The following is a 144179-nucleotide window of genomic DNA, read 5'->3' on the forward strand; positions in this document are numbered from 1 at the left end:
TCTATAATGACCCCAAACTGGAAACAACACGAATGTCAATAAGCAGAAAAAGAGATAAAGTCTGTTCACACAGTGGAACACTACTACCGAATGACAGAAAGAGTGAAGTATCGCTGGCAGCAACGGCATGGCGAATCTCAAAAACATTACCCTAAGAGTACATACTGTGTAATTCCATTTGTGTGGAACTCTAGAACAGGTAATACTAACCTCTGGTGAATAGACATCGAAACAGTGGTTGCCTAGAGGTGGGTGGGTGGACAGATGAGACTGGCCGAGAAGGGGCAGGAGGAACTTGCTGGGGCAATGGGATTGTTCCGTATCTTGACAGGTGTGGGTCACATGCATGCATACATTTATCAGAACTCTCAGCAGGGCCACCTGGCTGGCTCAGTCGGTAGAGCATTTGAGTCTTGATCTTGGGGTTGTAAGTTCAAGCCCTACGTTGGGTGTGGAGATTCCTTAAAAATAAAATCTTAAAAAAAAAACCCCAACACCTCTCATCAGACTAATTTGCTTGAGATTTGTGCATTTCAGTATATATGAATTAGAATTTCCCTTAATTAGAGGGAAAAAGAAAAAATGAAACAAATCCCTGTCCTTACCGCTAGTCCCTCTCCTCATCTTAGTTCAATAAGCAAAATAAGTGATGAATGCCTATGGAGCAAAGCCAAGCAGGGAAAGCAATTTTAAGTACAGTGGTCAGACCTTGTGGAGATAGTAGCATCTGAGGAGACTTAAAAGAGAGGAGGGCTTAAAAATCTGCAACAAGGGGCACCTGGGTGGCTCAGATGGTTAAGCATCTGCCTTGGGCTCGGGTCACAATCCCAGGGTCCTGGGATCGAGCCCCAACATCGGGCTCCCTGCTCAGCGAGGAGCCTGCTTCTCCCTTGCCCTCTGCTTGTGCTCTCTCACTCTCTCTGTCAAATAAATAAGTAAAATCTTAAAAAAAAAAAATCTGCAACAAAATACCAGAGAACTAATTGCAGCGGCATAGTGAGAGGATTATACACCAGGACTAAGTGGGATTTACCCCTGGAATGCAAGGATGATTCAACATACAAAAATTGATCACTGTAATATGCCACATTAACAGAATGAAAGGGGAGAACCACTTGATCATCTTAAGTGATGCAGAAAAACATTTGACAAAATTAAGGGAAATGAGGGGGGTTAGTGGTGCTCCCTGTCTGAGGGAAGACCATTCCAGGCTGGTGATGTAGCAAGTGTAAAGACCCTGAGGCAGGAAACAGCAAATGTGTTTGCAAACAGCAAGATGGCAGCAGGATGGTGGGTCTGGCATGTTGGAAAAGGTGTTGTTGAAGGGGCAAGTAGAAGGAGGGGGAGCCAGAGAAGGGTCCAGGCTTATGTGTGGGTTGAGGGGCTACTAGAGGGTAGTCAGTGGGGCAGTGACATGACCTGACTTCCATTCCTTTTTTTTTTTAAGAAAAGATATTTTTTCTTTTCTTTTCAAGATTTTATTTATCTGAGAGAGAGAGCAAACGAGAGAGAGCAGGTGGAGTGGCAGAGGGAGAAGCAGACTCCCCACTGAGCAGGGAGCCTGACATGGGATTCGATCCCAGAACCCTGGGATCACGACCCAAGCCTAAGGCGGACACCCAGCTGACTGAGCCATCCAGGCGCCCTTGACTTCCTGTTCAAAGGGGGGTTCTGCCTTTTCTATTGGGAACAGACCACAAGGAGCAAGGGTGGAATTGGAGGGGTTAGTTAGGAGGCTATTGCAATAATCCAGGTGACAGGTGATGGCAGCTTAGAGTAGAGCAGCAGTGCAGGTGGTGAGGAGTGCTCAGATGCTGGGTATATTTTGAAGGTATCGCTTATAGGATTTGCTGGTAGATTAGTTGTGGAGTGTGTATGTGAGAGAGAGGCAGAGGGTGTCATGGATGACACCAACATTTTTTTTTTTTTTTTTTGTAAGTAGGCTCCATGCCCAGCATGGAGCCCAACGTGGGGCTTGAAACTGAGCCCTGAGATCAAGACCTGAGCTGAGATCAAGAGTTGGACGCTTAACCAACTGAGTCACCCAGGAGCCCCAGCACAGAGTCTTTCTTAAACTTTAGACTTTATTACCAGGAATGAGTATTTCCACCGTATTTTACTACTGAACAAGCATGCCAGTGTGTGGTAACATTGTGGGTGAGAATCTGCTCTTTATCCAGAATTAAGTCTATTTCACAGTTTCAGGGTTTTTTGGGTTTCGTTTTGGTTTTTTGCTTTCACCATTTTAACTGACACACCTGGCCGATATTAAGCTAAATTATCACTAGATGGCACTGTAGCTTTAGTTGGCTGAAGATTGGCCAGCTCTGTAACAGCTCAATCCCTTTTATAGTAAACTGGTTTTAAAGGGCCTGCTGTCAGGATTTTTAGGCGTGACTTAGTGACCTGGACAAGTTTGCCTCCTGAAGGAGCAGCAACTGCAAATCTCAGAGGAGGAACTGAAAAGAGGAAACCTACACATTCACAAAGACATGGTGCTACAGAATGGTTGCAAGGGTAGCTTGGTGGAGAGAAGCTAGAAGGAAGCTTAAGCTCTAGAAAACCCCAAACTTCATATTTCATTCAAAAGTGTGGGAAGAAACACATTCTGAGGTGGCAGAGGCAAATCTCACTTCCTTGGGTGCATTTTTTTTTTTTTAAAGTAAAAAAATACCCAATGTGGGCCTTGAACTCACGACCCTGATATCAAGAGTCGCATGATCTACAGACTGAGCCAGCCAGGCACCCCTCGTTAGGGGCAGTTTATATGTTCTTTGCCTCTCAAGGCTGATTTTAATTAATTAATTAATTAATTAATTTTTTAAAAAAGTTTTTATTTATTTGACAGAAAAAGACCGAGAGGGGACACAAGCAGGGGGAGTGCGGGAGGGAGAAGCAGGCTTCCCGCGGAGCAGGGAGCCCGACCCCAGGGTCCCAGGATCATGACCTGAGCCACCCAGGCACACCTCAAGGCTGATTTTAAAACAAAACTGAAGTGTCAATATTTTATTAGAAATATATTTACAAACTTATGTAATTTATATTGATAAACACTTAAAAATTATGTTATATTTATAAACAATCTCCTAAAGTGGCAAAAGAAGTTATGTTTTTCTCATCATTCCAGATAATTCCATTAACTTTGTTGAATTGTTCTTCCGGCACCGAGGAAAAACAAAGATACAAAGCCCCTATTTTTAGTGTGCCTGAATTGTGTAAGAACAGAAAAACAATGCAGCAATTTGGATTTAAAGAGATACAATTTGAATAGAAGATGCATGGATGGCAAAGAAGCACATGAAAAGATGCTCAAACAACATGGATGAATCTCAAAATAAGCATGTTGAGTGAAAAACCAAGACAAAAAAAAGAGTACGTACTGTATAATTGCATTTATATAGAAATCTAGAAATTGCAAACTAATCTATAGTGACAGAGACCTGACCAGTGACTGCCTGGGGATGGAGGGGGGATGTGGGCAAGGACAGGAAGGAGGGGTAATACGGGGGGGGGCGGGGGAGGGGGCACTGAATATGCTCACCCTCTTGATTTTGGTCATGGTTTCATGAGTGTATATATACATATCAAAACATCAGATTGGGGCCCCTGGGTGGCTCAGTTGGTTAAGCGCCTGCCTTCGGCCCAGGTCATGATCCCGGGGTCCTGGGATCGAGCCCGCGTCGGGCTCCCTGCTCAGTGGGGAGCCTGCTTCTCCCTCCCCCTGCTGCTCCCCCTGCTTGTGCGCTCTCTCGGACAAATACACATACAAAATCTTAAAAAAAACAAAACCCAAAAAACCCCCATCAGATTGTACACTTTAAATATGTGAAATTTATTGCATGTTAATTATACCTCAATAAAATTGTTAAAAATGAAATTTAAAAATGAGACACTAATACGTAATGTTTGTTAATTTACTCATTTATTTGCTTTTTCTTTCATTTAACAGAGTTTATTGAGTGTCTTAATTGTGCCAGAAGATAAAAGAGGAAAGAGATGGTCTGCTTCTACGTCTAGTAGAGGAGCCAGGCAATGGCAGCTCTGCATGATATTCTCGTTGGATGTACACATAGGAAGCTGAGAAACTGTCAAGATTAGTGTGTGTGTTGGGGAAGGCTTTTCAGAGGGCCTTGACCCTGAGCTGAGTTCTGAAGGTTGAGGAGGGAGGATGGGTTGTTTATGTGGCAAAGGCTGCACCTTGCTGTCTTAACCAAGGCCTAGGGGAGAGAACAGGCCCTGAGGCAAAAATCATAAAGCTCAATTGATAGCTCAATTGTTATCAGACAGTTCACAAGTCTGCTTGGTACATGGGTGTCAAGTTTAATAAAAGCAAGACAGGTCTTTCTTTTAATTAAGAAAAAACAATACATCAACACCAAACAACGACAGGAAAGAAAATCCAGGTCTATTTTTCATGGATTATCTGGTTTATCTTATAGGAATGTAAGGCCTTTTCTAGACTATAGAAATATAAAGTCCAGAAAACAACAACAACAACAACACATTTAAGTTGTACTGTAGAGAATGAGAGAGGAAGGTAGGATTGGAGAGAGACTAGTTAAAGGAATTCAGGGAAAGGATCATAGGGCAATAGCAGAAGGAACAGAAAGTGGATCGATTTTAAAATTATTAAAGTGGGGAGAGGACATTCAGCAGTCCCTTTAGCCTAGTTCCAAGTTTAGGTCAAGGTGTCTTCACTTTTTTGTCTTCTGCTGGAGTCCAGCTCCAGCAGGAAAGGGTTTCTTGAAGGAAAGGACGGCGTCGGCGAGTGAGGAGACACGGACACAGGATCAGGTTATAAGCATCTCCTCCTGATAGCCTCGGAGGGACTTTATTTATTCATTAGAATATCTCCTTGTTTTTCCATTCTTTCGTAACATGTGATTTTGTTTTTTACATTTTATCGCAACCATTTCGGATTTAAAAACAAAGGTGCTAAACAGAGCGTGACAGTGCGAGACAAAGCGTGACCTATCTGCTATTGTGCGCTAAAGCGAAAAAGTTATATTTTTACTCTTGCTCAAAGGTTTATCTAAAGTTTATTCTTTCTCCAAAGGCAGCTTACAATGTGTGCACCCTATCTTATCAAAGTACTTATTCCATTTCTATATGTTTTCGTCTCTTGTCCTTGCTCCATAGACACCACGGAGGATTACTCCTCTTAATCTTTACCCAGAGGCTGACAGATGATGCCTGCACCCTTTTTTCCTTTAATCTTATACCATTTGTTCATGTCCTCATTATCAACTCCATTATAAGGAATGGGAGGAGTAGGGGAAAGGAAGTTAATCCTACTCCAGGGCTTGCCTCGAGGGGCATACCAAAGGTGGCCTCCTATTTTGTATGCAACATAGGGAGGTCCCTGTACTGTGGGAATGACAAGAGATTTTCCTTTCCTAGAATCCTGATGTTTCAGAGGTGCCTGAGGAATCTCATTAATAGGAATTTTTACTGGGCCTGGATCCAACAACTCCCTTACAGATTGGAGGACATTGGGTATTTTTACTTCTTGGCCCATCGTCAGCCTTTTTGGAATCAGTTTCATTATGATTGCTTGCATAGGCATAACTAAATTTATAAATCATTTTATCATGAAACCCCAGAAAAAATCCCATGATTATAAAGATTGCCGCAAATAAAATGAAAGGAAGTAGCAGGAGCCAGCTGTGGAGTCTCCTGATTTTTAGGATTGTCCCCCATACTTGGACTTTGTCAAACAGCATGAGTAGCTTGGCTCGCACCAGTCTTCGCATTATTAAATGCATCTTCAATGATGAGCACTTAGATTTTTACTGGAAACCCTCTTTTGTAAAAATGTTAGGCTTACCTCCTCTCCCTGGTGTCTTGGGCAATAACCGGGATGTTCTTGCTATTCACAGGGATAGAACACAGAAGCTAGTTAAAAACAACTCTTTGACAAATTGATCTTGAACATGGATTAAGGTTTATTGCTAGTAAGAGAATTGGAGTGTGCGGAAACGAGAAGTTATAGTTGAGAAAACAAAGGTTTACATAAGCAGCTAATTTTTTAAAAAAGTAGCCAGTTAATAAATACCGTTTTATTCACAGTCATATTAGTTTTTATAGAGGAAATCTAGGGCAGAGTGACTCAGAGATGGTAGGTGTGTATCCTACCCATCTAAAATAAGTAGTCATTCATGCAAGGAGCAAATGAGCAGGATGCATCTGGGGTTGTTAACTGGAATAACAAAGTTTCATTCCCTTCTAGTAGTTCCTAGAGGTTCCAGTTTACAGGGAAAATGGGAAACCCTGTAAATCCGAGGGCTGAAACGGAGAACATAAGCAACAAGCTCTAATTTTGAACAGGTGGCTGTCAGATCATTCCCCAAACTGCAGACTAAGATGCAGAAACATGATTTGCCTGTTTCTTAGTTCGGGTCAATTTTCTTTTTTCCCTTTGGCACACCTGAGCGGGTTTTAATTGTTGTCAGGTGGGGTGATGAGTCGATGTTGGAGATGTTGAGGGTTGGAAGATGGACATATGGGTCCAGAACTTGAGCGATATAGATTGCAAATAGATTTATATTGTACATTTATGAAAGTTATAAAAGAGAGGACATACATTATGATTTAAGTTCAGCTGAAGTTTAAATGTCATCAAGGGCTTATACTGTGTCTATTTTGCTCACCACTCTCTGCCCAGTGCCTAGAAGTGTGTGTAGGGGTTCTGAAGGAATTGCCCCAAGATGTGCCACTTTGGCCTGTGGATTATTTCTGAACTGAAAACAATCAAGGTACCAAAGACTCAGGAAGAAACTGACCTCCCCCCCAACTGCCTGGAAGAATATAAATAGAGGACCTGCTCCAGAAGAAGTCTATCACCATAGACAACTACAGCATAATATGAACTAGGCGTGATAGGGAGGAATTTAGCAAAGTCTGTTTGTTACAATTCCTCTCTGTCCCATTGTTTCTGTGTGGCCCAGCAAACATTTACTCCTTTCATCTTCTGTGAATTACTTTCCTTCCCTTTGAAGTCCCAAACTCCCTTCTCTTTAGTTCAGGACGACATATAAACCTTTCTGTTTTTGCATCTCTTCTACACCTGGCATTCCCATAGGTACAAGGTTCAATTTGGTTTTCTCCTGTTGATGTGTTTCATGTCAATTTAATTCCAAGGTCAGCTGGAAGAAGCTTTGAAAGGCGGAGGAAGGGAAGGGAAACATTTTTCCTCTCCAACAAGTGACTGGCACAAAGCAAACCCTCCACAGTTTCACTGGATTTCGCAGAAATCAGTTTGACGGTCCCACGCTTCCAGAAAGAGGTCTGGGTACCGCCTCCTTCGGAGGCCCTGCCCCTTTAAGGTAGGAAAAGGCCGACGGAGGCTGCTGGGAAGGAGGGCGGGGCGCGCGGTCTGGGCTCTGCATCCGGTAGGCGCGCGCCTGCCTGCCCGCGGGGGTCGGCGCGCCAGGTGCGGTTCTAAAGAATGCCGGGAAAGACGCACAAAGGCGAGTGCTTAGCTTCCCTGGGCGCTGTTAGCCCACCCTGGTGAGGACAAAAGGAGGCCTGTGCCTGCCCCTTTAAGACCGAGTCCCGTTCTCCTCGGAGGGAAATAACGTGGTCACGAACACTTTTGGAACTTACCTTTTTAACCCCTCTTCCTTCCTTGACAATTGATAACAGGTACCGAGTGCCCACCGCATGGTCCCATGTTCATAAAGGATGCTTCTTTGGTGTTGGGGTGAGAGGGGGAGGCGCCGGTCTAGACAACACGGTGTTCCAAACCAAAATCCTCTCATATTTGCTCTGCTGTATTTATAAGCTTGTGCGATTCAAGGGCTGACCCAACACTTCCTAAAGGAATTAGTCCAGGGAGAAGTGAGGCTGTTAAAGACCCTGGGATCCCGAGGGCACGATGGGGAGATGACACCCACTGAAAGCCTATCCTGAGTTCGCACGCAAGTGGCCTGACAGGCATTTTAGCCTGCCCTGTGTTTTGATATTTTAATTGATCACTTGCGTTTACAAGTGGGGGTTTTTGTGTGAATATCTGGATTATCTTGAGAAACTGGAAGATCTGGCAGCGTGTTCTTACCTGGAAGCAGTTTGCTGGCCCCTTTGCACTGCTCAGAAACAGAATCCAGGTCGCCACAGCCCCTCTGCTATAACCAGCGGCATCACTCATGGATCACCAGTCTGGCCCCTACTCTAAATATTTGGGTGGATGGATATAGGACTGTTTAAAACATTTATGCAGAACAGGTCAGAGGTCCCAAGTAACTGTGCATATTGTTTGTGTTTAAACTGCTGTTTCTTATTCTTTCTTGTTCTTATCAAGGTGTTTTTCTGTTGGAACAAGCCTTTTCGGCCCAGGCTTGGTAAAGATGAGTCATCAGAGATAATTTAGAGCAAGATATTTGCGAGTTGATATTTTTTATGACAATTAAATCCATAAAGTTTTAAGAAAAAATCTGAAGCTTGATTACATTGATGTGTACTCAGTATAATTTGTATGCCTTTGTCTACAGTTATAGTTTGGTAACCTCCACAACTCTTGGCAAGACTTCATAAAGGCCAGAACCGTGTTTGCCCTGGTAATAGCTCTACCTCACTGCTAGAGTCTAAGCTTCCCAAAGATGGAGACTTATTTTGTTCACAGTGCCTGCTTAAAGGTAAGTGGTTTACTAAATGTGTTAAAGAACTTTATTTTGTGTGTGTGTGTGTGAAAGAACTTTAAAGGTAAACCTTATTTCATGTAATAGGCATGTTCCCGAGGTTTTCTGTCAAAATCAAATGCGTGTATATTTGCTGTTCTAAGTTATTAAAAGGCTTTTGTTGTGAAAAGACTTCCTTTAAAAGGTTGGATTTTCCTAAGTTGATGCACCAACACTTCCATCTGAAATGGAAGCACTTGTGAATCATCTGCTACAGAGCTTACACTGTAATATTTTCTTCCTATGTAATGGGATTTGGAAGTGTGAGTGAACCTTGGAATTTTCAGTATTATTTGTTTTTAGAGACCCACGGATTCCAGTTGAGATCACCGTGGCAGCCGGGCCCTTCCTTCCTCACAAGGAGCAGCAGCTTTTATCAACAGCAACATTGACAGAACCTGTGTTTTGGACAAGGACCGATGGCTTCGAGCCTAGGTTGGAGAGCATGTGCACCATTTCCCATGAACCACTGTGGTGTCTTTCTGAAAGCTGTGAGAAGCAATGGCCTTTCCTTGTTTCCCTGGGGCCATTCCCCCTGGAGAGGAACTAGAAGCTTTTTGGACCCTGAGATGAAAGCTTTCCTGGAGGAGAACACTGAAGTCACCACCAGTGGCAGCCTCACCCCTGAAATCCAGTTGCGGCTTCTGACGCCCAGATGCAAGTTCTGGTGGCAAAAAGCTGACCTGTGGCCCTACAGCGAACCTTACTGGGCAATCTACTGGCCAGGAGGCCAGGCCCTGTCTAGGTATTGCCCTAACTGAAATGGGAAGCTTTAAGGCCCATACAGATCCTGTTTTCTGCAGATTCTTTTTTCAGCCCCTTCCAACTCTGTATTCTCCCTGCTCCTCACAAAAAACCAGAGTTAAATCCCCAAATTCTTGTTTTCTTAATTTGGAGCAGTTTATCAGTGTATTTCCCCAAATACAGTTCTCTCTCCAAAAGAAACCCTAGGATCACCTGTCATACTATGAATGATCTGGAAATTTCACAATATTCTCTGGTTCATGGTTCATAAGGTATGGCCAGTGCAGAGTTTCTAGATGGAACCTAAAGCCCTGGTCCTTTAGCTCTCCTAGTTTGATCTAGTAAATGTTGCTCCTCGAGCCTCACCCTCCGTCCCTCCCTGGAGCCTCACTTCTCTCAATTTCCCAAAGAATAAGATATGTGAGTGAGTGGGCCCCACAAGGATTCCCTCTTCTCTAGTGGCTTACTGACATCTCAGGTGAACTCTGGACTTGAATCTGTATTTTAAAAAATTTTTTTTTCAAGTAAGCTCTATGCCCATTGTGGGGCTTGAACTCACAACCCTGAGATCAAGAGTTGCATGCTGTACCGACTGAGCCAGCCAGGTGTCCCGAATCTGCATTTTTAAGGTCTCCTCTTCCACCCCCTCCCCCGCCCTCACACAGCAAAAGTGTTCTTTAGGACATTCTCTCACACATTCATGCTATGCTTTTCATTAAAACACAGCTGCTGAGACAAAGGCAAGAGCTTTCAGCATTTCAGTCTGGTTTTTGCTCTTAGATTGGTAAATGATTAAACCTGCTTATACCTTAAGGGTATAGACTTCTGAAATGAAAAGGATAAGGACTTCTCGTTGGCAGGAATGGGATGGCCTAACAGAATTCATGGTGTATATAGTTTTATTTATTTATTTATTTTTTTAAACATATATTTTTTTAAAGATTTATTTATTTATTTATTTGAGAGAGAGAGAGATTGAGAGAGAAACAGCATGAGAAGGGAAGGGCAGAGGGAGAGGCAGGCTCCCCGCAGAGCCGGGAGCCTGATGCGGGACTCGATCCCGGGATCACGACCTGAGCCGAAGGCAGCCGCTTAACCACTGAGCCACCCAGGCGCCCCTATTGTATATAGTTTTAAATGCAAAAGAAATAAATGCATATGTAGAGCTTTTCAGAGAATCCTGAAGATTGGAAAGCTTTCTAAGTGTTATCAAACAATTCTGATTTTCTGGTTGTTGTTGCCAAATTTTCAAGCTTTATTCACTTACATCATACCTTAAAAATATTGACATTTTCAGTGACGTCTATTAAAGTGATTGTTTATCAACTTCAAATATAAATACAATCACAAGTACAATCACCCGCAGATGTGTTTTGTTGGGCCTTTATTTGTAAACTGAAAAAATCAGTTGCTAACATTTAAAACTTGGGACATTTCAAAAAAATAAAAATAAAACTTGGGAAATTTCATGTAAAAATGTCTGATTTTGAAAAACAGGAAAATCTGATAACAGGATTTCTGCATGGCAATAGTGAGCTGAAGATGGGTAGCAGCTTTCGCTTTAGATGGGCCATGTACACCCCTACTTTGCCATAGTCCCGGATAGTCTTCACTTTCCAGTGGTAAGGTCAAGTGTCAGGGTTTATTATTTATTTCAGGGTTTCTCATCCGTCTTCAGTGTTTGATAACTATTTAGTCCTGGTCCAAATTGTTTGGTTGAACTGGACTTTGTACTTTACCAGAGAGGTCATTATAACAACATAAGCAGTAGGTAAAACCACTCTATGATGCACAATCAATCAGAAGGAGACAGTGAATTTTGGATCTAGTTTACTGAATCCTTATTATAGCAGTAATTTGTCAGTAAATATTCTTGGTGTGTGACCGTTTCTGGATCATAGTAAGTGCTCAGTATTTTAAAAAGACTTTTTTTTTGAAGTCTGCCTGGTTGGCTCAGTCATGAGAGGTTGTTCAACCCCTATGTTGGGTGTAGAGCTTAAAAAAAAAAAGATGACTTTTTTTTAATACCTCTTACTGACCTTCTCCCATCTCAGTGTTTCTTTGCTTTCTTTCCAAATTAGATATCTTCTGGATAATCCTGGTGTGGTTGGAGGGAAGTCTGTGTTAGATATTGGGAGCGGATGTGGAGCTGCAGCTATCGCTGCCAAGATGAGCGGGGCATCAAGGGTCCTGGCCAACGACATAGACCCTAGTAAGGATTTCATATTTAAAAATACTTAAAGCTCATCTTTATTTTCTTCCAGGATAAATATCTATAGATGCCTCAACATGATAGCTTATTTCCATGTATATTTTGTCATCTGATATTGTGAACTTCTGTTCAGTAGGACATTATCTGTGAGGAGCCTGTGAGGCCTGAATTGAAGTGCGTGTTTCTCCAGAGGATTTGTATTTATGTCTGTCGGATGTCCCAAAGTGTACCAAGCTGGGAGCACTTACTGTTAATTTCTGGGCGAGGGATTTCCTGAAATATGTAGGTTGTGTGTATTTGACCAAAACCCAAGTGAGGAGAGAGGCCTTGTGTTTTGTGGGAGAGTTTATTCCATTAAAACTTAAGGTGGGACAGGTCAGTTTTAATTTTTTCTGATTTTCTTTTAGTTTTCAATTTTACTGAGGATCTAGCTTTTATCCTTATTTTTTTGGGGGGGTGGAGAGGGGTAGAGGAAGAGGGAGAGAGAGAATCTTAAGTAGGCTCCACGCCCAGCATGTGAGCCCGATGCAGGGCTTGATTTCACAACTCTGAGATCATGACCTGAGCCAAAATCAAGTCAGAAGCTTAACGGACTGAGCCACCCAGCTGCCCTGAGATCCTTATTTTATACAGGGGTCTCAGTTCTAACTTGCCCGGTTGCTCAAGCCCAAGGCTTGTTTCCCTGGACAGCTATAATAAACCAAACCTCTTGGTTATTAGATCAGCAAATGTTCCTTAAAACCTCCACATTTCTAGGCATTTTGTATTATTTGTTTTGTTTTCAGGATATCCATTCATGCATTTGAAAATTGCAGTAAATAGTTTATATTGGTAGATACTTCTTTACCTAAAAAACAACTTTCAACAAAAGGGAAAAAATACTGTTAGATTTTCTAAATTACTTAATCAATAGGGGATTAAAACTGCCTAGCATAAACCAGTTCATTATGTGCTTCTTAAAGTTGCAGGAATGGCTATCACACTGAATTGCGAGTTGAACCAACTGGATCCTTTTCCCATTTTAACCAAAAATATTTTGGATTTGGAACAAGATAAGTGGGACCTTATTGTGCTTGGAGATATGTTTTACGAAGAAGACCTTGCAGACAGTCTTCATCAATGGCTGAAGAATTGCTTTTGGACCCACAGAACTCGAGTCCTGATTGGTGACCCTGGACGACCCCAGTTCAGTGGACATAGCATTCAACATCAATTGCACAAAGTGGTAGAATATTCACTTCCAGAGCCTACTAGGAAGGAAAACAATGGACTGACAACAAGCACAGTATGGGATTTTCAGCCTTGAGTTGTCCAAGTGCTTCCAAGTGTGAATATAGTTATGTTTGGGTTTAACCCTAAAAGACCCTCCAGTTTAAAGCATGTAGTATCTTGTTTCCAAAAGCTGAAGTCTTAAAGTTTTGTCAGCCTTCGTCATGTAACTCGTTCTGCATTATGCCAAATATACAAATCTCTACCTGCAGTTTTCTGGTTTTGCTGCTGTAGGAATAGAATTCTAGAAGGCAACACCAAAATGGAAGCAACATGTAATTTAAGTAGTGGAGAGGAATGAGAAAGAAAATGAGAAAGCGAAGTCTGTTTCTGTAGTTGAGGACAACTCTATGATGGATCTTCAAATTAGACACAATACAAAATATAGAAGAGTAGTGTATTTCAAAAAATGACCTGTAAAGGTGAGAGCTGCCTGCATTTAGTGTGGTACAGAGTACATGGGCTTGGAGTCAGGCAACTATGTCACTTTCTAGTTGGGACTTTAGGCTAGTTAAGCTCTCTGAGCTTTAATTTCCTCCTCTATAAAACTGTAACAAACTTAATAAACCTCACCTCCAGGCTATTTTATTAAATGAAAGTATAAAGTGCCTCATACAGTATTTAGTACATAATAGGACCTCAAATGACAGTCATGGATAAAGATAAAGATTTTAGAATTTCCTATATACCGTGACACTTTCTGATGCCTCTTTATGGTTCACTAAGGTTAGCTAGAAATTGGTAATGCTACTATATGGCCCAGGTTGTCAGGATCTTATATATCAATAAAAACCCTATGAGATAAATGAGAATGTGAAGAAGAATATGTATAGTATACCACTATTTATAGATGAATGTATGAAAAGATGTATGTACGTACCTACATATGTATATACATATACATATTTGCTTGCAACATATATAGCATATCCCTGAAAAGATAAACAAGTAACTGCTAATATGGTTGCCTTCTGAGAGGGTACCAGATAGCTGGTAGACTGGGGTGGGAGGGAGGCTTAGGTTTTACCTTTGGGTCTTATAATTCTGTACTGTAGATTTTCTATTCTCTAATTCAAAACTAAACACCAGCATTGTATGTGTTACAAGTGAAATATAAAATGCAGCCTTCCTAATGTACTCTTATGTTCTTATACACTGCTTAGGAATTGTTATAACATGTGCTTTATATATAAACTTTCTAATAATACACGCATGCTGTTGGGATTATGGTACCAGGGAAATGTGATCAGAGTTACAGTCATACAGCAGAAATGTGGATAAAGCAGTTAACGGGCAAGTTGTTGCTCAGATAGGAAAATAGGATAATTCAATGGGAGTCTGGGAGCTGGGGCTGCAGAGGATTTGGTGATTCTTGAACTTGGAAGTCAGAGTTTATTTCAGCCCAGTGAAACAACTCTTGTGCATCTAATTTCCATTGGTCTGTTGGGTCTTAAACATTATCAACCTAAATTTTGATTCAGACTTGGTTAAGATTAATAGAAATTAAAGGTTACAATGGCACTGGATGATATTTGAGAGGAGAGTTTTTTTGACAATATCCTTTGAAAATTCAGAGTACTCTGCTGGTTATTGCCCTTCTCAGCAAGATAAGAAAGAGTAAATTATACTCGGGAGCACTGTGGAAATCAACTTGATGACACAAAGAGAAGATTTAAGTTTAAATATCTACAGACCCTGTTTCTGTTATCCTCTCTTGATGATTTATTAGGTGGGCACAAGGTCTCTGAGATATCCAAATGTTACTTAAGATATTTTAAAATCTCCCATGTATATAATGGTGAGTCTTGAATGACTTCATAGTTTAACAAACAGGTTTGTATTAAGACCATTCACATTTAAAGGGATTATTGATATAGCTGGATTAATTTCTACCGTATTTATAACTTTTCTATTTGTTGCCCTAGTTCCTTGTTTCTTTTTTGGTGTTCCACTCTTTTCCTGCCTTCTTTGGTTTTAGTTGAGCATTTTACATGCTTCCATTTTCTCTCCTCTCTTAGGATATTATACATGTTTAAAAAATTGTGTTTAGTGGTTGCCCTAGTATACACTTACAACTAGTCCAAGTCCACTTTCAAGTAATACTGTATCACTTCATGATTTTCAGTTTGTTCAGCTTTTATCTTATGAGGACGGGAGTGATGACTTCTAATCACTTTATAACATTAGACCGGAAACTGGAAGTACGGGCATTATTTTTCTTTATTTATTTTTCTCCTTTATTTATTTTTTTTTGTGTTCATTCATTCAACAGATATTGGATGCTTGTTATGTACCAGATACTGTTCTAGGCACTGGGGAAGAAAAGACAAAAATTCCTGTCTTTATGAAGCTTATATTCTAGAGAGATAGATAATAAAAACAGACAAGATGCCAGATGGTGATAGACGGTAAGGAGAAAAATAAAGAGGTCCAAGTGTGAGGTGAGGATGGTAGAGATGGGTAGGAATGGAGTACTGAAATTTTAAACAGAGATAGCTAATACAACCAGCAATCTAAAAGGGCAAGAATATTAAACTGCAAAGTGCTTTTAGGAAGATAATTCTTTACAGACCCTAAAAAGCTGACACTCTAGATCTTGAAAAGCTTGTTTCCCAAAAAGGGGGAAAAGCTACTGACTGTTTGACGTTTACTATTAAATTTTATTGAATTTGTCTTTAGAAAAATTTCATAGGTGGAACAGGCCTTAGCCATGGTTTACATATATACCTATGTCTTACCTTTGAGGCCAATATATATATCTATACTATACATACACCGCATTTATAAAGTAATTAGTAGTGAGGTCAAGAAATAGAGTTGAATGTATAAACATTCTTCTAAACATGTAGAAGAAATTTACCATACCATACTTCCCTTCTTCTGTACTACATCAGAGTTAAAATAGGAAATCTTTAAAAAAGTCCCCCTGAGACAGGCTCATGGTACAGGCAATATACTGAATTTGGGATGGTTTAAGCATAGTATATATACTTAAGCATAGTATATATATAACTGTGATTATAAAAGAGTAATGCAGTTCATTTGAAAACTAAGGTCCGTGTTTAGTTCACAATATGAAACTGACAGAGCTTTAGGAAACAGCCTCTATAATGATATTTTATATTTACTCATTCTTACACGTTCCTGAATGCAGTTGTTAAGGAGGAAATTTCATAGATGAATAGCACGTATTTGGGAAAAGTAGCCATGAAAATCAAGTAAGTGGCTGGGCAAGGGCCTCAGTAACATTCATATGCTAAATGGCTAAGGTGTATGATGTCCTGGGTTTATGACATTAAACTATTCTATTTCTTTGTTTTACTGAAATATTAAATTCTGTGAGGATTTACAGGCCTGATGTTCAGCTTTGCTTTTGGCCAATGAGCATTTAAATACTTAAGGAAGGTAGGGCCCAGAAAATAGCTAGGAAGGTAATTATGCTTTTAGAGACACTAAGAATTCTCCTAATGGTTATTCATGCTGGTAAATTTATCTTATGGCAGCTCAAATAGGTAGGTAGGAGAAGGAAATCTCCAGGAAAAACTGGTAATTTAAAACTTTGTTATTTAAGAAACAAACACAGTACTCCTCTCCCGCCCCTCCCCCCCATACATCAGAGGGCATGCTAGGCTTACCATGTCAAAAACAATGACTCCGCAAACAAACAGGATAATAGCACTATTACATGTTTAACGGTCTGTTAACTTCAAAGCAACAAGCACATTATCGGAGAGCCAATCTCTAAAACCATTGTTTCCTGGGAATGTAGTATGATCATTGCTTTGATAAGCTTTAATAAGCATTAGTAAACAGTCCATGTCACTTGCTTTAGTTTGTTGGGGCCTACTAATTGCTCCAGGACTTCTCGTGAATGATCTACAAAAGAAAACAATGATAATACATTAATTCACAATAATCAAAGATATTTAATATGTCCTCATGTATAAACTAGGGATGATAACCATGATACCTCATAGGGTTATTGAAAAGGTTAAAGGGGATGATATATAAAGAACTGCAACTAAAAACATTTAACTAGTGGTAACCCTCATTATGAGCTGCAATACACATACCACAGTAATACTTGTAAAAAAAAATAGGCATTCATTGTTTTCTCTGTAATTTAGTCTCAATTTCACCAGCCAGAGATTAAAGGTATAATTTCACCATTAACCTGTGTATGAACTCTCTCAGGGTCCTGGCAGGCAACAGACGTACTAACGTGGTGTGCCTGAACAGGGTTTAACACAGCGACTATGTACAACGGAGTGAGCAGGATTAAAGAAAGCCAGTAGGTGTGGTAAGACACTCTGGGAAGCTGCAACATGCCCAAAATGGTGAGGGCAGGGAGCAATTACTAGAATAGGACAACTTGACCTGGAGGTAGACATTTTCCATGTCACACAATACTATTATAAAGCATGATTTTTAATAGATAACTATTATATGAATTCATTATAATTTAACCAATGTATATTATTGGACATTTAGTGATTGCATTGAATCTGCAATCAATTTAGGGAGTATTGTCATGTTAATATTATCTTCTGATCTATGAACACAGACAGATGTCTTTCCATTTATTTAGATCTTGAATTTCTTTCAACAATTATTCTCAGTAGTGATTTTTAATATGGTTTAATATTTCTTTTGCCAAGTCAATTTTATAATGTCTTTTAAAAAATACGAGTTAAAGCAAAAATACTGATAAAATGTTACTACTTTAAAAATTATTCATAAGTTTACCAAGCTTGTTTAATAGATACAGACTATGTTGTATAAACAACAGCTCTTCAAATAGTCTTGGAATTTTCTAGTTTAGTGGTGGTTGGAGTTACAGATTTCACAAACCAATAGAAAAAAAGTGGGCCCAATATATGGTTTCTAAATTTTATTTTTATTTTTTAATTTTTTAAAAAATATTTATTTGAGAGAGATTGAGAGTGTGAGCACAAGCAGGGGGAGGCATCCAGGGCAGAGGGCAGAGGGAGAAGGAGACTCCCTGCTGAGCAGGGAACCTGATGTGGGACTCTGATCCAGGACCCCGGGATCATGACCTGAGCTGAAGGCAGACACTTAATTGACTGAGCCACCCAGGCACCCTCTAAATTTTATTTTAAGCAAAACAAAAATAAGCCCAAACACCAAAACTTACTGTAAGCAGGAGAACCAGAGTGTATGGAAATGAAAAGTAATTATACTTCAAAAAACAAAGGTTTACATCAGCTAATTTTCAAAAATAGCAGCTCATAAGAGAACAAATGCAGTCTTATTGTCATAAAAATATCATTTATTACAGAGGAAATCCATTATATAGGAAATCTAGATTAAAGACAGATTTCAAATAAGTTGAAAGTAAAAGCGTGGACAAATGTCTATCATGGAAACCGTAACTATAACACAGGTGGAGTGGCTTTGCTAATAGCAGGTATAGGGGAATATTTCCCAACTCACTCTGTGAGACCAGTGTTACCCTGATGCTAAAGCCAAATAAAGACATCACACACATACTAAGCTACAGACCAATATCTCTTATGAATATGTACTCAAAAATCCTCAACAATACACTAGCAAATCAAATCTAGCAATATATAAAAAAACTTGTATGCCACGATCAACTGGGATTCGTCCCAGGAATGAAAGGTTGGTTTAACATCTGAAAATAAATTAATGTTAATACACTTTATTAGTTTCCTATTGGTACTGTGATAAATTACTACAGCCTTATTGGATTAAAGCAACACAAATTTATTATTGTATAGTTTGGAGGTCAGAATTCCAACTTAGGCCTCATTGGGCTAAACTGAATCAGCACTCCTTTTTGGAGGCTCAAAGGGAAAGAATTCACCTCCTTGACTTTTCCAGCTTTTAGAGGCCACCACATTCCTTGCATGCCTCCATATTCAAAATGAACAACAGTAGACAGAGTCCTTCTCATGCTGCCAACTCTATGATTCTCCTCCTGCCTGCCTCTTCCCCTTATAAAGACCCTTATGATTACCCTGGACCCACCTGGATAATCCAGGATAATCTCCCTATTTTAAAGTCAACTGATTAGTTCCATTTGCAACCTTATGGAATATAACATATTCAGGTTCTAGGCATTAAAACGTGGAATCTTTGGGGTATTGTTCTGCCTATGACATATACCATATCAATAGAATAAAGGACAAAAACACATGATCATCTCAGTTGACACAGAAAATGCATTTGACAACACTCGTGGTAAAAACATTCAACAAACTAGGACTAGAAGGAAATTTCTTCAACCTAATAGTGTCTATGAAAGAACTAAAGTTTTAACATCATATTTCATGATGAAAGACTAATGTTTTCCCCCTGCGATGAGAAACAAGGCAAGGATGTCTGCTCTTCCCACTTTTTTTTAAGATTATTTATTAGAGAGCATGCATATGCGCGCACAAGCTGGGAGGGTAGGGGCAGAGGGAGAGGGAGAAGCAGATTCCCCACTGAGCAGGGACCCAGATCCCAGGACCCTGGGATCATGACCTGAGCTCAAGGCAGCTGCTTAACTGGCTGAGACACCCAGGCGCCCCTGTTCTTCCCCCCTTCTATTCAGCATTGCGTTGGAGGGTCCAGCCAAGGAAATGTGGGAAGAAAAAGAAATAAAAGGTATTCATGATGGAAGGAAAGAAGTGAAACTATCTTTATTTGTACATTATGTAATACATATAGAATGTCCTGTATAATTACAGAATGTCCTAGGGGATCCACTAAAAAATGAAAACTAGTAAGTGAGTTCAGCAAGGTTGCACAATACAGGATCAATATACAAAAGTCAAATGTATTTGTATACACTAGCAATGAACAATCCAAAAATGAAATTAAGAAAAGAATTCCATTTACATTACCATCAAAAAGAATAAAATACTTAGGGATAAATTTACCAAGAGAAGTGAAAAACTTAGTCTGAAAACTACAAAACATTGTTGAAAGAAATTCAAGATCTAAATAAATGGAAAGACATCTGTCTGTGTTCATAGATCAGAAGATAATATTAACATGACAATACTCCCTAAATTGATTGCAGATTCAATGCAATCACTCCCAGAATCCCAGCTGTCTCTCTTTTTTTTCTTTAGAAATTGACAAGATGATCCTAATATGTATATGGGAATTCAAGAGACCCAGAATAACCAATACAATTTTAAAAAAGAAAAATAAAATCGGAAACTTATACTGCCCAATTTCATTTTAGTTGGTGTTTTTAGGATTATCTGGCATTTTTACTAATTATGAACATGTTATCAAACATACATACATATTTATTTTCTGAATGCATTTGTGTCATCCTTCTGTAGAAATTTATTATTGCACATAAAGAGGATGACATTTTTTCCTCCAGTAAACCATACAGTATATTTTTAGGTAATTTTAAAATTTTGATGCTAGATGGCAGTATTACATTACTCAAAGTCTCCTCAGGCACCTTTTTCTGGAGAAAATAGAGTATTTAGGATGGTGACTTTGAATAGTAGGAATAATCAATGCCTGTGAGTTTATAAAGAGAAACTGTGGGTTCTCTAAGTATTTAGTGATCCCTTTCCAGAACACTGTAGAAACTGTAGGGGAGGAAAAATAATTTTCCTTCTATCCTGAGTTCTTGGCTGAGACCCCACTATAATAAAAGACAGTTTAACCAGAGAAAAATAGTTTATCAATATGCATGCTTCATGTATGCCTGAGAGATACCCAGGGAAAATGAGTAAACTCCCTGAGATGGCCCTAGCCACCACTTTACATACCATCTTCATCTAAAGACAAAAGAAAGATATTGGGGTGGGGCAGGGTGGGAAGGCATCAAATTATAGGAGGTTATTAGAAAAAGCACAGTAAAAAGTAAAGGTAAGGTTTGCTATACAGATTTTTGTTGTAGTCTTCATTGACAAGATTCTCTTGTGATTTAGTCACCCTTTTCTTCCAAGTACAGAGAGGGAGATACTTACAAATGGAGATTTTTTCTTTATAAATGCAAATTTCTCTTACAAAAGGGTAACTCTGTTCCATATTCAGAGCTTCTCTAGTGTCTGCTGTTTCTCAAAAATAATCAACTCAACAAAGTCCTTATCCTGAAGAAGCATATTGGGGTGGCATATTCTGCCACCCTTCTAAACACAGACTCTGAAAAAGACTCAAAAAATCATCAGTACCAATCACACTGCTGTTGCTTGATGTCACTCTCCTATTTCCCTCCCTTTTCTAGTAACAGTTAAGCCACTAACACCAACAGTTCTAGGAAATTGCTCTGCTGGGGAAAGAATTAGAGATTGTGGATCAGATGACTTAGGTTTTTACTTCCAGTTCTATCAAGTATTTCCACTTAAGGTCATTCTCTGTTCCCTTATCCTTAAAACAAGGGTGTTGTGTAGATGAAGTCTAAGGAAGATTTTACCATCTCTCAAAATCCATGATTAATATAGATGGAGACCACTTTTTTAAAGAGATACATGGCAGGGCTTTTAGAGCACCAAGAAAAAGAAACTGTGGGAAACAGAAATTAACAAATTTTTTCAAATGATCAATTACATTTGTAATTTAGATATTTTTGTAGACTACACAGTGAAAAAAGTAATTTTTTCACTGTGTAGTCTACACAGATTTTTACAAAGAATGGTCAAAGTTCTAATGCTTCATTACAGTGTCTGGAATAAAGAAGTTCTGTGGCACGGAATTGATAATGAATAAATAATAATGAGGAAACAATAATATAGGATTTAGAAAAAGTAAAATACAAAATAATAAAAGAGTTGTCCTTTAAGCAAAGAATCAACTTTAATTAAAGGAAACTCAGAAGCAAACCACTTGGGTCTTAAAATAATGTTTGTTTTGGGTTCTAGGTGGTAAATCTTGACATATTTATCTTGACATATCTTGACAAATCTAGGAATCTAAGTAAAGAACTTCCTTGTGTAGTAATCAGGCTGAAACAAATCCTCACATATGACTAAAATTTGGGTCAATTCAATCAAAAGTAGCAGATTTCCTGTTGGTTTTTCCTGCCTTTCAGTGTAAAACATAAATTAATTTAGTGCTGTCTTATTGCTTTAGTGCCCTTTTAAAATCTAAACCTCCACGCCTGCAAATACTGTGAAACATGTTTAGATAATTATGAGAAACTGAAATGCCTGTCTGTTGTAGATTAGTAAAGGTGTGTGAGCTGAACTTACTGATAATCACTGCAGACATAACTGATTTAAAAAGAATTTAATAAGTTGTAAAATTATTTTTCTGCTTCTATAACATCTAGAAAAAGTACATTATGTCAAAGAACAAAATTCAGCCAAGTAAATTATAGGCTTTATTAATTGATTCATGAATCAGGCAGCATCCCATCTAGCAAGTAGAGGGAAGCTCTAAGGAGTTGTACAAAATAGATTTTTATAGGAAGGAGAGTAGGGCAAGAAGTTATTAGCAAAAGAAAAGTAGGGATTGGTTCAAACAAGGTCACCTTCTCATAGGGGGAAAGGCAAAGGGTCCTATTAGGTGGATTACCTCACCTTTCTTTGGCAGGATGAAGAAGGCCCATGTGATAGATTACCTTATTGGTCCTGAACAGAAAATTTTACATTGATTGTCTTAAAATTTCACTCCTTGGAGAAACCAAAACTGCAGTTAAGTCTAAGTTTGCTCTACTGGGGCAAGTGGCTCTACTTTGGACCTGCAGTTTTCTTTCTAAAAAATTGTAATTTACAATATTTTTAATAGCAGTTTAGTTTTTTTTTTCCCCCAAGATTGTATTTATTTGACACAGAGAGAGCACAAGCAGGGGGGAGTAGCAGGCAGAGGGAGAGGGATAAAGGGGCTCCCCGCCGGATGTGGGACTTGATCCCAGGACTCTAGGATCATGACCTGAGCCGAAGGCAGACGCTTAACCATCTGAGCCACCCAGGTGCCCAATAGCAGTTTAGTTTTTATTTTCTTTTCTGCAGAAATAAAATCAGGTGTTTCAAACAGTTTCAACACCTGATTTATAATGTGGAGTTCTGTTTATAGTCTGACTTTAAGGTTAAAAAATTTAAAAAATACCTAGAATTATAGTAGAGAAGATAAACCTATTAATTTAGGGAATTTGAGGGGAAACTATAGTGACACTGTCAATTTGGGGGTGAGACTGCTTTGGGGATAACATTATAACTGAATATACTTATGTACATATATTTTTATGGAAAATAAATCATATTGTCTTATATAGTCATATATAAGCAACCACATAAATATATAAGCATGAGGAAAAATGTTATATAAGGTATCATGAAAGAAGAAAAAACTTGCATTTACTGGGCCAACCTTGTAAATGAAATCATTTACCTTCTTTGGAGAAAAAAATAAATAAAAATTAAATATAAGGTGAATATATTATCCCATTTTATTTTCATTTAATGATGGTAGCAAAAATATACCATGGTAGTAGTGCTGACAGGAAAGGGGGAAGAGTAGAAATGATCTGGGTAGTTGAAAAACTTCAGCTTCTTCTCTTTATGAACCTTTTTTAATAAAGCAATGGTATATAAACTCTTCTGCATTATTATCAGATCTCTCTATTTTATGATTGACAATTACACACAAGGGCAAGTTGAGGTCCATAATAGTGTTCTGTGCTAAAGAAATTTTGGGAAGGGCGCCTGGGTGGCTCAGCTGGTTAAGCCACTGCCTTCGGCTCAGGCCATGATCCTGGAGTCCCGGGATCGAGTCCCGCATCGGGCTCCCTGCTCAGCGGGGAGTCTGCTTCTCCCTCCGACCCTATCCCCTCTCATGTGCTTGCTCTCTCTCTCAAATAAATAAATAAAATCTTTAAAAAAAAAAAGAAATTTTGGGAAATGCTTGGAATAAGATAGTTAAACAAGTTTCTTAGCTATAGTATTTCTCAGACCCTTTGATAAATTAACATTCATTATAGTGGTATGCTGCATTTCCCAAACTTTTTGGACACACAAACGCTTTTAGTTCTGGGGTGTCTGGGTGGCTCAGTCGGTTAAGCATCCAACTCTTGGTTTCAGCTCAGGTCATGATCTCAGGGTCAGGAGATTGAGCCCTGCACTGGGCTTTGAACTCAGCATGGAGTCAGCTTGAGATTCTCTCCATCTCCCCCTCCCTCTGCCCCTCCCCCTGCTCATGCATGCTCTCTCTCTCTAAAATAAATAAATAAATAAATAAAATCTAAAAAAAAAAAGCCACTTTTAGTTCTATGCTATTGTTGGGGAAGAAAAATATCCCTCTACCCTTTAAGATTCTTCTGGCTGCTGTCTGAATTAAACAGGAGATAGATTAACAGGAGAAAATCAAATTTAATTTGCATGTATGGAGGTGTCATAGATATGGGACCTAAGAAGTGACCAAGACAGACAGCTTTTATACTTTTTAGATGGAGAAACAAATTTTTTATGAACTGACAGGACAAAGAAAATTTATGTTTGGGAGCTTTAATTAATAAGGAATTCTAAACAGAATTGAGGCTGGGGTAGTAAATTAGTAAAAGTAACAAGGTTTGTTTATATAGACTTCCCCATCTCTGATGATAAGGATGTCTTTCTAGCTCCTGGTGCAGGGAGGGTACCTTTCACATAGGAGATTTGTTTCCTACTTTTGGGAGACAAAAGGTCAGAGTGTTCTTGCATTGGCTGTTTCTTAAGTAACTTTAATTCAAAATAATAAATATACTCCATAGCATATTTTGGGATGGCCTGCCCTAAGCTCCAACACTATACCTATGGTATTTTCTAGAACATGATAACATGTCACTGTAGTTAAGGGATTTCAGGGCAGATCAAGGAAAAAGATATGACCACAAGGTGGCAGTAGGACACAATAAGCTTCATTTAGGCTGCGCTTTGACAGATTTGCTTTCAGAAGTCCCTCACAACATGAGATCTTCCAAAGACAGCAATGTGTGTGTGTGTGTGTGTGTGTGTGTGTGTGTGTGTGTGTGTGTGTGTGTGTGTGTGTGTGTCTGGTGGGGGCACTACTGAGAAGGAAGGAGGGTAAAGGAATTCCCAGAGGACTGGAGAGGAGGTTTGTGTGTCATGATGTTGCTCAGCATCAAGATAAGGGAGTCTCTGGGTCAGAGAGCTCCAAAGGGCAAGAGTGGCTTGAGTGCAGTTTTCCAGGGTATGCAAAGCAGGCAGGCTCTAGATGCTAAAAATCTGCTTCTTTAGGCTGTATTTAAAATCATTGAATGAATAAAGATTTGATGCTGGTGGCTTTTTGAACAATAGTCCCAATCTGCTATGAAGAAATAAACTATGTAGGGGTGCCTGGATGGCTTAGCTGGTTAGGCAACTGCCTTCAGTTCAGGTCATGATCCTGGGGTCCTGGGATCAAGCCCCGCATTGGGCTCCTTGCTCAGCGGGGAGCCTGCTTCTCCCTCTCCTCTGTGGCTCCCCTGGCTTATGCTCTCTCTCTCTCAAATAAATAAAATCTTTAAAAAAGAAAAAAAAAGAAACTACATAGAGGCCATCTTTGGTTCATTTACATAGCAGTAACAGTTGGTAAATGCTGGCCTAGATAATCTTCTAGGTCAAAACTACTGTTATTCTATTCCAAGGATTTCAAACTCCTGTCATTTTAATGTGTACTTTCACTTCTAGTAAACCCACATGAAAATATAAGAAGTGATTTGAAAGGGATATTGTGTTCCTGCTCCAACTGCTAAAGTTAACTGATAATTATTCTTTACGGTAAAGCAATGGTTCTCAAAGTGTGGTCTGTAGATCCTATAGTCTGAGACCCTTTTAGGGTTGTGAGCTAAGATAGTCACTTTATTCATGGAACATCGTTTTTACTTGAAAGAACAGCTGACAACCTAAGGTTCTTCAGACTTGGGTACTTGTCAGACTGTTTTTTTTAAATTTAAAATAAATTAATTAACATATTGTGTATTATTAGTTTCAGAGGTAGAGTTTAGTGATTCATCAGTTGCATGTAACATCCACTGCGCATTACATCAAGTGCCCTCCTTAATGCCCATCACCAGTTACCCTGTCCCCCCACCCACCTCCCAGCCAGCACAGATTATTTCTTGAAAAAGAGCAAAATAAGCCTGTCACTTCAAAGAAAACAAATGTCAGAGTTTGTTGCCAATGATAAAATTTTAGCTTTCAAATGGATTTTGGAAAATTTGTATCTATCATTATGATCTTGACAACTACCCAATGGTGATATTAACAAATGTGATTGTTTTGCTATAATAAAATGTGTCGACATTGGAAGATCTATATTACTAAGAGAACCAATATTTTCCAAACTGCCAATGCATGACATTACAAAATCACGTATGGGTAAAAGATCCAATCAAAATACAAGACAGGCCAATGGATTGTAATGTGAGTGTATAAAAAGTTCATTGATATATTTTCGTCTTCCACACTGCAACTAACCTTTAAGAAATGACCGCTTACTGAGTTTGGGGGTAATATCAAAGAAGAGTGTCCACAGGGTAACCAGAAAGATAATGAAGGTAAAATTAGTAAAGGTTGATTTTATAATATGTTGCCTAGTCAAGTTATCCGGAGACAAATATAATAGAACATTAAAATAGAACTATTTCAGCTAAGGTTCCAGGACTAGAGGTACCAGCTACTCTCTCATTCCAGTGAGATTCCAGACCTATATATGACTTGCAAATGCTTGGCTGAGATCTGATTTTGGAATCCATGGCACTTCATCCATTCAGATACAAAAGTGTTAAAGTGAGAAGGGATGGAGAGTTGGAAATTGAAGAAAGGATTTCTCTGAAAACAGCGGTGATTGGAGTTCTGGAATGAGGGCTGGAGGTGCTTGTTTTTCCATTCAAGCCCAGTGAAAGGAAACTCTAAGGAGATTGGTTGGAGAGTCTGATATGTCTCTTGGCCTTGGAGGACACAGGACACTAATATCAGATCCACATCTGAGAAAACTAAAGGGCAAAAGGCTATGGCGAGAGTCTCTGTAGCTAAAGAGAAGACTGAGGTTGGGATGTATCTGCACCCTTATTGCATAAAGTATGTGTTTCCTGTGGAGGGATGAGGGCTGCCATGGGTTTGCCTTATATTTTGCTCATGAAAGGAACCCAACTAAGTTAGGAAACCTGAGCAGAAAGAGACTGAAGGTATATTGCTGGATGCCTGGGGAGAGAAGGAGAAAATAGGAGCTACTAACCAGAAGAGACATGCTGGCTTGAATCAAGAGAACTGCAGATAGGAGATATATGCAATGATGAGGGGCTGGTAGGAAGTGGGCCCTGAAGAACCCCAAAAGTGCCCCACTTTTGGGAAAGGATGGATCATCTCACCCACAGGGCCTGGAGTGCTGAGCCTTGATCACACTAGCACTGGTCAAGTAAGACTTTTCCTTCCCTTACTTCTGTGCTTGCTTATCCCAGTCCCGCCCTGTACTAACTTTGGTGGGATCAGAAACCATGGTGGGCAAGCTGGGGAAGGAAGAAGAGAAGTGAGGGATGGTAAAATACAGAAACCAACAATGTCCCCTTACCCACTGCAGCCAACTCTGAGCTGACTGGAGGAGCAAAGCTTTAGCTTGAACTTGTTTGGACTACTGCATGGACCTAAGACATTTTAATTACTGAAACGAGAAGTTTCAGGGATACAGAATGGCAAGACATTTTAACTACCTGAGAATGGTAAGTCAATGGCACCTGAGATTTCATCTGGCAGTAGGGAAAAATTAGCCTCTTTAGAGCAGATTTGCAATAAAGTAGTGTGAAGAAAATAGAATCACTTTACGAGTACCCCTTGCTTGTTCAATATATTGATCAAACATAGCTCAGTGGATAGATTTACACAACTTGATTGGTATTCTGGAAAGATTATCAAAGATTGCTGTTATACAATCCATATACTGTGGTCTCCTCCAGCTTAAAATAAGAGCCTATTGGTTAGAATACAATTTTCTGCCTTGTTTGATGACCAGAAAACCTCTGCTTGCCTTCTCACAAACCCCACGAAAATATATGCCAGTACCAATCCCCTGCACTCAGTCCCATGAGTTTTTCTTGTTCTAAGTGATTTTTTAAAGATTATTATTACTAATTTTTATAGATAAAACCGCTCACATGATAAAAATTCAAAAGGTACAAAGGGTGTATAATGCAGGATTTTCCTACTCTTGTCCCTCCACAATTTTCCCTGGAGGTAAGCACTGTTAACAGTTTCTTTATTTTTAAATAGGAGTTAACAGTTTCTAATGTCCTTTTTGACTTTAGTTTTTTGAGAAATGTCTTGGCCCAAAAAATTTAGTCTTCATTATAGATGCCATTGATACAAAATACAACCCGTTGTACACTTGGTTTACATTGACAGTCCATACATAAGAAAGAACAGAGGTTGTTAAGAGGATTTCTAGGATCATAACTCAACCTAGAGAGTAACTGTTTAGACTGTAATTAGAGAAATGAGCTGGAAGGACTGGACATCAGTGCTGACTTACAAGTCAGGTACAGGTTATACTGTGGTACGTGGCCCATTGCAGGTGTAATGCAAAAGGGTTGAGGTACTGTGGTTTCAGGACACAGTCATATATAGTATCATGGCTCTTTTTTCCCCACAATAATATAGTATCTTATTCATTATTTTATATAAATTGTGACACCAAAATGATATTTTTGCAATTTTAAAATTTATGTTCTTATATATCACTATTAGCTCTATTAGATTTTGTAAGTAAAATATTCTTTTAAAGATTATATTTTTATTTATTTGAAAGAGAGTGAGAGAGAGAGAGAGCATGAGTGGGGGAGGGGCAAAGAGAGAGGGAGAAGCAGACCCCCCAGTGAGCAAGGAGCCTGGCGTGGGGCTCGATCCCAGGACCCCGGGATCATGACCTGAGCTGAAGGCAGACGCTTAACCAACTGAGCCACCCAGGTGCCCCCTAAGTAATAACATATTTTTAAAGGTAAAATCTTTATGTTTTACTATCTTTAGTAGTCTTTTTTTTTTTAAAGTAGGCTCCACACTCCCATACCCAGCATGAAGCCCAACATGGGCTTGAGTGCTTGAACTCACAACCTGAGGTGAAGACCTGAGCTGACATCAAAAGTTGGATGCTTAACCAACTGAGCGACCCAGGCGCCCCTCTTTTTTCTTTAAAAAAAGTTTTTTTTTTTTTATTGGAGTACAGTTGACACACAATATTACATTAGTTTCAGGTGTACAACATAGTGTTTAACATCTCTCTATGTTATGCTATCCTCACCACAAATATAGCTACCATCTGTCACCATACAACATATCACTGGTTATATTCCCTATGCTGCACCTTTTATTTCAAGTATCATGGCTCTTACACAGACCACATGGGCTGTGACTACTTTGTTCTCCTTCAGCGAAGTATCACATTAGCCTAAGAATCTAAATTGTCCTGAATACGTTATGCTATGCTCACCACAAATGTAGCTACCATCTGTTACCATACAATATCATTGGCTATATTCCCTATGCTGCACCTTTTATTTCCAGTATCATGGCTCTTATACAGGCCAAATGGGCTGTGACTACTTTGTTCTCCTTCAGTGAAGTATCTATCACATTAGCCTAAGAGTCCAAATTGGTCTGAATCTCAATGGCTATAGTTTGATGAGATTAGAGTCAACAGGTCATTCAGCATATTTAATAGATGTAATATTTTAAGCTTGAATTTTTTTGTCTACATAAAACATCATGTTTATTATCAAGACCCCTACCATCATCATCATGACTAACATTTATTGAGCTTTCACTATGGACTAGCCACTATATAAAGTGCTGTCAGACAGTTATCATGACTAAGCTTATGAGGTAAGTACTGCTATTATACCCATCTTACAGATGAGGAAACTGAATAATGGAATGGGTTGAGTAGTTTACTTAAGGTAACACAGTTACTAAAAAATGAAGCCAGGATTTGAACCACCCAATCTATCATACTAACCTGTTATTAGGGGGCATCCATGGAAGAGTAATATACGTATCTGAGGACAGCAAGTGAGGACAGCTTCTACAGCCTCATCAGTCAGATTCACACAATGTCCCATATGAATCTCCTATTTAAAAATAAAGAAAGGATAGTCAAAAGAAAAAACAGATTTACGATGACAGCATGAAAAAGCTCGGGAACCACTCTGATACAAAAAGAACCAGGGGTGCCTGGCTGGCTCAGTTGGAGGAGCATGAGACTCTTGATCTTGGGGTCATGGGTCCGAGCCCCATGTTGGGCATAGAGATTACTCAAATAAATAAAACAAAAAACAACAAACAGAGCTGCCTGTGTGGCTCAGTTGTTTAAGCAGCTGCCTTCAGCTCAGGTCATGATCTCAGGGTCCTGGGATCAAGCCCCATGTTGTCAGGCTTTCTGCTCAGCAGGGAAGTCTGCTTCTCCCCCTCCCTCTCCCTCTGTGTGCACTCTCTCTCTCAAATAAATAAAAAATCTTTAAATAACAAACAAAAAGAACCAAATATCTACTTGCAAGAAACATTCAATAGAAAGGACTAATGTAAGTATGCAGTAATTTGGAAAGTATAGATGATTTAAAAGTTAAGTGCCCAACCATATTATAAAGCAATATGGCAAAATCTATTAAAACTGAAGATGAATACTCCAGAACCCAACAGTTCTAATTGAAAATGTCCACTATACAGAGTAACTCTTGTTTATGTGCCCAAGGAAACAATTTATAAATGTGCTCATTTTAATACTATTTGTAATAGTAAAAAAGGAGATAATGGATAAACAAATGGTGGTTTATTAATGGAACAGATAAAACAGTTAACATGAAAAATATCTACTTGTATTAATAGACATAAATCTCAAACATAATGTTAGTTCAGACACTTTGGAAAACAGTATGGTCTTATCTTTTTTTTTTTTAAAGATTTTATTTATTTATTTGAGAGAGCGAGAATGAGAGAGAGAGAGAGCACATGAGAGGGGGGAGGGTCAGAGGGAGAAGCAGACTCCCTGCTGAGCAGGGAGCCCGATGTGGGACTCGATCCCAGGACTCCAGGATCATGACCTGAGCCGAAGGCAGTCGCTTAACCAACTGAGCCACCCAGGTGCCCCTGGTCTTATCTTTTAAAGCTAAATGTGTACTTACTATATGATAATCCCATTCCTAGGTGTTTACCCAAGATAAATGAAAATGTATGTCTACACAAAAGACTTGTATGCAAATTTCTATAGTAATATTCATAACAGTCCAAAATTAGAACCACCCAAATGTCCATCAAATGGCACATTCACCAATTCTGAACAAACTGTGTCATATCCACACTATGAAATACTACTCAGCAAAATAAACAAATAAATAAAAGTAATGAAACAGTAACACATGCAACAACATAGATGAATTTCAAAAACATTTTGCTAAGTGAAAGAAGTAAAAGAGGGATGCCTGGATGGCTCAGATGGTTAAGTGCCTTTGGCTCAGGTCGTGATCCCAGGGTCCTGGGATCGGACCCCACATCGGGCTTCCTGCTGAGGAGGGAGCCTGCTTCTCCCTCTCCCTCTGCCTGCCACTCCCGCTGCTTGTACTCTCTCTCTGTCAAAATAAATAAAATCTTAAAAAAAAAAGTAAAAGAAAAAACTAAAAAACAAAAAAAATGGGCATTGCATGATTCCATTTATATGAAATTCTAGAAACTTTAAAACTATAATGCCAAAGTAAATCACTGGTTGCCTGGGGATGGAAGCAGGTAGAGAACTGATTGCAAAGGGATGGGAGAAAATGTTGTACGGTGACGGAAATATTTTATACCTAATTGTGGTGGTGGTTAAAGGCTGTATAATAATTACCAAACTTCATCAAACTGTACACTTAAAATGGGTAAACTTTATTGCATGCAAGTTATACCTTAATAAAGCTTAAAAAATTAAACATAATTTTGAGTGAAAAGCAAACTGTAATAGAACACATATAAAACTATTATGTGAAAGTTTAAAACATAAGACAATACAATATCTTGTTTATGGATCTATATCTATATGTGTCTATCCATATATAGGTAAAGTATACAAACATACAAAGAAAAATAAACAGGTGTCTTTATTTTTTATTTTTTTTATAAAGATTTTATTTATTTATTTGAGAGAGAGAGAGAGAGCACAAGAGGGGTGGAGGGTCAGAGGGTGAAGCAGACTCCCTGCTAAGCAGGGAGCCTGATGTGGGACTCGATCCCGGGACTCCAGGATCATGACCTGAGCCGAAGGCAGTCGCCCAACCAACTGAGCCACCCAGGCGCCCTAAACAGGTGTCTTTAGACTGTGGTTACTTTGAAGGAAGAAAGGGAGAATAAATGTGCAGGGAGCTTTACATGTAACATATAATTTTTAATAAGGAACTAAAATAAGTACGGAAAATATTAAAATTTAAGTGGCTGGTCCACGGTTTGTGTTATATTACTTTCTATCCTTTTTCATATGTTAGAAATATATATCCCTCGTTTTATGTCCTAATTAGGAATCCTTCTGCACTGGTGGTGGGAATGTAAAATGGTACAGCCACTGTGATAATAGTATGGCAGTTCCTTAAAAAATTAAACACAGCATTGCCATATAATCCAGCTATTTCACTTCTAGGTATATACCCAAAGAATTGAAAGGGGGGACTAGAACAGATTATTTGTATACCTATGCTCATAGCAGCAGTATTCACAATAGTGAATAGGTGGAAACAAGTATTGACAGATGAATGGATAAACAAAATGTTTATGTATATACATACACACATATAAGCATACATATATAGACACATACTTATATAAACATATACACATGTGTACATATATATATATGAATATACCATATATATACAATGAAATATTATGCGGTCTTAAAAGGAATGACATTCTTTTTTTTTTTTTTTAGATTTTAGTTATTTACTTGAGAGAAAGAGAGAGAGCACAAGCGGGAGGGAGGGGCAGGTGGAGAAGCAGACTCCCCGCTGAGCAGGGAGCCTGATGCGGGGCTCAATCCCAGGACCCTGGGATCATGACCTGAGCTGGAAGGCAGACACTTAACCAACTGAGCCACCCAGGCGCCCCAGGAATTAAATTCTGACACATGCAGGGACACAGATAAACCTTGAAAACATTAGGCTAAGTGATATAAGTCAGACGGAAAAGGACAAATATTATATGATCCACTTTTATGAGTTATCTAGAACAGGCAAATTCATAGAGACAGAAAGTAGAACAGAGGTAGCTAGAGGCTGAGGAGAAGGGGTAATGGGGAGATATTGTTTCATGGGTAACGAGTTTCAGTGTAGGATGAGGAAAATGTTCTGGAGATGGATTGTGGGTATGGCTTCACAACAGTGTGAATGTACTCAATTCTACTGAATTGAACACAAAAAATGGTTAAAGTGGTAAGTTTTCTGTTGTGTATATTTGACCACAATAAAAGACATTTTAAGAATTCTGGAAGTAAGATTTATCTAATAGTTGACATGTATATTTATGGTATTAATATTTTTTCCTCCTGAAAAGTTGATATTAAGTTGGTATACTATTATAATCAATCATATCTTACAAATAAAGGAAACCTGAGTATATTGAAAACTCATAAAAACTGAGGAAAAAAGCATCTTGTTATAAATTGGCAAACATGTCTTATGATATAAGTTGGCAAAGGCTACAGACAAAGAGATACAATTTGAGAACAGATGGAAGGAATAGCATTCAACATTTAAAATATATTAAGGCACAAAAAAGAGATTCAATCCTCGCAAAATTGTGAATTTACAACATAACCTTCATGGGAACCAATTTTACAATATGAATTTAGGACCTTAAAGTAGCCATACCTATTGATCCACTTTTTCTGTTTTGTGGAGTTCATTACAGCAATGGAAGAAAAAAGTATAAACCCCAACATATGATTATTTCTACTAGCTAAAAACTGAAAATAATCTGAATTACCAACAACAAAAAGGAAAGAAATGATACATCCTATGAACAGATTTTGTTCTCTGATGTACCAATGTCTAGAACATAGCAGGTACTTAATGAATATTTGTTGAATAAATGAAATTCTACAGGCAAACAAACTTTTAACCATGAAGATTATAGAAACTTATAAGTATGACCATAATATAAAGTTAATATGGTAACATTTATTGAGGGACTATCTCGTGCCTGGAACTTCAGTAACATATGGGGATAAAATGATGATAAAATGATGAACAAAATGGTCTCTGCCCACTGGGAACTCAGATCAACAGAAATTTCAGAAATAATCATGACATTCAATAAATGTTTTAATATGTTGTTTGTCAATCTTTAGTAGAGGTCCTTAGACTTTTTATTATTATTATTATTATTTTTTAAGATTTTATTTATTTATTTGTTAGAGAGAGAGAGAGTGCATAGGCAAAAGTGAGCGAGAGAGAGTGAGCAAGGGTACAAGCAGGGGGAGCTGCAGGCAGAGGGAGAAGCAGGCTCCCTGAAGAGCAAGGAGCCTGATGCAGGACTCGATCCCAGGGCACTGGGATTATGACCTGAGCCGAAGGCAGACACTTAACCGACTGAGCCACCCAGGCGTCCCGTTTTTTTTTATTATTATTATTATTAAGTAAACTCTACACCCAACATGGGCTCGAACTCATAACCCCGAGATCAAGAGTCGCACGCTCTACTGACTGAGCCAGCTGGGCGTCCTGAGGTCCTTGGATTTTCGACTGAATTTATTTTCAAATTATAAACAATTAAGCAACATCGATAATATAGTTTCCAGGAACAGAACATATGAAAAGCAAGAGATTAAAACAGAGCACGTGATAAAAGGTAGGAACACATATGGTCCGCAAGAGAAAAGTCAGTAAAAAAGATGAAAAAGTTTATCTTTCAATTTGAGCCAGAAATTGTGGTCACATAAATACTAGATGCTATGAGACAAAGGTTAAAGTATATTTACTCTGTTGAAGGAAGGAATTAAGTTCTAATAAAGTTTAGAAAGATTTCCATTGAAATGTTTTGGCACTTATAGAAATAAGATTTGGAAAATCGAAAAAAATAAAAAAATAAAATAATCGCCAGCACTTACTGGTAACTGAATCTTTTTCTTTTTTTTTCTTTTTTTAAAAGATTTTATTTATTTATTTGACAGAGAGAGCCACAGCGAGAGAGGAAACACAAGCAGGGGGAGTGGGAGAGGGACAAGCAGGCCTCCCGCTGAGCAGGGAGCCCGATGTAGGACTCGATCCCAGGACCCTGGGATCATGACCTGAGCCAAAGGCAGACACTTAACGACTGAGCCACCCAGGCGCCCCTGCATCTTTTTCTAAGTCTGCTTAGGTTGGTAACCAGCTCCTAATTTTATAATACTGAAGTAAATACGTAGGTATGTTTCCTTTCACTGCATGACAACTAATTTCCTGGTGGTTTTATTAGGGAATGATAAACTGTGTTAACTGTTTGGGAACTTTATTAAAAATGATGATTATAAGATAATGTTATTGTAAGAATTAAATAACCTAATGAATATAAAGCAATAGTAAGTGTGGAGGCTGGACAGTGCTCAACAAATGTTAGTGTTTCAAACAGTAAACATTATGGCAGAGTTTATTGCCCCTACAGCTAGCATGCAATTTGGAATTTGGAACTCAGTATAAGAAAATATGGTAATTTCTTAATCAAAAGATTTGTAAAAATATATATACTATATGTACATACACATGCACACACATACATATAAGCAGGATTTAGATATAAAAAGATAAAAAAATTGTCTCTGGGCAATAACTCAAGGAGAAATATTTTGGCAAAAACATGGTACTGCTATTCTTTTATGATAGTTATTGCTAACATTTATAATTCATTTATAGCCTGTTTACTTCCAAAAAGAATTTAATGTGGCTGATTTTTTTTTAAGATTTTACTATTTATTTGAGAGAGAGAGAGCATGAGCAGGAGGGAGGGGCAGAGGGAGAGAGAGAGAAGCAGACTCCCCCTGAGCAGGGAGCCCACCTGGGGCTCGATCCCAGGACACTGAGATCATGACCTGAGCAGAAGGCAGAGAGATGCTTAACCGACCGAGCCACCCAAGCACCCCTGATGTGGCTCATCATTGAAAAGCACATCTATATTATTATTATTATTATTATTTTAAGATTTTATTTATTTATTTGACAGAGAGAGACACAGGGAGAGAGGGAACACAGGTGGCGGAGTGGGAGAAGCAGGCTTCCCACTGAGCAAGGAGCCCGATGAGGGGCTCCATCCTAGGAACCTGGCTTCAGGACCCGAGCTGAAGGCAGACGCTTAATGACTGAGCCACCCAGGTGTCCCGTGAAAAGCACATCTATATTAAATAAGACTAAAAACCTCACTATAAACTGGGAAAGGAGGAAACCAAAATCCTGGGATGAAAGGATTCTTAATATATTTAGAAGCAGGTTATAGGTGCCACATCAGTCACTGAATGGAAGGCCTGAACACTAATTTAGGATCTTCTTAAATGTACAATGTGGCTGTTGGGGAGGAAAACCTTTTTCCTCTTATTAGGTTCTATCTTTGGGAGCCTGTGAATTAAAATGACAGACAGACAAGCAAGAGAAAAGGCAAGTTTGGTCACACACAAGCTCACAAAGAAAGTGGTTCAAAGAAATGGCTACAGTATAGAGTTTATAGATTATCTTCATAGGAGAAAGGGAGGGGGAGAAAGGACATTTAGAGAAAAACAGATGACTTTTAGGAAAAACAAAGTGGGCTTTTAGAGAGTAGATGGGAGGTGTGATAGTCTTGTGACAATTTTCTTTTACGTCATTGCTCATCTGACTCCTCCAGTGATAGGAGTGATCTTCCCTGGGATTGGGTAGTCTTTCTTGAAGGGGGTTTGATGGCAGCTGAATTCTTTTGGAAGGCTCTGTTTTAGGCAGATGGAGGGAGAGTGTTTCAGACAAAGCCTCTTTTTGCATCTGCTGATTCTTAAACATCTTTAGTTCAAAATAATTTTTTAAAAATATTTTATTTATTTATTTGATAGAGAGACACAGCGAGAGAGGGAACATAAACACGGGGAGTGGGAGAGGGAGAAGCAGGCTTCCTGCAGAGCAGGTAGCCCGATGTGGGGCTCAATCCCAAGACCCCAGGATCATGACCTGAGCTGAAGGCAGACGCTTAACGACTGAGCCACCCAGACGCCCTAGCTCAAAATAATTTTTGTGTGACAGGTGTATTCTGGATCCCTGCATGTATATTAAGAAAGTAGGATGGCAAGCCACTAAATAGGCCTGGTAATGAAAATTCTAAAGAATATCATTTTACATTGATGAACTTTCATAATCTTCACTATAATAAGATTATTCTTCAATGTGTTAGAAGCTAAAACTTCTGGAAAATGAGGACTTTCATTGGAAGTAAAATGGGTATTTATTTAAAGCATGCTTTACCTCCTAACTTTACCAGTTTTTCCTTACTCTGGAAATAACGAGGTAGAGGCAAAAACCAAACCAAACCAAACCAAAAACACGCCATGGAAACACCTAATTGATAATAAGGCACTGGTTGTTTTCTACATTCAAAAAACAATTTCTGAGGATAATATAAAAATTTAATTAGCATCAATTTTATAGAAATCTTAAAATTACCTCTAATTTCTTGGCACAAGATCCATTAACAAGCGCAACCACGCCATCGTCAGATACCTAAGCAAAGAGAACAATCAACATGGCACATAAATGGGAAAGAAGAAAGTAAAATTTTCCAAATATTATTAATCACTTATATATGGTTTTATTGCCTCCCATTCAGCAAACATGTGTTTTAGCCACACTTATCTTTTTCACCCTTACTTAAAATAATTGAGGGGATTGTGCCAAGTTATATTGCAGTTCTATAACCACTGAAGTATGAGGTGGTCAACAATTCCAACAAAAACCAAAAAAATTAATTATGTTCTTCTGATGAGTCATGGAAGTTCACTGGGCAAACACATACAGTCTTTATATTTCAAGTCTATATTTCATTTACCTGAGTAGCTGAAAAATCAACACACTGCAAAAATGGGCAGTTTTCTCCTAATGCATGTAAGGACACATCGGTAATACCTAAACAGCCACCTAAATCAATGATCTTTAGCAGCCGGCAGTTGAATGCAAGAGCAAGGACTCCTTCATCAGTGAGATTGCAGCATCTTTTCAAAGAAGCTTCATGCAGGTATGAACAAGAGGAAGCCACAGCTTTTATTCCTGAGGGAAAACAATTACGTATCAATGAGCTATATATGTATACATATGAGAAATGCGACTGATTTTCATTTTCACAATCACCAGTATTGATATACCCAACTGTATGTTAGCCTTTTGCAAAGTAGTCCATCTCTGAGGATATACTTACCTTCCGGTGATGCTGTCATTATTAAAACTCTTTTGGAATATTTCAGGAATTGTCTACCATAGGCTGTAGTTTATGGCAAGCCTTTATTGTTGACAAGTAAATTTGCCCTTAGGAAATAGCCAAAAGTCATTCAGAATCAAATTAGGTCATTAAAATTTTTATTTATTTATTTATTTGACAGAGAGACACAGCGAGAGAGGGAACACAAGCAGGGGGAGTGGGAGAGGGAGAAACAGGCTTCCCGCTGAGCAGGGAGCCCGATGCGGGGCTCCATCCCAGGACCCTGGAATCATGACCTGAGCCAAAGGCAGACGCTTAACAACTGAGCCACCCAGGTGCCCCTCAAATTAGGTCATTAAATAATAGATGAATCTTTTTGTTACAACAAAAGTTTTAAAGTAATAAAGTTAATTTTCTTGTGGACTCTGAAGGGAAATCAAAAGTTAAATTGCCCAAATGTCTTAGGTGATAGTTTTCATGCTTATCCTTAGGAATCATACTTCTGTCTATTCTCTCTTCCGCTTTTGACTTTTAAATCCAGTTAAATTGATGTAAATGCACATTGGAGACTGGTACATGATAATGTGTCACAAAAATAAAAGAGTACTTTGCAGATCCTGGGCCCTTCAGTCATGCATAAACATTATAACAGTGTGAAAAGATAACTTTATGAGCAAAATACACAAAAGGGAAGATGGTGAATTCATGTGTAGGTCATTTTTACTCTTCTCCATATCTAGCTAGCCAAATAAGTCCCTCTTTCTTATATTGAAGGAAAAGGTTAAAATCCTTTATTGATTAAGAAAAGGGTAAAAAATCCTCTAGTGTCACTGAAAAATGCAGTTTGGCTAGCTATAAAAAACTATGCATTGTAGGGGAAAAAATGTACAGCATAGGGAATACAGTCAATGGTATTGTAATAGTGCTGTATGATGACAGATGGAAGCTACACTTGTGCTGAGCACAGCAGAATGAATACAATTGTCTAATCACGAAGTTGTACACCTGAAACTAATATAACATTGTATGTCAACTCTACTCCGATAAAAAATTTTTTTAATTCAAAAAACATAAAAACAAAAAACAAGCTATCATTGTACAGACTGATAAGAGAGTGCCTAGTAAGTTTAATCTGATGATGATTTAACTTTCTGTGGTAATTTTGCATCCAGAAAGCTTTAACGAAGTATGAACTGCTAAATAGCAAACGAATGTCAAAGTGTTCTGAGCTCTCGTACATGGATGTCCATCCACATTTACTTTAAATATGTTTCAAAAAAATATGTTTCTCTCTCTCTCTTTTTAAAGATTTAGTTATGTATTTGAGGGGCACCTGGGTGGCTCAGTCATTGGGTGTGTGCCTTTGGCTCAGGTCATGATCCCAGGGTCCTGGGATCGAGCCCCGCATCGGGCTCCCTGCTCAGCGGGAAGCCTGCTTCTCCCTCTCCCACTCCCCCTGCTTGTGTTCCCTCTCTCACTGTCTCTCTCTCTCTCTGTCACATAAATAAAATCTTAAAAAAAGATCTTTAAAAAAAAGATTTAGTTATGTATTTGAGAGAGAGAGAGAGAGAGAGCACGGGGGCTGGGAGGGCAGGTCAGAGGGAGAGGGAGAGAGAACCTCTAAGCAGACGCCTCACTAGTGTGGAGCTGGATGCAGGGTTTGATTTCATGACCCTGAGATCATGATCCTGAGCCAAAACCAAGAGTCAGATGCTTAACCCACTGCACCATCCAGGCGTGCCTACTTCAAATACGTTTAGATTACAAGTAGTGACTTACCCAGTGTATTTTTTAACTTACAGCAATGGTTATAAGCAGGAATTCTAATTTGGATTCTTTATCTTAGTTTGAATATTTTTATTGATAAATACAGTTTCTGTTTCTTCGACATCTTCATACTCACTTTTGACATATTAATTATACTAGATGGTGAACAGGAATCTACCAATTTATTCAGTGTTAATAAACATACCCTTTGAAGTTATGGAAATTCTGTTTTCTTTGGAGGAACTTAAATTTAATTTCTTTAGTTTTCTGCAGTTGCGCAGGTGCAGGAGAGCAGTGTCTGAAATATCACAGCTTCGCAGATCTAGAGTTTGGACTTCAGGATGTAAAATCTGTAAAAAATACATGATTTTGAAAACTTAATTTTTCCTATAAATATAAATGTTTCTTCCATGTTGAGTGTTTTGGTGGCCATGACAGACAAATGGTGGATGGAAAACAGAGCAAAGAATACAAAAACTTATCTGAGTGCAGACATATAAAACATAAAGCAGGAAGAAACAAGCCCACTTCCAACTGGAGGTACAGCTTCTAGTGCCCTCAAAGTCTTTACTGGGACACGTGGCATTGTTGACGTGGCTGGTACAGAGTAAGGACCCACTAGACCTGAGAAGCAGATTCAAGGTGCTGGCATGTGCTTATCTTTTTCCAGTAGTTCCTGACTGTTATTAGAGATCCTAGCTATGTGCCTCTACTCAGCAGGTATGAGTATTTAGTCTCTACATAATGAATGGTTATAGGATGTGAGTATTGCTTTTCTAGAACATTTACCTCCTTCATTCTTATTGGGAGCAAGTACAAACAAACCCAGTATTATTGAATATTTACTTCAGGGCAACTAATAGCAAATCGATTTCAAACTGTTCTGAGCTCTCTTCCTTGGCTCGCTCTTTCTTTTTTATTTTTTTAGAATGAGGGGGTGGGAAGGGGCAGAGGGAGAGGGAGGAAATCTTTTTATTTTTTAAGATTTTATTTATTTATTTATTTATTTGACAGAGAGGGACACAGTGAGAGAGGGAACACAAGCAGGGGGAATGGGCGAGGGAGAAGCAGGGTTCCCGCCAAGCAGGGAGCCCAATGTGGGGCTCGATCCCAGGACCCTGGGATCATGACCTGAGCCGAAGGCAGATGCTTAACCACTGAGCCACCCGAAGCCCCAGGGAAAGAGAATCTTAAGCAAGCTGCTTTCTACTTTTTTCCAAAGTAGAAATTGCTTTACTTTTCTGAATAAAAGTGATGTACTATTGTAAAAGATTCAGACAGTATAGAAAAGTTATAAAAATGATAAGAATAACTATTTCTATTTATTGAGCACTTACCAGGAAAGGTACTAAGTGTGTTATATACATTATGTCATTTAATATTCTGTCTCAAACACAGACACACCCCTGAAAGATTGGTCACTGCCATTTTATAAATCAGGGAATTGAGGCACCTGGAGCTTAAGTAGTAACATAAAGTACATAGTCAAAAAAAAAAAACAAAAAAAAAAAAAAGAAAAAAGCAGAGCTAGGATCGAAAACCAGGTCTTTCTAATTCTAAAGGCCATGCTTTTATCCACTAAAATTAAATCGGAGGGGGAGACGAACCATGAGAGACAATGGACTCTGAGAAACAAACTGAGGGTTCTAGAGGGGAGGGGGTGGGGGATGGGTTAGCCTGGTGATGGGTATTAAAGAGGGCAGGTACTGAATGGAGCACTGGGTGTTATACGCAAACAATGAATCATGGAACACTGCCTCAAAAACTAATGATGTAATGTATGGTGATTAACATAACATAATAATAAAATAAAATTAACCATAATACCAACACCCAGAGAAAAACATCTAATTTCTGATGTTTTTTGAGTTAAAAAAGAAAACTGAAGAAAAATGGGATCAGATTATATATACTTATAAGATGAGCACTTTTACAAAAACAATTTATTGTGGGTGCATTCTGTTCCATTTTATGCATGCACCATAACATGTTAAATGCATTCTACACTGACAAACGCTTCAGCTGAACCTTTAGGCTGATTTAGGAGGCAATATAGTATAGTGATTAAGAACATGTCTTCTGGAGGCAGACTGCCCGAGTTTGAACCCTATGAATATGATCAAGCTCTGGTTTTTCTATGTGTTTGTGGGCCTCAATGTCCTCATTATTAAAATGGGGATAATATTTTGTGAGAAGTAAAGATGTCTGGCTTATAATATATGTTATATATAACTGTCAACTGTTATTATAAATATTATGATAAGCATACTTGTGTGCTTTCCCTATTATTATTTTCTTGGGATTGATGTCAGAAGTAAATGGTAATTATATGAAGTGATGGAGATGTTAAATAACCCACTGTGGTAATCATTTTGCAATGTATAAATGCATCAAATCATCGTGTTATATTGTTTGCTTTAAACTTACACAATGTTATATGTCAATTATATCTCAATAAAACTCGAAAAATACTAGGACTAAAATTGTCGAGTCAATAGTAAGCACATTTTTAGAACTTTTGATAGTTAATGGCAAGCTGTCCTCCTAAAAGGTTTTTAATCAATTTATACTCCCATCAATAGGAGATAAAAGTGACTATTGCCCACACTATTGTCAACACTGGGTATTATTATTTTTTAAGTCTGCCAAACTGAAAGACAAACTGCGACTTTTATTACTAATGAGGTTAAATTTCCTTTTATATGTTAGTAGTGATTTATATATTTTCCTGTGAGTATTTCCTGATTCTTTGTTTTAGTATTGTTTTAATTTTTCTTAGTGGTTTGTAGGGATTCTTTAATTTTTTTAATTTATTTAAAAAAATTTTTTTAAAGATTTTATTTATTTATTTGACATAGCGAGAGACAGCACAAGCAGGAAGAGCAGCAGAGGGAGAAGCAGGCTCCCTGCTGAGCAAGGAGCCCAATGCAGGACTTAATCCCAGGACCCTGGGATCATGACCTGAGCTGAAGGCAGAGGCTTAACCAACGGAGCCACCCAGGCATCCCTGTAGGGATTCTTTAAATTGTCAAGATAACAAACCTGTAGAATTGCATGTGTATTGCAAATATTTTTCCCAGTTTGTTACTTGACTTTGCTTCGTTTTTTTTCTTCTAGCTATAAGGAAGTTCATATTGTTATGTAATCAAATCCACCAATTTTCTTCTTCTTCGTTTCTAACTTTGGTGTCATGTTTAGAAAGGCCTCCTCCATCCAACTATAAAAAGATTTAGGAAATATTTGAAAGAGAGCCATCCAACTATGCATGCAACTTTGTAACAGATGTTAGATCTGGCTTTTTGAATAATTTCGTAAGTAGGACTTGTAAGGATGGAGATTTGAGGGAGAGCACAAAGAAATCATACTTCCGTTTTTTTCTGTCTCTTTCACTCCTTAGCCCTTTTCTATTCAGGTAAAATTAGGTTTAAATGAATATTAAGGATTGTCATAAAACAAAAATCTAGGTCCATTTCTGTATCAGTTAGGGAGGACGTTAGGTTTGAGGTTGGTGTTGAGGAGAATAACTACCATGACTTCCAGTGCTTTGATGAAACCTCAGATGCGAGGCCTTCTGGCCAAGCGTCTGCGATTTCATATTGTTGGAGCGTTCGCTGTATCCCTGGGGGTTGCAGCTTTCTATAAGTTTGCTGTGACCGAACCAAGAAAGAAGGCATATGCAGATTTCTACAGAAATTATGATTCCATGAAAGATTTTGAGGAGATGAAGAAGGCTGGTATCTTTCAGAGTGCAAAGTGATTTGGGAATGTAAAGAATTTCTTTGGGTTGAGTTCCATTGAAGTCTGTCACTGACCTGTGTTCTGAACTATGAAACAAGAATACTGGCTTATGGAATAGTTTGTCTTGATAAATAAACAACTAACAAATAAAAAAAAACAAAAACAAAAACAAAAATCTAAGCCACTGCAATATAGGTTAATGGGTAAGAACAAAATGGGGCTGGTGGGGAACAGAAGAAAACCACCAGTTTTCTGTAGCGTCATAATGATTCTTCTGTGGACCACACACAAACTAGATACATCCACAGAACCACTGACAGTAAGAACCTGGGGATATTATTCTACCTCCATAGAGCTAAGCAGACTACAACACTAAAATGTCTATGTTCCAATGCAAGCTAAAATGAAGAAAACAAACCATTATAGGTACATCAGGTTAATGTTAGAAGAAACACAAATGGCACATCCAAGTGCAATTATAATGTGAGGTCACAGGGACAGTCATGTGCTAGAGTGCTATCATCAGATCCCTTTTGATCATAGGCTTTGGGCAGAATGTGTAGTAAAGTCAGCAACTGGTAGTTAGAACCAGAGTTTCTACAGTAGACTAGTCCAGTGTAGACTAGAGTCTTTGGCAGACAGTGATGATGGCTGCAAACCCATTTTACAGTTAAGAGAACTGAGGCTCAATGTCAGAAAGAGTGGCAAAGCTAGGATTTCAATTCAGGCTGGAGGGCCTTACTATACTTACTGCCTTATAGAACAGCCGATTTTAGCTTAGTTGTAGTGATTAGTATCAATTAGCAGGAATGAGTTCTCCAGAAGAGTGAGAAGAATTTAGAAGAGTGGCTTTTAACTGCTGATTGTTATCTATGAATTGATAAAATCAATTTAGTAGACTCTGATCAACATTTCTGTAAACTGAAATAAGACATAACAGAATAAAGTAGAAAATATCCAAGTGTACTGTACATAGTATGGTTACATGTGACTGTGGTTTGTGGACCAGAGTCATGATGCAGCATATATTTCTTACTGTGGTTTTTTTTTTCTTTTTGCCATTTGTGTATTCACCCTGCATTTTTATTTTTATTTCTCCAGCCTTATTGAGGTATAATTGATCAAAAAGCTTATAACTTTTTGAAAATGTAGAGATCAAGGGTGCTGGTATGATGAAGACAAGGGGAGCCTCTGAAAGAACGGTGAGAGATTTTTTAGCAACTATTACACATGAACATTTTGGTTATCTGGAGAAAAAAAAGAACCCCGATGTTTTGTTATATTTTAAAATTATAACTAAGCCTACTATATGCTATTGCTCCAAAACTCTGAAACCATATCTAACAGTAAAATATAATATGCTTGCTTTGCAATTGTACATACTCTTACCTCACTTATATTTGAATCTGTTATCTGCCCCTGGACACTCATTATTTTAATCAGTCTATCTTTTATGTTGGGAGGCAAAGGCTTAATGTCTGTGATGTATCTGGAAATGTTCTTCATGAAGCACCACAGGCATCTGAAATAAAAATACAATATAGTAAATTACATGGTACTGGTACCCATTCTTAATATTTACGCTGTTCTTCACATTGAGTCCTTTCATAAACAGGGTTTACATTTGTATCAGTATTTGCAACTAAAGCTTGCTAAGGTTCAAAAGCCTAGCATGCGCTCTGTTAGGCTGAGCCTCTTCCTTTACATTTTCTTCTCAGCATACCTCATTTACTAAAATGCATTCTAAATGACAAAAAAATTTCTTTCCTAAGTCAGTCTCTCTATTTCCTAAGACACAGTTACTACCAAGATTTCAGTTACATATTCCTAAATAAATATTGGATGAGGGCTTACTTATTGACAAGTTTTATCTATTTTTTTAAAAGATTTTATTTATTTATTCATGAGAGACTGAGAGAGAGAGAGAGAGAGAGAAGCAGAGGGAGAAGCAGGCTCCCCGCTGAGCAGAGAGCCCGATGCGGGACTCGATCCCAGGACCTGGGGATCATGACCTGAGCCGAAGGCAGACGCTTAACCATCTGAGCCACCCAGACGCCCAACAAGTTTTATCTATTAATCCAGCAAACTTTTCACTATTTTTCTTAAAAATTATGTGTATAATGAAATCATGAAAGAACTACATCCACAACGATTGCAGAAATGGTACAAATCATGGAGATAACAAACTTAGTGCCAGGATTGTATATATATAAAGAAGAGTTACCAGAGGAGGCAGTAATCAAGGCCCATATGACCAACATATTTCCCATGTAGCCTGAAATTCCAACTATCTGAGAAACTCATACTTTAAACAAACATAAATCTTACTTAACTCTCTGACTACAACTACCTCCACATATATAATTTTACATTATATACATATACACTATACATTATATCCTATCCTTCCCCCTTCCATTAGATTAGTTCCTCCCACTAATATCTAGTGTATGTTATTTTTTTCTGTGCTTTTATACACATGCGCACGTGTGTGCACGTACACACACACAACACACACACACTAGCACATTTAAAGGGATGAGGGGGATCACTGTTTCCTAAAATGGCCTCACTGTATACTCACTTTTCTATACCCTCTTTCATTCAATAATATCTTACAGAATTCTTCAAAGCATCAAGTATAATTTTAATGCTCCCTTAATGGCCATATAATATTTCAGGGCATGGAGGATTTATTTAGTTATTCTCCTATTTATGAACATTCCACTGTTTCTAGGACATGTTAACATACATTGTCAAATTGTTTTCTAGAAAGTCTGTGACACTTCATATTTCTATCAGCAGTACTGGAGTATCATATTCTTCTACATTCCTGAAGCAACAGGTTCATTTTATTTATTTTTCCATTTATTTCCGTTGTCTCCCCAATCCCACCCCCCCACCACTCCAGGAATCCATTCTAATGTCTAGTGTGTACCCTTTCGTTGTATGGGTCCTTTTAACATGCTTGTTGTATGTATTTCTAATTTATATATCTGGTATTTGTCATAGATTTGTTTAGTTTTTCACTCACCAGTGTTTTTAAGATCTACCTACTCTTTTTTTTTTTAAAAGGCTACTTTATTTTTTAATTTTTTTTTAAAGATTTGATTTATTTATTTGAGAGAGAGAGAATGAGAGATAGAGAGCACAGGAGGGAAGAGGGTCAGAGGGAGAAGCAGACTCCCTGCTGAGCAGGGAGCCCGATGTGGGACTCGATCCCGGGACTCCAGGATCATGACCTGAGCCAAAGGCAGTCGCTTAACCAACTGAGCCACCCAGGCGCCCTAAGATCTACCTACTCTTAAATGTTGGAAGATCTCATGTGTGAAAAGTGGTATCTTATTATTACTTTAATTTGTATTCCTCTAATTACTAGTAAATTTGACATCTTTTTATGAACTTGCTGGCTCTCCGGATGTGCTTTTCTCTAAATTGTCTATTCATATCCTTTGCCTATTTTGCTATTTTTTGACTTAAATTTTAAGAGTTGTTTTTGTGGCCAAATATATGACTGAATTTGTATTTGTTCCACAAATATTCAGAGAATATATATTCTCTAAGAGATGTAATGTTCTATTATACATGTATGTCTAAATCTCTCTCTCCATACAAGTATATGTATATGTACACAAATACATTATGTGAATATATGTGATTGTTTGATAGTATTTAATTCTTCTGTTATTTTTCTACCAAATTTGTAGAATTCTTTTTTTTTTTAAAGATTTTATTTCTTTATTTGAGAGAGAGAGAGCGAGCATGAGCAGAGGGGAGGAGCGGGGGGGAGGAAGAGGGAGAGAATCTCCAGCAGACTCTGCACTGAGCATGGAGCCTGACACAGGGCTCAATCTCACGACCCTGAGATCATGACCTGAGATGAAACCAAGAGTCGGACGCTTAACTGACTGAGCCACCCAGGTGCCCCTATTTGTAGAATTCTTAATTTATAATACTTGTATTTTGAAATCAAGTTTTACTTTCATTTCTACTCGTTTTTGCTTTTTGTACATTACTGTTTTATAATGAAAAAATTCAAAAATATGTAAAAATAAAATAGGATGACATAAAACCCATGCAGCATAAGTCTAGAATTTTAAAATTTATTATTTATCATATTGTGTCAGATATATTTCTTAAGACATAAAACATTTCACGCTTGATCTTAGCCAAAAGGCCGAAAAGTCATAAGAAATAAAACATTTCAGATAAAAATAAAGCCTTGTTTGTACAGCAGACACCCTATTGACCAGGGAGCCTGATGCGGGGTTCAATCCCAAAACTCTGGGATCATGATCTGAGCTGAAGGCAGATACTTAGCTGACTGAGCCACCCAGGCACCCTCTTTTGCTAACATGTTTACAAGACTCATCTGCAGTATTGCAGATAGGTATAATTTGTTCATTTTAATTTTCCATTTGTTCATGTCTATTTTCAATGCTGTGTACTCTTCCATTGTGTGAACAATTTATCTTTTCTATTGTTGCTGTACAGTTGGGTGGTTTATAATTTATAATTTATTATTATTATTATGAATAATATTCATATGAATTCTCTTGGAGAGGTCTTTAGGTGCATGTGTGCTTGTGCTTTGATCAAGTATATATCTAGGAGCAGAACTACTTGCTGATAAGGTATGCATATGTTTAGCTTAATGCCAAATGCCAAACAGTTTTCTGAAGTGATTGTACTGATTCCTGGAATCCATATCCTTGCCAACACTCGGCATTGTCAGTTTTTAAATTTTAGCCAATTTATGAATATATGGTAGCAGTGCAATGTGATTTTAAGTTTCAGTCCCTTATTATTAATTAATCTGAGCATGTTTGTATTTCTTTATTGTTCATTTGGATGGTCTCTTGAGGAGTATCTGTTCAAGTATCCTGCCAAGCTTTCTTTTGGGTCTATGTTTTACTTACTGATATGTAGGAGTTCCTCTTATATTCTGGATATGAGCTTTCTGTTGGTTATATATGTTACAAATATATTCTCGCATTCTGTGGTTTGCCTTTTCATTCTCTTAATCATGTCTTATGTTGAAGAGAAGAATAATCTAATGCAGCCCAATATATTAATGTTTTCTTTATGGTAAGTTTCTTCCGGGTTCTGTTTATGAACTCTTTCACTGTCCTAAGTTCATGAAGATATTCTGCTATGTTTTCTTCTACAAAAAATTCACTAAACGTATTGTTTTACCTTTCACTTAAAAACAATTTTTTTTAAAATTAACTATACTCTATGCCCATTGTGGGGCTCAAACTCACAACCCTGAGACCAAGAGTTGCATGTTCTACTGACTGAGACAGCCAGGTGCCCCTACTTTTCGCTTTTTGACTTAAAAACTACTGGAATTGATTGTTGCAATTGTAAAGAACTATGTAGAATCTGAGAGTTTACCCCACTTACAAGCTTACAAGTGAGCCTATTACCAGTTCATGAATGCTGGCAGAAGACCCAGAAATTCCTGGGTCATAGAAAAAGGGCTTTATTACTCACGACAAGAGCAGTAGCCAGAGCTTCACATTTATGTAGGTTCCCCACGCCCTGTAAGTCATAGAGTGTAATGTAGGTAGGGCCCAGATGAATGCTTGCTTATGCGGTGGGTTGTATTGCAGGAGAAAACACCGAGCTTGGGTGATTCACAACTTTTATGGTAAACTGAAGCAAGTCTGCTCTGTTTTTGAAGGAGACAATATTTGCTGCACAAACAACCCTGAGAAATGCCCTAGGTAAAGAGTAGTCAAGGCCCTACATTCTTGGCATACCCATAAAGTTCATGGCAGATTGCCTCTCCCAACATCTACCCAACACGTTCTTGGCTGAACTCAAATATTTATGTAAGTGTACCACTCTGTCAGCTACTCTAATTAATTTGATCAACAAAGGCAGAAACCAAATCTGTTCACTTTGTCTCTTAAAGCATTTAATTAAGGCTACTATCAATAGTATTCCAAGTACAGGATAAGGCCAATCTGCAGTAATGACCTCGACAGCACCCCCAGGGTCCCAGACTCAGTTAACTGTGAATAAGTATGGAAGGGTGGGGAGGACCAGTAAGTCTCATTTTATTTATTTATTTTTTATTATTATTTTTTTTAGTAAGTCTCATTTTAGATAGACAGGATGTAGTCCAATCTATCATCCACTACGAAACATGCAAAGGAATTTAGATTGTTATTTCAATGACTACATTTTTCTTTTGTAGGACTTCTAATTAAAAAAAAAAATCTGGGGCGCCTGGGTGGCTCAGTTAGTTAAGCATCTACCTTTGGCTCAGGTTGTGATCCCAGGGTGCTGGCATGGAGCCCCACATCAGGCTCCCTGCTCAGTGGGGAGTCTGTTTATCCCTCTTCTTCTGCCCCTCCTCCCTGCTTGTGCTTTCTCTCATTCTCTCTCAAATAAATAAAATCTTAAAAAAAATCTATTATCTGTATTCTCTTAAGGACAACTGTTTCTCTGTTTTTGAATCTGTCCATTTGTTTTAAAATACCTTTCAAACTGTTCTATTATTTGTAGTTCTTAAAGTGTCAATTCTCCTCTATTTTCTGCTGAATCTCTTTCGTGCCATTTTTTTGTAAGTTTTTTTTTTAATTCTTTAATCTCCAGCACACTCCCCGCTGAGCCTGATGTGGGGCTGGATGCAGGGCTCCAGGCAGGGCTCAACCTCACAACTCTGAGGTCATGACCTCAGCTGAAATCAAGCGTGGGTCCCTTAACCAACTGAGCCATCCAAACACAACCCCCCTGCCTTTTTAAGTTTTTACTGTTAACTCTTTTACACAAGTAATTTTTCATGAGAGTCCTGTGTTCTTTGTGTGAAGCCATCCCCATAGTGAAGGTTTGGGTTTTCTCTGCTTAAGGACCCTGTGTTTGGTTGGGCTTCAGTAACAAAATACCAGAGTGGCAGGCTCATAAACATGAGAAATTTAATCCTCACAGTGCTGGATGCTATAAGTCTGAGATCAGAGTGCTAGCATGGTTGAATAAAGGGTCCTGTTCCTGGTTCATATTCAGTGCCCTCTGTATGTGTCCTCACATAGTGGAAGGGGCCAGAGATTTCTGTGGAAATTTTAAAAGGGCACTAATCCCAATCATGAGGGCTCTACCCTTATGATTTAAATACCTCCAAAAGCCCCCACCTACTTATACCATCACCTTTGGGGGTTAGGATTTTAACATGTGAATTTGGGGCTTACAAAAACATTCAGCCTGTAGCACATCCTATGAGTATTCACAAGTTCCAAAGCAAAGTTAATGTTATTTATTTATCTTGAGGACTCTGTAACATATTCACAGTGAAAATTCAAACCATACACCTGTGCATAATAAAGGCATGAAAGACCAGTTTTTCAACAGGAATTCCACTTTTGGCTGGGACTCTATATCCTTGTCAGTGGATGTGGGTTGCTCTGGGGGTGGGGCATGTGTGACCTCAAGCTAGGTGGCTCTGCAGCAGGGGTAGATTCTGAAGGAGCTAAGTAATGCAAGCTATCTGTTGACCATTCTCTCCATGGGTGGGCAGCAAGTCCTTCTCTGAAGAGTGATCTGAGTGGCATATCTCTATGGCTAGCACTCTCATTTTCCAAAACTATCTTTCATTTAGATGTTTATACATTTTAAGTAATTCATACTGAACGGACTACATGGCATAATAAAGGGTAATAAGTTTAGACTCTCCCAGCTCTCATTCTCTTCTACTCTTTTAGGATATTGAAATCAGATATTCCATTATCAACAGACATTTATATCATTTATTCTAAAAGTTAAAAGCTTAACGAAAAAAACTCCCAATTTTTTGGTAATGGCTTTATTAAGATATAATTGACATAATATCAGTGTTTTTTGGTATATCCAGAGAGTTGTGCATTCATCATCACTAATTCCAGAACATTTTCATTACTCTAAAAATAAATCTTGTACCCATTAGCAGTCAGCTGATAATCTCTCCCATCTCCCACCAATCTACTCTGTTTCTCTAGATTAGCCTGCAGTACACATCCACTTAAACGGAATCATAATAATATATGGTCTCTTGTTACTGGCTTCTTTTACTTAGCGTAACATTTTTAAGTTCTTCCATTTCAATTATTGTACTTTTTCAATTCCAGAATTTCCATTAGGTTCTTTTATTATATACAATTGCTATCTCTTTACTGCTATTGTCTATTTGATGAGACACTGTCATCATACCTTCTTTTTCTTTTTTGAAATCAAGGTGAAATTCATAAAATATAATTAATTAAAGTGTACAATTTAGTGGCATTTTGTACATTTACAATGTGCAACTACCACCTCTATCTAGTTATAAAACATTTATATTAGCTCAAGAGAAAATGTGTACCTATTAAGGAGTCAGTCCCTATTCCTCTCTCCACTGGGTATCTGGCAACTACTAACTTGCTCTCTGTTGCTATGGATTTATCTATTTCAGTTATTTCATATAAATGAATTCATACAATATGTGGCCTTTTGTGTCTGGCTTCATCCACTTAGCATAATGTTTCCAAGGTTCATCCATGTTGTTGCATGTATCAATACTTTATTCCTTTTTAATGGCTGAATGATATTTCATTATATGGATATACCACATTTATTTTTTATTATTTTTTAAAGAAATATTTTATTTATTTATTTGACAGAGAGAGACACAGTGAGAGCAGGAACACAAGCAGGGGGGGGAGAGAGAGAGAAGCAGGCCTTCCGTGGAGCAGGGAGCCTGACGTGGGGCTCAATCCCAGGACCCTGGGATCATGACCTGAGCCGAAGGCAGACGCTGAATGACTGAGCCACCCAGGTGCCCCTGATATAGCACATTTATCTAAAAGATTTTATTTTTAAGTAATCTCTACACCCAATGTGGAGCTTGAACTCAAAACCTGGAGATCAAGAGTCACATGCTCTACTGACCAAGCCAGTCAGGTGCCCTCCACATTTTAATGATCATTGGTGATGGACATTTTGGTTTTTTCCACTTTTTAGCTATTGTGAATACTGCTGCTATGAACATGTACGTACTAGTATTTATTTGAGTATCTAGTTTCAGTTCTTTTGGGTATATACCTGGGAGTGAAATTGCTGGGTAATAATGAAAATTCCATGTTTAACTTTTTTTTTTTTTAAAGATTTTATTTATTTATTTATTTGACAGAGAGAGAGAGAGATATAAGCAGGGGGATTGGCAGGCAGAAGGAGAGGGAGAAGCAATCTCCCCGCTGATCAGGGAGCCTGATGTGGGGCTCGATCCCAGGACCCTGAGATCATGACCTGAGTGGAAGGCAGACGCTTAACCAACTGAATCACCCAGGCATCCCTCAATATTTAACTTCTTAAGGAACTGCCAAGCAGTTTTCTCCTTTACTTAATATATGTCTTCCTTTAATTCTTTGAATACGTTTATAATAGTTTCTCTGAAATCTTGCTAAGTCCAACATCTGGGTCCTCTTCTAAGGAAGTTTCTGTTGCCTATTTTTTTCTGTGTATGAGTCAAACTTTCTGTTTGTCTTGAAATTTTTTTGTTGAAAATGGGACAGTTTAGATAATAAAATGTAGAAACTTTGGATATTGATCCACACATTTGTGATTATTTGTTTGTTTAGTGACATGGCTGGACTATTTTAGTGAAGTCTATTTCCCTCACTATATGCAACCTCTGATTCGCTTCTTAGTGGGCACCGCTTGGACATAAGTATTGTTCCCATGGGATGTCAGTGGTTTTGGTAGGGCTCTCTGTGACTCAGCCGAAGGCTGTCAACCTTCCCTCCTTACAGATTAATTGCTCTCATGTTTTCAACAATGTGTGGGGTACTAATTGCTCCACAATGTCATCCAATCATTTTGGACTCCTTTGTGGGATTCGTTTCTGAGATCAGTGTTTAAGGTTTGTTCTAAGGGCAGGCTCTTGTTAGATGTCCCTTTCCCTGGTTCTTCTCTCTGGTAAACTTCTTTTCCCATTTCACCATTCAGCCATTAAAAAGGAATAAAGTATTGATACATGCCTACGGTTTAGCTTGCATCTCACAGGTAGCTCTCAGACTCTTTGTTAACACTTAGATTTGAACTTCCTTCACCCTCCGTTTCAAATAAAATCATTTTCTTGACAGCTTTAGAATTGTTTTGCAGCCTGTCTTTCTTCTTGGGAAGAATCTCTAAGCTACAATTTCAGAGCTGGGAACAAGGGTGATGATACGCTTCTCTCTGAGTGAAACCCCTACTTTCAGAGCAGAGTGCTGGGTGGTAGCCTCTGGTCTTCTTGTTGCCTCTTCTAGGATGGAACCTCTACCCACGAATGAGCTGGGATAAGGGAGATCAGCCTCCCAGTATTCTCAGCATGCCATGCTGAGACAGGACCTGTGCTCCGTAAGTGTGAGCTAGGTGGAGGGAGCAATCCCCCAACCACTGACCATACTCACCCAAAATTTAGCCTGTGAACAAGTACCTAGGGAGGAGTGTGACAAGAAATGCTGGCATCCTGTTTCTTCCAGGAAAATACTGAAGCCCTTGACTAGGAACTGGGGGGGAGAGGTAGCTCCATCACCTTAGCCATACCCAGCTGGAGTGGAGGTATAGTTCAAATGCCACAGACTTGTTGTTCTTATTGAGTTTTAAAAGATTATCTTGAATGAATGTTTTTTTCATTTGCTGTCTGCCCTTAGGAGGATTTCCAGAGACTTTAAGCAGTTGGTTTTGTTTTATAATTTTCAACTTTTATGCTTATTTTACTGGGGAGCAGGTCTGTGCAGCTCCTCATACTTCCTTTTCGGTAAGTTTTCCAAATAGCATCAATCGTCTCATCCATTTAACACCTGTATCCCATTAATAAGAAATACGGTGACTCCTTTTCTTTCAGATATGTACTTGGGCTCTTTTCAAATGAGTTGGTCTTTTTAAGTTTGCTTCCTTTTCAGTGCAAGGTCTTTCTATCCCAACTGATTCTACAACAATTCTTGGAAAGAAATGGTGAGAGAGAGACAGACATACTCATGTATTTTTAAAAATCCATATAATTGCTAAATTGTTTTAAAAATTGAGGTGAGATAGTTTCCCAACTTCTGGCTGGTGGTCACAGTTAGGCCTTTCACACTTCCATAGGTATGCTCAGAAGGTAAGGTCCCAACTGCTCTTTATTTGGGCCATTTGTTTGTAGCAAACAGTTCTGAGAGACAAGGTATTGTCTCCCTCCAAGACAAAGGGCAAGTCTGCTTATTGCTTGTTATAAAACTGTGTATTCCTCAAACTCAGTGGTTTTTTCCCCTGTAATATACCGATTGTGCAGGCATCCATCTGAGCCCTCTGTGTCATCCTCATTGGATTTGGGGGAGAAGGGCAACTGAGGCAAACTGCTCATGTGGCTTGCTGTGTTGTAACAAAGTCCTTTGTCTCTAGCCCAGAAATCTTGTGTCTTCTGCCATTGTCAAACAATATGAACAGTAACAGTCTCATCAAGTAAAATCAAATCCTAGATGAAACAATTTTGTGATGAGAATGGGATGCTGATGGAAACATAGGTTTATGGAAGAGAGAGGAGAAAAGTTCTGTGGGCCAGGTCTGGGGATATGAGACTCCTTGAGATCTAGTAGCAAATGCTCTCCCCATTTACAGCAATTTGTGCTCTAACCCAAAGTGATATTTTAAAAAAATGGCGCTTTTCCACCTCTAGTCAATGTGATATGGGAAACAAAGGCAGAAGAAAAATTATTAAATTTCCTTACTACCTACAGCCCATTGACAAGTCCTTGAAACAGGCAGAGTGACATTCCTCTAGGGACTCAACTGCCTAGATGTTGACACTTTGCTAAGGGCAAAAGGCAATCCTAGCCTGACCCCCCACCCCCTGGATCCCATAAGCCCACTTTAACATATAAAAATTCTTTTGGAAACTTCCTTTATATCTAAACCCCCCAAGATACGTGTTGGCAATCATCCCCCAAGCATATGGCCCACTGATATACGTCTGAAGGGTCTCATGACTAAGGTTTTATTAGATGGTAATAAATGACCTTTTTCCCAACAATAGCTAGTCCCCTCAAGGTCCTGGAAACCTTGCTTCCAAAATTCCTCAGAGACTTATGCTATCACTAACCGCCTCCCAACTTGAAAGCATATAATGGGCCGCTCCTCATGACCACAGTGCAGCTCTTTCTGCCCACGGGTCCTGTCCCCTGTGCTTTCATAAAACCACCTTTTCATACCAAAGACATGTCAAGAATTCTTTCTTGGCTGTCAGCTTTCAACCCTAACATCTTTCCTACATCACTTACTGCTTACTCTACAATGGCAGAGTCCCCAGATTCAGTGTTTCTTTCCTCTAACGCACCTCACAGCTTGATTAGACATTCATTTCGGCCCTCTGTGTTACTCTTGTGGAATGCAACCCATTGCTTGTGTTGGCATCCATCTGAGCCCTTTGTGTTGCTGCTGTGTGTCTTGGAGGTCAAGAGGAAGTGACATAAACATGCTAATGCTCATACTGCTTGCTGTGCAATGAATAATAAAGTCCATTGTGCCTTTGATCCAAGAGCCTTTGTTCTACCAGCATCCACGAAACAAAACCAGGCTAAAAAAATGTATTAGCTTATAAGAAGGGTAAAATCAGATTCTATACTGACAGTCATTCCCCTTATATTTTCCTTTACGCAGATTTCAGCTATATTTCAAATGTTTCCCCTTTCCCCACAATGCCATCCTTTTTTTCTGCTCCATCTTTCTTCCTAGTCTTTTTCATCTGGGCCCTTTAGGGTCCTCTTCTCCGAACTCAGCTGTCCAGCCTGTGCCATGTATTCTCCACAGTAAATGCCTTCCTCTTTTTGCTCCAGTTCCCTCCAGCAGCAACATCAGGGAGCTGGGACAGAAATAAATTCAGTATTTTGAAAAATACTGCTATGAGAACTATTAAATGGCTCATGAAGACTCTCCAAAAGTCTGTTGGTCAAACAAAGAAAGTTTATTAAATTTACCGCAGCAAGGATTTAACAGGGTTTTGGTAGCGTCTCAATAGGGGAAAGCTATGCAAAAGTACATTCAGGTTTCTCCCTCCAAGATGGGGAGTGGGTTAATATTAGGCAAAATTTGTGACCTAATAGTGTAAGACTGATGGATACAGGGTCTCAAAGCAGGTCTTGGTGAACAATCTATCCTGATAAACATAATGTTTGCTTTAATAATCAAAATGTTTGTCCTAATAACCAAACATTTGTTTAGATAAACAGATGGCAAAAATTTCCTGGAGCAAGTTATATTGACATAAGCTATCTCAGTTTTCAGTCCCATCGGTTGACACAGGTGGTCTAAGTTCTCAAGACAAAAATGAAAACTGGCCAGCTAAAACTTAACAAAATCTTCAAAAGCTGTAAAAAAAAAAAAAAAAAGGTGGGGGTTGGCAGGTGGGGTGAGATAGACATCTCATCTGATAGGAATTGCTCCAAATTTTATAGTTAAAAGAAACAACTTATTTATATTTAACCCATCAGTTATATGATGAATTAATGTAACAAAGAAATGATTTTTGGCATAATACAAATGTTGCATAAAATTTGGTCCTTGGTCACCTTTTCTTCTCCCCATATTCTCTCCCTTAAACTTAGCAATGGCTTCATCTATCATCTGTTAGGAATTTACTCCTAATTTTAGACTCAATCCTTGATCTCTCTTTCATATTTCTATCTGCCTGTCTGATATTTCTAATGGATGTTCTGATTCATTTTTCTCATAAGACACTTACTTCTCCATGATTATCTAATGTTAATCACCATTTTCCTGGTCAACAAAGCTAAAAACTTTAATTTTTGCTTTTTCCCTTTCCTTGGTCCTTCTATTTAAAACTATTCACCATATCCTAGATCCAAAGAATCCTCTAAGGCAGTGCTTCAAAGTGCTAGTCAGTGAGGAGATTCAAGGATGTAAACCAAGCAGTTTCCTGCATGGAGAAGTCCCATCCTCTGGACTAAACAGTGCACTCAGTAAAAGAGTTGATTGTTATTCTGGATCAAGCTCCTTACCTTGTTACATCCCAGAAATAGCTTGCTGACCAGCTGCCAACCTGAACATAACTTTTCCCAAAAGGATTAGGAAATATGAGTCTCAAGCCAAATATGGACCCTCTGGGGGACAACACTCTAGTATGACAATGAAGGTCATGTGTTCATTTATTTGCTTTAATTTTTTAAAAAGATTTTATTTATTTATTTGACAGGGAGAGCACAAGCAGGTAGAGTGGCAGGCAGAGGGAGAGGGAGAAGCAGGCTCCCCACTGAGCTGAGAGCCTGACATGGGGCGCAATCCCAGGACCCTGGGATCATGACCTGAGCCAAAGGCAGACATTTAACCAACTGAACCACCCAGGCACCCCAATCTTTTTGCTTTATTTCCAAGTTCTAGATAATTTTTCTTAAGGTATTATTCTGTTTCCTCTTTTTTTTCACTAAGCACTATGTTTTATTTATTATAATTTTTCTTAAGGTATTATTGTTTCCTCTTTTTTTTCACTAAGCACTATGTTTTATTTATTTTATGTTAGTGGTTTATTTATCAAGTTGTTTGTTTATCTTTATTTGGCCACAGCCAAACTTATAGAAAGATGCAACCCCCAGGGGTACAGTGAATGCTCCAACAATATGAAATCACAGATGCTTGGCCAGAAGACCTCGTATCTGAGGTTCTGTCAAAGCACTGGAAGTCATGGTAGTTATTCTCCTCAACACCAACCTCAAACCTAATGTCCTTGCTAACTCATTAAGCACTATATTTTATTTTAAGATTTTATTCATTTGAGAGAAAGAGTGTGCGTGCATGTGTGCAGGCAGGGAGGGGAGCAGAGACAGAATCTCAAGCAGACTCCACGCCATCAAGTGTGGGGCTGGTCTCTGGACCTGATGGGGGTGGGTGGGAGGGTTTGAGTGTGTGTGTGGGGGCGGGGCAGACATGGGGTGGGATGTGGGGCTGCATCCCACAACCTGTGAGATCATGACCTGAGCCCAAACCTGAGTCCGAAGCTTAATGGACTGAGCCACCCAGTCACCCCAGCATTATGTCTTAAAGTTCCATCCATATACATCTACTCTCCACTTCCCCAACAGCTGCATAATACTCGATGGCACCTCTCCCAGTGATAGACATTCCAATTTTCTGTCACCACAATGGAATTCTGCAATGAATATCTTCATACATGTCTCCTAGTTTGGGCTCTCCTTACCTCTTTCCAAGATTCTGCAACAGCTTCCTAAGTGTCTCTTTATTCCCAACTTCTCCCTAATTCAAATCTCTCTCTACTCCCAGCACAGTTCCAAAACCTTTAATAGCTCCCATTGCTACAGAATTCAACACTGTTATATCATTCTGGTCCCCAAAGTTCTACTCCTAATTACATGGTTTTATGTCATACTACTCTGCTATTCATATTGTATTCTCCAGCCAAACTGAAATGCTACTTTCTGGTGAAATACTGCTTTCTGGTCTTCTCCCATATTTCTAACTTTCCTGCTTGTCAAGCCTTAGTCCTTATTATTCCACTCCTTTTTGGATGCATTTCCTTCCATTTCCAATTGTCAGATGCTACCAATCTTCAAATACAACCCCCTTTACAAAGCCTTCTCCTAATCTTGTATATTCTTTTCCTCATCAGAAGTTTCAAAACACTTTGTTAATCCCTCTTTTGTGCTATTATTACTTATATTATAGCTATTTATATATTTGCCTAATGCTAGTTCCATAAGACTGTACCTGCTTTATGCTAGTTATTTCCCACAATCATCAGCATAGGGCTTCATATGCCAAATGTGCACTTTACGTGCTTACCTGAATATTGAGCAACTCCTAAAAATAAGGAACTGTGGCTATGAAGAGATAAAAGACTTGATTCTGGCCACAGAAGTTCAGAGGATCATTTGTATGGATGCATCAGGGAAGTGTCAGGATGAAGACAGGAATTAAAAGACAGGAATTCAGCTAGGCTTTAGTCTGTCTTCCTAACTTGCACTCTTAACTATTTCTCCAACTGTTTTTACTGACAAAGAAAATCCTATTTGGATTAGGCATAAAATTTAAGCCAAGAATGAAAGCAAGATACTTTTCTCAGGACTCTAAACAAGCCTGAATTATACATAGGAGAATCAACAGATTTCTCTTATAAAAAGTGACTGTGGGGGCACCTGGGTGTCTCAGTTGGTTAAGCATCTGCCTTCAGCTCAGGTCATGATCCCAGGGTCCTGGGATGGAGCCCTGAATCAGGCTCCCTGCTCAGAGGGGACTCTGCTTCTCCCTTTCCCTCTGCCTACCTCCCACCCCGCTCATGCTCTTTCTTGAGCATGCACTCTCTTGATCTCAAATAAATAAAATCTTAAAAAAAAACCCCAAAACACGTGACCGTGGACTGAGGGCCAGAAGTTTATGAGATATAATGCAAAGGTTACATCTCAGTGATTTCAAAAGCACTCAGCAGATTAAGATAATTGTTCTCCTCAGCCTTAATTTTTACATGGCAATATTTTAAATGTAATATTAATGAACTGAAAGCTCCTGGAAAGAAGCAATTGCCACTGTAATGGCAACTTCCAGCACAATATCTCATGTGAAATAATTAATAACAATAACTAACACTTAGTGGTGCTTATTACTTGCTAGTGTTAAAATAAAATAACATGGAGACCAGGCTTGAAAATCCCTCAAGCAGACAAAACCAGCTAGGTCATATAAGTGAAACTTAATCTAGCTTATATCATGATTGTAAGAGAAACTTAACCTAGGTTATTTCTTGCAACTGTCTCTGATAATGATAAATAACACTCAAATCATCTTCCTAAAGTAGTATAAGAGAATCACTTTTAACCAATCCCCTGCCATCTATAAACTCCCATTTAAAAAAAAATTAATTCCAGTATCTTTAACAGTGTTATATTAGTTTCAGATGTACAATTCAATAATTCTATACATTACTCACTGCTCATCATGATAAGTGTACTCTTTAATCCCCTTCACTTATTACCCATCTCCCCCTGCAACCCACTGCCCCTCTGGTAACCATCAGTTTGTTCTCTATATTTAAGAATCTGTTGCTTGGTTTGTCTCTCTCTTTTTCCTTTGCTCATTTGTTTTGTTTCTTAAATTCCATGTATGAGTGAAATCATATGGTATTTGTCATTCTCTGACTGACTTATTTCACTTAGCATTACATTCTCTGGCTCCATCCATGTTGTTGCAAATGGCAAGATTTCATTCTTTTTTTATGGCTGAATAATATCCCAGTGTGTGTGTGTGCGCATGAGCATGTGTGTGTGTGTGTTTCACGTCTTCTTTATCCATTCATCTATCAGTGGACACTTGGGTTGCTTCCACAATTTGGCTATTGAAAATAATGCTGCAGTACACATAGGGGTACACAAACCTGTACCCCTGAAACAAATAATACATTATATGTTAATTAAAAAAAAGGAAGAAAAAAATAAACATAGGGGTATATATATCTTTTTGAATTAGTGTTTTTGTATTCTTTGGGTAAATACCCAGTAGTGAAATTATTGGATCATACAGTAATCCTATTTTTAACTTTTTGAGGAAACTTCATATTGTGTAAATTCCTCTTATAAAAAAACAACTGTAAAGATTAAACAACTTTCTCATTCTCACTTCATAAGCCATCCTGTAATTACATGCCTCTGAGATTCTAACCACTTCTGGTTTGAAGTCTCCCTGTTTGCTAACAATTTGTTGCTCATTCAGTAAAATATTCATATCAAGTAAAACTCTCTGAATTTTATTTTGACAGTTTTTGGTGTCAGAAGTGGGATCCAAAGATGACCACCGCCGCCCCCCCACCCCCGGCCCCAGCTCAGCCCCAAGGCCAGTGAGTAACCAGGTGCCAACACCCATGAAGCCCATTACACACTGCTTTCTTATCAACCATGGAATTCCAGGGTAAGTCTTTCTCAGATTCAAACTCTACTCCCTTTGTGTTGACCTTTCTGGTTTTACTAAGCAACCTTTGTTGAAGGTTTTCAGTAAGTCACACTATTCTGTTCAAAAGAGGGGGAAATGTGTGATATTCTCTGTTTTGGAACAGCTGTTGAAAAACAGTACCCCTGATAATTAAGATTTCCTAGGGAATCTAAGGCAAAGATGGTTTCTACCTGGTCCAAAACTCAGACCAGGATCTTATGACTTTTTGGAAAAATGGGTGAACTTTACAAAGAATAATTGGAACTGCAGTGACCATTTTGGGAAAATCCTTAACTTAGATAAAATAGTCCACCTTAGGGGCACCTTTTAAAAAAGAGGATCACAAATTACTTAAAAACAATAAATGCATTCATTAGTTGGTATGCCAAAGTATTTAAAAGACAAGATGACTCCAAAAATAGCTTCTCTAAAGAATTCTTATAGCACACAAGTAAAAAAGTTGTGGTAAAAAGCTTAAATCATCTGAGCAGATAACCTTAAATTATTCTATCTGCCAGAAACACAATTTGGGTCCCGCTATTCTTTTGAGTTTTGTATTACTGTACCTGACACACAGCTAAAATTTTTAAACGAAAGCTATAAAATCTCTGTTTACAACCGTCTATATATCAATGTATATGTGTCTATGTATGTATGTTATGCATATGTGATTTTCAAAAAGAGCTCTATTTAATTGGCTTAAAGAAATATGAATACTTAAATAAGTTAAGTATTCTTAAAACTCTCAGAAATGTAGAAACTAACCCAAATGCTTTTCAAGTTCATAAGATCTGGGATAATCTTCAGTGCATAAAAACTTTGCAAATAGTTTAAATGTGTTGATTTAATTAAAACAGGCATGTCTTCTTAGTAGTCAACATTAAACATAATGCCAATATACAATCTTTCCTACCTGGGTTTACTAGTCAAATAAGCTGATGCTATCTTTGTTACAAAATTTGTAAGCAAGAAAAACCAAAGATGTTAGTTAGGTATTTAATATTTAATCCAAGCATAATTATTAAAAACAAATAAATTAAGATTAAATAAGATGATGGATATTCATCTAATGTAGATGAATGAAATGAAATGAAATGTAGATCATTTCCAAATAGATAATATACTGAAACATTAATTGTTAAACATATGTTTAAGTTTATTTACTTTTGAGGTGCCTGGGTGGCTCAGTCATGAAGCGTCTGCCTTCGGCTTAGGTCATGGTCCCAGGGTCCTGGGATTGAGCCCCACATCGGGCTCCCTGCTCTGCGGGAAGCCTGCTTCTCCCTCTCCCACTCCCCCTGCTTGTGTTCCCTCTCTTGCTGTGTCTCTCTCTGTCAAATAAATAAAATCTTAAAAAAAAAAAGTTTATTTACTTTTGGCAGCTTAATTTTTATAAAGAGACAAAAATACTTGGATCTATTTTTAAACATGTCTTTTGCCACATTAAAAAAATGTACTATGAAGAAGCACATGTCTCTAAAAAATATACTTTCTTATAATTAAGTGTTCATAAATTTGCTAATCTACTACAAGATGCTGATGTATGCCAGATGTTTACAACTGCCTTCTTCCTAGTTTTCATTGGAAAATAAAGGTTACTAACAGTTAAAATTTATAATCCATATATAAAAATAAGCCTACTAAAACAAGAGTAAAAGAAAACAACTATGTATACAAAGTATGAGAGGAGAATAGGATGCGTTTTTTATATGAAGAGTACACAAAGAATATAGGATGTGTTCTTATTAAGGAAAAAAAGAGTAATCTTGTCCTAAAGTAAAATGGTTATCCCAGAATGAGAAAGAAAAAAGGAATAAGACAAAAATCTAAATGGATACAGAAAGTTGCAGAAGGCTTGTGAAGAAATTCCATGCTGCATGGTCAAAGTTAGCTAAAATTAAAGTGATTTATTTATAAAATTTTCCAAAACTGAGTTGAATAATACACTAATACAAAACCACAGTTTAATTTTCTCCCTGTTAAAAGGACAAAGTTTCTTAGATTGTTAGTCTGCTCTTAATAAGAGATTATGAAAGGTTTTTCTTTACCTTCTGTGTATTTTGTCTAGGAAACAAAGATTCAATGTCTTAATGAAAATAATTTCCTGTGTTTCACTTTGTCTTTATCAGGTTTTTGATTGCTTAGGAAAACAATCTTTTCAATATTAAAAGAGCTAAGTTTTTTTTTTTTTAAGATTTTATTTATTTGACAGAGAGAGACACAGCGAGAGAGGGGTGAGTGGGAGAGGGAGAAGCAGGCTTCCTGTGGAGCAGGGAGCCCAATGCGGCGCTTGATCCCAGAACCCCAGGATCATGACCTGAGCCTAAGGCAGACGCTTAACAACTGAGCCACCCAGGTGCCCCAGAGCTAAGGTATTTTTAACAACTATGTACTTTCTGTATTTGCTTTTGAAGTCTTTTTGTTGCTTTGGTTAAACAGATAACTAAGTATTATTTCACAATGACCTGTGATCCTATTTAATTAAGTGGTGTTTTGTTTTGTTTTGAGAGGGAGGAGGAGGGGGAGAGTGAGAGAGAGAATCTTAAGCAGGCTCCATGCCCAGCACAGAGCTGGATATGGGGCTCGATCGCTCAACCCTGAGATCATGACCTGAGCCGAAATCAAAGAGTAGGAGGCTTAACTGACTGTGTCCTCAGGTGCCCCTAATCAAGTGACTGAAACCTTTTGACTTTTACAAACTTCTCAAAATCAAATTTTAAATGAAGTCTTTTTGACTTCGAACTAACTTTGGGGTATTCCCAAGGCTCCCTGGAAGATCTGTTTTTTTTCTCTCCTTATAAAAATGGAGACATTGAACTATAAATTTCTCAAATGTTAAATTGCATGGGAAACATTATCAAGTAAAGGGGAAGCTTAATCTTCTTAGATTGTATTTGTATGGATATATGTTATTAATATAAGTGTTCCAGAAATTGCATAGAACTTCTAGGAATCTGATATGCCCTGATAAAATGTTATCAGTTATTTTTAAATGTTGTATGCCACAGGAATAGCCAAACTTACCTGTCAATCACATCATTTTTTTTTTTACAGTGAACTCTTTAACCAAGGCTATTTTTAAGTCTTTTGTCATTCACAGACAGTTATTGTTTTACACTTAATTCTTCTATGAAAGCATTTATAATCAACTACAGGCCAGAATGCTTTGTTTTCAAGGAGATTCATGGAAAAGACACTGACATATACTCTAGAATAGAAGTTTCTGATAATTTTAAGATCGTACGACTTAACTAGGTAAGAATTTCTAGCATGCTATGGAGAAACTGATTGATCCATAATACTGCTAACCCAAGAGCAAGAAAACAAGAATTGATTACACGGGACTAAACTAATGGAGATGATTATAATTTTTATGACATTGTTTGCAACATTTTTGGTTCTTTACTCTTTTACTCTCCAAATTTAAAGAACCCCTTTTCTCCTATCAAGCCACTACAGAACTTATAACAATTTGGTAAACTTTTGTAAACAAAAACTAAACATTTATCTTTTTCTCCCTACCTGATCCCTTCAGAATTCAAAACAAAACAACAACAAAAAACCCTTATTGGGTGTACTTATTTTCATGGCAGTATAGGTATTTGTATAAATTTAACAAGAATTTATTCTCTTTGTAACAGGACACAATTGGACAAGCCCTTGGCTTGGCTTCTTGGCCTGAAGAGGTGTTTAAACATCTAATCTGAGATTTCTAATTACCAGATAGTTTTTAAGAAGCTAAGGTTTGATTTGTGGAGCCAATAAAACCCTTTGAGTTACCAGAGCTTGGACTGGAATATCATATTTGAAAATGTGCATAAAATCACTATTCTGCTGCACTTATATAAATAACAAGCTGAATTTAATGAGACTAAACTTACTTTACAATTTTATTGTGATTATCTTTGGTAAAAACGAAGTGACTATAAGAGAGAAAAGTTGTTTCAATAGAAAACTATAGTATACCTATTATCAGATTCTTGTCCTGTTCATTATCTTTGAGGTTTTGTTATCTATCTGTAAACTGAACTGGTCCTGAATTCTTCCAGTTTCCTCCAACACCTGGCTACAGCTTTCCAAACTAACATTTCCAATTTCTCTCACCATTCTGACTTGGAATAAAAACTAAAATTGCCCCTTAACCCAAGCCCTACAACCTAAAGCCAGACAACTTGATATAAACCTCAGAGATATCACCACAATAGATCATGCACAGACAACCTTAGTGCTTATTTCTATACAGGCCACTCAGAGAGTTCACCAGAACACCCAATGACATCATCAAAGTCATTCAAAACGGCAAATCAGGAAAATCCAACAGATTGAAACTGCCATCCTCACTCCACTATCTAAAGATGTTTTGTGCTCAAATCTAGAAATTTTCTTGACTGGCTGCTCTTCAGATTCAGAAACTGAGTTTGTAATTCGCTCCAACGATTAATTTTTATCCTTCTTTTGTTTCCATAGAAATGCCTGTTTGCTCACACTGTATAGAGGCCCAACTTAGATGGAGGCTCTCCTATAACACTCCTGAAATAAGACATCCTCATGTTTATCCTAAGTAATCATAACATGATTCAATAGTGTGAGGCACTAATACAATATTAAAAACTTACTTTCCACCAGGTCTAAGAAGCATTCTGTGATCCATTCCAAAAAAAGACATTAGAACTTAGAGATTTAGTTTATTGGAAAAGACACGAACAAAAGACTGCTTTTAAATCTCAGAGGGATCTCTTCTGCAAAATCTCTACAATTACAGCAAAAATCTATAAACTCTCTAGCCAGAGTTATATTAGACAATTGCACAGCCTTAGACACCCTAACCACTTAATAAGGAGATGCATATGCTCTAACTGGTTAAAGAAATTTTTTTCCATGTTAATAAATTAGGAATAATTACCCCCAATTTAAAAGATCTTAAAGATCAGATGTCACTCTTTCATCAAATAGGTGATACTTCTTTCACTGATTTATTTGGTTGGTTAAATCTTGGCTCCTAGGAATCTCTGCTTCCAGGAATTTTTCAATCCTTGTCTGTTACTTCCCTCATAGTCATCATATTAACCTTGCTAGTTATAGGAGTGCCAAAAACACTGACTCCATCTTTGGCCCTCCATTTTGTTTATACTCATGCAATGACCTCCCTCAGGGCTACACGTTCCAGGCCACTTGGACGTTAATGTATGCCCTGACCAGAATGCAGGAAGGCTTACTCTGATCTTCCCTCAAGTGGCGTACAGAAGGCACACTTCAGATAACTAGGAGAGATGACTGGTGCACAAAAAGTGCCACTTTAGATAACCAGGAGAGATGACTGGTGCACAGATGGCGCCACTTTAGATAACCCCCCCTTGACCGCATCACAATGCCCCTTGCTCTATAAAAGCTGTAGCTTAAGGTTTGGACTGGGTGGAGAAGAACTGCATAGCACCTGGATCATTTATCCACTGGCTCCCCCTTGTCAGTAGGTTACATTGGCTTGCTCCATTTTTGGCTTTCCAAGTGCCTACTCAGTCTGCAGGATACTTTACTGTACCTCCCCCACCTTCTAACACTAGTGCACTGTATCCTCTCAAGAGTTTTAAATGCCTTTCAGCAGCCACTCACACACCAAATGATATCCATCAGGATTACACAACTCAAAGAACTCAATAATCCTACTGCCCATGCCTACAATGACTATACAACTGTTTGTAATGGCAACTACATGACCATACAACCCAAAGACTACATCAACAGTGGTAGTGAGAGTAATAGCCTATTGGCTCACACTTTCAGCTTGCTTGCCGAGGGAATGACCAAAAGGGGATTAATTTTTTAGATAAAATAAAATGGAGACCACGCTTGAAAATCCCCTAAGCAGACCAAACCAGTTAGATCATATAAGTAAACATAATCTGGTTTATTTCATGAACGTAAGTGAAATTTAACAAGTTATTTCTTGTAAATCCCTCTGATAACCATAAACAAAACTTAAGTCATCTCCCTAAAATAGTGTAAGATAATTACTTTAAACCAATCCCTCGCAGTTCTTTAAATTGTGGTACCAATCATTGTAATAACCAATCACTGTAAAGGTTAAACAAACCTAGTTATTCTCAGTTTATAAGCCATCTTGCAAAGACATGCCTCTGAGATTCTCGTTTCTCCCTAAAATATTTATTATCAAATAAAGCTCCTTGAAATTTTTGACACTAGGCATCCTTCTAAGGACTTTACATACGTTAAATTTATTCCTCACTATAACTCTATGAGATAGGTACTGTTGTTAAACTAATTTGATAGATCAAGAACTCAGGCACAGAGGTTAAGTTACTCTCCATGGTCACACAGCTGGTGAATGGGACTGGGAGCGGAACCCTGTAATCGCAACCAAGCAATCAAGGAGCCGTGCTGCCTCGAAGAATCAGTACCTATCCCAGTTACAGGAACTGGTGGAACTTTGCTGAAGGCTTCTGAGAGCCACATCTAGTGTTTTGTCTTGTTCCATCAAGGCTTTCAGCTCCCGTCAGAAACAGGCCACTGCCAGGAATTGCCTGGGCATCAAGCTGTCAAGGCTGACTAAGAGTTCGGACACCCATCTGGGGGCGCCCAGGGCGGACAGCGGGACAAACCTGCCTAGCAGCCCACTTGACACAACTGTCCTCTACGAGGAGACAACAAATCAGGAACTCAGAAACAGAAACACCAGCGGGGCCTCTTCAAAGGTCCAGAGCTGGGAAGGGGCGGGGAGGGAGAGCAAGCACAGGGCTCGGCTGGGGCGGGGCGAAGGGGAGGCGGGGACAGGGTGGACTCACAGATCCAGAAGCTGACTGACCCGCCGCGAGCTAGGCATCGCGGCCGCCCAGGAGAGCCTCTTCCGTGGTCCCAGGGCCGCCCAAACGGAGCCAGAGACCGTCCGTCAACTCCTGCCCCCCGCGCGACGCGTAGGCCCTCGTGACGTCACACGGCTTCTTCCGGTGACCGGGACGCAGCCACGCTCGGGACTACGGAGGGAAAGAAGAGAAGGGAGGTGATAAAATGTAGAGTAGCCCTAAACTCGGTGAGGCGCGACGGGAGTTGTAGTTTCTCCAACTCGCGGGCTCCGTTTACGGGCGGTTTCCCAGGAGTTGAAACCCCGCGCGCAGCCTCGCTGGGCACACCTCCAGTGGCGCTGTGCTTAGAAGCCGCTGCACTTACTGTAGGGACGTATTTGATGCTGGTCCGTGCACTTGGCGACACATACCGGAGACTCCCTTGGAAATGGACTCCATTAACGTGAAACGGAGCGTTTTAGAGCAACCAGGAGTGACCGCTGTTTACCGAGCATTTTCTCTGAAGCACGTACGGAGCTACGTGCTCTCAATTAACTACATTCATTTAATCCTGTGAAGTCGAGATTATTTAGCCTTATTTTACAGATGAGGACACTACATGCCAACAAAAAAGCTCAGTAAGAATTTCATCATGGGGGGGAGGGGCATCTGTTCAAATCAGAAAGGATTTTAAAGAAGGGGCACCCTTTCCCAGGTGGAATTCTTTCTCTTTGGTTATGCTGCAGAGTGCCGGCTATTTTTTAGTGTTTTTCGTTCTTCCTTGTGGATTGATTTGTTGTTTATGTGTCTGTCTTCCTTTTATAAGCTGAAAGTTGGAACCCAGTTTTGTTCATCTTTTCAGGATGCTGCTTATTCAGGCAATACACATTTATCAAGCACTGAAGGAGGGTAGAGACAGTGCTGGTGCTGAGGATTCCGTGGTGAACACATGCACCAGACCAGTAGAAGGACAATTAAATAAACTGTTAAATGCTAAGATGAAGTTAATGCTATGCGAGCATCCATGGAGGAGTAGGGGGAGCAGTTCAGAGAAAAAACTGTGGTCTCTTAGGGACTGCAGACAGTTCAGGGTGGTGGCTACAAGGGGGAGTGGTGAGAGTTGAATGTTGAATGTAGAGCAGGAGTTGGCAAACTTTTTATATGGAGGGCCAGATAGTAAAGATTGTAGAGTTTTGTAGGCCATACTGTCTTGGTCACAGCTACTCATCTTGTAGCTCAAAAGAAGCCATAGACAGTATGAATGAGTGGAGCTGTGTTCCAATAACGTTTTCTTTTTTTTTTTTTTTAAGATTTTATTTATTTATTTGACAGAGAGAGACAGTGAGAGAGGGAACACAAGCAGGGGGAGTGGGAAAGGGAGAAGCAGGCTTCCTGCCAAGCAGGGAACCCAATGCGGGGCTTGATCCCAGGACCCTGAGATCATGCCCCGAGCCGAAGGCAGTCACTTAACCAACTGAGCCACCCAGGTGCCCCCTCCAATAACATTTTCTTGTAGTTTTCACTGTCATGAAATACTCATGTTTTGGTTTTTCAACCATTTAAAACTAAAAGCTTGACGTTGCAAACTACAAAAACGAGCAGTGGGCTGGATTTGGCTGGCTGGTGGTAGGTCTGTCCTCTTCTGATCAGAAAGCTAAAATGGGGCCTAATGATCTGTGTTATGTTAAACAATTTAGGCTTTGTCTGTAGGACTTTGGGTGGAGTCATAGGTAGGTTTTAAGCAAGGACAGGGCATGCATAGGAAAAATGAGTTTTAGAAAGAACTCTAGCTGTGAAGTGTTCAAAGAACTGTAGAGGTCACAGGTGGAGACCAGATAGGAGTCCTTTGATGATAGCCTGAGCTAAAGTAGTAACAATGGAATGGATAAACAGATTCAAGAGGTAATGGAAGTTGAACTGATAGGATTTAGAGATTGGGGGTGAGGGAAAGTGAAGAGTCAAGATGAATTTTAGGCTTTGGGTTCGGAGAATTGGGTGGCATATGGTAGTGCCATTTATTGAGCTGACAGGATTGCAAGAGTTTTTTGAAGAGAGGAGGAAAGTATTTAAATGTTGGACATGTGGCTTTTGAGGTATCTATGGAAAATGAAGGCATGGAGGTATAGATCTGCAAATTGTGCTGGTTTGCTTTTAAAGAAGAGATTGAATAGCAGTGATAATGCATGCATTTACTTACTGATACAGTAATTCTTTAGAAGAATCCCCTGCTGTTCTGGGAGCCATTTAGACCTTGGAAGACCATGGGAGAGCTTGACAGAGCAGATAAGGGTAGGACTTCATAGTCCTTCCTATCCGTTGAGTGCTGCACAGCTGTCCATCTGGGTCTTCCCACTGATTACTTGATTCTTCAAGGAAAATACAGGCCATGGCCCCATTATTATGAGATGTTCAGCTTTGGGTGCCAGTATTCTTCTCAGTAGTCAAAGGAAGTCATCACAACTGTTTTTTTTTTCTTTTAAGAAAATTATAATGAGGTAAAATGACAAAGTCCTAGTTACTTCTAGCCAATTATTTTATTTTTTTAAATTTTTATTTATTTTTTAAAAAGATTTTATTCATTTATTTGACAGAGAGAGGGAGAGCACAAGCAGGCAGAGGGAGAGGGAGAAGCAGGCTTCCCGCTGAGCAGAGAGCCTGACATGGGGCTTAATCCCAGGGTCCTGGGATCATGACCTGAGCAGAAGGCAGACACTTAACCAACTGAGCCACCCAGGTGCCCCTCTAGCCAATTATTTTAAAGGTCGAAGATGTGTACATGATATCACAATTCTTAGGACTACTTTTTTTTTTCTTCAAAGATTTATTTATTTTGGAGAGAGCTAGTGGGAGGGTCAGCTGTACATAGAGTGAGAACAAGTCCTAGGAGGGGTAGCTGAGAACAGCAATTGACACTGAGAAAAAACAGCCAAAGAGGTAGGGAAAAAAAAACAGTGGGGTGCTACAGAAGAGAAACATGACCAAAACTGTCACATGCTGAAGAGAAATCAAGTAAGATAACACCTGAAGGTGGTTTAGCCAGAAGAAGGTCATCAAGGGTGTTTGAAGTGGTGATGGAGGATGCATTCTGATTGTGATGGCAGGAATGAATGGGAAGTAAGGAAATGAACACACAAGTAGCCCAACTCTCATTTACAATACATACTTGTTCAAAGGAATTGCTGCTTCTATTAAGACACTAGGCACAGAAGAAAAGGAGATTGTAAAAGTGTATAGCTCTACTTTATGGAAGGTAAAATGGGATAACTCAGAACTGTTATTTATGGACCTTCTAGCTGTCAAACGTGGTAAATACTTAAAGGATCTCATGTAGTCATCAATCGAGTCTGAGATATGCTATCTTATAGATGAAGGTGAGGTTTACCTAAATAAATAGGTGTGTCAGATTCCAAAGACCATGCTGTTTCTACTTTATTTGGGTGTTCAGGAGAGAGGTTTATGGTACATCTAAGATCATCAATATAACTTGCAAAGCCCCTTTTCAAAAAGTTACTAGATTTTTCAAGATGGTGATAGCAGAGCATTAAACCAAGGCAGGACCCTGTACGACAGCACCAGTGAGTGGTCCACCCATGAAGCTGGCCTTGGTGTATACAGGACTTCCCAAGAAAATCAGTTTCAGCTAGTGACTATTCAGTAACTTTGTCAAAATAAAATTCAGAGACAAATGTGAACACCGGGAAACTTTTTAAAAAAAATCCAAGTTCAGTTGACATATATATTAGTTTCAGGTGTACAACATGGTGATTCGACAGTTATATATATTATGAAATGCTCATCATGATAAAGTATAGTTACCATACCAAGTGATTATATTATCGACTATATTCTCTATGCAGTATTTTTCATCCCTGTGGCTTCTTTTGTAACTGCAGGTTTGTACCTCTTCATCCTCTTTACCTATTTTGCGTTTTAGGAAAACATTTTCACTAGCAGTTCAGAAGTAGTGGCTCATCCCATAGAAGAGGAGGCTTTTATAGCTCTGATGATATGGCAGATATTTATAGCTCAGATATGGCAGCTGACAGTTCAGATTGGATAAGAACAAGATGTTCCTGTCTTTTTGTAAGGAAAACAGGATGTTCTTATTTTTGTGGCTTATCTCAAGAGGCAAAGCTTTCAGGATTTCCTGTTAGTCAATGCTTTTAGGAGTTTCCTGTTATTCATGGTTTATCTTGGAATGCAAGGTTATTAGGAATAAAAGTCTTTTCTGGTGTACGGTAAGTGATTTGTGGACAGTGCCAGGCTAAGGGCAAGATGTCATGTTCCCATTCTCCCCTCTTTGCTTGCTGTGCCCTCTTTATTGTAGTTTCCTCTAGCTCGGAACCTCCTCCATTTCCTATCCTAGCTACCATATAAAAAAAACTTATAGTTTGTTTCTCTGGGCAGGTTATATAAGAATAATAAGCAACATTACTTACCTTAAATCATGCCATTTATTCCTAGTGTGTTTGTGTATGTGTAGAAAAATACATAATAAAGGTCTACAGGTAAAATGAAGTATATCTTATGCAATATATATATATGTATGTATATATATGCACACACACATAATTGACCCTTGGACAAAATGGGTTTGAACTGCACAGGTCTACTTATATAGATTTTTTTTTTAGTACATTACTGCAAATGCATTTCCTCTTATGATTTTCTTTCTTTCTTTTTTAAAGATTTTATTTATTTATTTGGCAGAGAGAGAGAGACAGCGAGAGAGGGAACACAAGCATGGGGAGTGGAAGAGGGAGAAGCAGACTTCCCGCCGAGCAGGGAGCCCGATGCAGGGCTCGATCCCAGGACCCTGGGATCATGACCTGAGCTGAAGGCAGTCGCTTAACCAACTGAGCCACCCAGGCACCCCATCAATTATGATTTTCTTAATATTTTTTTCTCTCTAGCTTACTTTATTGTAAGAAAATAGTATAAAATATATACAACATACAAAATATATGTTGACTTTATGTTTTGGTAAGGCTTCCTTAACAGTAGACTATTAATAATTAAGTTTTGGAGGAGTCAAAAGTTGTATGTGGATTTTCGACTGTGTAGGGGTTTGGGGCCCCTAGGTCAACTATGTGTGTGTGTGTGTGTGTGTAATGAATCTTGGGTCATTTATTAAGAATGTGTGTGCATACAAGTAGATAGCAATAAATTATTGTTCAAATCATCTTTACATGTCATGTCTCAAAATAAAAGAACAGGCTATGAGTTAGGTTCTTCACTTTTAAACCATACTGCTTATATTTAGATTCAAAATAGCCATTTCTCTTCTTCTTCTTCTTCTTTTTTTAAGATTTATTTATTTGAGAGAGAGAGAGTAAGAGCACGTGTGAGTGAGCAGGGGCTTGGGGGGCAGAGGGAGAGAGAGAGAGAATCCCAAGCAGACTCTCTGCTAAGCGTGGAGCCTGACATGGGCCTTGATCCCAGGACCCCAAGATCATGACCTGAGCCGAAATCAAGAGTCAGATGCTTAACCAACTGACCACCCAGGCACCCCAGCAATTGCTCTTCTAATATTAATTTTCAGCTCAGTATAACCTATACATTATCATCTACTACTGACCCCAAATCATTTCATTTGGGTATTGTTAGTGTCCAGACTAGGTGCAAGATGGAACCACTTATGCTAAGCCCACATCAGCAAACTGGAATTTAAGTTTCTATGCTTGGCTGTTCCAGAAAAAGCAGGCCTTGGCCAACCAATCAGTGCTTGCCTGCCCAGCACGAGTCATCTGACCTGGCTCTAAGACTCTCCTTTGCTCCATATAGGGGAAGTAATCCTGCTTTGACTGATCAGCAAATGCCGAGTATAACTTCCTTGTTCCTTCTCACTTTGGTCTGTAAACATTTCTTGCCTTGTATGGCTCTTTAGAGCTCTTTTCTATCTGCTAGACGAGATGTTGCCCCATTTATGAATTGCTGAATAAAACCTACTAGATCAGTAAATTGTGGAAAATTTTCTGTTAACTATCAAGGATAATTGTGAACACTTACGAAGTGGTTAGAATAATACCTTGCACACAGTGAGTATTTTACAACTTCTAACTCATTTCACTGTTAAAGAAACCCTCACTGATAGATATTTTTACTATTATCATACCCATTTTCCAGACAAGGAAACTGAGGCCCAAAGATATTAAGAAACATGCCCAAGTTCATGTGGCTAGTCAGTGGTAGAGCTGGGATTTGAAGGCAAACAGTTAGGCTGCAGAGCTCGGTTCTTAAACAATACTATATGGTTGCCCCTACAACGTTTAAAATAAAAACTCTTGATGGTTCCTGATAATCATAAAATACAGTTACCAGAGATTTAAAAACTAAAGGATATCTTAGCTATGATTTATTCCAACATCTTAATTTTGCAGTTTAGGCAACTGTGTTTCAGAAAAGTTCGCTGATTTTTCAAGATTTCTGAGCAAAGATGGGACTAGACTATATTTACCAATCCCATGTCCGGTACATTTTCTAAACCTAATCTTTAGGTTATAACTCTGTAGGAGCTGAAAACAAACAGAATAAAGAGAAGCCAAATGAGTGACTATTATCCTACTATGTGTGGGTTATTTCCAAGTGGGAATGTCCTTAATTCGTTTCAATGTGAAAATGACACGTTCTTTTTATATCTCATATCATGTCTTACTCCAAATTGGAAAAAACAGTGCCCATGCTCATGAATTCTTGTGCATTGTTAAAATTTTCCATTGATTAAACCCTTGATTTAATTTGAGGCATAAAATGTATGACTCAGGATTGTTGCAGGAAATAGCTGGGCAAGTTCAAACAGGTTAGGCAAGGAGATATTAATAGAGGCTGTTTATAAAGGTGTGAGCAGAATTAAAGGAAAGCAGGGGTAAGGGTGGTTTAATACCCTTAGACTAGCAAAAACAGGAAGCCCTTACCTCTCCTAGTCCTGAAAGCCGGGAAGGGAACAGTTACCAAAACCAGGAGAAAGTGGCCATAGGTGAGGCCACCTAGATAAGGAGCTATAGCTTTTGGGTCAATAAAGGAACATAGTCCACCTGTGGCAACCCAGCTGGGAGGGATCCTGGAAGAATAAATATTCTAAACCCATTCTCCATCCCTTTTTGATCTGGTGCCTCTGCTTAGAGTTTCAACCTACCCAGAAGTTAGGGGTCAAGAAATCCCAGTTTGTGCTGTCCATAAAAGTCACCCTCTTAAAGCCCAAAGTAGAGAAGGATAGAGTGGAAAATAACCGATTCATAAGCCACTGGTTTTTAGATAAAATAATTAAATATCATGAACATTTTGAAAATTAATAAATAATAGCTCGGCGGGACGCCTGGGTGGCTCAGTCGTTAAGTGTCTGCCTTCGGCTCAGGTCATGATCTCAGGGTCCTGGGATGGAGCCCCGCATCGGGCTCCCTGCTCTGCGGGAGGCCTGCTTCTCCCTCTCCCACTTCCCCTGCTTATGTTCCCTCTTTTGCTGTCTCTCTGTCAAATAAATAAATAAAATCTTAAAAAAAAAAGTAATAGCTCAGTCTGAGCCAAAGTAGTAATTATTATAGTTTTATAACTGAGAGGGATGGCAACTGTGGTCTTTCATCAAGATTCTGAGAGCCTGAGCAATGACAGCTTAAGCCCTGTCTTTTTCTAGTTAGCTACATTGGTTATTTTTATTTTTATAAAGTTATGCAATTCCTAACACATTTATTGGTTATTTGCTGTGGAATCAAATGCTTGGCATTTCTGTTGGATAGACTTTAAAAGTCCATTAATAACAGTTATTCAAATAAGTATTTAATGCCTATTACGTGCCAGGCAGGATATATCAGTAAATAAACATGTCCTCTTGGAGTTTACATTTTAGTGTAAGAGCGAGAAAACAAGCATACGAACAAAAAAATATGTGGAGATAAGGACTATAAGAACAAGATAGGATGGCGGACAAAGGGGTACTAAGGAGAAAGGGAGAAGGAGGGGGAGAGACGGAGAGGGATTAGTTTTGCTCTGGTGGTCAAGGAAGACATCTTTAAGGCTGTAGCATTTTTGCCGAGACTTGTTAAAAGACAAACTAAATTTTAAGTTTATTCAAGCAAAAATTGATTGGAATTAGGTGCTGCCAAACCAAATGTAGCTATGAGCGCTAAGCCAACAGAATTCAGAGGAAAGACTTATATACACAAAGTGCAGAAGCAGAGAAAGGAAAGTATTTGATTGGCTATATATTGAAGTCTAGTTGGCTTTTTGTGATTGGTTATCTTAGCGTTTTTTTGTTTGTTTTTTTTTAAAGATTTTATTTATTTATTTGTTTGACAGAGAGAGACACAGGGAGAGAGGGAACACAAGCAGGGGGAGTGGGAGAGGGAGAAGCAGGCTTCCCGCCGAGCAGGGAGCCCGTTGCGGGGCTCGATCCCAGGACCCTGGGACCATGACCTGAGCCGAAGGCAGATGCCTAACGAGACTCTTAAATCTCAAAACCATGGAGACTGCATGTGGCTAAGAGCTTGGGCTCTACCCTCAGAGTCTGAACTCTTATTTTTGCCTAAGGTGAGTGTAATATTGTGATTTATAATAATAATAAAATATAAAAATATATATTTGATATATGTTTGTGATTTATAATAATAAAATACATATATACATGTATTATATATATAAAATATGTTTGTGATTTATAATAATAAATGTGGTCTGCATCTTGTTCTGGTACAGAGCTCTTAAAACTCTTGGAATTTCCTAAGAGCAATGGGAGCAGCTTTTGTTTGTTACAGTATTTGGTCTTTTCTCCTTGGTTCCTGAAATAGCTCCAGAGCCTTAAAGGTGAAAGGAATATGTCATGTTATTCATAACAAGCCCCTTTCAACCACACCTGAATTTATGTTAATGCAGTAACTTTTGGAAAGCCCATAAGGATGGGCGCTAGTTGCCAGGGGAACTAACCTGATTGGAAGGTTGGAACTTTCAGTGCCACCCTCCATCTCTGGGGAGGGGAGAGGGGCTGGAGGTTAAATCAATCACCGGTGGCCAGTGATTTAGCCAATCATGCCTGCATATGAAACCTTCATAAAAACTCAAAAGAACAGGTTTAGAGAGCTGGATTGGTGAACACATGGAGATTTGGGGAGGGTGGTACACCCAGAGAGAACATGGAAACTCCATGCTCCTTCTCCCAAAACTTACCCTATGCGTTTCTAACATCTGGCTGTTCTGAGTTATATTCTTTTATGATAAATTGGAATCTAGTAAGTAAAATGTTTTCCTGAGTTCTGTGAGCTGCTCTACCAAAGTAATTGAACCCAAGAGGGAGTTCATGGGAATTTCCATTTTAGAGCCAGTAGGTCAGAAGCATAGGTGACGACCTGGACTTGTGATTGGCATCAGATGTGAGTGTGGGAGGGGATTTGTGAGCCTTTAACCTGTGGGATCTGGTGCTATCTCCAGGTAGATGATGTCAGAACTGCGTTAAATTGTAGGACACCCAGCTGGTGCTGCAGAATTGCCTGATGTGTAGATAACCCAGACATCTGGTGTCAGAAATGAAGTAGTGTACAGATGGTCCCCAACTTAAAATGGTTCAATTTATGATTTTTCAACATTATGGTGGTGTGAAAGCAATATGCATTCAGTAGAAACCGTACCTCAAGTTTTGAATTTTGTTCTTTTTCCAGGCTAGCAGTATGTGACACCATCTCATTTGTGATGCTGGGCAGTGGCGATGGGCCACAGCTCCCAGTCAGCCACGATTATGAAGGTAAATAACTGATACACTTACAACCAGCCATTCTGTTTTCACTTTCAGCACAGTATTCAATAAATTACATAGATATTCAACACTTTATTATAGAATAGGCTTTGCGTTAGATGATTTTGCCCAACTATAGGCTAACGTAAGGGTTCTGGGCATGTTTAAGGCAGGCTCGGCCAAGCTATGATGTTCGGTAAGTTAGGCGTATTAAATGCATCTTCGACTCATGACATTTTCAACTCACCATAGTTTTGTCAGGATGTAACCCCATAATAAGTTGAGGAAGTTATATAGCAGTGGAATATTGAGAGTAGAGGAGAAACACATGGAAGTGAGCTTTCCTTGGACTGAGTCACTTAACTCTTTGGTAATTCAATTTCTTCACTTGTAAAATAAGGATAGTAATACAGTATTTTATGCAAAATCCATGAGGACAGTGTGTCTGAGAATTTCTAAATTTCAGGATCTTAGAATGCTATCATGATGTGAATACCAGATAACATGAGACACTCCCATGGGGCTCTAGGGCAAATCAAACATTAATATTTCTGCATTGAAAGGTATTATGGTGGACAGACTCTTAAAGTGGTCCCACAATTCCCACTTCCTGGTGTTCACTCCCTTATGTGATCCTTTCCCTTCAAGTATGGGCAAAACTTGTGCTTGCTTCTAACTGAAAATTTGGTAAAGATAATAGGATGTCTGTGATTACATACACATGATTATGTGATTATGTCACATACGATTGTAGTATCCATCTTGCTGGAGTCTCAGTCTTTCTTCCTCCTACCCTTCATTCTTGCTGGCTTTGAGGAAGATAATGACCATGGTAGGGGATGCCACACAGCAATGAATATGGATGGGCAGCCTCTAAGAGCTGAGGGCAGCCTCTGGCTGACAGGCCGCAAACAAAACAAAACATACACACACAAAAACAAAAACCGAACTGAAGCCCTCAGTCCTATCACCTCAGGGAAATGAATTCTGCCAATAACATGAGTGAGCTTGGAAGTGGATCTTTCCCCATTGAACTCAGGGGAGAATGCAGCCCCAGCTAACACCTTGATTGAAGCCTTGTGAGACCCTAAGCAGAGGAACTGGTTTGGACTTAGAGATAGGGATGCCTGGGTGGCTCAGATGCCTTCGGCTCAGGTCATAATCCCAGGGTCCTGGGATCGAGTCCCGCATTTTGGGCTCCTTGCTCAGCCGGGAGCCTGCTTCTCCCTCTCCTGCTCTTCCTCCTGCTTGTGTGCTTGCTCTTTCTCTCTCTTTCTGACAAATAAATAAATAAAATCTTAAAAAAAAAAGAAACAGTAAATGTCTGTTGGTTTAAGTCACTAAGTTTGTAGTAATATTGTTGCACAGCAATAGTAAACTAATAAATGTATGGATATTCATACCTTTTTTCCTGATTTTTAAAATTTATAAATAAAAAACATTATAAATAATCTAAGACTGATGAATCATAGACCTGTACCTCTGAAACAAATAATACATTATATGTTAAAAAAGAAAAAGACAGTAGGAAGGGAAAAATGAAGGGGGAAAATTGGGGGGGGACGAACCATGAGACACTATGGGCTCCGAGAAACAAACGGAGGGTTCTAGAGGGGAGGGGGTGGGGGGGTGGGTTAGCCTGGTGATGGGTATTAAAGAGGGCATGTATTGAATGGAGCACTCGGTGTTATATGCAGACAATGAATCATGGAACACTACATCAAAAACTAATGAAACATGGTGACTAACATAATAAAATAAAATAAAAAAAACATTATAAGTAATCTAAAGAGCCTCACATCTGTTCAAGACAAATTTTGCCACCAGAAACATCTGGGCAGCAAATACAGGAAAAGTCTGTTGGTTTTCAGTCTTTTGGGCTTCCAAATTAAGATAAGGAAGTGTAGACTTGTATCATATAACCTTATAAGGTTGCTGGGGGATGGAAAAAAATACTATGTGTTAAGGGGTTTGGGATAGGATTTAGCACATAGGAAGTACTCCATAAATATTGGCCATAATTATGATTAGAATCAGAGCTCCTGGGGCAGGTCAGCCTCTCTGCTGCTATTCTTTGCAAGTTACTTCTCAGTTTCCCTATCTCTAACAGGAGGGCCTCTGAGAGGACCCCAGAGTTGGGGGAATAACTCCTGTTTATTGAGTCCCTATTATGAGGAGGCTTGGGCTGGGTGCTCAGTGAGCTGTAATGTGAATTGCTTCTGAGTGAAAAGGCATATGGTCTGCTTGTGGCCTTACTGCTGAAGAGGTGCACAATCCTAGGGAAAAGGCTTCTTGCTGAGTCTTAATTTCTTGATCTGTCAAATGGGGCTGGCTGATCCCTCCCACCTGAATATGTGCGAGGAGAGGTATGACAAGTGTACTCATTTTAGACTGAAGGATATTTTGTTTTTAATATCATTTGAGGGGAAGAACATATGCAAGGATCTGCCTGACCTTTCCTTATATACACAAAGAAAATGCTCCCAACCCTAATACTAAACCCCACCTCCACCCCTGCACAGAAAACAGAGTGGCTCCTTGTCTTTTGCCTGGTATTCTGTGCAGTTGGAGTGAGGACTGCAGGTTTCCACCTGCCCCACCACCATACCCACCCTCTGCATCTCTTATTTCTTATGCAATAATGACCTGTGTCATTCGTCATTACCCAGCTCCCCCACTAGACTATAGGTTCATGAGGGCAGCCCAGTGCCCTGCATGCACCTCAGTAAACATGGAATCAACGAAAACAGGAAGAGGAGTAAAAAGATTACTAGGTAAACAGGAGGGTGAGACACTTCAATCAGGACACTTACTGATGAAAGCCCCAGGGATGATCAGAGTAGTCAAATTTGGATATATTTTGAAGGTTGAACCAATAGACTTGCTGAAGGATTAGAAGTGAGGGAAAGAGAGAAATCAAGGCATTGTTCATTCATTCATGTTTAACTAATAATTATTGGCTATTGACTAGATACTAGGTACTATTTAAGATGCTTTAGGTACAGTAGCAAATAAGAGAAGGGCCCTGATGTTCTTATGTTCTAATTGATGGAGACAAGTAATAAACCAGATATTACACAGAATGTTAAGTACTAAGAAGAAAATAAAAGAGGGCAATGTAACAGATTATTAGGTAGGATATATTTGGCTGAAAACCCAACGCAAAATGGCTTTAGCATTAAGATTTTTATCTCATTGGAAAAGTCAGAGTTGGATTGTTCAACGGTTGGTTACTTGGTGACTCAATGACATAATGACTCCAGCTTAGCATTTCTGTGATTCTCAAGTTTTCTTCTCATGCTTGTAAGATGACCCTACAGTTCTAAGCAATATATCCTCCCACTAAGGTATAGGCAGGGAAAATCTGTTTTTTTCTCACATCTCTCTCTTTTTTGAAATCTAAATTCAGTTAGCCAATATATGGCAGATTTAGTGTTCAATAATTTATCAGTGTGTATAACACCCAGTGCTCATCATATCACGTGCCTTCCTTAATGCCCATCACCCAGTTACCCCATCCTCCCACCCACTTCCCCTACAACAACTTTCAGTTTGTTTCCTATAGTTAAGAGTCTCTCATGGTTTTTTCCCTCTCCGATTACTTCCCATTCAGTTTTCCCTCTCTTCCCCTATGATCCTCTGTGCTGTTTCTTATATTCCACATATGAGTGAAACCCTATGATATTTGTCTTTCTCTGAGTTATTTCACTCAGCATAATACCCTCTAGTTACATCCACGTCCATGTAAATGGTAAGTATTCATCCTTTCTAATGGCTGGCTAATATCCCATTGTATGTATATATATATATATATATATATATATATATATATATACCACATCTTCTTTATCCATTCATCTTTTGATGGACATCTCGACTCTTTCCACAGTTTGGCTATTGTGGACATTGCTGCTATGAATATTGGGGTGCAGGTGCCCCTTCAGATCACTACATTTGTATCTTTGGGGTAAATACCTAGTAGTGCAATTGCTGGGTCATAGGGTAGCTCTATTTTTAACCTCTTTTTTTTTTTTAAGATTTTATTTATTTGACAGAGAGAGAGAGAGTGAGAGCACAAACTGGGAGACAGAGGGAGAGGGAGAAGCAGGCTCTCTGCTGAGAAGGGAGCCCATTGCGGGGCTTGAAGCCAGGACCCTGGGATCATGACCTGAGCTGAAGGCAGATGCTTAACCAACTGGGACGCTGAGGCACCCCTATTTTTAACTTCTTGAGGAACCTCCATACCATTTTCCACAGTGGCTGCACCAGCTTGCATTCCCACCAACAGCGTAAGAGGGTTCCCCTGTCTCCACATCCTTGCCAACATCTGTTGTTTCCTGACTTGTTAATTTTAGCCATTCTGACCATGTGAGGTGGTATCTCATTGTGGTTTTGATTTGTATTTCCCTGATGTCAAGTGATGTGGAGCATTTTTTCATGAGTCTGTTGGCCATTTGTATGTCTTCTTTGGAGAAATGTCTGTTCATGTCTTCTGCCCATTTCTTGACTGGATTATTTGTTTTTTGGGTGTTGAGTTTGATAAGTTCTTTATAGATCTTGGATACTAGTTCTTCATCTGATATGTCATTTGCAAACATCTTCTCACATTTTGTAGGTTGCCTTTTAGTTTTGTTGACTGTTTCCTTTGTTGTGCAGAAGGGTTTTATCTTGATGAAGTCCCAATAGTTCATTTTTGCTTTTGTTTCCCTTGCCTTTCTAGCAAGAAGTTGCTATGGCCAAGATCACCGAGATTGCTGCCTGTGTTCTCCTCTAGGATTTTGATGGATTTCTATCTCAGATTTAGGTCTTTCATACATTTTCAGTTTATCTTTGTGTTGGTGTAAGAAAATGGTCCAGTTTCATTCTTCTACATGTGGCTGTCCAGTTTTCCCAGCACCATTTATTGAAGGGACAGTCCCTTTTCCCATTGGATACTTTCCTGTTTTGTTGAAGGTTAGTTGACCATAGAGTTTAGGGTCCATTTCTGGGCTCTCTATTCTGTTCCATTAATCTATGTGTCTATTTTTTTGCCAGTACCATACTGTCTTGATGATTACAGCTTTGTAATAGAGCTTGAAATCTGGCATTGTGATGCCCCCAGCTTTGGTTTTCTTTTTCAACATACCTCTGGCTATTCAGGGTCTTTTCTGGTTCCATACAAATTTTAGGATTATTTGTTCCAGTTCTGTGAAAATGTCAATGGCATTTTGATAGGGATTGCATAGAATGTGTAGATTGCTCTGGGTATCATAGACATCTAAAAAGTATTTATTCCAATTCATGAGCATGGAATGTTTTTCTATTTTTTGTGTTTTCCTCAATTTCTTTCGTAAGTGTTCTGTAGCTTTTAGAGTACAGATCCTTTACCTCTTTGGTTAGGTTTATTCCTAGGTATCTTATGGTTTTTGGTGCAATTGTAAATGGGATTGATTCCTTAATTTTTCTTTCTTCTATCTCATTATTAGTGTATAGAAATGCAACAGATTTCTGTGCATTGATTTTATATCCTGCCACTTTGCTGAATTGCTGTATGAGTTCTAGCAATTTTGAGGTGGAGTCTTTTGGGTTTTCCACATAAAGTATCATGTCATCTGCAAAAAGTGAAAGTTTGACTTCTTTGCTGACTCAGATGCCTTTTATTTCTTTTTGTTGTCTGATTGCTGAGGCTAGGACTTCTAGTACTATGTTGAACAACAGTGGTGAGAGTGGGCATGTGTCATGTTCCTGACCTTAGAGGAAATGCTCTCATTTTTCCCCATTGAGAATGATATTCACTATGGGCTTTTTGTATATGGCTTTTATGATATTGAGGTATGTTCATCGGGGATATTGGTCTGCAATTCTCCTTTATCAATGGGGTCTTTGTCTGGTTTTGGGATCAAGGTAATGCTGGCCCCATAGAAGGGGTTGGGAGTTTTCCTTCCATTCTATTTTTTGTTTTTTTGTTTTTTTTTTTAAAGATTTTATTTATTTATTTGACAGAGAGAGAGACAGCGAGAGCAGGAACACAAGCAGGGGGAGTGGGAGAGGGAGAGCTCCCCGCAGAGCAGGGAGCCCGATGTGGGACTCGATCCCAGGACCCTGGGATCATGACCTGAGCCGAAGGCAGACGCTTAACGACTGAGCCACCCAGGCGCCCCATTTCTATTTTTTGAAAGAGCTTCAGAAGAATAGGTATTCATTCTTCTTTAAATGTTTGGTAGAATTCCCCTGGGAAGCCATCTGGCCCTGGACTCTTCTTTGTTGGGAGATTTTTGATTACTGCTTCAGTTACCTTGCTGGTTATGGGTCTGTTCAGGTTTCCTGTTTCTTCCTGTTTCAGTTTTGGTAGTTTATAAATTTCCAGGAATGCATCCATTCCTCCTAGAGTGCCTAATCTGTTGGCGAATAGTTGTTCATAATATGTTCTTATGACTATTTGTGTTTCTTCAGTGTTAGTTGTGATCTCTCCTCTTTCATTCATGATTTTATTAATTTGGATCTTTTCTCTTTTCTTTTTGATAAGTCTGGCCAGGGGTTTATCAATCTTATTAATTCTTTCAAAGAACCAGCTTCTAGTTTCATTGATCTGTTCTACTGTTGTTCTGGTTTCAATTTCATTGATTTCTGCTCTAATCTTTATTATTTCTCTTCTCCTGCCAGGTTTAGGCTTTATTTGCTGTTCTTTCTTCAGTTCCATTAGATGTAAGTTTAGCTTGTGTATTTGAGACTTTTCTAATGTTTTGAAGAAGGCTTGTATTGCTCTGTACTTCCCTCTTAGGACTGCCTTTGCTGCATCCCAAAGGTTTTGAACAGCTGTGTTTTCATTTTCATTTGTTTCCATGAATTTTTAAAATTCTTCTTTAATTTCCTTGTTGACCCATTCATTCTTTAGTAGGATGCTCTTTAACCTCCAAGTGTTTGAGTTCCTTCCAAATTTCCTCTTGTGACTGAGTTCAAGTTTCAAAACACTGTGGTCTGAAAATATGCAGGGAATGGTCCCAGTCTTTTGGTATTGGTTGAGACGTGATTTGTAACCTAGTATGTGATCTATTCTGGAGAATGTTTCATGTGCACTCGAGAAGAATATATATTCTGTTGCTTTAAGATGGAATGCTCTGAATATATTTGTAAAGTCCATGTGGTCCAGTGTGTCATTCAAAGCCCTTGTTTCCTTGTTGATCTTCTGCTCAGATGGTCTGTCCATTGCCATGAGTGTGGTGTTAAAGTCCCCAACTATTATTGTATTATTATCAATGTGTTTCTTTAATTTTGTTATTAATTGGTTTATATAATTTGCTGCTCCTGTGTTAGGAGCATAAATATTTATAATTGTTAGATCATCTTGTTGGATAGACACCTTAATTATGATATAGTGTCCCTCTTCATCCCTTACTACAGTCTTTCATTTAAAATCTAATTTGTCTGATATGAGGATTGCTATTCCAGCTTTCTTTTGAGGTCCATTAGCATGATAAATGGTTCTCCACCCCATCACTTTCAATCTGGAGGTGTCTTTGGGTCTAAAATGAGTCTCTTGTAGAGAGCATATGCATGGGTCTTTCTTTCTTTCTTTTTAAAGATTTTATGTATTTATTTGATATATATAGAGAGAGCACAGGCAGGGGGATTGGCAGGCAGAGGAAGAGGGAGAAGCAGGCTCCCTGCTGAGCAAGGAGCCCAATGTAGGGCTTGATCCCAGGACCCTGGGATCATGACCTGAGCTGAAGGCTGACACTTAACTGACTGAGCCACCCAGGTGCTCAAGATCTTGCTTTTTTATCCAATCTGATACCCTGTGTCTTTTGATTAGAGCATTTAGCCCATTTACATTCAGAGTAACTATTGAAAGATATGAATTTAGTGCTATTGTATTACCTGTAAAGTCCCTGTTTCTATAGATTGTCTCTGTTTCTTTCTGGTTTCTGTTACTTTTGGGCTCTCTCTTTGCTTACAGGATACTTTAATATTTCTTGCAGGGTTGGTTTAGCAGTCACAAGTTCTTTTAGTTTCTGTGTACTAGAAGCTGTTTATCTCTCCTTCCATTCTGAATGACAGCCTTGCTGGATAAAGTATTCTTGGCTGCATGTTTTTCTCATTTAGTTCACTGAATATATCATGCCATCCCTTTCTGGCCTGCCAGGTCTCTGTGGATAGGTCTGCTGCCAGCCTAATGTTTCTACTCCTGTAGGTTAAGAACCTCTTGTCTCAAGCTGCTTTCAGGATTTTCTCTTTATCTCTGAAATATGCAAGCTTCACTATTATATGTTGGGATGTTGATCTATTTTTTTTTTTTTTTTTTTTTTGAGAGGGGTCCTCTTTACCTCTTGGATTTGAAAGCCTGTTTTCTTCCCCAGATTAGGGAAGTTTTCAACTGTGATTTGCTGAAATATACCTTTTGCCCTTCTCTCCCTTTCTTCTTCCTCAGGGACCCCAGTAATTCTAATATAGTTTCATTTTATGGTATCGCTGGTTTCACGAAGCCTCCCCTCATGATCCATTAGTTGTTTTTCTCTCTTTTCCTCAGCTTCCTTCCTTTCCATCAACTTGTCTTCTGTGTCACTCTTTCTTCTGCCCCATTTACCCTAGCTGTTGGAGCATCCAATTTAGACTGCATCTCAGTTAAAGCATTTTTAATTTTGGCCTGATGAGATTTTATTTCTGCACTAAGAGATTCTCTAGTGTCTTTTATGCCTTTTTCAAGCCCAGCTAGTAACTTTATAATCATTATCCTGAATTCCAGCTCTGACATTTTCCTTGTATCCATATCAATTAGACCTGTGGCAGAGTATTACCTCTGGTTCTTTCTTTTGTTGTGAATTCCTCCTTCTAGTCATTTTGCCCAGAGAAGAATGGATGAATGAAGCAAAATAAAAAACATCAACCATGTCCCAAATGAAATATACACTAGACAAATCCAAAGAGATCAGAAACTAAAAAATAAAAGAAAAAGAAAAAAAGGGGGGGTAGAGAATATAATCCAGGTAGACAAAACAGGGTGATCCACTTGGTCCTGGGCGTATTTTGGTATCTTTGTTAAAAGACACTATATCCCAAAATTGTAAAGAAAGCAAAACTTATATATATAGAAAAAAAAATTGAATACAATGAAAGGAAGTAAAAAATGAAGAATATATCTATAAAATGTAAATGTAAAAAAATTAAAGTTAAAAGAAGACTTAAAAACAGAGTTGATAAAATAAGAAACTAGTTGAAAAGGAAAAAAGAAAGAAAAAGAAAATTTTAAACTGAAAGATAAACTAATCATGAGAAAAAACCTCGAATTCTATACACTATTTTCCCCTAGTGCTGGAGTTTTGCAGTCCTGTGTGCTCCGTAAACTTGGTATTTGCCTGCTGTTCCAGCTGGTCTTCTGGGGGAGGGGACTGCTGTGCTGATTCTCAGATGTCTTTGCCTGGGCAGAGTTACACTGCCCCTTTCCAGGGGGCTGGGCTCAGTGTAAGCTGCTACTGGTTGCTGTATGTGGCTTTTGTTCCCTGAAGGTTTTCCGTGCCTCTTTAGAGGATGAAAATAAAAATGGCCATACCCTGATCTCCAGCCCCAGGGCTGAAAGATCGTGGCCCCTGCCTTCAGTAAACCCACAGGGATAAGTGGTCTTCACTTTTGTGAGTGCCAAACTCTGTAGACTCCTGCAGTTCACACCCACACTGATCCTCCTGGGGGAAGGCAGAGGGTCACAGTGCTTCTGTCCTTTGCAGGGCCCCCACATGGAGAGCTATCACCTGGTCATGCACACTCCCATGACATCCCTCTGGGGAGAAGGTGGAGGGTCACCGCTTTTCTGTCCTTTGCAGGGCCCCTGCATGGAGAGCTGTCTCCCAATCATGCCAGGGTTTGCGGTTTATGGCAAACAGAGCTGATAACCCCCTCCTGGGCTTGCTGACCCTAACTGGTTTCCCCACTCCAATGCTTGGGAACTCTGCAGGCTCAGGCACTCCTGTTCTGTGACCCTGGGGATCCTGAGACTGTACTGTCCCACCTAGGATTCTGCCCCCCTTCACCACCTGAATACCTTTCAGGCAGGGACATCTCTCACTGGAGCAGATTTCTAAAGGTTCTGATTTTGCTCTCCAGGGCTATATCACTTTCCATTAGCCGACTTACAGAGGCTCCCTCCGCCTGCCATTTATCTTCCAAAATATTCCCTCAGGTTCACTTCTCCACACTTCCTACCTTGCAAAAAGTGGTTGCTTTTCTATTTGTATAATTCTAGCAATTCTTTTCTTATATCTGAGATTGAATTCATAGGTGTTCAGAATGATTTGATAGTTATCTAGCTAAATTCAAGGGACCAGATGAAACGAGGCCCCCTACTCTTCCACCATCTTGCCTCCCTCCAGCCTCACATCTCTCTTTCAAGATCACAGAAATCTTCTCCTAAAAGAACCCTCCACTGTATCCTTAGTATTATAGCACATACCATTACTAAAGCATCCTTGCCAAGGGGAATGAGACATCATCTTTGGCCTAGATCAGTCATGATTTATCCCTTGGGGTTGGGCATGGGCCTGACCACCCTTGTAGCATGTAGGTACTGGACACCTGAACAAAATCATGATTCTGTTAAAGGGATGAGGAGGAGAGAGGGAATGACCATAAGCAACAGACACCGTCATCCACAGAGAGGCAGGCAATAATTAAAAAGGGGTACCGTAGAGATGGTAATGCCTGCTTGAGTCTTGTCAGGAAGTAGTTATCAGTCTTAGGAAGTCTGGGGACTAGCCCTCCAGGTGTAAAGAAGAGCAATGCACTGCTTATGAGTATGAATACAGGGTTTCTTTTTGGGGTGATGAAAATGTTCTAAAATTGATTGTGGTGATGGTTGCACACCATCTGTGAATATACTAAAATCTATCAAATTATATACTTTAAATGGGTGAATTATTTGGCATATGAATGATATCTCAAAGATGTTATTTTTTAAAAACAGTAAATGCAATGCCTTGAGACTAGACAAACTTAGTATGAATCACAAAAATGGTGTGATTCACTGGGTCAGATTCAGTGGAAAATTCTTGTAGCCAACCTTAGTTACAGTTCATCCATTCACAAAGGGTATGAAACTCAGTTTCAGAACTTTTAATAAAAGGTAGAGAAATACCCTGTATTTCAGGTGTGATATTCCCTGTTGGTGTTTCTTTCCCAGGAATGCAGTTTTCCTAAGCTTCAATCCACTCAGCATGTGTGCCTTCCAACAGACCTGCAGCCGCTAGTAGGTGGAATCTTATCTTATCTGAGGGGCTTCTTCTATGACTTACAGGGAGATGTTGCATTCTCCTTATGTATAACATCTGGTCTACTAATTAAGCTGATAATTTTCCTTGGATACAGCTTTAACAATAGATATTACCCAACTTAGTTTCTGTCTTCTCTTTTGTGGCTGAGATTTGCTGTTTTGGGATTGGTTTGTTTGTTTTAGTTTTACCACAATTACAAGAAAGCATTTAAAAAATTATTTTAAGATTATTGAACTATAATTGACATACAATGTTATATTAGTTTCAGGTGTAAAACATACTGATTCAACAATTTTATATATTACAAGAAAGCATTTTTATCAGAGCTAGTGCTATGCACCTTGCAGCTGGGCCTTTCTAACACTCTGCAGAGGTGCAAATGAGCATTTGTCAAGAACTGGCACTTGTCCAAAGCTGTACAAGGGAGGGAGCTCAAGTCCATCTCATATACATAATTGAGGAACAAAAAGAAGGCCAGTGTTGCTGGAGTTTAGAGAAGGAGATAGGACAAAGAGGTAGGCAGGGACTAGATCATATAGGGCCTTGATGATCATGAGAGATTAGATTTTACAGCTAAATGTAATTGGGAGCCACTGGAAGTCTTTAAACAATGACATGACAAAATATGATAGGTATTTTAAACAGATCAATTTGGAGCCATAAATTTGGGGGAAATACCTGCTACACAAATAACTAAAGAAGACTAGTATCTAGAGTATAAAACATATGCCTACAGATCAATATAATAAAGACAAAAAACACAATTGGAAAATCAGCAAAATACTTGAGGCAGCAGTTCCCCAAAGAGGAAATCCAGATGTCAATAAACGTGTGAAAAATATTCAAGCTCATTAATCAACCAGGAAAATATATACTAAAACCACAATAAAATACCCATATAAGCCACTAGATAGGTAAAAGTAAGAAAAAATTCTGATATTACCAAATAACTTTGACAATAGTAATGCAAACTCATCCTCTTGCGGTCAGTATTAAATTGATATAACCATTTTGGAAAATAGAAGGTATACATCTTTTTTATTTTATTTTATTTTATTTTATTTTATTTTATTTTATTTTATTTTATTTTATTTTATTTTATTTTATTTATTTGTGAGAGGAGGCAGAGGGAAGGAATCAGAGAGAATCTCAGGCAGGCTCCACACTGAGTGTGGATCCTGATGTGGGGCTCCATTTCACGACTGCGAGATCATGACCTGAGCCAAAACCAAGAGTCAGATGCTTAACTGACTGAGCCATCCAGGCGCCCCCATGTTTATTAAGACAGTCCAATATCTATATTCATATATATCTGTATATCTCACATATATATATATCTTAGAATCTTGCATGTTAGTATCAGGAGACATGTATATTAGAATGTTCACTGCAGCACTAGTAATAACTGAAAATATCCCAAAGTCCATAAATCATATAATCTAATGGTACTAATTATGGTCTATTATATTATGAAATTTTATACAGAGCTCCAGCTCTATCCATCAGCATCAGCTCATGAACATAATATTGAGCAAAAAGAAGCAAGTCACAAAAGAATACATATAATGGGATTCCATTTATATAATTTCAAATTGATAAAATGAAACTATATTATTTAGGCATGTATACACGTGGTAAAATGGAAGTAAGACAAGAGAATGATTAAAAAAAAAAAGATTGTGGGGGCGCCTGGGTGGCTCAGTCATTAAGTGTCTGCCTTCGGCTCAGGTCATGATCCCAGAGTCCTGGGATCGAGCCCCGCATCGGCTCCCTGCTCTGTGGGAAGCCTGCTTCTCCTTCTCCCACTCCCCCTGCTTGTGTTCCCTCTCTTGCTGTGTGTCTCTCTGTCCAATAAATAAATAAAATCTTAAAAAAAAAAAGATTTGTGTTCATCTCAATAGGAAGGGAGGAGATGTGAGCAGGAGGCAGCCTTATGAGGTACTAAAAGTGTACCATTTCTATGAAGCACAAAACTTTTTAATTTTGATGAAGCTCAGTTTATCTATTTTTTTTTCCTTTGTTGCTTGTGCTTTTGGTGTTATACTTAAAAAGTCCTTCTTGGGGCACCTGGGTGGTTCAGTTGGTTAAGTGTTCCACTCTTGATTTTGGCTAAGGTCATGATCTCACAGTCCTAAGATCGAGCCCCACATCAGTCTCTGCTCAGTGGGGAGTCTGCTTGGGATTTTCTTTCTTTCTGTCCCTCCCCTGCTCATGCACACTCTCTCTCTCAGAAATAAATAAATAAAATCTAAAAAAAAAAAAAAATCCTTCCCAAATCTACAGACACAAGTATTTACTCCTATGTTTTCTTCAAAGAGTTTTATAGTTTTGGTTCTTACATTCAGATCTTTAGTCCATTCTGAGTTAATTTTTTGTATATAGTGTGAGATAGAGGGTCCAATATCATTCTTTTGCAGATAATGTTCCATTTCTAAACCTGTGTGTGATACATTGATATTTACTATGTAATATGTTGTATATACTCTTCCATATGTGAAATATATTTCATAGATTTAAAAATACAATAGGAAATAATTGCTGGGAACTGTGTGGAGTGCCCTGTCTGTGGAGAATATGTTATAGTGAAATGAAAGACAAATCAGCAACACCAGTTGGAATGTCTTACGGGGTTTTTGACTGAAGTAACGGGATAGATGGTGGTGCCATTAACTGGGACAGCAATGAATGCAGAAGGAAAAAGGTTTTGGGGGGGAGAAACAAAATTATCTGAAGGATATGTTAAGTTTGAGGAGCTTTTCAACATCTACGTGGGGAAGTCAAAAAGGCAATCTGATATATGAATCTGGAGTTTAATGTGGAAAGTGGGTCCACAGGTATACACTTGTGAGTCTGTGGCATACAGCTGTCATAAAGCTATGGAACTGGCTGAGATTATACAGGGAGACAGTGTAGACACAGGAGGGAAGAGCATCGAGGACTTGCGTAGAGTGTTAATAATTAGAAGGTAGGCAGAGGAAGCAGTGCGTCCTCCCAAGGAGACTGAGAAGGAGCAGCCAGTGAGGAAGGAAGGGAACAAAGAGTACGATTTCAGGAAATCTTAGAGAAGAAAGTGTTTCAAAGAGAAAGGAATTGTCGGATACTGCTGAGATCAACTATGATTTAGGCAGAGAACTAATTATTAGATTTGGCAAAGTGAAGATGGTCAGCAAATTTGATAAGAGATATTTTGTGGAGGAAGCAGGCAAAAACCTGATTGGCTTTACACAGCACATTGGGCAATTGAACACTCTGACCACCATTCAGTTTGATCACTTTCTTCTTTTTTACAGTTTCTTTAAAAAAATACCAGGAGGCATGTCATCATTGGCCACCAATTCTTCTTTATAAAGCAGAGCCATGTATTCCTTGTTATGTGTAGCTAGCCGGTATCAGAACTGAACCCATCATACATTTTCAGTCCATGTTATGGCTCACAAAATAGTGATTATCTAAAAAAAAAAAAAGTTCTCCTGAAGCCCTGGATTTTAGTAATGAGCAGAACAAAAAGTCCTCTAGCACTTCTCCTTATGCCACGTATATGCAAGAACTGATTCATTTTCTAGACATTAGTGATTAGTAGCTTCATGCAACTCTAAATAAAATATTTGCTAGCATGAGCACAGAACAGTAATTCCTCTTTCACATTAAATGCCATTGACGTTATGCAATGTCAAATAAGTTGACAATGGAATTTTGCCAGTAGTTTGTTTTGCTTTCTCTGAGCGTATTTTCGACAACTTTCCAGCTAGTTTTTACAAACATTTTGACAACAGTGAGAACTACCCCATTTAGTATACAAGGAACACAACTCTGAATAAAATATTGATAGTTTTGGTCTCTTTCTGATTTTAGCAAAAATAATTATTTAATCTGTACTATATTGTTTTGTTTTAGTAATGAAAAATTTAATTGGTTTACTGTAGGTTACAGTGTTATGTTAGAAATTGAAATCAAAGCATCATTAATTTCTTGCCAAAACTTGACAAAGTTTCTTAGAAGATAGCACAGTGTGAAAAAAATAACTGCATTGCTAATTTTCAGATATTCACCATCACACTTCATATATTTTTTACTTGTTTCTGTGAAATTATCACATTTACTATCTAAATGTGATAATTATCTAAAAACAGGGGTCCTATTCATTTTTTATATTTATGACATTCTGAATTTTAATATTTACATTACTATTTTCATCATTATATTTTTGCTGTAGTGCTTCGAAAATTCTTAATAACATTTCTTCAAATATTGGAGACATAAGACCACACAATAGTAACAACACAAAAATTAAAGTGTTGTGGAAATATTTTAAATCGAGATGAACTATACCCGATGATTGAATATTAGTGGAGACAAATTGCCAAGCACTGTTCTTATAGTTCATGTGATATTTTCAAAAATGATGTTATCAGAGAGAATGTAGCAGGACTTATTATTTGAAGACAGTAGTGTAAAGTTAGCATTTTTCCTTTTGGAGGCTAAATCACCTAAAAGTAAAGAGTAGAATAAGAAAAAGTATGAGACAAATCCTTAAATTACAAAATAAGTGGATGGGAGTGAGAGTATTGGAGGATGTTAAGATTGCAGATTTTAGAAAGATCTCATTAGATTTAGGGTTTCAGATTGGCTTGGTGTCAGGGTTATGGTTAAGTAGCAAAATATACTGCTTAAAAGTTAAGGGCATAGCTTAAGTCTCTTGTATAGAGCCTAAATATCTCATTTCAAAGGCAGGAATGCAATTCACAGGTTGGTTGCAGGAGCTTCCCTGGATCAACATGGTTCCAAGAAGCAGAGAAAGTATAGCAACGTATGTATCACATATTGGAGTTGTAGTTGCAGAAAACAGTCGCATCTGTGACAGTGGGGGAGAAGAGAGACTTTGCATTGTGAACATCCCTGTAGTGGCCTATCTCCATTGCCTGGGGAAAAGTCAAACAAACTCCCACACAAAATACTAGGTCATAAGCAAGATTCCTGTTGGCTTGGAAAACAGTGTAGATAGCCAGAGTAACAGGAAGCTGCCTGGCTTTGGGAAGCCAGGAAGAGCAGTGCTGGCCTGAGGAAATATTCCTATAGCAATACAATTGTTGTGGGTACCAGCCCTTGGAAGGGCAGGCAAGCTGTACCTGGGACACTCTAAGCCAAAGCCCCAAAGAGGACTGAAGCAGTCTTGGTTACTGACAGAAATAGAAACAAACATTGTCTGGAGGAGATCTCTCCAAATTTGGTCCAGAGGACTCTGACAGATTTATGATTAGGCAATGAACTCAGAAACAAGATTGCCAAACACACAAGAAGGCAATAACCATGAGTGAGAGTCAGCAGAAACAAAGAACAGATTTAGATTCCCTACAAATTTCAAGGATTGGAATTATAATTATATACATACAACATAAAACAGCTATGTGTGAACTGTTTAAGTAAACATGCACTTTAAAAAGTGATCATTCAATTAGAAACATCCAGGAATTTTCAGAAACATTTTGGGAACAATCCAAAAGAAACCAGAAGTAAAAAATACAGTTGTTGGCAGCAAAAACAAACAAACAACTGTCAAGGGGTTAACTAGATTAGATAACTCAAGTGAGAATTTGCAAACCAGAAGATATATCTGAAGAACTGATCCAGAAAGTAGTAAAGAGAAACAAGAAAATGGAAAATGTGAAAAAAGAAAAAGCTTAAAAGATATGTTGTCAACGTCTAGTGCGTTGGGGTCCCTGGGTAAGGGTTGTGAAAGAACCAGGACACAGGGGATGCAGAGCAAAGGCAGCACTTGCAACTGCATGCTGTCGTTTATTTTCCACACAGCTATATACTTGCAGCAATCAGATAAACATAACAATGTGTACTTTCAGTACATAATGGGATTAAACTAACATCCTTGAAGAAAGATACATTAAAGAATTCTCTCAGCCACCCTTCCTCTGGAGACAGCATGTTCTTGTCTTAAGAAGGAACACCTCTAATCTAGGCAAGAGCCACTTCCTGCTGATCCAGGCATTCAGAACTTGCAACTTGAGATAAGGGGAAGAGAACATTTTCTCTTCCTGGCCCAGGCCTGCCTGGCTGTCCTTAATCTCACTGCAGTCCTTAAATGACCCTGGCCTGCAAGGGGCCTACAAACCTATACCATCTCAATTCCCTCCTTTTTCTTTTGTTTTAATAAAATTGCCTTCCAGAGGGTGGCCATAGAATTCTGTGATGGTTTTAAATAGCAGAAATGTAATAGCATGAAGCATAAGATAACAACCAATAGTACGAACCCCATTCCTCCTGCAGTGTGCCCTAAACTCTGAATAATACCTTTAGGATCCAGCCCCTCAAGTTGTTTAAGGAATAAATCGGCCAATGTGGCAGCATCTTCAGTCTCAAATGGTCTACCAAACACTTCCTGAATATTTGTATGTAAATTATTGATCATGTCAGTCGCTGACGAGTTACCTTCTAAGTATCTTTGGATGATGCTCCAATCATGCTGTGACACATTGTATCTTAAATTGGTAACACAAAAGGTTGTAGAATTCCAATCGCAACGCAGCCAGATTTGCCTCTCTAGCGTCAAGACCTTCTTTCCTAACCAACTCACAGTTTGTCTAAGGACATCTATTTGTGTTTTTAAGCGCGTATCTATCATTGTTTGTGAAAGCCAAAGGTCCCGAGAGTCACAGTGCCAATTTTTCACAAAATGTTTAGTTTGTAAAGTTGTATGTAATGCAATACCTGACACCGCGGCTAATGTGGTAACTGTGATTAAACTTAAAATAATTGCCACAGCAATGCCAACAAAACGTTTCGTGCGTTTCAGCATCTTTTTGAAAAATTCTAAAACTAAGGCGTCTACGGGATTTTGCGCCCATGGCCATTCTAAATTAACCGGAAGCCAAATGTGAGAACGTTGTTGCAAAATCATAAGAGAATACCCTGGTCCAAATTCTATAGAACTATTAATACAAGAGTATAGACGACATTTAGCACAGTTAATTCCATTATCAAAGCTAAAATTCCCTATCAGGAACAAATATGGTAAAGGCACACATGCAGTTACATTCATTTCTTTAAAAATGGTGAAGTTATAAGTTGATGCAGAATTTACTGTGCCAGAAAAAGTCCCATTGTACATTCGAACAGTCTTAAGCGCAGCTGCAATTTTCCATAAGTGTGTTTGAATATGATCAGGAAATTTCTGATGTGATATACGAGGGTCTGCAATGCCGCCATCTCCCCAGGCCATCAATTGATGATTCACCATTGACTCATTCCATTGGCTCCGCGGTGGTATCCTTTGTCGCCTCGGCAGAAGATGATACAGTAAGTAAGGCACACATAGCCAAAAATAAATTTTCAGGCGTGCAAGCCTTCCCTGTCCGCTGCAGGATTTTTTGCCCTTCCCCACTAAGCTTTTTAATCTGCCCCCAGGTCGGCAAAGCAGTAGCAAATGTCTGCCGGCGGCGACGTCGTCCCCCCAGATTCAGGTGTGCCATGGCTTGCAACGGAAGCTCATCTTGGTCCGGGTTCCCCATCCGTCGTCTGGCGGGATACGGTGCCGTTCGAATTGGTCCTCGACCGGATCCATCTCGCGGGGAGCCAGAAACAGGTCCGTCCATCCTCTGTGGAGACATAAGCATAACCCTTCCCTCTATAAAGTAATAGCCCTGGTTGCCACTCCGCATCTGCAGCCGGTTTAAACCATATATATTCATTTAACGGAGGAGGAGCAGCCTCTCCCTCTATGAAATGCTTTTCTGCTCGGGAGAGAATATTTCCCTGCGGAAGATTCAAGAAATTCAGTGTAAATAGTGCCTGTGTCAAAATAGAACGCGCATTAGATTGAGTGAATGATAATATATGATCCTTTTTCCTCCTTTTTAATTTTTTAATTTGCAACTTTAAAGTACTATGCACACGTTCCACAATAGCTTGTCCTTGGGGGTTGTATTCAATGCACGTTTTATGCATTATACCATATTGTTTACAAAAGGCTTGAAATTTCTTACTTCCATACGCAGGTCCATTGTCCGTCTTAATAATCGATGGCAAACCCATCACAGCAAAAGTTTCTAACAGATGCGTAATTACATGTTGCGCAGTTTCACCAACTTGTGCTGTAGCACACATAAATTGAGAATATGTATCTATTACCACATGTACATAAGATAATCGACCAAACTGTGCCACATGAGTAACGTCCATTTGCCAAAGTTCATTGGCATATGTTTCTCCGGGGTTTACCCCAGCTTTTATAGTGCGCAGATGTAAAGGTCTACAGATTGGACATTGTTTCACGATATGCTTTGCCTGACGGTAGGGAATTTTATATTGAACATGTAACCTTCTGGCATTGGTATGTAATAAATTATGTTCCTCCTCCGCAGATACAAAAGACACCAAAGCATCCACCTGAGCATTACCATGTGTTAATGAACCAGGAAGATTAGTATGGGAACGGATATGAGTCACATAAATACGGGCATTCCGATTCCTTAGCAAGGTTTGTAATAGTAAAAATAGGCCAAGTAAGTTAGACTTATGTGAATGCACAACAGCAGTGCATATATTTTTAAGGACTCCTACAGCATAAGCAGAATCAGCGATGATATTTACAGCGGAGGGAAAATCCTTTAACACCTGAGCAGCAATATCAGAATATTGACCTATACCTGCCAACATTTGGTAAGTTATGGCCTGTATCCGAGGATTGGGATTTAGAGCGTTTTGACGAGCGCGATCCATACAAAGTTCAGAAAACCACATCTGCCACTGCAGATACTCAGGCTCTTTCAGAAGGGCTCTACAAAGGACCCTCCAATCTTCAGGAGAGAAGTTATTATAATGTCGAGCTAAGCCATTAACTAGCTCCTTAACATAATGCGACTGTGGTCCATATAGAGACACTGCCTTTTTCAAGTGACCAATGTCCTCTATTCCGATACCTTCATAATATGGTGCTTGTGCTACTCCCTGGACCGGGGGAGGCCTAATAACAGGAAAAGCAAAGACAGAATTACCAGCCTCACTTTCATCATCGCTGTCCCCTAGCGCATCAAGCTCAGCTAAAGCAGCAGAAAGGAAAGGATTTTTGGGAGAGAAAACTGGTGCGGACGGCAGAGGCGGAGCGGAGGGCTTTTTAGAGGACTTCTTAGATCCCTCCGCCATAACCATAACCCGCTGAAAAACCTTCCATAAATGCTCCGTCTCGGGATCCGATTTTACTTTCGATTTTGGTTCGTCGTCACCACATTTGCTAGGCTCACGAGACGGTGCAAGCTCAAAAGTATCTTTCTCTACCGCTCTTTTTTCATCTGTATCAAGAGGAAGGTGTTGTATAGATGGAGCCATTTCCTTATGGAAGTTTTCAACCGTGCGGTCATCCTCCATTGCTTTAAGCACCGTAAATATAATTGACCAAATGGACCAAAACCGCACGGGAATTTTTTCTCCCTGTCTCATTGCCTTTTCGACATTATGTCGAACCCGCCACCAACTATCCATGTCTAAAGTACCCTCATCTGGAAACCAAGGATTCCATTCTCGAATGACTTTCAAACACATCTCAATATCGGCAGAAGCAACAGCGATGCCATAGACAGCAAGTGAATGCTTCAGCATTCGTACATAAGGAGTAGAAGTTCCTTGTCCCATAACCGTGTACTTACTCAAGTTACTCACCCTTCCTGAACGTCCTTCAGGGTCCCTGTTCGGGCGCCAATTGTCAACGTCTAGTGCGTTGGGGTCCCTGGGTAAGGGTTGTGAAAGAACCAGGACACAGGGGATGCAGAGCAAAGGCAGCACTTGCAACTGCATGCTGTCGTTTATTTTCCACACAGCTATATACTTGCAGCAATCAGATAAACATAACAATGTGTACTTTCAGTACATAATGGGATTAAACTAACATCCTTGAAGAAAGATACATTAAAGAATTCTCTCAGCCACCCTTCCTCTGGAGACAGCATGTTCTTGTCTCAAGAAGGAACACCTCTAATCTAGGCAAGAGCCACTTCCTGCTGATCCAGGCATTCAGAACTTGCAACTTGAGATAAGGGGAAGAGAACATTTTCTCTTCCTGGCCCAGGCCTGCCTGGCTGTCCTTAATCTCACTGCAGTCCTTAAATGACCCTGGCCTGCAAGGGGCCTACAAGCCTATACCATCTCAATATGTAAGATGGAATGACAAGATCTAACACTTAGAGTTCCACATAGAAAGAATAATGAAAAAGGAGGAGAGGCAATATATATAGAGATAATGGCTGTGAATTTTTCAGAACTGATGAAAAAGCGTAAATCTATAGGTCTTAAAAGCAAAGAAGAAAAAAATACTAAAAATATAATTCAAGAAAAGAATCATAGAAATAGACTTGAGTCTGAAAACAGTATAAAAAGGCAAATGTTACTTTACAAAATAGTCCCACATGATCAACACCAATATATGTCTTCATAAAATTACTAGATTTCAAAAATTAACATTCTTTGAAAGTTAAATCACTTATAATGAGAAAAACAGGCTGACTTCATATTTTTCCACAATATTATTTCCTAGAAGACATTGTAGATAGAGCAATACAGTCAAGGAAAGAGGTATGACCCAGCAATTGTATATCCAGTCGAACTGTTGTGTAAGTAAAAAGGCAAAGAGTTCTGAAAACACAAAATCCTAGGGATAATGTTTCTATTAACTCATTTGAAGATTCTGCCATTGGACAAATTTTATCGAATGATAGATGACTAGAAAGCATAAGGTAGATAGCATTAAGGGCTGTTGACAAATAGGATTAAAACAAAAACAAGGGGCACCTGGGTATTTCAGTCGTTAATCCTCTGCCTTCAGCTCAGGTTGTGATCCCAGGGTCCTGGGATCAAGCCCCGCATCAGGCTCCCTTCTCATCGGGAAGCCTGCTTCTCCCTCTCCCACTCCCCCTGCTTGTGTTCCCTCTCTCGCTGTGTCTCTCTCTGTCAAATAAATAAAATCTTTAAAAACACAAAACAAAAACAAAAACAAATATGGGCATTATTTTTACTAAACAGAAAGCTAAACATTAAGAAAGATAATATAATTAATTAAAATTGGAAAGTTGTGGAGAGAAAGGAGAGGTAGAAGGATGAAGCAAACTACTAATCTATTGCTTAGAATTGGGCATTTATAATCTAAAGAAAGAAAGGATTAGATCTTAGACAAAAATACAAATTGTTATAATCATCAGAAGAATTGTGCATATAACCAAGCAAAATCCCACACAGGAAATCATTTTTTAATCTGAAAAGCATGAATCATAACACAATATAATATGACATAACCATGACTAAGCATATCTTTCATATCAATAATTGTAAATAATTGTAATAATTATAAACGAGTTAAACTCAGGGGGAAAAATCAGATTGGATACAAAACAAAAATAATTCTCCACTGTAAAGAAAGAGAAACTTAACTAGGAGAAGAAAAAGCATTAAATAAGAAAGGGCACTTCATATGCAAAAGAGTGCAATTCATAGACATAACAGTTAGGGATATCTACATACAAATAACTTAGCATCAGGTTAAGCATAGTCCTTAAGCAAAAGTTAAGGTCTATACAGAGAAGTAGACAGAAGCACATTAGTGGCAGGATACTTCAATTCACCCCTCCAGTCCATGACAGATAAAGCATATAAAGAAACAAATAAGGATATAATGGACTTAAATAACATGATACAGTAGAGTTAATTGGTATATGTCAAATTCTGTAATTCTGAAATCAGAAAAAATACCTATTTATGTTCCTAATTAAGAAGGAAACCTCAATAAATTCCAAAAAGAAAAAAAAAAACCCCAGTACAGATAACTTTCTCTAGTAGCAATACAATAAAACTAGAAGGCAACAAAAGCCCCACTTGGAAATACAATATCTTGGGTTAAACAGCTCTTGGGCCCAAGGGAAAATGGAATTGCAGCTATTTGGGTAAAACAATAATAAAAACAGTACATATTGGAACCTATGTCATATTGCTAAAGCAGTGTTCAGGGCAAACATATTTTAAATACTTTTGTAATATGTCACAATTTGCTTAAAATAGCTAGGGATTGTACTAGGGGATTCCAAAAACCTACTATATATGTAAATATCCTATTTAGTAAGCAAAAACCACTAGCAACAAAATTAAAATTCAAAAATCAATGAAGTTCTAGAAATCAAAGTATCTTTCAAACTCTTATGGTGTCAAAACAAAAATGTGAGTCTGGACATTACCAAGGCAAGAGTTTATTAAGGGGGACTACTGCAATAGAGAGATACTCAAAACCTAAGCAGAAACATCTCTGAGAAGAAGTGGGCAAGCAAAAGTTTTATATGCAGAGACCATGGGACAGGTGGCAGAGGAAAGAGGAAGGGGTATACTAAAATTGCAAGGGGGGTTGGGTCTTGAACTTAACGAACTGTGTCGTATATTGTAAAAGCGGGAAGATCAAGGCAGGACATTTTAGTTGGTGGTTAGGCACATGGGTGGAGTTTGGGTCTGAGATGGAGCAAAGAAGTTACAATACAGAAAGTTTGCATAAAGTTCAGGGTCTAGGCATCCCTTAGCAAACTAAAGTTATGTCAAGCATTAAGTTTGACCAGTTTTGTAACTGGCTATCAGTGCCTGCTTAAATGATTTTGTTTTCTAAGTGGATATAAATTGCATATACTTCAGGTCATGCTACACAAATATATCCTAGAATATAGCTTAATAAATACTCCAAACTAGGTCTTATTCACAGGTGAATAAATTACAAAGCAGCTAGAAAATTTCACCATATTAACTAATAAGAAAGAATGAAAACAAATGAAGTAAGCATCCAAATGAAATTAAACAAAGATCAGCAAAATAAATCTAAGAAAACAGAGGGGATTAAAAAGATATAAGTAGAAACTACTTAATTATAAAATAGAAAATGGTAGAATGAAGTAACCCAAGAGCTGGTTGCTTGAAAAAAAAAAAGATAAACTGTTAAGTGAGTTAATTAAGAAAAAAAAGCACAAATTTACTTGATGCAGTAGTTTGGAAATTCTAGATAAAATGAATTTGTTTTTAAGAAGCTATAATATACCAAAACTGATCTCAAAAGAAACTGAAAGTGTAAACAAATCAATTACTGTGAAAGAAAGTATAAAGAGCTTTCCCACACAATCAAAGCACTTTTTATAAGTTGTTATGTTGCAACTTTAAGGAACAGATAATTCCAAAATTTAAGCTATTCCAGCACATACAGAAAGAAAGAAACCTCCCAAATTCTTTATATGAAGCAAGAATAATTTTGATACTAAATCTGACAAAGATGATAGGGAAAAGAAATGTCCATTAATTTCACTTATAAATATTGATGAAATAATACTAAATAAAATATTAGGAAAAGGAAACCTGCAATATCTTAAAAGAATAACATGACAAAATGGGATGTATTTCAGGAATACAAAGGTGATTAAATATTAGGGCATATATTTTATGAATAGATACAAAGAGATCAACTCTACAGACTTTGAAACAGAATTTGATAAAAATTTAAAAGATACTTTTGAGTCAAAGATGTTTATAAGAGAGTAAGAATAGAATACACTACCTTAACATAAATCTGTTTTAACCCCCAGGCCAGCTTATGTTCAATAGGAAAATATTAGAAGCACTCCCATTAACAAACTGTTAAAAAAATGACTATTTCCACTAATATTTTCCTAGCTAATGCAATTATCTTTTTTTTTTTTAAAGATTTTATTTATTTGACACAGAGAGAGAGTGAGAGAGAGAGAGCACAAGCAGGGAGAGTGGCAGGCAGGCAGAGGGAGAGGGAGAAGCAGGCTCTCTGCTGAGCAAGGAACCCGATGTGGGGCTGGATCCCAGAACCCTGGGATCATGACCTGAGCCGAAGGCAGCCACTTAACCAACTGAGTCACCCAGGCACCCCGCTAATGCAATTATCTTTATAATTTGGGGAAAAATTAGAAGTTAAAAAATATTGGAAATAAATAGGTTTGCTCCCATCACTTCTATTCAACGTTGTACTAGAGGTTCTAGCCAAGGCAATTAGGCAAGAAAATGAAATTAAAGGCATCTAGATTAAAAAAGAAGTAAAACTATTTCTATATGCAGATGACATAATTTTATATATAGAAAATCCTGAAGATTCCACAAATCCATTAGGGCTAATAAATGAGTTTAGCAATGTTGCAGAGATATAGATCAATATACAAAAACAGTTGTATTTATATATATTAGTAATAACAATCCAAAACTGAAGAAGACAATTCCATTTACAGTGGTATTAAAAAAAATAAAATACTTAAAATAAATTTAACAAAAGAAGTGGATGGCTCATAGTGAAAAAACAAAACACCATTGAAAGAAATTACAGAAGACTGGAATTGAAATGATACCCATGTTTATAGATTGGAATATCTAATATTGTTAAGATGACAATACTCCCCCAAATTAATCTGCCAATTCAATACAATTCCTGTCAAAATTCCAATTGCCTGTTTCCAGAAATGGAAAAGCTGGTCCTCAAGTTCACAGAGAATTGCAAGATGCCCTAAGGGGTAAAACAATCTTAAAAATAAAGCACAATATTCCAGTTATAAAATAAATAAGATACAGGGATATAATATACTTCATAGGGAATATAGCCAATAATACTGTTAAGATTTGGTATGGTGACGGACTTATTGTGGTAACTATTTTGTAATGTATATAAATATCAAATCATTATGTTGTACACCTGAAACTAATACAATATTGTATGTCAATTATTCTTTAATAAAGACTATTTCAGATGTATAACAACAAAAAAAAGTGTAAAGTTAGAACACACAATTCCCCATTTTGAAGTTACTTTAGAGTGAGAGTATTCAAGACTGTGTGGTACTGGCATAAGGACAGACATCTAGATGAATGGAATGAATTGAGAGTCCAGAAAAAAACCCATATACTTATGGTAAAATGATTTTCAATAAGGCTGTCAAGACAATTCAGTGGGGGGAAGTAATAGTCTCTAATGAACAGTTCTAGGGCAATTGGAATTTACAAACAAATTTAAAACCCAATTATCATATGCTGTATACAAAAATTAACTGAAAATGGATCAACACCTAGATACAGGAGCTAAATCTTACAAGAAAACATAGATAAAAATCTCTATGGCCTTGCATTAGACAGTGGTTTCTTAGATATGGCACCAAAAGCATAAGCAATGAAAGAAAAAAATAGATACATTGGACTTCACGAAAATTAAAAAATTTTGCGCTTCAAGGACATTACCGAGAAAGTGAAAAGACAACCAAATGGGATAAAGTATTCACAAGTGTATAGAAGAGTGTATAGCCTAAATTATGTGTATAAAAAGATCAGAGGTGTGTGTATGTGTTTGTATGTGTGTGTTTTCTTATATATTGTAAAATATCTCTGGAAGGATACATAACAAACTAATCAGTATTAGCTAGGGGATGTGGTTGGAAGAATGTTTACTGTTTATCCTTTGACCTTTTTCAATTTTTTTTTTCATTTTTAAATTTTTTAAGTAATCGCCCCACCCAACATTGGGCTCAAACTCCCAACCCCAAGATCAAGAGTTGCATGCTCTACCGATTGAGCCAGCTAGGCACCTCATCCTTTTTCAACTTTGAATCATGAAAACCATATCTATTTTTAATATAATAAACTAAAAACATAAGAGGATTTCTGTAAAAGAAGTAATTAATCTTAACTTCACATTTATGAACTGTGTGTGAACAAAATTATTTCTTTGCTTTCTCCCCTGAAATGGCCAAACTTTTTGACCACTCTTTGAGCAGTATTGCCCTAGAACTTTAAACATTAAGATCCCAAAGAGTCTACCACAGTTGGGCTCAATATCTGTATCTCTATTACCTTAGGACTAGGTATCATATTCTCATACCAGAAATCAAATGGGATCTTATTTAGAGAAATTTAGTTCATAGTTAAATTCAATTAATACTTGTTGAAAACCTATTGTGTGACATAATTTGTTATGGAGAGATGAATGTATCATGGCTACCATTCTCATGAAGCCCACAACCATGCTAAAATACCAAACTATAATTAACCATATAAAATATATTTCAAAGACACCAGCAACACGTAGCAACCGGTTAAAATAGGCTTATTGTAACACAATAGGCTTATTGTAACACCTCTGTGCCTAAGTTTACATCTGAAAAGATATACATAAAATTGTTATTAGAAATTACCCCTGGCAGGTGGGATTGGTAGGAAGGAGATGGAGGACTTGTACTTCTTTAAATACTTAAAAAATGAAGATGGTGGAATCGTGAGTGATTTTATTTAGTTTTAGGGTTTTTGTTTTTCAAATATAGGAACAAATCAAGAGTTTTAAACAACCACATAAAGTTATTTCTTCACATAATCAAAACAAATTCTCCTATTTCTCTTTCCCAACTCCTTCACTTAAGTTAGTATGAAAACCTGGCACTTTGTGTTTTCTTTGACCCTTGTTAAATTAAGAATGTACAATACACTAAAGGATAAGATCATCACCCAAAATGTGAAACCTAGAAACTGAACTTATTGCTTACTTAGGTAAGGGAAATCTATGCTGATCAGACAGTCTCACTGAGCAGTGCAAATAGAGGTTTTATGGGAAGTGTTTTGGGACGTACTGGTGACTGAGGCAGGAGTAGTTGAAAATCAGCCTTAGAAACACATGTCATAAAAGCCTGTATCCTGTTCCTGAGGTGTGTTTACTGGAGTAAACTGTCACTGATCAATTAAATAGGTTTAAAACCAGCTTTGGTCTTTGTTACCATGGCTATAAAAATATTAGTCTTTTCCTAGGTTCCTGGGGATTTTTTTTTATTATTATTCTCAAAAAATAAGTTATGTCTCTTGCCTGCCCTTGCTTTGAAAACTAGAGGGATCTTTCACTGAAAGGAAACAATTTCCTTAGACTAATCATAATTTGTTATTAAAAGGTCTTAATAGAGCTTATTCATTTTCTATTGCTGCAGTAACAGATTACTGCAAATTTAGTGGCTTAAACAACACGAATTTATTATTTTATAGTTTGGTAGGTTACAAGTCTGACACAGGCCTCACTAGGCTAAAATTAAGGTGTTGGAAGGGCTGCATTCCTTCTGGAGGCTCTGGAGAAGAATGTTTCTTCTTCCAGCTTATAGGGGTTGCCCACATTCCATGCCTCACGGCCTCCCTCCTCCTTCAAAGCCAGCAACACAGCATTCCTCTGACTTGGCTTCTGTTGTCACATCTTTCTCCAATCCTTTCTGCCTCCCTCTTTCCCTTATAAGGACTTTTATGATCACATTGGGTCCAGCTGGATAATCCAGGACCCTCCGCAGATCTGGTGATAGAAGGTCCAAGATTGGTATGGTAGCTCCACAACGCCATCAACTGACCCCTTCTGTCTTGCCGTATACATAGTTCGCAATGACTGTAAGTCTCAAGCATCATGCATGTGTTCCAGGCAAGAAGAATGAAGTGGAAGAGACAGTACCGGAAAAATGCAGTTTACGTCTCATTTGCCAGAACTGAGTCATGGGGGCCACCTCTACCTGCAAGGCAATCTGAGAAGGTATGTTAGCTTTCTTGCATCTCTAAAAAGGGAAGGAGAATGGAAATCAGTGTTGGAATGAGGGATAGCTGCGCTAACCTCCTGATTGACTGCCACAACTAAGTGAACTTAACAAGGAACTTTGTCCAGTTACTGAAGAGCAGGTACCAGGTGCTAGAATTTTAGTGGACTACTTGCTGCACGTGTTGTAGGATCCCTGGTGACACTCTCCTCCACTCCTGAGGGCTCAGGCACAAGAGATGAAGTTGAACCCCGGGCAGACAGCTTCACATTAGGGCAGCCCCCTCTTTCTATTCCCCACCTGTGTGTAATCCCATGCTTCTTGTACGGTCTCTTTGGGAGTAAATGCCAAGTCACATGCCTGCCTCCCAGTGCAGCTGCAACTCATTAGTCAGAGATTTCACAATGAATGCTTCTGGAAACCAGGTGCAATCTGACCTGTTAACATTCCACATTTATCTTACTTTGCTACATTCTGGTGAGCAGGGTGGCCAGAAGGCAAATCTAAGGTCGTATCCCCGGGGTCCCTGGGTCTGATGTATGAGTTCATGCCAGCTGAAAACCCTTTTCTTGCAGGAACCGGGTACCTAAAATATAGTGTCCCTTTCTTCCTCTTGAATTAAGAATCGGTTGAAAGAGATACAAAATCAGACAAATGAAGGTCAAACTGTCACCTTAATAAAGCTGACTGGAAGACATGGCCAAGTGGGTGCTGTCATACTTTTCCCAGACTTATCCAGTAGTTACTGGTACAGTTGAACAACACAGGCTTCCCAGTAGAATACAGGCCCATGAGAGGAAAACTGACACACTCTCTGCAAAACACAGGTCTAGAAATGGTGGGGGAAGGGCTGAGCTGTTTATTCTCCCCAACTCACGTGTCCAAGGAGGCTCTCCTATTCCCCTGGGGAGGACTAAAGGAAGGGTGGAGAGAGGCTGTGATTCTCAGCTTTCCAGGAAGTTTGAGGTCACCCAGGTTACAAATGAGCACCAGGTTAGAGAACCATTTTGGTCTCCCTTAAGTTATTGCATATGGAAACACAAGGGGTGGAGATGACTGTTCTTCCCTATAGCTAGGAAAGTTCATTTGGTGTTTGTGTGTGTTGTTTTTCTTTTTAATTAAACTTTATTTTGAGATAATGATAGATACATACAAATTATAAAAAATAATACAGAGACATCTCACATCGCCTTTATCTGGCTTTCTCCAGTGGTAACATTTTGCAGAACTATAGTACAGTATCACAGCCAGCATATGGACACTGATACACTCAAGGTACAGATTATTTCCATCAATACAAGGATCCTTCAGGTTGCCCTTTTATACCCACACTCATTCTTGCCCCCCACACTCCAGAAAGGTTCATTTTAATGTGCTCTGCTCTTTTTGTAAATGGCAGATTTCCTCTGTTTTCCTTCCTTTTAATACAAAGCAAATAGAGACACCTGCTTTCAATTTCTTTTTATCAGTAGGACTGTCGTTAGGCAACACAAACTTAACACCTCTAGGCTTGTGTTAACGCTCTTTCTGTTTGAGAGAATTACCTGGAATCATAAAACAGTTCTTTGGGGAAAGGTGTATGGGTAGAAAAATAAGTTAATTCATAAAATATTCTTCAGACATTCTTCATTTAGTTTGTAAATACCATGATCAATATAGTTTTCGTTTTTCCTTTGTTCAACATAAAGTCATAAAATCTCTGGAGCAGATTTTATTTTTTAGATGGCTGTGGCAATGAACTGTCTTCTTCCTGCTTAAGTTTTCAAGAACCAAATAATTAGTATGCTTCTGACTGCCCCAGAAACTCAAAGACAACTGGAACTTTATTTGTTCTTTCGTGACCCTTCATAACATACCTCAGCTTCTCAGGACATGTCTCTCACTTGGTTTACATCATAGAATTTCTGGCATCATCTCAGAAGACTCCCAGAAATGCCCACACCTCACCTGTTTTAGCACCCTGTCCCTCCAGTTCTCCCAGTTTTGAAGGCCCTTTCTAGCCTCACTTACATCCCAAGCTTGGAGGCACATTCATTGTTATTGGCATCTTTCTCAGCTCTCTCACATTCTTACTCTCCTGCCACCTGTACTCTCACCCCCCGACCAACAGTCTACCTTCTCCATTTCTATTAGGAGGCAACTTGGCAAAGAACATACCATATTGGGTTTTACATGGGACAAATACAGATTTGGATCTCAATTCTGCTCTTTTGTCTGCAGCGGACATTTATTAATCTTTGCTCACCATCATCCAACCCCTTTTCTTTTGACAACAGCACTACAATTCTCCTTTAGTGAATTACCTGCCCAACCCTCCAGGCTTGGAGGCAGCTCTCCTAACTAAGCATATGACTCTTGCTAGGGCAGTTTCTCTCTCTTTCAAATTGGACTCTGGAATGGAGTGACCCGAAGACATTAAGTGATTTACATGGGCATCTCTCTGTTTCTACTACTGAGACCTGGGAAGATGTTTTGTCCTTTACATACTGGTCATTAGCCTCTTCTTTGTTTTGATAGCTTGCACATATCCTCCCAGTGAAATTTCTTTTATCTCCTGTTAGCCAGAGTAATTTTCTATTGTTTGCAACCACAAAACCCTAACGAACTAGCTGCGGAAGCTAATATTAGTGAATTAAATTCTGTATAAGCAAGAAAAATTACATTTACATATATGGATGCCATGAGCATTAAATGTGAAAACAAACCGAATGGTTCTGGCATATAATAGCCACAATAAATCCATGATGTGTAAAAAAAAAAATCCATGACCTCTAAACTCAGGTGAACCTCCAACAGAGCTTGGCAATCTTTTTATTTGTTCTGGGTCATCTGCTTCTCCAAAATTCCCTCAGCAGATTTTATAAACATTTACAATTTTCTTCACCCTGACCATTTAACCTCCCCCTCAAGCTCAACAGCTTGTCTTAAGCATAACAGGAGAATGTCAAGGAGACAGAGGTACCAGGTTTGCAGAACCTTGGAAGGTTTTATTGACCTTGTGATTCATGCCAGTGTTGTGATGTCTCAAACCTAGCTTGTGAGAATAAACTTTTGAAAAACCATGTATAATCAAAACCATCCCAAATTTACAACGTTGATTACAACAATGGTAAGATTCTCCTTACCATTACCTACATCCTATAAGTGTTTGTAATACTTGGAGTAATTCAGTGTTTCTTTTGCATATATGTACCAGTGTTATATGCAGAGTTAGACTGGGCAGATTGATGGAGTGAGGTTGTATTCTGCTCTGCTGCCGAAATTCTTCCTCCTGAGTTGACGATGTTGGACTTGAAGGTCATATCTGGTAGCTTCCTCTTCTGACTGTGGGTTTCTGGTACGCTGTGAAGTTAGTACTATTCAGTCTTTGAACAACTGTCAGGATCAGAATGCTTCTGGTTTGTCCTGGTACTAGAGATGCTATTTGAAATTTTTTGTGCCTTCTTCCCAGTCAATCATCAGAACATCAAGATTACATGTGGCTACAAATAATTAATGTGATAAGGGATGAAAATTATGTCTTTTTTTAAATTGAAGTGTAATTATTTGTTCTTCCAGTCCATGAGCATGGAACGTTTTTCCATTTCTTTGTGTCTTCCTCAGTTTCTTTCATGACTATTTTATAGTTTTCTGAGTACAGATCCTTTGCCTCTTAGGTTAGATTTATTCCTAGGTATCTTATGGTTTTGGGTGCAATTGTAAATGGGATCGACTCCTTAATTTCTCTTTCTTCTGTCTTCTTGTTGGTGTATAGGAATGCCACTGATTTCTGTGCATTGATTTTATATCCTGCTACTTTACTGAATTCCTGTATGAGTTCTAGCAGTTTTGGGGTGGAATCTCTTGGGTTTTCCACATAAAGTATCATATCATCTGCAAACAGTGAGAGTTTGACTTCTTCTTTGCCAATTCGGATGCTTTTTATTTCTTTTTGTTGTCTGATTGCTGTGGCTAGGACTTCTAGTACTATGTTGAATAGCAGTGGTGATAATGGACATCCCTGCCGTGTTCCTGACCTTAGGGGGAAAGCTCTCAGTTTTTCCCCATTGAGAATGATACTGGCTTGGGTTTTTCATAGATGGCTTTTATGATATTGAGGTATGTACCCTCTATCCCTGTACTCTGAAGAGTTTTGATCAAGAAAGGATGCTGTACTTTGTCAAATGCTTTTTCTGCATCTCTTGAGAGGATCATATGGTTCTTGTTCTTTCTTTTATTAATGTATTGTATCACATTGATTGATTTGCAGTTGTTGAACCAACCTTGCAGCCCAGGGATAAATCCCACTTGGTCATGGTGAATAATCCTTTTAATGTACTGTTAGATCCTATTGGCTAGTATTTTGGTGAGAATTTTTTCATCCATGCTCATCAAGGATATTGGTCTGTAATTCTCCTTTTTGATGGGGTCTTTGTCTGGTTTTGGGATCAAGGCAATGGTGGCCTCATAAAATGAGTTTGGAAGTTTTCCTTCCATTTCTATTTTTTGGAACAGTTTCAGAAGAAAAGGTATTAATTCTTCTTTAAATGTTTGGTAGAATTCCTCTGGGAAGCCATCTGGCCCTGGGCTTTTGTTGGGAGGTTTTTAATTACTTCTTCAATTTCCTTAGTGGTTATAGGTCTATTCAGGTTTTCTATTTCTTCCTGGTTCAGTTTTGGTAGTTTATACATCTCTAGGAATGCATCCATTTCTTCCAGATTATCTAATTTGCTGGCGTATAGTTGCTCATAATATGTTCTTATAATTGTTTGTATTTCTTTGGTGATCTCTCCTCTTTCATTCATGATTTTATTTATTTGGGTCCTTTCTCTTTTCTTTTTGAGAAGTCTGGCCAGGGGTTTGTCAGTCTTGTTAATTCTTTCAAAGAATGAGCTCCTAGTTTTGTTGATCTGTTCTACTGATCTTTTGGTTTCTAGTTCATTGATTTCTGCTCTGATCTTTATTATTTCTCTTCTCCTGCTGGGTTTAGGCTTTATTTGCTGTTCTTTCTCCAGCTCCTTTAGGTTTAGGGTTAGGTTGTGTATTTGAGACCTTTCTTGTTTCTTGAGAAAGGCTTGTATTGCTATATACTTTCCTCTTAGGACTGCCTTTGCTGCATCCCAAAGATTTTGGAACAGTTGTGTTTTCATTTTCATTTGCTTCCATGAATTTTTTAAATTCTTCTTTAATTTCCTGGTTGACCCATTCATTCTTTAGTAGGATGCTGTTTAGCCTCCATGTATTTGAGTTCTTTCTGACTTTCTTCTTGTGATTGAGTTCTAGTTTCAAAGCATTGTGGTCTGAAAATATGCAGGGAATGATCCCAATCTTTTGGTACCAGTTGAGACCTGATTTGTGACCTAGGATGTGATCTATTCTGGAGAATGTTCCATGGGCACTAGAGAAGAATGTGTATTCTATTGCTTTGGGATGGAATGTTCTGAATATATCTGTGAAGGCCATTTGGTCCAGTGTGTCATGTAAAGTCTTTATTTCCTTGTTGATCTTTTGCTTAGATGATCTGTCCATTTCAGTGAGGGGGGTGTTAAAGTCCCCCACTATTATTGTATTGTTGTCGATATGTTTCTTTGCTTTTGTTATTAACTGGCTTATGTAATTGGCTGTTCCCATGTTAGGGGCATAGATATTTACAATTGTTAGATCTTCTTGTTGGATAGACCCTTTAAGTATGATATAGTGTCCTTCCTCATCTCTTATTGTAGTCTTTGGTTTAAAATCTAATTTGTCTGATATAAGGATTGCCACCCCAGCTTTCTTTTGGTGTCCATTAGCATGGTAAATGGTTTTCCACCCCCTCACTTTCAATCTGGGGGTGTCTTTGGGTCTAAAATGAGTTTCCTACAGACAGCATATCGATGGGTCTTGTTTTTATATCCAATCTGATACCCTGTGTCTTTTGATTGGGGCATTTAGCCCATTTACATTCAGGGTAACTATTGAAAGATATGAATATAGTGCCATTGTATTGCCTGTAAGGTTACTGTTTTGTATTGTCTGTGTTCCTTTCTGGTCTATGTGACATTGTGAAGATGCCAATGCTACCTAGAGCAATCTGCACATACAATGCAATCCCTATCAAAATGCCATCAACTTTTTTCAAAGAAACGGAACAAATAATCCTAAAATTTGTATGGAACCAGAGAAGACCCCAAATAGCCAGAAGAATGTTGAAAAAGAAAAGCAAAGCTGGTGCCATCACAATTCCAGACTTCAAGCTCTATTACAAAGCTGTAATCATAAAGACAGTATGGTACTGGCACAAAAACAGACACATAGATCAGTGGAACAGAATAGAGAGCCCAGAAATGGACCCTCAACTCTATGGTCAACTCATCTTTGACAAAGCAGGCAAGAATGTCCAATGGAAAAAAGTCTCTTCAACAAACGGTGTTGGGAAAATTGGACAGCCACATGCAGAAGAATGAAACTGGACCATTTCCTTACACCACACACAAAAATAGACTCAAAATGGTTGAAAGACCTAAATGTGAGACAGGAGTCCATCAAAATCCTAAAGGAGAACATAGGCAGCAACCTCTTCAACCTCAGCCCAGCAGCTTCTTCCTGGAAACATCGCCAAAGGCAAGGGAAGCAAGGGCAAAGATGAACTATTGGGACTTCATCAAGATAAAAAGCTTTTGCACAGCAAAAGAAACAGTCAACAAAACCAAAAGACAACCGACAGAATGGGAGAAGATATTTGCAAATGACATATCAGATAAAGGGCTAGTATCCAAAATCTATAAGGAACTTATCAATCTCAACACCCAAAGAACAAATGATCCAATTAAGAAATGGGCAGAAGATATGAACAGACATTTTTCCAAAGAAGACGTACAAATAGCCAACAGACACATGAAAAAGTGCTCAACATTGCTCAACATCAGGGAAATCCAAATCAAAACCTCAATGAGATACCACCTCACACCAGTCAGAATGGCTCAAATTAACAAGTCAGGAAACGACAGATGTTGGTGGGGATGTGGAGAAAGGGGAACCCTCCTACACTGTTGGTGGGAATGCAAGCTGGTACAGCCACTCTGGAAAACAGTATGGAGGTTCCTCAAAAAGTTGAAAATAGAGCTACCCTACGACCCAGCAATTGCACTACTGGGTATTTACCCCAAAGATACAAATGTAGGGATCCGAAGGGGTATGTGCACCCTGATGTTTATAGCAGCAATGTCCACAATAGCCAAACTGTGGAAAGAGCCAAGATGTCCATCGACAGATGAATGGATAAAGATGAAGTGGTATATATACACAATGGAATATTATGCAGCCATCAAAAGGAACGAAATCTTGCCTTTTGCAACGACATGGATGGAACTGGAGGCTATTATGCTGAGCGAAATAAGTTAATCAGAGAAAGACATGTATCATATGATCTCACTGATACAAGGAATTCTTTTTTTTTTTAAAGATTTTATTTATTTATTTGAGAGAGAGAGAATGAGAGATAGAGAGCACAAGAGGGAAGAGGGTCCGAGGGAGAAGCAGACTCCCTGCTGAGCAGGGAGCCCGATGCGGGACTTGATCCCGGGACTCCAGGATCATGACCTGAGCCAAAGGCAGTCGCTTAACCAACTGAGCCACCCAGGCGCCCACAAGGAATTCTTAATCTCAGGAAACAAACTGAGGGTTGCTGGAGTGGTGGGGGGAGGGAGGGATGAGGTGCCTGGGTGACAGACATTGGGGAGGGTGTGTGCTATGGTGAGCACTGTGAATTGTGTAAGACTGTTGAATCACAGACCTGTACCTCTGAAGCAAATAATACATTATATGTTAAAAAAAAAAAAAGAAGCTAGCAGGAAGGGAAAAATGAAGGGGGGGAATCGGAGGGGGAGATGAACCATGAGAGATTATGGACTCTGAGAAACAAACTGAGGGTTCTAGCAGAGAGGAGGGTGGGGGGATGTGTTAGCCTGGTGATGGGTATTAAGGAGGGCATGTACTGAATGGAGCAGTGGGTGTTATATGCAAACAATGAATCATGGAACACTACATCAAAAACTAATGATGTAATGTATGGTGATTAACATAACATAATAAAATATAAAAAATTTAAAAAATTGAAGTATAATTAACATACAGTGCTGTATTAGTTTTAGGTGTACAATATAATGACTCAACAATTCTATATATTTCTTAGCACTCATCAAGGTAAGTGTCCTGGTAATCCCCTTTGTCTATTTTACCTGTTAATTATGTCTTAGTTACAAGAGTCTATAAAGCATTCTCAAAATGCTAAAAATACAAGCATATCAGTATAAAACAGTACCAGCCATAAATTTATGCAATCCCAGTAAATAAAAAGTAGCACTGTGAGATGAAGGAAACTTGACTAACTTGCAAAGGTGGTTTCAGGGTATCTAGAACCAAGCCTTGTACTTTTTTCATTGATTTCTAGATAAAGTGGCTCTTCTTATATATTTTTTCTTTCCCTCCTTCCCCCCCCCACTTTGCCCTTCCTTTCCCTTCTCTTCCTTTCCCTTCCTTTCTTCTTCTCTGCCTTTTCTCCTTAAGTAATCTAGTACTAGCATTAAATTTGTTAGACATGGAATTTCCTCAGTACATATGTTTCATATTTTCTTTCTATTTAATATTTCATTTTATTTTACAATCCCCCCCCCACTGAAGTTTTTCAGTGTTTAGATATTTTCCCCTGGATGAAAGCTGTGTTTTTCTTGTGATCCCTGATCAGTTTTATTTTATCTTATTTTTTTCCTGATCAGTTTTATACCTTAGAAGAACAGTAGCACTGCTGTCTGGTATCTGGCAGTCTCTTTGACTAGATGACCTACAGAGATGGTTTCATTAGCCTTAGAATGAGGCTCTGGAGCCTCCAAGAGGTAGAGAAATTCTGGGTGCTCAGTCTCAATGCCAGTGATTTCCCTGGCAAAAATAAGGTTTGTGGCTCGAATAAAAGGAAACACCGACCCACCTGACATCTAGCTTTGCTCCTGAGGAGGGGCACATACCGACAGGGAAATGTGAAAAGCTCCTGATCTTGTAGGTGTATGAACAGCAGGCTGCTGCCCGGGACCCTTGACTGGGCATCATGACATTACTGAGCCTGATAAGCTCCTGCTCACAGTGCATTTACGTGGTACAAGTGTGAGGAGAGCAGGCGTAGCTGCAGTAGCAACATGTGTGTCTGTGCTAACAACACACTGTGGGATGGGGCTCAGAACGTGGTCTCATGACAGTACGTTAGGAGGGGTTTAGGTCTGAAACCCTGAACATTCCAGGGAGAGGTTGGTCTTAGTTGAACAATATGTCCAGGGGGACAGAATGTGGCAAGATTCTGGGAGTCTTGGCACAGCTACCAAGAAATATCTGAAGGAGGTGCTGACAGGTAGGAGTTGACTATGAGGCTGGGTGTAGCTCTTGCTTTTACCAATCTCTGCATAAACTGATGATGAAGGTGAGCTCTCTGCTCTTCTTTATGTTGAACTAAAATGATGAATAATGGCTGGGTAGACCATATTGGTGGCTCCTTCTAGGAAGAAGAGGAAAGAGAGGGAAACCCTCTTGCTGGGATCACACTCCATCATGCCTTTGCACTAGAGGTTGTACCAGATGGATGAAACTCTTTTGGATTATCTCCAGGTTTCCTTCAGAATATTTTTTTAAAATTTCCCCTCCCAATTAGTAGTTCTCAGAAGTAATTGATCCCCTCGACCTGAGCCAACATATCTACCTATTGAGAAACCTGTGGGGCTGTCACACTCCTAAGCCAGGAGTCGGTTATAATGGTATGGAGTTCAAGAAAGAGAACAAATCTGGAGATTTAGATTTAGCAGTTGGCAGCATATAGATGGCAGCTAAAGCCACTGGAATAGAAAAAATACAGGGAGAATGTTTAGAATAATAAGAAAAAAGAGGTAAGGGTTGAATTGTGGAGAATGCCAGTACTTACAGGGAGGTAAAGAAAGAATATCAGCAATGGAAGCTGAGGAATAGTCACAAAAGGGTTAGGACAAGAGCCAGGGAGGAATGGTGTTACAGTGGCCCAGGGAAAAGAGATTCATGGAAATCAAACGCTGCAGAGATTAAGGGCTGAAAATGTATTGGAATTTTAAACCAAGAACTCCTTGCAACATTCCAGTGACCTGGGGACCGCAGCTCCACTGGAAAGTTTACTGTGGGCCAAAGAAATGGGAGGTGAGGAAGTGGAAGCGTGTATGGACTTTTCTTTCAGAAATTCAACCATGGAGACAGAGTGGGTAACTAGAGCTGAACTAGGAAGAGCATTTCAGAGGGGTTTTGTTTTTTCTTTTTTTCCCCAAGAAGGTATAGAAGTGGAGCTTCAGAGTACAGTTTCAGAGTATCTAGAACCAAGATAGGGGAAGACCTAGTAAGGAGGAAGTAGTTTAAGTTGAAAGAGCAAAAGGGTGATGGGAGTGGGAGAAGGTAGTAAAGGATACAAGGGAAGGGTGGTAGCCAGACTCCAAGATGTCGCCCAATGAGCCCTGCTTCCCGGTATTCACACACTGGGGTCATCTCCTCCCAGGTCGTACCAGGGGTGGTCTTTGTGACTGATTGAATACAACAAAAGTGATGCTATGTCACTTCTGAGATGAGGTCATAAAAGACACTGTAGCTTTCATCTTGGTGCCTTCTTTCTCTCTCATCATTCGCTCTGGGGGAGGCTGGCTGCCATTTCATAAGCAATCTTATGGAAAGGCACACCTGGTGAGGGACTGAGGCTTCTTGCCGACAACCAAGTGCCGAGCTGGGAAGGGGATCCTCCAGCTCAGGTAAGCCTTCATATAACTGCATCTGGCTGACATCTTGGCTGTAACCTCATGAGATATTCAGAATCCCAGATTCTTCATCATTTGAAATGGTGTGAGATAATAAATGTTTATGGTTTTAAGATGCTAAGTCTCAAGTAATTTGCTATGCAGTGTCTGGGAGGAAGAGGTGTTCCTCAACCCTGTGAAGGTCCCTGGCTGGGTCTGAAAATTAAACAGACAAAGACAGATTAGTAGGAGAAAAGTACAAACTGAATACAAGTTTTATGTGACACAGGAGCCTTCATAAGGAAATGAAGACCTAAAGAAACAGACCTAGTACTTTTATGCTAGTTTTGAAGAGTGCATTGCTGTGGAGGAATATGATAGATTAAGGAGTATGAGGTAATTGTAGTAACACACTTAGCAAGGCCTGTTTGTTTGGATTCTTCTTGGTGTCCTTTTGTCCTGGAGATAATGATGCTCTTTCCACCACATATAGGGAGGGCACCTCTCACATGAGGGTTTTATGACCTGATTCAAGGCAGAAGTGTAGGAGGAAGGTCAGAGTGATCTTCCTGCTTCTGCTTGTTTTCTCAAACTTTGGGATAGTGTGTTCTGAACCCCATCAGCATAAATAGATAAATAATACAGGAGGGAACGGCTTTGCGCAGGAGGATGTTCTCTGCTTCCTCGGAGACGTTATCAAGTTGGGTCATTTTTATAAGTTCTTGTTCTTTAAGCTTATTCTTGGTATCTTGAAATATTTTAAATTCTAACTTAGAACTAGACTTTAATCATTTTTATTGCTCAAAAAAAACCCCCCAAAAACAAAACACCCCACATCAGAATCTCCTACTTTTTGTAACATCCCACTCAAAGTTGTCTATGATACCTCTTAGCTGATATCCATTTAATAATTCATTTGATAAATATTTATTATGTGACATTGTTATAAACTTTAGAGAAAGCAGTGTTGCTTTTAAAGTGATTAGTAGAGTGACAACGAGCTATTTGCTAGTATATCCAAATTACCCACCCATACTGAACAAAGCAGTATGGGTATAAGCATAAAAGCATGAACAAATGTCCAAATAGTATATGTGAGAAGTCAATAATGCAAGCAGAAAAAAATGACACCTACAAAGAACCCATGCATGCATGAAGAACAATCTGAGAATGTAGCAAATCAAAGTTGTGTTCAAAGCAAAAATCATGTTTGCATGACGAACAGTGGAGTATCAGTTAAGACAAATGATACCCTTGATCATAGAACAATGAGAAATTCTTCCTGCAAGTGGGTGTAACTGCCAAATGGGATCATATAAAAGGAATACGAAGGGGAAACTAATTTTGGGGTTAGAACCAGGTGGAACTGAAGCTGTTTCTTGAAGTTCTGCCTCAGGTCATCCACGAGAGTTGTGCCCCCCTTCTACCCATTTATGATAAGTATAAGATTCATGCATAAAAAATTATTCTGTTGGTGGATGTGACTTACTGCATAATGAACTTGTGAATTTGCAGTCATTTCCATTATCTATCTCAGAACTTTACTCTTGTATTCATTTAGGAAGGACTTACCTGCAAACCATTGTGCAAAGTTTAATGAAAGACAGTGGTTTTTTTCCTTAACGAAAGAGTTTTTCTTTTATCACTATCTCCTTTGTTGTATTTTGGGTTTTCCTAGGTTGGAGTAGGCTGGACCACAGTGAGAGCCTGGAGCTTGACCAGGTCACGGGCCTGGGCAAAGGTGGCAAGATTAACAGGCCCTGCTGTCAGAACACAGAAGAGTCTAACAAGGTGGACATAGTTTTCATGGTTTCCCATTAATACTCTGTAGGAAAAATTACAGTACTTGGAAGTGGAAGACCTTGATTTGAATTCTGATTTTACTATTTAGTAGCTGTGTGATACTGAGCAAGAGACGAACCTCCCTGAGTCTCAATGTCTCCTCCACAAAGTAGAGCTAAAAAAACCCTGCCATTATTACATTTGATTTTTTTCTTAAAAGTCAAATAGCCTTGTATCAAATATATGTGAAGCTATTTTTAAAGCTATAAACATATTATTTTTATTGTTGATACTGTTACCATTTCTTCTTACCTTGAATTTTTATGTTCTTGGCAAAAGCTCAGATGGTCTTGAGTGCAACTTGAGAAAGGCTAATAGCTAATGCTGAAAAAAAGAAAACAAAACCACTGTCTTTTAAACAAAATTATTTACACATTTGAAATTAATTTTTGAGTCAAAAAATAATGCCTACAAGTCTACATTACTGGAAAATATTGAATATTTCTATGAGATTGCAAGGACTTTGTATTTAGCACCCTAGAAGAAGATCTATTTTCCCAACACGAAAAAGCTAACCTAGGGGTGCCTGCATGGCTCAGTTGGTTAAATGTCTGACTCTTCATCTCAGGTCTTGATCTCAGGGTCCTGAGTTCAGGCCCTGCATTGGGCTCTACAATGGGTGTGGAGCCTACTTTAAAACAAAACAAAACAAAACAAAACAAAAAACACTAACCTATTAGCATTTGCTATTACAAATAATTGTCACAAAAACAAAACAATGGAGGTTTAATTTATTGATTTTGTAAAAGGTGAGTCCCTAGGATATTAAAACAATTATTTTTTTCTAATTATAAACATAACATGTTCATTGTAGAAAATTTGGAAACTGCATATAAATAAAAAGAAGAGAATTATTAGAACTCATAATCACATTACTCAAAGATAGTCACTGTTAAATTTTTGTATCATTTTTCCAATTCCCTTCTCCCTCTTTTTGGCTTTTTTCCCCACATATTTTTAATTATAAGCAGTACTATTGCATTAAATAATCTTTCAAAACATGATTTTTATTATTGTAGTCTAGCATTGTTTCTTTGCATGTAAAATTTGTTTTTTTTTAATCTTTTTAAAAAAAATCTGAATTTGTTTCAAAGGTAAATCTTTTTTTCTCCAAGTATTTTCCTAAGGACCTAGGTTCAAACCTTGCATTACTCTGAACTCCTTCACTTTTTCCTTGTGGGAAGTCATCTGAATCGACTCAATTCTGAATCAAATCTGAATTCTAGCACTGAATCCTAAGAATTCTTTCTATCCAACTATCATCGGCCTAGGCCAGGCTCTTGTTTCCTCTGCTCTAGACTATTAAAGTAGTTTTCTTACTGGTCTCCTTCTTTCTAGTCTGTTTTCTCTGTAATTCATTTTACAAGCCTCTTTAGAGATTTTTTTTTAAGATTTTATTTTATTTCTTTGACAGAGAGAGAGAACGTGAGAGAGGGAACACAAACAGGGGCAGAGGGAGAGGGAGAAGCAGGCTTCCTGCTGAGCAGGGAGCCCATGCAGGGCTCGATCCCAGGACCCTGGGATCATGACCCAAGCCGAAGGCAGATGCTTAACAACTGAGCCACCCAGGTGCCCCTACAAACCTCTTTAATGCATCATTACACTGCTCAAAAATATTGACTGTTTCTACATTCTATAGGAGAGGTTGCAAAGTGGAGCTCCAGGGCTGGATATGGTCTGCAAATTTTATTGCTTTGCAGTGTTTTGAACATTGTTTTTTTAATTAGTTGGAATCCTTTAGGTGGGTCGTATGCTTCACTGATTTATGTAACTTGCCAAGGAAAGCTGAGCAGATTTTGCATTGTATAACTCCAGGGGGCACTGTGTACATAGCACCCCCTACAGTTGTGCAGTGCACAACCTGTACCATTACAGCTCTACCCTGTGGCATGGCTAAAACCTCTGGACGTTTGATGCCCTACACTCTAGTCTATACAATATGGCAAAGAAAACTGATATCTTGTCTAACCCTGTCCACAGTAATGACTAATCAAGCCCATCCTGTGCCAAAGCCTAGAAAAGGCTGATGTTTCTAAAAACATTGCGCTCTAAGATGAGTCTTAAAAAAACAGGAATATTCTAAAAAGCCTTGAAGTCTAAGATAAGCCATAAAGTTGTTTTTTATTTCAAACACAGAAACATTTTGTTTTTCTTTTTTATCAAAATGGACCCAAAAGTTATCCAATCAGAATTACTGACTACCATAGAACAAACTGAATTATCGCCTGACCTTGTGATTTTTTATTCAAAGGCTTCTATTTTCTTGATTAGGTGAGCCAGTTCTGCACTAACTTGTCTCCTTTGCAAATGCAAGTTAAAACTCTGCTCAGTTCTTGAATTTGTGTCTGAGATTTGCAGAATAAAGTTCCTTTAATCCTAATTCTAAACTCTTTACAGCGTGGATCCTACATCCCCAAAGTTTTCTCTTTTGCATGAAAATTCAAACAGACTAATTGACAAACTAATTTCCCCCCAACATAACCTTCACAATGCTTTTGTCGCTTTTTTCCTTCCCCTTATCCTTTGTTCTCCTTTTCCTGTCCTCTTAACGCATGTCACTTTTGTTCAACACCATTTTAATCTCACTGCCCTTGCAAAGCTTCTTTTGCCGCCTTAGTTTCCATCTGTTTTTCTCAGGACTCTTTCTGCCCTTATTGACTACCTTATCATTTATTTGACACTATGTGAATCCTTTTGTATGTGCATTTTTAAATATTTTTATCTTTCTTCTTATTTTAAAAGTAAAACTTGTTCAATTTAAAATACAGAAAACAAAAAGGAGTGAAATGAAACGAAACACTTGTCCTAAGACAATAAATACAAAAGGAAAAAAAACCACCCTAGTTGAGTATTTGTATAATCTTGGGATGGGGAAGGACCATCTAGTTTGGTGCTAAAAATATAAACTTTGAATTTAGAAACAGTAATTTGCCTTTATAAAAGTGTTACCTTCCTACATGGTATTTGTTCCATGGAGTAAAACATCAGGTTTCTTTTTTGTTAGGTGAGTTTCAATTTCAGAGGAGACTGATCTCCTTGAACAGAGGTAAAAATGGACAGCCTTTCCAGACCTTGATTCATAGCAGCACATCTCTCTATAAAGCACTTGTGCTGTCGTCCAGATAAGAGTAAAAAGGTGTAGAACGTTGACACTTAGAATAGCAACTATTCGTATCACCAGAGCCTTTGGTTCTAGACAGAGTTTGGACAGTTCCGGCAAGAAAATAATGGAAAATTTGTGATTTCTGGGAACGAAACTACTAAACAGCAGATGGGAGTTATTCGCTCTTGTTTTAGTCTTAGAGCTAGAGAGAAGCTGTTGGACTAGTCATTAATACTTTTGACATCTGAAGAAATTGACCTTATTTTCCAAAAGCCAAAAGAAGGCATTTTCCCCCCACCCCCCAAGGAAAATATAGTAAAATCTCTAAGTAATGAGTAACAAATAAAGCACCTTTAAACTACCACGAGTCACCAGTCTGTGTTCCAATCTGTTGAGTGGGTGAGGTCCGAGTACAGCTTGGAAAGTTCCCTGCTTCCATAATCTCTATGCATGCTCTCTATCCCTCATCTCAGATGCCTTTTGGGGTTTTCATCTTTTATTATAAACAGTTGAGTTCCCCCCCCTCAAACATATGGAAAGTGTAAATCAAGGCTTCTTTAGTAAATTGTGTTTTATTTATTTATTTATGTAAATGATTACATATTTATCTAAAATAAATATGTAATCTAAGTAGAGAATGGTGGACTTATTATGCAAATACAAGAAAGCCTTGAAAAGGTCCCTTAGCTGTTCCTTACAGATCCAGTACGTTGGGGTTTAGAGATAGCAAATTGGTTGGGTTGAGAAGGATGGTGGATGGATCCCAGTGTCACAGGGATGGATCCCAGTGTCACAGGGATTAGTGTGGGGCTAGTTCTTTGAGAAAAAGTCATTTTTCACATCAAAGGATATATGCGGGAGTTTATTAAAATTATCAAGTCACTAATGCCAAACCAAACCTCCTTTTGTTACTGACCCCCTTCCAAATGAATTGTGAGCCCTAAGCCCAAGCTTATAAAAATTCTGGAGATGGCACTGCCTTAAACCTTTCTGGCAAATATATGTTCACCCATATTTCCATCCTACCCTCCTTCAGAAGGCAGAGGTATGTATTGAAAGAAAGAAAATAATAATGACATTTATTAAGCACTTAATATGTGTTGGACACTATTTTGCCTGCTTTATATTTAATAACATATTTACTCTTCTCAACACCTTAGGAGGTATATGCTGTATATCCTCTTATTTTGCAGGTGAGGAGACTGAGCTTTGGAGAGGTTAATTTACAACACCTGTTGTTTCTTGTGTTGTTAATTTTAGCCATTCTGACAGGTGTGAGGTGGTATCTCATTGTGGTTTTGATTTGTATTTCCCTAATGATGAGTGATGTTGAGCATCTTCTCATGTGTCTTTTGGCCATCTGGATGTCTTCTTTAGAAAAATGTCTATTCATGTCAGGACCAACATTTTAAAATAAAGTCCTATGCTAATGGTGCTCTGGTTGATTTTTTCCACATTAATTTCCTCAGCTACATGGCTAGGAAATAGTAGAGCTGAGATTGAGACCCTGCTCATTTAACAGCTATACTATATTGGTAATTTTCCATTTTTAAAAGTTTGTTAAGAATGAGTTTGTTTGCAAACTGAAATGCCATTTCTCAGAGAAGTGATCTCATGGTCTGAAGCCAGCTCTTTAGGGTGTTATAACCACCCCGAACTGCTATAAATGGAGGAAACAAAGCAATAGTGAAAGAAGAGATTGGAATTGAGTGAATGAAAGAAGTAGGTAGGTATTGGTAGAGTGACCATAAAATTTATTGTCCAACTAGGAGATTTTGGAGAGTGAAAGAGTTACTATTAATATTTATTACTCTAGGACAGTAGGCATAAATGGGGACTATTCTGGACACACCAGTACATATCTTCATGCTACGTGTAGATCACAGCTGAATGACTTTGAGCTAGTCTTCTTTAACCTGCTTGAGCCTCAATTTCTTCATTGTAAATGGGAGTGTTGACACCTAACTCAAGGGGGCAGTAGTGAGAACAAAATGAGAGAAGGGTGCACACTTGAATTTGTAAAGTACCATATAAATATAACATTTTAAAATGGTTATTACTAATATTACTGACCTGAACCATCACACTGTGTATGAATACATGTGTGTGAATATATAGTTTTTATTGAGGTAAAATTGACATATAACATTATATTAGTTTTAGGTGTATAACATAATGACTTAATATTTGTATATATTGGGAAATGATCACCACAAGAAGCCTAGTTCACATCCTCCACTGTATATTAAATGTTGATTTATGTTGCTCTTCTCTTTGATACTCTCCCTGTCAGGATAGTTTCTTTTTGCAACTATAGTAAGAGGCAGAGAAAGCAAACAAAGCAGTAAGAGGCCATAGGCATTCCATCCCCTTGCCAGGGCACACAAACTACTTAGAGAATAAGTTCTGTTTCATTTCAGAAAAAAAACAAAAACAAAAACAAAAAAACAACTTTGTTTTTACTGAAGTATAAAATGAATCAATGTTGTTAGGTCAAACATCAAATTTATAAACACAAACCCCAATCACTAATAGAGGAAGGTTCATGGATGATCAGTACCCACAAAGTTCTTGAGCCCAAGTCTTGGTTTTTATTTTATTTACAATCTAAAATCTGTGCTCAGGATATCTTTTTTTTAAGATTTTATTTATTTATTTGACAGAGCACAGCGAGAGAGGGAACACAAGCAGCGGGAGTGGGAGAGGGAGAAGCAGGCTTCCCGCCGAGCAGGGAGCCTGATGTGGGCCTCGATCCCAGGACCCTGGGATCATGACCCAAGCCGAAGGCAGACGCCTAACGACTGAGCCACCCAGGCACCCCGTGCTCAGGTTATCTTATCCTTAATCTACTGTTACATCTCCCCCAGATCTTCCTCCAAGGTGGCACCAATTAGACCAATGTTCTGCTCAACTCTTATTGACGATTTACGTCATTTTTCATTATAATGTTCTCCTCAGGAGGAGGCTCATCTCCTTGGTAACCAGAGCATGCCTGGGGAGTCCTGCTTTGTGGACTCCCTTGGCCAGCTTCTAATGTGTTCTTGGCTTACTTGGTAAGTAAGGTCTGGCAGTCTCAAGTCTGAAGCCAAATTTGGTCTTCATTCTCTTATCTCTTAGCTGAGAGCCAGCTATGCAACTTCATTCTTCTTTATTGCTGACCAGGGTAATTTTCCCTTAGAACTGAAAATCCTCCAGATACCCATATCTATATAACCCTGTTCGCCATTGTCCAAGGCTTTTAACCAAATATAATTGTTATTTATGATTCTATGTGTATTTCTTACATTCCATTATGATTCATTCATTCACATTTTCAACAAATGTTTATTGAGCACCTAGTATATGACAGGCATTAGTTTACGTGTAGGGATAATACAGGGTGAAAACTAAGTTTTTGCTCTCAGAGAGTTTACATTTAATTTGGGAACACAAAAAACAACAAATAAATAGATATTATATCAAATAGTAATAGGTGCTATGGAGAAAAATAAGAGCAAGGGGGATTAGGCAGTCCTGGGGCAGGGTGGCAGAAATACAAAATAGTATATAGGGTGGTCAGGGAAAGCTTCACCATGAAGGTGATGGCATGTAAATAGAGACCTGAATGAAGTAAAGGAGGAAGTGATATGGCAATATGGCTGTGATGAAAGAGTATTCCAAACAGAAGGAAAAGCAAGTGCATTCTTATGATGAGCACTGGGTGTTGTATGTAAGTGATGAATCGCTGAATTCCACTCCTGAAACCAATATTGCCCTGTATATTCACTAACTGAATTTAAATAAAAATTTGAAAGAAAAAAAAGAAAAGTACATGCAAAGCTCCTGAGGTAGAAGCATGCTTGCATTCAGCAAACAAAAAGGAAGCCAGTATAGCTGCAGCTGAGGGACCAATGGGAAGAATAAAAGGAGATGAGGCCAGGTAGCTAGGGCTAGGTGTTGGTTGTCAAATCATGAGTGACATAGGATGTCATTGCAGTCTTTCAGCCAAAGTGTGACATGATCTGGCTTGCATTTTTAACAGTATGAAGAACAGATACAGAGAAGTATAGAGATTAACTAGAAAGTTATTGCAATAATCTGGACAAGAAATGATGATGGTTTAGAACACAGTAGTAGCAGTGATATGCTATGAGATAGTTAGTTACATTTAGAATTTAAAGCCAATATAGGGATGCCTGGGTGGCTCAGTTGGTTAATCATCTGCCTTCAGCTCAGGTCATGATCCCAGGGTCCTGGGATCGATCCCTGCTCAGTGGGGAGCCTGCTTCTCCCTCTACCTGCTGGTCCCCCTGCTTATGCTCTCTCTCTAACAAATAAATAAAATCTTAAAAATAAAAATAAAGCCAATTTAATTTGTTAAAGGATGTAGAGTTTTAGAGAAAGACATCAAAGATGACTCCATCATTTTTGCCCTAAACATGTAAGAGAAATTTTTCTTCACTGAGCTGGATAATGCTATACGAAGGGTAGGATTTTTTTTTCCAGTTGAGGCCTATTTGAGTTGTTTCCAGGTTTTTTTTTTTTTTTAAAGATTTTATTTACTTATTTGAGAGAGAGAGAGAATGAGAGATAGAAAGCACGAGAGGGAAAGAGGGTCAGAGGGAGAAGCAGACTCCCTGCTGAGCAGGAAGCCCGATGTGGGACTCAATCCAGGGATTCCAGGATCATGACCTGAGCCGAAGGCAGTCGCTTAACCAACTGAGCCACCCAGGCGCCCCTGTTTCCAGGTTTTGATGATTATGAATAAAGCTGCTTTAAACACATACAGGTTTTTTGTGTGAACATAAATTTTCTTACCTTAAGATAAATATGCTAAGTGTATGTTTAACTTTAAAAGAAACTGCCAAAGAGTTTTCCAAATTGGCTATCCTATTCTGCATTCTCACCAGCAATGCATAAGAATTCCAGTTACTTGGAGTCCTCACAAGCACTTGGTATTGTCAGCTTTTTGTGGGGTGTGTGTGTGTGTGTGTGTGTGTGTGTGTGTGTGTAGTCGTGCTAATAGGTACGTAGTATTTCATTTTCATTGTAGTTTTATTTTGCATTTCCCTAATGACTAGTGATGTTGAGCATCTCTTCATGTGCTTATTGGCCATCCTCTTTGGTGAAATGATTGTTTAAATCTTTTACCATTTAAAAAATAAGGCTGTTTATTTTCTTATTTTTGCCTTTTGAGAGTTCTTTCCATACTTGGGAGTCAAGTCCTTTGTCAGATGTATGATCTGCACATATTTTCCAGGAAGGGTAGGATTGAAAGGAAACTGGGAGTTTGTTTTTAGAGAAGTTGAGTTTTTGATCCCTATCTGACATATGGGTGGGGATGTGGAATAGGCAGGGGTTCAGAGGAGAGGCCTAGGCTGGATATATAATATATAAATGGGGGAGTTATCAGCTTATAGATGATCTGTAAAGCCATATAACTAAATTAAGCCCACCTGAGGGGCAAGAGTAGCCACAGAAGGGAAGAAGTTCAAAGAGTGAGTTCTGTGAGGAGATGTAGAGAAATTAGCAAAGGATACTGAGGGGCGCCTTGGTGGCTCAGTTGTTGGGTGTCTGCCTTTGGCTAGGGTCATGATCCCAGGGTCCTGGAATCGAGCCCCACATTGGGCTCTCTGCTCAGCGGGAAGCCTGCTTCTCCCTCTCCCACTCCCCCTGCTTGTGTTCCCTCCCTCCCTATCTCTCTCTCTAATACATAAATAAAATCTTTAAAAAAAAAAAAAAAGGATGCTGAGAAGTAGTAGCCAGGGAGATAGGAGGGGGATTAAGAGAGAGGGGTGTCACATAAGCCATGTGAAAAGAAAATGGTCATAAACATAAACATAAATAATATGCTTTTTAATTTTATCACATTATATCAATTTCCTTGTTTATCTCCTTCACTACATGTCAGGTTTTTGAGGCCTGGGAATATGTCACATCCATTACTCTATCTCTGGGGCTATGGTGAGCTCAGGGCCTGCCACGTTAGACTCTTTTGACAGGAATACTTTTCCTCTTATTTATTTTGAAAAAAATTTTAAATTAGAGAAAAGTTATAAGAATAGTACCATGAACTCTGGAACTCCCTTCACCTAGATCAACAGTGTTCAGTAAACATTTTGCCAGATTTGATTTTTTTTCTCTTTCTCCCTTTAAGTTACAGATATCATGACCTATCACACCTAAGTAATTTAGCATCTATCCTCAAGAAAAAGGTAATATCTTACAAAACCACAGTATAATTACCAAATTCAGGAATCTTAGCATCGATACACTGTTATTATTAATATACAGTCCATGTGCAAATTCTTTGAATTGTTCCAGTAATGCCCTCTGTAACAATCCTCCTTCACCCTTTTCACTCAGCTCCTGTGTTCCTTTAGGCTCCGTTAATCTGCAACAGTTCCTCAGCCTTTGTCTTCTTTGACATTGACATTTTTGAAGTATGTTTTTTAGAATGTTCGCCAATTAAGATTTTTTCCAATGTTTAGATTTCCTCCATTTTAGGCAGGAAAATGCGTAAGTGATATCATCGTATACATATTAGAAATTCAGTGTTGGTTGAACCATTATTAAAGAGAGTAATTCACTAATTTCTTAAAGGACGATTATGTCAAGTCAGCAACTGAGATGGGTCTTAAATGCTACCCTGCTTGCATAGAGATAGGTAGATAGGTAGGTAGGGTGAGCTGGAGAGGGAGTGAGAGAAGAGTGAGAGACAAAGGGGTACTAACAAAAATACCTGGTCTCTGGATGAGAGATGAGAGCTTTATTTACTCACAGCAGTAACACCAGGTGGACTAACACTGTTGCATTGTCCCTCAGGCCTCACGCGCCACACAGGGAGACTCAATGAGAGCGAGGTGGCTAGGCCTACATGCAGGGAGGGATCACCCTACAGGAGAGGGACTCTGGGAGCTTATATAGGGAGGAATAACCATTCTGCCTTCCCTTTCTTTTGGAGGCGGGAGAAAAGTCTTCGCCTCTGATGTAAACTAATTCCCCTTAGAACAGAAGGGGAAGAATCTTGGATTGTTACCCTTTGGAAGCTCAATTATCTAACTTGTCTCTGAGGGAAGATAAAACCAGTTTCTTTGAAATTGCAACCTGAGTTTTCTGCTCTTTTGATGTGTAAACACATAGGCAGATAGTTCCCTAAGTCCTTCGGTAGGCATCTCTAGGGAGGAGGGAAAGTTCCTGGTCCTGGAATGTGAGGCTTTGACTCCAGGTAAGATAAGTTTTATTACCCTTTAAGTGGCAGCAAACGTCTCTGTAAGCAAGGCTATAAAGGGCAAATATTCTCATCTTCATAGTAGATCAATGCCCATGGCTCAGTGTCCTACAGGAACACAGGAATACAGGGAAAATTAATTTTCCCACAGACTATAGTGCAGAATTTCAGAATGGGCAAAATTTGTGTTTTTGTAATATATGGGCATCCTTTCTGTGCTCTCTCCCTCCCATTTAGTGCATCTTTCCTTTGACCTTTGGTGGTCTCGTGGGACTCTACCCTATCACTTCAATTTTGGGGTATGGGATGCTTTTCAAAATACTCTATGCCACAGGCTACTTTTGTCCCATGTCCCCAAATTAAAAAACTCCATACTTTTAGGGTGGTGGAGCTTAGCTAGTTGCTAAAAGGAGAGCAAACTAACTCAAAATTAGCCATCAGTGAATTATGTGCTCTTAATATTGCAGGAGATGGCCCCCGCCCCCGCCAGGGTACTGGTACCTATCACACAGAGGCGGAAGCATTGAAAGAATGAGGGTGAGGCGAATTTTGTGAAAGCACATCTTGTGACTTGGAAAATACCATATAAATGAATGTCCGTTTGTGTAATAATTATTACTAATGCTACTACACTAAGGCCTGGGTACAGGAAGACACTATTTTCATTAGTGGCTTGTGTTGACTTCCCCCACTTTCCTGCATAGGCCTTCATTTTCCTACTTTCTGTCTCATGGCCACAAGACTCTGGTTGCTGCACCTCCAGACCCATTTCTGTACATTCCTGGCAGAAAGAAGGATGTGAAGTAAGGGGCGAATTGGACAAAATAAGCTTTCTCTTTTTATTCAGAAAGGGACACTATCCCCAGAAACTATTACCTTCATCTTATTTCGAAAACTGTCACGACCAGCCCAGACGCCAAGGAGGATGGGCACACAGCTACTTAACAAATGAAATAGGTGCTCTGTTAAGAAGAGTTGGGCAGGGTGGGGTGGATCTTGTTTGAATAGGCAACTAGCAATGTTAGCCCAATACAGCAGTATTACTTGTAGGAATTTATCCTACAGTTATACTCACCGTTGCAGGATCTGTTGGTGCCCCCGGCATCCCTGCTACCATTTTGGTGTGCCTATTCCTTCCCACCCCTCCCCCACACTCCCCAGCTGTGGGAGCTGCTGGGAATGGCTCCCACCTACAACCCCAGAGGACTGCCCTTGGATGATTAGAGCCACCTGAACTTTAAAGTGCCTGGAGTTATGTGCTGATCTCCCATACCTCCCCACCCCACCCCCACCCGGAAGTAGCCAGTGACTATTTGGGTGTTAGAAGGTGGAGGGAGGGACTCAAAAGTATTCTCCTGACTGAGAATGCACTTTGAGACTGAAAAACGAAGCAAGCCACTCCATACCATGTACACAGAGTATTATTCAGCATGACTAACTTACTGACGGAGGAGATCAGGCGGGCAAGGATCCAGGCACCACACAGCCATTCTCTGCCCAGTTTGGACCTTAACCCACAGCTTTTTTAGGGTGAAAGGATCACTGTGGTGAGGTCAAAGGGTAGTTATCTAAAGTGGGGCCTTCTGTTGGCCAGTCATCTCTATTAGTTATCTAAAGTGACACCTCCTGCCGGCTAATTTAGGTAAGATCAGAGCAAACCTTCCCTGTATTCTCATCGTACATTAACCTCCAGGGGGCCTGGAATGCATCGTCCCGAGGGAGGTCACTGTGAAGGCATGAAGAAGATGGAGGGCCAAAGACGGTCAGTGTTGTCAGCATTCCTACAGCAAGGGTACAAATGTTCTGGTCCCCAGCCTAAGTGCAGATAGAAACTGCTTGCAGTTTATGCTTTAGAGCTCCCTATAGAAACAGACTGAATCCAGTCTTCATCTGAAACCACATTCTTGCTCGACTTCCTCCCCTTCCTTGTCCTACTTCCCTCACTCTTAGGTTCCTGAGAGTGTTCTCCTAACAAATACTTGCATGAGAATCTCCACCAGAATCTCTGCTTCTAGAGAGACAGGGCTAAGATACTCACACATACGTGAAATGACGCATCCAGGATTGTCCATTGCTTTGTTATTTGTAATAGGAAAAGACTCTTAACAAGCTAAATATCCGTCACAAGCACACTGGTTAAATAAAGTACGGTAACATATATAATTGAGTACTTACCATGCAGTTGTTAAAAAGAATGAGACAGCTAAACTCATAACATTGGTTCCTCTGGGAAAGAAACTGGGGGTTGAGGAACAGGGTAAGAAGTAAACATTTCACTGTACTGTTTGTTCCTTTTGAATATGGAACCATTTGGATATATTGCATATTTTAAAAAGCAAAATTAACATTAAAAATTAATGTGTACTAAGCAAGCAAATTTGATACTTAAGTGAAAACTCCCAAGTATCTATTTAACATTTATTAAATGACTATAAAATAGGAGTACCAAAAACTATTATTGACTGAGAGATTACTCTGTGGCCTATGTCTACTCCTTTTATATCTATCTATATATATATGATAAAAGACATTTCTCAAAGTCTTCTACACCCTGTCACCACTGTAATCTGGCTCTGTGCTCTCTGCTAATATAACTCTTACCGAGGTTATCAATGATCCCCTTGTCTTTAAATCCAGTGGCTGTTTTTCACTCCTCATTTTTGTTGTCTCTCAGCAGCAGTCTATAGCCATATGCTTCCTGATTTTCTGCCTACACACACTCTTTTCTTCCTAGTCTCCTTGATCAGTTTGTCCCCTCTGCCATCTTTAAATGTCCAAGTTTCTCAAGACTCAGACTTAGGCTGCCTTCCATTCTTATTTCATGCTTTCTTCACAGGTGTTACTATCTACATTTGTGGCTTCAGTGACCATCGATGGACAAATGCATCCCCAGTTTTATAAAATCTCCTCTGAGCTCCCGTTTTCAACTGCATATTTACCATTTCCATTTGGATGTCCCAGTGAATGGCACCACCATTCACCCAACTTCTCCTTTCAGGAGCCTAGAGATCATCTTTCTCTTTTAATGCTCATACCCAATCAACCACCAAAGCCAATCAATTCTGACTTTTAAATATCTCTCTAATCTGTTCATTTCCCTCCATCTATACTGTCGCCACCCTCTTGTAGCTGCTTTGTAGGCTCTCACCGGGATTAGTGCAAATGGTCTCTTACTTGCCTTTCTGCTTTTGATCCTGGTTTCTTCTATTGCATTCACCATGCTACTACCCAGAAAAATCATTTCAACATATAAATGTAATATAACTCCCTTCAATAAAACTTTGCATTGGATTTTTGGTGCATTTCAAATAAAATCTAAATTTCTCACCAAGGACTCTAATGATCTGAGCTATGCCTACATCTTCAATCTTGTTTCAAAACATTCTCACTTTGGCTCCCTTAGGGTTCTGTCCTCAATACTGGCTCTTTATTATCTCATCTCCTTTTCTTGTTTCACATTTTTAACGTTATTCTTCCTGCTTTCCTGTGTTTGGCTTTTTCTCAATGTTCAAGTCTCAGATCAAGTGTCACTTCCTCAAAAAGTCTTCTCCCACCATGCATCTTAAGTATCCTCATCCTGTTTTATGTCATAGAAGAAATTATTTATTTTCTTCTTTCTTTCTTTCTTTATTTTTTTATAGTTTTGTGTTTTTTTTTTAAGATTTTATTTATTTATTTGACGGAGAGACACAGTGAGAGAAGGAACACAAGCATGGGGACTGGGAGAGGGAGAAACAGGGAGCCTGATGCGGGGCTCGATCCCAAGACCCCGGGATCATGACCTGAGCCGAAGGCAGACGCTTAATGACTGAGCCACACCACAATAGGTTATTACACTCATTTATACATGCATATACATACATGCAGTTATATATTAAATATGTATTTATTTATGAGTTTATTATCCATTTCTAATACCATCTCTATCCCAAATGTCCACCCCATCAGGGCAGAGACTTTGTCAGTTTTATTCACCAATATATTCTTTTTAGCTAGAAGAATGCCTGGCATGTAGTAAGAAATTAATAACCATTTGTGAAAAGACTTTCACATCACTTTTCTTATGTTTTTGCCCTCTGGTGACACTGGCTTTATTTGAGGTCTTAAAAAAATGCAGTGTAACTTTCTCTCTGAGTACCTTAGCATCTCCTATTTGCTTTGCCTGGAAAGCTTCCTGCCACCATATATTTAGTTACCAGCTACCTATTTTTCAGGTCTTAGTGTACATGTTATTTCCTTAGCTTTATTATCCTAGATATTCTAGACAAGATGAGGTCAGTATTATATAATCTCCTAATACCTGTATTTTTCCTTCATAGCACTTATGGAAATTTGTAATTATATTTATTTTTTGGTCTGTTTCCTATAGAAGAGAGATCAGCGGGGCACCTGGGTGGTGGCTCAGTCGGTTAAGGGGCTGCCTTTGGCTCAGGTCCTGGGATTGAGTCCCACATTGGGCTCCTTGCTTAGTGGGGAGCCTGCTTCTCTCTCTGCCTGCTGCTCCCCCCTGCTTGTGCTCTCTCTCTCTGACAAATAAATAAATAAAAACTTAAAAAAAAAGAGAGAGAGAGATCAGCAAGCAATGGCACTTGCCATGCCAAGTCTAGCCCCCAATGTATTCTGTAAGTTAAGTTTATTGGAACACAGCAACACCCATTCATTTATGTATTGCTTGTATGGGTCCTAAAATATTTACATTCTGATCCTCTACAGAAGAAGTTTGCTGACATCTGTAGCAGACTAGACTATAATCTCTTCTAAGGCAAAGATACTGTTTTACTTATATCTTCCTAGAACACCAATAAATATTAGAGGACCCCAGTAAAAACAAATTAAAGTAAATAAATGGTAATCACTCTGCTAAGTACTTTATGTATATTATTTTATTTGTTTGTTTGTTTGTTTATTTATTAAAGATTTTATTTGACAGAGAGAGAGAGAGAGATCACAAGTAGGCAGACAGGCAGGCAGAGAGGAGGGAGAAGCAGGCTCCCTGCTGAGCACAGAGCCAGATTCAGGGCTCAATCCCAGGATGCTGGGATCATGACCTGAGCTGAAGGCAGATGCTTAACCAACTGAGCCACCCAGGCACACCTATATTATCTTATTTTAATCTTCACAACTTTATGAAATAATTGGTATTATCTACAATTTACAGATGATGAAACTAAGGCCGAGAGCCATCAGTGAGTGCCCTAAGATCATACAGTTGATATGTAGCAAACCAAAATTTGAACCTAAATTTAAAACTTTTTACTTCTATAAATTTTATTTAGAAATAATTAATTGATACTAAAACTAGTCAGTAAAAGTTTAATAAGGGACAGTATATCATTACACAAATTACTGATTAATTACAAAAGAAAAACAGTGACTTTACAGTGGAAACACCAGTTGATCAAGGTTAACATCACCAATAATGGAGTAAACTGATATTATTTCCTCCCGATATAATATAGTGAAAAGGTCATAACATCTCTTATACAATGTTAATGCCAAAAACACATGATCTGAGTCTAATTACTAGGAGATATCAGACAAATTGAGGGTTAGTCTACAAAATTCAAAATGTCAAATAGTTCAAAAGACAAAATTCAAAAATGTCAATGTCATGAAAGACAAAGAAAAGCTAAGGAACTGTTCCGGATTAAAGGAGACTAAAGAGATATGACAACTAAATGCAACACATGATCCCAAATTGGGTCCTAGACTAGAGAATCTTTTCTTTTTCTATAAAGGACATCACTGGGACAACTGATGAATTTATGTTAGAAATAGTGGAGGATGACATAGAGCTACAGATTCATTGGTAGCTTCTCCTGAAAAGAGGTGAAGACTGTTTCCCCACTGTGTAAGTCAGGGATCTCCAGAAAAACAGAACCAATAGGACATATATGGAAATAGATCTAGATATACAGATGAGAGGAATTGGCTCATTAGATTACAGAGGCCAAGAAGTCCCACGGTCTGCCATCTGCAAGCTGAAGAACTAAGAAAGCCAGTGAGTAGTGTAAGTTAGTCTAACTCTGAATCTCTGAGAATCAGGGGACAAATGGTATGAGTCCTAGTCTGAGTCTGAACCCCTGAGAACCAGGAGTGCCAACATCTGAGGGCAGGAGAAGATGGCTGTCTCAGCTCAAGCAGATGGAATGAATTTATCTCTTCTTTCTATTCTACTCAGGCCCTTGAGGAACTGGAAGATGCCCACTCACACTGGTGAGGGTGATCTTTATTCAGTCTACTGATTCAAATGCTAAACTCCCAGAGACATCCTCACAGACACACTCAGAACTAATGTTTTACCAGCTGTCTGGGCATCCCCTTATCCCAGTCAAGTGGACACATAAAATTAACTATTATGCCTACCTCTTGAATCTAGGACTGGTCTAATGACTTACTTTGTCCAATAAAATGTAGAAGCAGTATTACAGATTTTTGAATGGTAGCCTCCAAAGGTCTTATGCTTCTGCTCTTAACTTTTTTATAATGCTGCCCTGAGACTACTATTTAATAAGCTCAGTCTGGACTACTGGAGGATAAGGCCATAAACTGAGGAATGCTAGTTGATAGCCAGCACAAGTCCCGGGTGTGTGAGTGAGACTTGGAGAGATTACTGTAGCCACACGAGTGATTCCAGGAAAGATCAGGAGAAGAACCACCCAGTTGACAAACTGCAATCCACAGAAATTATGAACAATACATTTTAGGTTTTAGGTTACTGGTTTTGGGGGTGGTTTGTAATGCAACAAAGGCTACCTGAAACAGATATGTCTGAGATCAATTGGCTGCTTGGGCAAGGGCTCATGAGGTGAAATTGTTAATTAGAGTCATCAATGTACAGTCTGGATCTCAGCTCACAGATGTGAACATTTAAACTTGTCAATAAATCCAGAATTGATCAGACTTCGTGAATACCCTGATAACTAAACTCAGAAGAAACTGTATAAGCCAGGACATGTATCTATCAGAAAAATTTATAGTGGAAATTATATATTTTTTCATGTCCTCTGTTTAGGTGACTGGGAAGCATTTAACAATCAGTTTACTTAGGGGAGAATGGAATTAGAGCAACAGGAAGTATATCATTTATCCAAACTATGAAAGTCTTGATCCAAACTATAATGAGTAAAGTAAACCAACCTTATCCTTCAAGAGTTATAACTATGGCACAATCAGAGTATATGTGTCCACCATAATCAATTTCTCTGGATTCACAATAGTAATTATGTAATCAGTGCCAAAACCTTGCTCTTTTGCTATCATTTAATTATCTCCTCTAACATTTGCTTTTACTGAAAAATTTCTTTAGACAGTGTAAAGTTGATATTTTATCAGTGTTGGGTACAATTACATTCTAGTCCTTTCTCAATGTTAATATATCCCAATCGCCTTAATGGATCTTATGTGTTTACAGGTATTCTTATTTCCTAGGTATTTCTCATTTGTCTTTTGACTTTGTTAATAAATTCTTGACTTATGCCCTGTATCATTTTTTTTAGTAATCAAGTTTATAATTTAAAAAGATCTCTTCTGGGTTCTGTGTCATACTTGGAAGGCCAAGGTCCTCAGAGATACACCTCTGATGGTTGGAGAAAAAAAACAAAAATAACTTTCATCACAGGATCAGCACTTCAGGAGTAGGCTAGTTGACCTGGTAACGGAACACATGACATGACAATTATATCTCAGTAAAGCTGGAATATAGATAGACACATAGATGGATAGATAGACAGATAGATGAACAGTTAGATAAGAAGAGCTCCTGAAGACAATAAACAGCAAGAAATTGAACTTGAAGAAAAATCTTCCTCGTTCCTGATCTGGGAAGCAATTTTTTGGTTCCTAATAGAGGATTGTCTCACAAGTTTTTGTTTTGTTGTATTTTCATGAAGTTAGGGAGTTGCTACTCGGTTCTGTGTGATCAGGTTTCAGATACATACCTGGTATACTTACAAGAGAGATTATTGTCAGAAGGGTTTATTTTTACACATAAAGCAAAAGAAAACAACATAGGAATTTTCTTATTTTACTTACTGCCACTTAATTTATTGTTTATTTGTGTTTAAACAGGAAAGAAGGACTTTTTTTGAAAAGTAAATTATTTCTATTTCAGAGACAATTTAGATAACTCTATGTGTTCTGGGTAACAGCCTCAAATTTTTGTCCTATTATAAATATACACAAATCAACTTAAGTTTATATTCCCTGGCTGTGACCCAAATCTATTATCTTTTAACCCAATGATCCATTATCTCTTGTCATAGCAAAGTAAAATTTGTCTGACCTGACAGAAAAGCATATGTAAATATACAATTGTGTAAAAAAGAATAAGGCGGCATTTAGGGTATATTTGCTCATATTGCCATAAATTTGTAGAGAGTAATATTCTAGTGATACTTCCTTTATTGTCACATTTATAAATATGTGACCAGTGTGGAAAAGTAAAGCTATGTGCTTCTTTTTAAATTGTTATTATAAGATCTTATTTATGCCATTAAAATTGGTCTCCATAGATCTGCTTTTAGCTTATAACACTAACTATCGAAAATCCAGAGCTTGGCTTTATCAATGCAAGCCTTTCTAATTAACAAAAGATAGCTCAGAAAGAGATAAATGGTATGCTTCTATTCCCATAGCACAGAGGAAGAGATATCTTTCTGTGACATAAAATTTGTTCAAAATATTTGCATTTAAATGTTAAATGGTGGATATCCACAAAAATACTGATATTTTCTGTGCAAAATGGAGATGGTGTAACTTCATAAGTATTTTCAGCATGTTCTATTTCTTGTTATTATAAAGCTGTCCCTAATTTGTTTTCTATTTACCGAAACTTTTTTTATTGAAGTATAGTAGTTGACATACAATATTACATTGGTCTCAGGTGTACAGCATAGTGACTCAAGTTTATACATTATGCTGTGCTCACCACAGGTACAGCTACCATCTATCACCATACAGTGCTATTATAATACCACTGACTCTGTTCCCTATGCTGCACCTGTATCTTTAATCCCTGTAGCTTATTCATTTCATAACTGGAAGCCTCCTACTCTCCTTCAGCCCTTTTGCTTATTCCACCACCCCACTTCCTATGGAAACCATCAGCTTGTTTTCTGTATTTATGGATCTGTTTCTGCTTTTTGTTTGTCTATTTGTTTGATTTGTTTTTTAGATTCCATATAAAGTAGAATCACATGAGTGAAATCATATGGTGTTTGTCTTTCTCTGTTTGCCTTATTTCATTGAGCATCATACTCTCTAGCTCCATCCATGTTGTCACAAATGGCAAGATCTCATCCTTTTTATGGCTGAGTAATATTCCATTGTGTGTGTGTGTGTGTGTGTGTGTGTGTGTGTGTGTGTGTGTGTGTATTCCACATCTTCTTTATCCATTCATCTATGGATGGACATTTGGATTGCTTCCATATCTTGGCTATTGTAAATAATGGTGCAATAAACATGAGGGTGCATATTTCTTTTCAAATTAGTAGTTTCATTTTTAACGGGTAATGCCCATTAGTGATATTACTGGATCATGTAGTATTTCTATTTTTGATGTTTTGAGGAATCTCCATACTGTTTTCCATAGTTACTATACCAATTTACATTCCCACCAACAGTATACAAGGTTTCCTTTTCCTCCACATCCTCACCAGCACTTGTTTCTTGTGTTTTCGATTTTAGTCATTCTAACAGGTGGTAAGGTGATATCTCCTGGCGGTTTTGATTTGCATTTTCCTGATGATGAGTGATGTTGAACATCTTTTCAAGCATCTGTTGGCTATCTGTATGTCTTCTTTGGAGAAATGTCTATTCAGGTCCTCTGCCCACTTTTAATCAGATTATTTTTGGGTTTTTTGGTGTTGAATTGTATAAGTTTGGTCCCAGAGTTTGGCCAACGGTTGGTACCGTGACTCTGGATACTTCCAGAAATAAGCAGATGTGCTGTGTGAGCTCCTTCCTTGATCCTCTTCTTTTTCATGCATGATGGGGGAAAAAAAGCCCGTGATTTTGCTAGATTTGTTATTTTAACAAAGTGTGAGTCCTATATAGTTAAAATTAACAACTAGCAATACTTTGGATATTAACCTGTTATCAGACAGATCATTTGCAAATATCTTCCTTGGAAGTATAATTTTTTTTAGGATTTATTTGCTTATTTTAGGGAGAGAGAGAGAGAGAGAGAACTTGCAAGAGTGGGAGGGGTGGGGGGGTAGATTTCCAGGCAGACAATGAGCTCAGCGTGGAGCCAGTTGTAGGGCTCGAGCTCGTGACCCTGAGATCACAACCTGAGCCAAAAATAGGAGTTAGATGCTTAACTGACTGCACCACCCAGGCACCCTGGAAGTATAATTTTTTAAAAAAAGAGTCTTGTAAAACTATTAAAACTTAGACATTTTGTTGCTTAAAATGTCCTTAAAAATAACCTTCAGAGAAATTCTTGTGCTTTGAGAGTCCCAAGAACATACTAGTTTGAAGATTTGTTAAGAGGACTCATTTAACTAAACAGGTTATAATCATGGCTTAATTTTATACAGCATAAGATACAAAATAGGATCAGCAGAAAAAAAGATATGCCTAGGTGAAGACCAGAGAGATTAGGCACAGACTTCCAGTTCTTCCCTACGTGTCAGTCACACTGTAGTGCTTTCGGTCTAGTAGCAAATTATAGGAATGTGTATAAGACACCTCTGCCCAGGTAAGCCCTCTTAGGTCTCAGGGCCCAGAATTCTTACAGGAATCTGCTCATGTAGGCACATTCCTCCTATGTGACCACTCACGGTGCAGACCTCAAACCAGAAGGCAGACGCACATGATAAATCTTGACGTGCATGTTAAACAAGACTAAAAGTCAGATATATCTTGTCTTAAAGCATTCAGAGGACAAGTGACTATGCTAACTCCAAGGGCTTAGCTCCCTTCTTCCTTGAAGTTTATGATTCTGACTTGCTTTACTTGATAATTTGTTGCCTTGTTAGTAATGTTGCAATTGACATCTCTATGTGTATAAATAGTAAAATTCTTATAAGATTGCTCTGCAAATCAGAAGATCATTTGTTCCTCTTTTCTTTCATGCATGATAGGGGAAAAAGCCTATGACTTAGCTAGATTTTTTATTTTAACAAACTATGAGTCTATCTATCTAGTTAAAATTAACAACTAGCAAGAGATTCTAGCAGCATATAATTTTAAAATATTTTATTATGAAAGTAATATATGATTGTAAGCTCTTCATAATATACAGTGCAGTATAATAATAGCATGTTTTTGTTAGTCTAGAAATAATGAATTGAAGGTTCCAATAATTCCCATAGAACTTACCCATTTAAAGTATACAATTCAGGGGGTGCCTGGGTGGCTCAGGCATTGAGTGTCTGCCTTCAGCTCAAGTCTTGATCCCACGGTCCTGGGATCGAGCCCCGCATCCGGCTCGCTGTTCGGCAGGAAGCCTGTTTCTCCCTCTCCGACTCCCCCTGCTTGTGTTCCCTCTCTCTTATTTATAAATAAATAAAACCTTAAAAAATATACAATTCAATGGTTTTGGTGTATTCATAAAATTATGCAAACATCACTAAAATTTTAGAACATTTTCATTACCCCATCACTCCCATTTCTACTCAAATCATAAACTCTAGGCAACCACCAATCTGCTTTCTGTCTACATGGGGTTACATATTTCAGACATTTCATATAATTCATATATGAGCAAAGCAGTCATTTGTTACTAGCTTCTTTCACTTAGCATGTTTCAAGGTTCATCCATGTCATAACATGCATCAGTACTTTATTTCCTTTTATTGCTGAATAATATTCCATTGTATAATTATATCACATTTAATTTATCCATTTATCAGTTGATAGATATTTGTTTCTACTTTTTGCCTTTGATGAATAGTGCTGCTCTGAACATTCAGGTACAGGTTTTTGTTTGAACATATTTTCATTTCTCTTGGGTATATAGCTATGAGTGATTTGCTGGGTCAGATGATAGCTCCATGTTTAACATTTTGAGGAACTTCTAAACTCTTCCTTCCAGCACTGTATGAGGGTTCCTACTTTTTCACATCCTCCCCAACACTTGTTATTATTTGTCTTTTCATGATTGTTATACGAGGTGGATTTTTCTCTTTCATACTTCCAGATATACTCTCTAGTGAAAAATCAGTAATTACCATCTTGAGGCTCTCCTAAACTCTGAGAAAGGATAGTGTTCTGACAGAATAATTTCTTTTTTTATTTTTATTTTTATTGTTTTTTAAAGATTTTATTTATTTATTTGACACAGAGAAAGAGGGAGAGAGCATGCACAAGCAGGAGTGGCAGGCAGGGGAGAAGCAGGCTCAATCCCAAGACCCCGGGTCATGACCTGAGTGGAAGGCAGACGCTTAACCATCTGAGCCACCCAGGCGCCCCTGACAGAATAGTTTCTTATCACTCAACTCTTCTGTTCAGTTTTTAGTTGGAAATATTGCATTATATAATTGTTAAAGTCAAATGATTTCTAAATTTACGTACTACCAGGAAGTGGTGAATTTACCATTACTGGACATATTTAAACAGCAGTGGAATGATTAGTTAGCAGAGACATTTCAAAGGCAATATATACATGGGTTGGAATAGATGGTGTTTTGGGGGCTCCAGGATCACCCCAAGTTTGGTGATTTTTACAAGACTCAATACCAAGTTAAAATCACAGCTAAAGTTTAGCACAACATAGGCTACAGAGCAAAAGCAGTAGAAAAATATCATGCATCAGGTGGTGTTTAGAGAGGTCTAACACATATTGTAAGTCCTTCCTAATCGGAAGCCACACAGGATATGTTTTATCTCTAGAAGCAAACTACAGGGACATAGGTGGGATGTCTTTGCTCAGAGAAGCTCATTCAGGATTCAGAGTATGAGGCTTTTATGGAGGACTGGTCACATAGGCATATCCTGCTGTGCCACCATGGTAGCAACCAAAACTCAGGACTTCAACAATGAAACCAGGTGTACATCATCAATCTGGATGTTGTGCAAAGCAAATTGATAAACTGGTATGGCACTGTGTATTGCTCTGGATGACACAATATAATCACCAGTTAGTTATGTAAAGAACACTCTGAGGACCACATTGCTGTGGGCTGGCCAAGGGTCAACCGTAGTTCAAGGCTGCCTTGGAGATGTGAGGACCGAGTGACTAGACCTGATGTGTCGGCTTACCTCATGGATGGACTCTTAAAGAGAGTTTTTATCATTCTGGAATCTTTATTAATAAGATTCACACACTAAAATTCAATATGCCCAAAGAATGGAGAACAAATTTATTGAGGAGAAAACAGATTGCAAAGAAAATAATAAGGAAGTGACTGGAATCAATCACATAAATATTAAAGGTTACAAATCAGTTTTAACCTATTTGCTTAGGAAAAAGAGTGGTAAGTAGAACTTGGATATTAATATTGTGGTATTTATTTTTTATTTTTAAAAAATTTTTATTTTTAAGATTTTGTTTATTTATTTGACACAGAGAGACAGAGGGAACACAAGCAGGGGGAGTGGGAGAGGGAGAAGCAGGCTCCCCGTTGAGTGGGGAGCCTGACACAGGGCTTGACGTGGGGCTGAATCCCAGGACCCTGGGATCATGACCTGAGCCTAAGGCAGACGCTTAACGACTGAGCCACCCAGGCGCCCCTTAAAAGTTTTTATTTTCATTCCAGTTAGTTAACATACAGTGTTATATTAGTTTCAGGTGTACATATGGTATTTATTTTTAATTTGGGAAGACATATTAAGTCTATTCTATCTTCTGCAGTAAGAAGTCTAACTTCTTCTATCTTGGTGATAGAATGAACCAGTAGGAGCCCAGCCCATAGGCATGCAGGAATAAGAGAAAAGAGCATGTAATCAGTGTCAGAAGGGGGAAACAGAAATTATAGGTATCAAAAGATTAAGTGTGGACCAGAGAGCAAGGTCACACTGGCCCTTTTAGGAAAGGGAAGTTTAAACAGCTAAGAGTGGAACTGCAGTGTAGATGAGGAAGTGAAAATGCTTAGGAGAGGAAAAGAGTAGAAGTAGAAAGGGAAATGGGCCCACAAGTGTTGTTTTTTATTTCTCTTCCTTTTTCTTCCTTCTTCTTTTCTCTCAGCAAAGATTTACAGAGGACATATCAAATGGGCACTAAGAGCACTTGAAATGTGTCCTGAACGAGGGATTTCCAAATCAGCCTGAGTCACATGTGTCTAGATGTTTTCCTAATGTGCATTAAACCCCTGTTTGTTGAATTTGCACGAAGGGCTCTTAAAGGAAAGACCATTTA

At 38.6% G+C, this 144179-nt stretch overlaps 2 protein-coding genes and 1 pseudogene across 6 annotated transcripts; 2 read left to right on the forward strand and 1 right to left on the reverse strand.

Annotated features, from left to right (window-relative positions):
• The first annotated feature begins 7385 nt into the window (after nucleotides 1-7385).
• On the forward strand, nucleotides 7386-14426 carry ETFBKMT (electron transfer flavoprotein subunit beta lysine methyltransferase). 3 transcript variants are annotated; one of them, XM_088026001.1, is made up of 5 exons: nucleotides 7386-7469; nucleotides 8490-8633; nucleotides 8979-9420; nucleotides 11501-11631; nucleotides 12594-14426. In XM_088026001.1, the coding sequence occupies exons 3-5, from the start codon at nucleotides 9095-9097 to the stop codon at nucleotides 12935-12937; spliced, it is 801 nt and encodes a 266-aa protein (XP_087882127.1). In that variant the 5' UTR covers nucleotides 7386-7469; nucleotides 8490-8633; nucleotides 8979-9094; the 3' UTR covers nucleotides 12938-14426. The 3 variants fall into 3 exon arrangements, with proteins under 3 accessions (XP_087882127.1, XP_027969031.1, XP_027969030.1); XM_028113230.2 differs by having other exon boundaries at nucleotides 7405-7644; XM_028113229.2 differs by having other exon boundaries at nucleotides 7405-7509.
• Nucleotides 14427-15102: 676 nt separating this feature from the next.
• Nucleotides 15103-68636, reverse strand: AMN1 (antagonist of mitotic exit network 1 homolog). Of its 3 annotated transcripts, none has more exons than XM_028113232.2 (7): nucleotides 68470-68636; nucleotides 45114-45246; nucleotides 40192-40336; nucleotides 37854-38071; nucleotides 37472-37528; nucleotides 29821-29932; nucleotides 15103-16776 (listed from the first exon to the last, which is right to left on the reverse strand). In XM_028113232.2, exons 2-7 carry the CDS (start codon nucleotides 45228-45230, stop codon nucleotides 16703-16705), a joined length of 723 nt encoding a protein of 240 aa, XP_027969033.1. In that variant the 5' UTR covers nucleotides 45231-45246; nucleotides 68470-68636; the 3' UTR covers nucleotides 15103-16702. The 3 variants fall into 3 exon arrangements, with proteins under 3 accessions (XP_027969033.1, XP_027969032.1, XP_087882128.1); XM_028113231.2 differs by having other exon boundaries at nucleotides 68450-68635; XM_088026002.1 differs by lacking the exons at nucleotides 15103-16776; nucleotides 29821-29932 and adding an exon at nucleotides 36601-36747 and having other exon boundaries at nucleotides 68450-68636.
• Nucleotides 43463-43813, forward strand: LOC148163730 (cytochrome c oxidase subunit 6C pseudogene; annotated as a pseudogene).
• Nucleotides 68637-144179: the final 75543 nt, after the last annotated feature.

This window comes from Eumetopias jubatus, unplaced genomic scaffold, assembly GCF_037043125.1.
Source record: "Eumetopias jubatus isolate StellerSeaLion01/CBP00866 unplaced genomic scaffold, mEumJub1_p1.0 scaffold_8, whole genome shotgun sequence".
Classification (NCBI taxonomy): Eukaryota; Metazoa; Chordata; class Mammalia; order Carnivora; family Otariidae; genus Eumetopias; species Eumetopias jubatus.

Bases quoted from the DNA above. Each gene is read 5' to 3' on its own strand.
- ETFBKMT (XM_088026001.1), top strand. From the start codon at position 9,095: ATGGCTTCGAGCCTAGGTTGGAGAGCATGTGCACCATTTCCCATGAAC. The intron at 9,421-11,500 runs GTATTGCCCTAA...TTTCCAAATTAG, and splicing joins GGAGGCCAGGCCCTGTCTAG to ATATCTTCTGGATAATCCTG. The intron at 11,632-12,593 runs GTAAGGATTTCA...TGCTTCTTAAAG, and splicing joins GGCCAACGACATAGACCCTA to TTGCAGGAATGGCTATCACA.
- AMN1 (XM_028113231.2), bottom strand. From the start codon at position 68,487: ATGCCTAGCTCGCGGCGGGTCAGTCAGCTTCTGGATCT. The intron at 37,529-37,853 runs GTAAATGAAATA...CTCTTTGCTTAG, and splicing joins TTGATTTTTCAGCTACTCAG to GTATCTGACGATGGCGTGGT. The intron at 16,777-29,820 runs GTTAGTATGATA...TTTCTTTTGTAG, and splicing joins TGGATGCCCCCTAATAACAG to ATCATTCACGAGAAGTCCTG.